A 144,179-nucleotide genomic window follows, 5' to 3' on the forward strand; every position below is an offset into this window, starting at 1 on the left:
TTAGACTTCAGCACTGTCCAGTTGGAAAAGGACTTGACCTATGAGGAGGAGCCGATAGCTATTCTAGACCGGTAGGTTCGTCAGTTGAGATTGAAGAGTTACCCTTCGGTTCGGGTTCAGTGGAGAGGTCAGCCTGTTGAAGTAGCTACCTGGGAGCCCGAGTTTGACATGCGGAGCCGGTATCCCTATCTTTTCACCGATTCAGGTACTTCTCTATATCCATTTGAGGACGAATGGTTGTTTTAGAGGTGGAGAATGTGATGACCCAAAAGGTCATCTCTTGCTTTAGAAGTCAAATCTATGTTCCGAGGCCATAAAAACCTCATTTTCTCCGGCCTCGATTGGCGTGCGCAGTCCATACGTATATTCGGAAAGCCATTATGTGAAAATTTGAGAAAAATGCTATTTTTGCCTTTAAAATTGAATTAAGTTGACTTCGGTCAATATTTTGGATAAACGGACCCGGACCCATGATTTGACGGTCCTGTAGGGTCCGTAGTAAAATATGGGACTTGGGCGTATGCCCGGAATCAAATTTCGAGGTCCCTAGCCCATGAAAAGAATTTTTAAAAAAAATTATTTGCTGGAAAATATAAGGACTTTTGGAAATGAAATGGTGTGTGATCTTGATGGTATCGGGCCCATATTTTGGTTCTGAAGCCTGGTACATGTTTAAAATAATATATAAGTCGAATCTGTAAAATTTGGTAAGAATCGGAGTTGATTTGATATAAATAGGACTCTTGGTTGAGAAAATAGAAATTTTGAACTATCTTATGAATTTCATGAGTTTTGGTGGAAAATTCGTTGTTTAAGATGTTATTTTGGCGATTTGATCACACGAGAAAGTCCGTATGATGTTTTTAGACTTGTGTGCACGTTTGGTTTGGAGCCTCGAGGACTCGGGTGAGTTTTGGATAGGCCACAGAGTGTTTTGGGACTTAGGGAAAATTGGTTGTTGCATCTGGTATTGATGCAGGCTCTGATCTCGCAATTGCAAGGTCAGGCTTAGCAATTGCGAGCCTAACAGGCTTGGCAATTGCGAGCCTAACAGGCTTCGCAATTGCGAGGGCTTTATCGCAATTGAGAAGAAGCCCGGGCATGCCTTGTTCGCATTTGCAAACCTCCCTTTGCAATTGCGAAGGTATCAGGGAGGGGCCAGTCATCGCAATTGCGATAAAATGCTCGCAATTGTGAGAGGAGCAGACATGCAGCAGGTTCGCAATTGCGAAGCCTGTCTCGCATTTGCGAACGCCTGTCGCAATTGCGACATCTGCACCTGATCAAAACATCTTTTAGATGGTATTTTCACTTTATTCTTCAAAATTTCAAAACCTAAACTCCTAAGGGTGATTTTTCTAGAACAAGTTCTTCCCCAAATCATAGGTAAATGAAACTTAACTCTTTTTCTTCAAACTATTTCATCTTTTTACATGATTTCATCTCAAAATCTAGGGGTTTTCATGGGAGATTGGGTGTTCTTCGGTAGAAATTAGGAATTTCAAAATTTGGGGATTTGGACTTCAAATTGAGGTCGGATTTCAAAACCAATTGCTTATTTGGGTTCGTGGGTAAATGGGTAGTCGGGTTTTGGTTCAAACTTCGAGTTTTGACCAAGCGGGCCTAAGGTTGTTTTTTGACTTTTTGGGGAAAGCATTGGGAAATCTATATTGATGCAATAGAATTGGTTTATTTAGCATTTATTGATGTTATTAAGTAAATTATGACTAGATACAAGAGGATTGAAAGTGGAACCGAGAGGTAAAGCGGTAATTGAGGCTTGATTTTGTCTGTGAAATTGAGGTAAGTGTTTGGCCAAACCTTAGCTTGAGGGAATAGGTGTTGATTGTCTTATTTGCTACGTGTTAGTGTTGAGTACGGCGTATAGGTATGGTAACGAGTATCTATACGTTGGTGTCGAGCATGCCCGTGAGTCTTATACTGTGACTCTTGTTATGTACTGTCCATGATTAAATTGATGATTATTCATGTTGAACAAGACTTATGATAATTTCTTAGTAATTGACTATTGTTGAGTATTGGCTCAAGTTAAGATTTATTTTGTGAAGTTAACTATTGGAACGAGATTGGTTGTAGCTGATTCCCTTGCCGAGATGTATTTGTTTCTATTGTTGATTCCCTTGCCGGGGTGTTATTGTTTCTATTGTTTGGGTGAGGGAAAAGTGATAAAGCACGAAGGTGATGCCGTGCACATTCATACTTATTCATATGGTGAGGAAAGAGTGATAAAGCACGAAGGGTGATGTCGTGCACATTTACATTTATATTGATGCATATGGTGAGGAAAAGAGATAAAGCACGAAGGGTGATGCCGTGCACATTTCTATTATTCATATGGCGAGGAAAAGTGGTAAAGCACGAAGGGTGATACCATGCACATTTTCATTTTTGATTGCATGGTCAGGATTGAGAGTAAAAGCACGAAGGGTGATGTCGTGCATTCATTTTCTGTTTGCTGTGATTATTTGCTGTTATCGGTTCAAGTGCCTTAATTGTTTCATTTTTGTTATTTCTGTGGTTTCTTATTCTGGTACCCTTATAGCATGTTGCCCCTTCCCGTTAATTTCTGTTTAGCTTCTATTATTCTTATTCTGTTAGATATCGTTTAACTACACAAGTTTATGTTGGTTGTCGTGTCCTAGCCTCGTCACTACTTCGCCGAGGTTAGGCTCGACACTTACCAGTACATGGGCTCGGTTGTACTGATACTGTACTCTGCACTTTTGTGCAGATCCCGATATTGGACCATACTGACTGTAGTTCGAGGTTGCTACTTTTAGTCCAGTGGAGACCCGAGGTAGTCCTGCAGGCATCCGCCAGCCTTGGCGTCCCCTTCTAATATATTTCTTTTCTATTTATCTACTTTCGAACATATGTATATTTCCTTGTTAAGACCACTGTTTGTAGTATTCGTAGACCGTCCGTGAGATTGGGACACCAGTTCTGGGTGGAGTTTATTATGGTTTCGTATTTGTATTAAGTTAATCTGTTAAATTCCGTTTTCCACATTTTGTTTCCATTGATTTTCTTATATTAACTGGTAAATTTTTGAAAGATAAAGGAAAAAGGTAAATAGTAACATTGGCTTGCTTAGCAAGTACAATGTTAGGCGCCATAGCGGTCCTGACGGTGGGCAATTCAGGTCGTGAAAAAAAATCCTACGAGGGAAAAGGCTCAAGTGCGGCTGCAGATTTCCCTTTGCGGTCCGCACTCTATCACCCGGGCTAGCTGTATCTACTCTTATTGAGTGGTCCACACATTTTTGGGTGCGACCGCATATTGCACTAGCATAACCTTCATTGGGAAATATTCGATCTGGAGTTGCTTGTTGTGGATGTGGTGTAGGTGGTGATGGAACGGGGACATTGTCTTGTGGTCCCCAGACTCTTCGTTGTGGCACTTGAGGTACCTCATCGAGTTGTTCCGCCTCGCCATCTATGTCCCCAAAAGGCATATTTTCGAGCTCGTTATTTTCCATGATTATACCTAATATTTCTTAAACACGTTGGTAACACGGAAGGGAAATGTTACGACCCAAAATCCACTAGTCGTGATAGCCCTAACCCAACCTGCTAGGTAAGCCAACTAATAACTATCCAATTTCAATAATATTAATAAGACAATTAAACAAAGGAATTATCTGAATCTTACACATTTCCCAAGAACTGGTAGTACAAATCATGAGCTTCTAAGAATAGAGTTTACAAAGCTGATATGAAGTAAATACATCTTCTGCTTGAAATGTACATAAAAAAAGTTTTATAATCTAAGTCTACCATGAACGAGAGGCAACTACAACAGGGACGTAGGTACATCTTCAAATCCAGCTCCCGTCGATCACGGCAACAACAACATCCAACATCTGCACGCAATGTGCAGAAGTACCGACCCCATGTACTGGTAAGTAACAAACCTAACCTTAGGTTAAAAGTAGTGACGAGCTGGAACATGATCGGGTCCAACACCAATAGCCAACAATAATTCATAACAAGGTAGAGCATATAAATAAGGAAGTAACTCAGGAATAAAATGCTCATCTTTTTTATAGTTTTCCGACAATAGTTTCGCTTTTCAAGAATAACAGTGAAAACCCAAATCCTTTATCGAAATCATCGAAAAATATGAGATAGTTTGAAAACTATAATTTTTTCAAAAATCCTTTTCACAATAAATAAGATGTTTCATTTTCTTTCTAGATAGCAAGTGTGAAATACCTCTATATGTCCACATATCAATATGTGTAAGAAGTCATGAATGACTTGATACCGTACAACATGAGGAAAATACATCTTTATGCATGTATGTCATGTATACATGTCAATGCCAAGTATCACAGAGATGAATCATGCACTCACACTCTCAGAGTAATCAAACTCACTATCTCACACTTTTCACTCATCATGTTCAACCACTCGGTACTGTATATGGCACATACGGCCAAGGGAAGATCCATCTTGGAACATATACATTACTGACCATCAGTCACTCAATACCGAGGAAGGCCAATCCGGCCCTATGGAGGAGAAGATCCATCTCCAGATATATAAATGCTTCGGATAAGATCCATGTCCACGGAAGATCCATCCCTTAATATAATCAACATCACTCATTGAGGGGGGGTGTACAGACTCCGAAGGGGCTCCTACAGCCCAAGCGCTATCATAAGCCATATACAAGCATAAATCAATATAACATGCTGCGACGTGAAGCCCGATCCCATAATTGTCACTCATAATCAGGCTATCAGCCTCACTTAGTCATCAATCTCTCCAATCCCACTAACGGGATCACAATGTCACGAAACTAACCCGACAACAATGATAGGATGTATCAATAAATAATAATTGAGACTGAGATATGATATGAATGCATGAATATGACTGAGTATGAAATATCAATGAAATCAGTGAGACAACAGTAAGAAACGACCACTATGGGTCCTAACAATATTAGTATAAATCCTAAACAGGATATCTAGCATGATTGACAGCATGGTTAGTTAATCACATGGTGAAAACACAGATATCAACAAAATAGGGCCACTAAACAATGCCATTAAAACAACAGAGTCACAATTCACCGGGTGCACGCCCATACGCCTGTCACCTAGCATGTGCGTCACCTCATCACCAATCACATAGCATATAATTCAGGGTTTCATACCCTCAGTACTAAGTTTAAGAGAGTGATCTCGAACAAGCCAATTCCAATACTAAGCAAGCCAAGCAATGCTCCAAAAATTCTATCTTGTGTGTTCCGACCTCCGAATGGTTCGAAACTAACCAAAAATAACTCAAATACAACAAATAATGCTAAAGAAACTAATCTCAATCGAAAAAGGTCGAATCTTTAATCAAAAGCTTATAATCGACCAAAAAACCCAACCCAGGCCCACATCTCAGAACACGACAAAACTCATAAAATTCGACAACCCATTCAATTATGAGTCTAACCATACTAATTTCATTCAATTCCGACTCTGAATCGATGTTCAAAACTCAATTACTCACTTTAGAAAAGTTTTTGATAAAAACCCCCAATTCTCCAATTAAAAGATGCATTAATTCAAAAATGAATTTCTGTAATCATATTAGAATAAAAAAATTGTAATTAGATACTGACCTCCATGAAAATATCAGAAGAATACCGCACAAATTACCTCAATCGGAGCTCTAGAACTCAAGATATGCTCAAAATACCAAAAGAATGCAGACCGATTTTTATACATAGGGATTTTTGCTTTTGAGATAAAAACTCCGCACCTGCGCATTTCCAGCTGTCATTTCCGTTTTTGCAGACCATTTTTTGCACCCGCGGAGCCGGAGATGCGGACCCAACTTCGCATCTGCGAAACATCAGCACCAGCTCTCTTCTCCGACACTAATGGGTATAACTCTCTCATACGATGTCCAAATATTCTTTTTACTATGGCTCTTAATTACGATACAGATCTAATGCTTCAATCATAACAGAAATTAGAGCCTTTTGAGTAATGTGGTACCATTTATGCTTGAAGAAACGACGTCAAAACATCAAAAATGAGTGCAACACAACCCAAACCTATCAGAAACTCACCCGAGCCCCTCAAGACCCCATTCGAACATACCAACAAGTCCCATATCATAACAAGGACCTACTCGGAGCCTCAAAACACACATAACAACATCGAAACAACGAATCACACCTCAATCCGAAATCAATGAACTTGAAATATCAAGCTTCCACAACCAATGCCGAAACCTATCAAATCACGTACGATTGACCTCAAATTTTGCATACAATTCACATTTGACATTACGGACCTGCTCCAACTTCCGAAATCGGAATCCGACCCCGATATCAAAAAGTCCACCCCTGGTCAAACTTTTCAAAATTTCAACTTTCGCCATTTCAAGCCAAATTCTACTGTGGACCTCCAAATCACAATCCGGATGCACTTATAAGTCCAAAATCACCCAACGGAGCTAACGGAATCATCAGAAATCCAATCCGATGTCAAATACTAAAAAGTTAAAGTTGGTCAAACCTTTCAAATTTTAAAGCTTCAGTGGAGTCTTCCAAAGCAGTTCCGAATAATCTGAAAACCAAATCCGGCGATTCACATAAGTCATAATGCATCATACGGAGCTACTCATACCCTCAAATAATCGAGCGAAGTGTAAATGGTCAAAACAACTGATCGGATCATTACATCCTCCCACACTTAAACACACGCTCGTCCTCGAACATGCCCACAGTTGTTCTCAAAGCCATCAAACCATTGTGTAACCTTACCATGCACATACCCGGGGGTGATCCTATATCACCATATCCCATATAGGTCCGATAACACAACATGACAGAAATTTCTTAATCCAACCTAGCCTATAAGTCTTAGAATCCAATTTCCAATATTCGGAATTTTCTATAAGATCAGAATATCGCATCTACACATTGTATAAGTCTGAACAAGATGTATCAAGCCATATCCATAACCCAAGATGTAATCACATGATATACCTCAAAACTCAAGTACTCATAGTGATAATTTCTAATCACAGTAGCTGCTCAAAAAAATCTAATGCCGGTACTAAACCTCTTATCAAACAAAGCCTCGTTCTTACACCTTTATATACTGCCAATGATGAAAAAAACATGCAGAAACTCATAACCATTCGTCGGATCAACAAGTCATCGAGCTCCCTCTCTTTAGACAAGGACTATAGCAAATTTCTAAGCCGACTTTCGATATTATTCTTCCAACCACGCTGTAATCAACTCCGATAGTATTCATTTTAAGTCCAATGACCCCATCTCATCCAACATGACCACTCTAGTGACATGATACATCAATACAATCTAAAGTCGCAACTCGTGCAATCCGTGAACCAATAAGTAACATTCAAAATGTACTCAATCATGGAAAATGACTTAGACGAGAGAACTGTCTCACAAGCTCAATAGGTACCGCCACAACGCAATGCTAAGAACCTATCACACACCGTATAACCAAAACACACAAATCTAACACAAAGAATTATGTCTCAACATAACTCCGCTACAAATCGTGACCCATCCAAATGTTGTTCCATATTATATACCTCGAGCTACCCTACTCAAAATCAACAACCACGCAAAATTCGACATCAAGCACCCAAAGTGCATTACCATAACCACGGAGAAGCAAATGACACAACGCCACACAAAACCCGAAAGAGCATAACCAATACGCCATTAACCAAGCAATACCCAATACTTTTCTCGCTCAGATTCTGCTATAAGACCCCAATAGAACCATACCATATGTGCATATAACTAACGAATCACAACTTCTCGTAGCATAGAAGAGTAACTTAGAGATCATTTTAGAACACGAATAAGCTCAACAACAATCGAATGGAACATCCCTCAACAATAACAGTATGGAGCCAACCAATCCGGCTCAGTGTAGAAAACATTCTAATTGGGCCTACCAATGGACCCCTGAATCAGCTCTAGACACCCACAAATAGATAAATAACCCACCGAAAGTCAACAATAACTGAATCATAACACATACTATCATCTAGCTAGCTTCGGCCACAACTTCACAGTCCATAACCATGAAATAATCTACTCATGAGAACTCCCAATCTCAAAATCCATAGAGCATATGAATCACCATATCTGATCCCAACTCCACCTCTCAAATATCTAACACATCTCTCATACACGATCATCCGCCGAGAAATACTTCTAAAATTCTTCCGTGCCACATAGCAAAATTTGAATATCAACAGTCGATCAACTAAGAGAGTAACGCAATACCACTGAAATATCCATAAATCAAAACACATTGCCCCTTCTGAAATATATACTCTCATCAAGCCATACAAATAGTAATGTCATTTACTTAGTCATTTGAAACCGTCCATGCTACCTAAGAATTTATGTCCTTCCCTTAAAAACCGAATCGTGACCTTGCACATGCCAATCTCTATTCTACACAGCACACCGCATATACCATGCCATCATATGAAAAATATGAGAACTTCATAATCCACTCTAAGTCACAAGCAACTATATACTCAATTAGCCAAGAACTTTCCATTTGATTTCATCTGGAGAAAATCACTATATATCATATGCTCTTCATGCCAGTAGGAAATATACTCCTCGAACCATGGTAGAAACTATTGAGATCTCTTCAAAACCCATTTGCAGATAATTAAGCCATCAGAACTAAATCTCTCTAAATCAACCAAGCCACGCAGGTAACCAAAAACCCAATAGCATTGCCACGAAACACCTGTAGAAAACCACCACATCATAAGCACCCAAAGAACCGATCATATCCATTACCATGCCGGTCCAACCTACTACCAAGCTGCCCTATTTCTCCGATTTACTTTTGAATTACCTTCAAATTGATACTTCTCCTCACCATAATACCACAATCCTCAACCAAAACTTACAACACAAGACCCTAGCATAAAACCACACCGTCCTAAGGCTCATAAGCCGTCGAATGCTCTCTTAAGCACCCCAAAAGTACCACAATCGAGATACCCACTCTTAAGAGACCTTTTGTGAATTTAAAGCTGTTCATTTTACCTTCCTGATATTGAATGTAGAATCCATAATGATATAGAATTACTGCGAGTCTCGACACCATCCAATGTAACTCTCAGCTTCTAGCCATATACAAATCCGCAACATTCTCAATTGCCATGTATAAATATTGAATTCATTAGAACCATTCTCGAGAGTCATTTACTATACTCAAATCTCAATAGCACAACAACTTGTGCCCCATTTGCACCCCAACACCCTAAGAAGTAATTTACACCTCTAAGTAACCGAGCAAATTTCTACTCCATGAACACTACATCCTTAACGAATAACCGCTTAATCATTCCATGATTTTCATATACCCATAGAGTGTAATACAACCCATATCTAGAAATTCCCTTACTCGAGTCATCCTTGATCTCAACCTCTATAAGCCATAACTGATTCACCAGTATACCTCAAACTGAAGCCAATACAACACATAACCGCACAATCAAACTGTTGATAGCAAACTCCCTCACTTGGATCAAAGCCAAGGAATAAAGCATTTGATAACTTATAATACCCATACTCTATTGCTTCCCAAAATCCCGTACTGAAATTCAACTAAATCCTTCATAAGCTCATGTAACACAAACCATCTAATATCTCAAATCATCTACAAATCTCGCAATCACCTTTATAATAGTCAAGCCAACTCTTATAAACGATCCAAACTCGAATTACAACACATATAATTCACTGGTAAAAGAGAACTCGCTACAAAACAACATAGGGATCACAGAAACCTCAGGACACCCTACAGGAGATAACCTACCTGCTTTGCCTCAAACTAACATCTCTTTATACCCTTGCACATTCATAACTATTACTCAATCACTTAATCTTCTTGAGTCTGAACTCATATCACGACATGAAAATATACTTCACTCCTCAACTAAACAACATGAAAAGATCCTTCAACACACCCATAACTCGAGACTATACGTCAAATCAAGACGGAAATCAAGCACCCAATTTACATCTCAATCAAACTCTTTTCATCAAATCTAATCTATCTGAACACACCCATAGTCACATCATACTTATCATATAGAAATCCGACCACTCATCTAGTCACAAATTCTACTCATAGGGACCCTACCGGACATATAAGTCCAAAAGCATGTGCTCACACAATCAACATCTCTGTGCTCAAGCTATAGTCAAAATCCGACCTCAAGTCCTCATACTGGCCCATTATCAGCATATTGAAACCACATCTCGCACCTCATCCCTGAAATCATAAGCCGTCGATGCACAGCTGATACAAAGCGCTCATATGCGCATACGAATGCATGGAAGGAATTCAAGAGTTACGCTTCAAGATGAATCAATGCCGCATGATAAATAAAGACAGATGGAAGTTTATCTTAAATGACCTTTACCTCTCAAAGATAGGTATGGACATCATCAAACCGATCCGCAAGACTCTACTAGACACTTGCTCATAACTTTTAGAACTTATGAACTTATAGCTCTAATACCAATCTGTCACGACCTAAAATCCACTAGTCGTGATGGCACCTAAATCAACCCGCTAGGTAAGCCAACTAATAACTATCCAATTTTAATAATTTAATAAGAAAATTAAACAAAGGAATTATTTGAATCTTATATGAAGTAAATTATAAGGTTACTAAGAATAGAGTTTACAAAGCTGATATGAAGTAAATACATCTTCTGTTTGAAAAGTACATAAACAGAGTTTTATAATATAAGGTTACCATGAACGAGAGGCAGCTACAATAGAAACGCAGGTACATCTTCAAATCCAGCTCCCGTCGATCACGGCAACAACAACATCAAACATCTGCACGCAATGTGCAGAAGTGTAGTATCAGTATAACCAACCATATGTACTGGTAAGTAACAAACCTAACTTTAGGTTGAAAGTAGTGACGAGCTATAATATGGTCGTGTCCAACACCAATAACCAATAACAATTCATAACAATGTAGAGCATATAAATAAGGAAGTAACTCAGAAATAAAATGCTCAACTTTTTCACAGTTTTTCAAAAATAGTTCCGATTTTCAAGAATAGTAGTAAAAACCCAAATCCTCTACCGAAATCGTCGAAAAATATGAGATAATTTGAAAACTATAATTTTTTTTAAAATCCTTTTTTAAAATAAATAAGATGCTTCATTTTCTTTCTAGATAGCAAGTATGAAACTCCGAATTACGTGCTATCTAGAAAGAAAATGAAGCATTTTATTTTTTTCAAAACAATCAAACAATGCTAATGAACCAATCCCAATCGAAAAAGGTCGAATCTTTAATCAAAAACCCAAAATCAGCCAAACAACTCAACCAAGGCCCACACCTCGGAACCCGATAAACTCATAAAATCCAACAATCCATTCAATTGTCAGTCCAACCATACTAATTTCATCCAATTCCAACTCAGAATCGATGTTCAAAACTCAATTACTCACTTTAGAAAAGTTTTTGATAAAAATCTCCAATTCTCCAATCAAAATATGGATTAATTCAAAAATGAACTTTTGTGATCATATATGAATACAAAAATTGTAGTTATATACTGACCCCAATGAAAATACGAGAAGAAAGCCGTGAAAATCACCTAAATTGGAGCTCTAGAACTCAAGATATGCTCAAAATACCAAATAGAACGCAATCTGATTTTTTTTATACACAAGGATTTTCGCTTTTGTGATAAATACTCCACACCTGCGTATTTTCAGCTGTCATTTACATTTTTGCGGACCATTTTTCGCAACCCGGGGGGGCGTAGATGCGGACCCAACTTCGCATCTGCGAAACACTAGCACTAGTTCTCTTCTCTGACACTAAAATAAGCATAACTCCCTCATACGATGTCCAAATTTAATGGTTCTTTTTGCTATGGCTCCGTAATTACAATAAGGATCTAATTATTCAACAAAAATAGAAATTGGTGCTTATTTGATTAATGTTTTACCATTTATGCTTGAAGAAACAATGACGAAACATTAAAAACGAGTGCAACACAATCCAAACTTATCCGAAACTCACCCGAATCCCTGGAGACCCCGTTTGAACATACCAAAAAGTCCCATATCATAACGAGGACCTACTCGGGTCCTCAACACACATATAACAATATCAAAATGACGAATCACCCCTCAATTCGAAATCAATGAACTTGAAACTTCAAACTTCAACAACCGATGCCGAAACCTATCAAATCACGTTTGATTGACCTCAAATTTTGCACACAAGTCACTTTTGATATTACGGACCTGCTCTAATTTTCGGAATCAGAATCCGACCCCGATATCAAAAAGTCCACTTCCGGTCAAACTTTCCAAAATTTTAACTTTCGCCATTTCAAGCCAAATTCTACTGCGGACCTTCAAATCACAATTTAGACGCGCTCCTGAGTCTAAAATTACCCAACAAAGCTAATGGAACCATAGAAATCCAATCTGAGGTCAAATACTAAAAAGTTAAACTTGGTCAAACCTTTTAAATTTTAAAGCTTCTAGCTGAGAATCATTCTTTCAAATCAGTTCCGAATAACCTGAAAACCAAATCCGGTGATTCACATAAGTCATAATATATCATACGAAGCTACTCATGCGCTCAAACAATCGAGCAAAGTGTAAATACTCAAAATGATCGATCGGGTCGTTACAGGAAAGAAGATATTCCAAAAACACACTCAAAAATATACCTAACACCGTTTTAACTCCCCGGCAATGGCGCCAAAAATTGATCCACTCCCAATCCACACTCAACAATGAGTGGAAGAGGTCGTTGGAAGAATAGTAGACAACTATGAGTCGAGTCGATTTCCTTAGGGAGCTAACAATGGGTGTTAGAGTGTATACTTGATGCGTGAAGACGAAACAACTTAAATACACTTCCAATCAAGTTGATTTTTCAAATTACTTCTATAAAATACATTATCATTGCCCAATTAGAGAAATGAAACTAGAAATTGACTACTTTTTTGGTTGTTTTCAAATAGATAAAAAGCTCAAGGATGTAACCTTCGCCTCGGTGCTCGCCTAATGGATTAATTATGTTAACACTTGTTTTATTGATTATGGTGTATTATAGCTCTCAACTCTAAGTTACCTACTCAATACCTCTCGGTCATAGAGTGATTTTTTCAAATTTAGCTTTCTCAAGCCCAAATGAGTATCACGCTAAATAGTTGATATGAGCTCAAGTCGTGTTTTTCCTATATCTGGTTCAGACTCTTCAATTAGGCTATTCAAATCCTTAACTAGACCAATATCTTGTTAGTCAAATTTTTCTAGACTAGGTCCCTCTTTCTCAAGTGAAGACTAAGTCAAAAAGGCATGATTCACTGTTTACAACCATTAATTCTAAAATTAAAGCATGAAAATGGCTAAATAACAAACACCCAATCATAAACAAGCATTAAATTAAATACTCATAAAGTTTATACACTAGGGTTAGGTCACAACCCTAGTAAGTATCTAGATACTCATAGTAGAAAATGAAGAAAACAAAGAAGAAATACTAATTAAAGCGATAATATAAAATTAAAATGATAAACTATGATGTTTTGTCCCAAAATGATCACAAATTACCCAAAATGGTAAACTACAATGGCTACAGCTAAGAAAACTTTAAAACTTGACCTAAAAAGTGATTCCCGTCTATTTTGTAGTAGCCAAAATTTGCTGACAAAAATGTCGCGGTCCGCACATTGCTTGAGTCTGTAGGGGGGATAGATTCTGCGTTCGCAGAGTTTGATCTGCGGCTGCACTTCAGCTTCTGTGGTTGCACAATTCATGTGCAGTCCGCACTTCAGGTAAGGCTTCAGCCTTGGTCATCTGCACACTCTTTAAAAATTTTTGAATTCTTATCAGTGCGACCATGTTCTGCGGCCGCACAAATTGTGTGTTGTTCGCACTTCTCTTCATTCCATCTCTGAGCTTCAGCAACAGATCTTCGCCGCAAGGAGAATTCTGCGATCAAAACTTTCTTCTGCGGCCGCAGAAATACTTTTGTGAACCGCACTTTTGGTTTGCTACGCCCCTTCTTGCCTTGTGAATCAGAACACTCCTTTTTAGTTGGATTTCTTCATTTTATCCACAACCTTCCTGCAATTTGAACACTTTAAGTGATTGTATATGCTACAGTTTAATTGTTGCGATCTACCATGATCACTGGTAGAGTGTATAAAAAAAAATTGAGTTGATATGTACGTTGTTGGAGTATAGTGGATAGTTCCATTGCTCGAAGGCGAGCAAGAGTTTAAGTGTGAGGTGTTGATATTCGGCTTAAACTATGTATATTTATATGCATATTGGCTTGCATTTTACTCATGTTTCGTAGATATTTGAATGTGGAATGTAATGATTTATTCCAATTCGGAGTATTTTTTATGTGTAGGAGCCACCCAGATGTAACGTTGGACGAAAGTGCACGAATTGAAGCACAAAGAGAACAAAAGAAGGAAAGGGCGAAGTGTAGCGCCAAGGCCAGCACCTTGCACTGCCTAGGATGTAACTTATCATTGCACAAAATTTTCCAGCGCTAGGGCTAGCGCCTCGCACTACCTTGGGCGTTGGGCAACAAGAAGTCTCCTATTTCGCGGGGGAAAAGATTATTTCGGTCATACACACCCCAAACTCGTATAAAAAGAAGTCTAAACCTATTTTAGAGGGGGAAGATGTCACTTTGAGAATAAACACAAGCAAAGAGCTGCCGTGGAGGCCGGATTTCATCTTTTCTTCCATCAAACTTAGTAAGTTTTATGGTTCTTTGTATAATTTGTTGTTTGGCTACCATGCCTATGTGGAGCTAAACTTCACGTGTTGGGGTGGTGATTTTTTCATGAGTATTGCTATTTGAATATTGATTTTGATTTCTTAGTTTATCGTAATTGCTTATTTATTCAATCTTGCGCTTAATTATTTGATTGCTTGATCACCAATTGAATATTATCTACGAATCTAGAATTGAGCATAAAAGTTGGAATTCTAGATTGCATTTAGGATTGAGTATAGCAAGTTCTTGAACTCGGACATCGGAAAATGGATTTGCGGTTCGAATAGACATGTGCTAATTGCCTTGCTTGGTTATTATACGGAAATTATGAATGCATTCTTGTTGATTCTAACTCTATAGACATATAGGTATTGGGTTAACTTGAATATGCGAGCAGGAGATCGACAGATTCTTATGAGCAATATTAACCCTGTCAACCAATAAATCAGATAAATTAATTAATCAATTAACTTGAAGAATACAATAGGATTGTTAGATACCCTTAACCCTATAGATTGTTTTCATTACATTGATATCATAAAAATCTTTTCTTCTTTTGTTCAGAGTTCACTATTTTTTTTTCTTTATTTTAATTAGTTTAGAATCAAATACTTTTAGGTTTAATTCTTGTTTAGATAATTAGGATAGTGTAATATAGTTAATAGTTGATAACAAGTCCTCATGAGTTCGATATCCGACTTTTAGTTATATTATTACTTGCATGTGTGTTTGGCCGCGATAAATAACAAAATGAAAAATAAAATGTGATCGGGGTGCTCGTCTGACGACTCTATTTCTAACTACCGAGTACAACTTATTCTATATTGCTGATTAATGTTATTAAACAGAATTATTTACAATTGCTTTTCCAGTAACTTAGCTAATTATATAAATATATTTTTGCACCAATGCATAAAACTTCAAATCATTTTTTAAATTTGACTTTGATATCCTTCTATCTTTTGTGGGCGGGGTATGGGCGTCACATCTTTTTGTATTGATAACGACGGTTCAAGCAAAGAAGCAATTTTGATTAATGTGAACTACTCCTCAGCTTTCTTGGCACCCAAAACAATTATCCGGAATACATTGAACAGTAGTAAGGTTCTCATTGACCACCAAGAGATATGGTTAGATGGTTAGTAATTTGATATTCATCCAACCGTAATTAGAAGCCTCGAATTTAAGTATTACGAATAAAAAAATTCTTGATAGAGAGCACCTTATCCCTATAGTAGCCCTACCCGATGTGAATTCAGATTAAATAGCCCAATAAACTGCGACACCAGATGGTTAAACAAAAACAAATTTTCGTTGGCTCCTATTACGTACAGAATTAAGTAATAAGAAGAGAGGAAAAAGACAGGGACAACATGCTGAATTTATATCCGTTGTATTCGGAGGATACCTCAGTGTGAATGAGAACGTACAGGTTGAATGCATGGCTACTTCTTAATTTATCATTCCCAATTTCCCAAGAGTGCGTTGACTGTATAATATGAATCCAATGCTGATTTCCTAATATATAGTTTACAAGATATTGCAATTTGTCATACGAATTACTTTTCTTTATTTTTGAATATAAGATGTTCATATCTAGCTGAAAACTACGTACATAAAAGCACAACTTAAATCACAAGCAAATTTATTTTTTACTTATAATATACTATTATTTTTTTTGAAACCATCATATTCAAAGGAAAAGTGTCCTGACTCTTCAAATAAAAATAGTATCATTTTTTTTCTGGAATGGCAGAAACTTTTTGTGTATATTGATCATATTCTCGTTATATTCGTCCTCATTGGTTATGACCAATCAGTTTACTTGGGGTACAATTGAGTTTTCTATTTGCTTCTCAACTGTAGCAGTAACTTTAATTTCGAAAATACTTTCTTTTCGTTTAAATATGGCTGTGTGAGTACATACCAGTGGGGAGTACAGGTGGACCGGGTTGGTTCGGTTTTACCGAACCAAACCAATTATATTGGTTTGGATTGGTTCGATTTTGTCGGATTTTTCGTTACTTAAATATTATTTCAATTTTGCTTTGGTAAATTTTTTATAAATATATGTTTATTAAAAATATAAAAAATGGACAAACATATTATCTATTAAAATATTCTTATGAGAGAAATATTTTTTTAATCGTTTGACAATAATGTTTCGTTGATGTACACTTTCAAGGTTAACCGAATTTAGTAATTAAACATAAAAATCAATATGATACCTAAATATATAATAATAATCACTTCACATTCCAAAAAGATATAACAATTTAGAAGATCTTAACATATGATATGAATACGGAAGAACAGAGAGATTGACGCATTTTAGTAACACTTGATGAGAAAGTGATCATACAACCCATTATTTAAGGTTAATAACTATGGAGCACTTCATATACTATTAAATATTATATCGCGCACGATAATCCCAAATATTTCTAGAAATTTTTTAAAGAAAATTCTATATAAAATCTTAAAAGTATATATAAAAATTATATATTTATATGTCGATTTGGTTCAAGTTTTTTTACTCAATACCAAACCTAAACGGGTTTTTTAATCGGTTTGGTGCAGTTTTCCGGTTCGATTCGTACACCCCTAAGTATCACTAAGGTGAGGGAAAATGAAAGTGGTAAAAAAAAGTAGAAAATTGGGTCAAACTTCAAAGTCTAATTGTATCAAAATCAATGTTTTGTAGAAAATCACATGGTCTGTACGATAAGGTAATTATAAAATGGTAAAGCAAATGCAATGCATCTTTCTAAATTTGTGAAGGGGACTGGGCATCATGTGACTGTAAGAATTGCATTTGAATGCCCACATGACGCCATGAAAGAAACAAAAAGAAGCTAGTACGTATAGGTCAAACTTTTGGCTCCGGTCTACGTATTCTAGAAATCACCGGATGAATACTGTGTTTTTTCTTTTTTTATTTTTTATGAATCAAAGATAAATAAATAATTGCGTTTCTTTTCTACTTATTTTTTGTAACAAAGAAAGAGATTCTGAGCTCGACTTAGCTTCTACACAATATGAAAGAAATATTTTCGATGTATTTTGGTTTTTTAAAAAGTATTCACATGTAATGGAGTGTCTTCGGAATGAAATTAATTAGTAAAAGCGTTTTTCTACTAGTTAAATTTTTAATGTAGCGACTGAAGTTAGGCAAGGGTTTGATTCAGTCGGTTATTTTATAAAATTGTACTATATCAAATTTTAATTACTTTATTTTGTATAATTAAAATAGACTTTTCGAAACCAACTCAATCATCTCAATTTTTCCTCGGTATCGGTATGACTTAGAACATTTGGATTTTTTTATAAAATATTATGTAAGAATAGTTAGTAGAAGTTAAAATGTGATATCGATATTAGGAGAGGCAAACGAGCGGGTCAGGTCGGATATAGTTCGGGTTAAAGCGGGTAATGAAAAAACGAATAAAATATCTGACCCGACCCATATTTAATACGGATAAAAAACGAGTTAACCGGTGGATAATGTGGGTAACCATGATATCCATGACCTTTTGCATATGATTATTTTTGGGAGAATTCTTAGTCTCCCTAACTTGAGGAACCCCTAAATTGAGGCGTTACAAATGTAAAAGTTAGACACATTGGTTATCCATTGGTTACGTATTAGTTATCCATTTTCTAAATGGACAATATGATTCTTATTCATATTTCATTCGATTTTAAGAAATTCATTATCCAACCCATTTTTTAGTGGATAATATGGATGGTTAACTATTTTCTTTTAACCATTTTTCCACCCCTAATCGATACCATGCATACGAGGGAAAACATCCGCAAAATAGTGCAATTTGCGAGAAAGAGAGTATTCAAACAATCTCTGTCCAAGGAATTCATGCCGTTAAAATTTTATTAACGGCAAAGAGTAAACTTTCTAGATAAATACTAAAAATTTGTGATTAGGTTTGCAAACATTCTTGGAGTTTTATACATCAATACCACATAAGATGGGTGATTTGTGTGATACCCAATTTTTGCTTAACTGGACTATAGAATGACCTAGTTCTTCTATGTGTTCCAACTACTACTGTTTGCGAAATAATAAGTAAAGAAAATAAAGAACACAGAGATTTTTACGTGGAAACACCTGGCTCAAAAGGTAAAAAAACCATGACCTACTACTCAGTAGGATTTTCCCAAACTTCCACTAAAATCACTGAGCCAAAAAATACATTTACAAAAACTCTTTTGTAAACCTAGGATTAACTCTAATCCCGTTGTGGCACACAGCCTCAACTGTTGTGACAACTTCAAGTTAACTCTAACTTGAACACGCTAGGTACCTAATACAATTGCTTCTATAAAAGTTGAAAGGTACAATGTAAAACCACCTACTACAATTGAACTAGAATAAAAGATAGACACTTGGAACTGGTTCTTCTATCTTGTTCAAGTAGCTTCAGGATTGCACGCTTGAATCACACATAAATTGCTTGCGAAATTGCCTTGCTCTTTTGCTCTCAATTTACGTTTAACTTCTGCTTATGTGCATTATGTAAAAGAGAACAACACTGATATTTAATAGGTTAGTAATTAGAGATTAACTGGGATTCAAATGCTACTCTTCTATTGTAGAAGAGTTCAAGTTGATCTCAAACTCTAACACTATCCTCTTCCTAAATTGCGTTCTCTTCAAGTAAGGAGTCTTCCTCTCCTTATCCAATATGCAACCTCTTCGATCAGATCAGAAGATATTACTTTTGATAAGTTAGATTTATCTCTTTCACGTGCATCTCACATGTTTGGGTTGATCTTGACTGTGCTTCACAAGATGGACCTGGTCCATGTCTGAGTTCCTTTGTCAGTCTTCAAAACTTCACCTGTACTTGGGCCAACAAATTCCCCCTTTTTGATGATGACAAACTCTGTGCTTTTTACTTACTTGGATCCTGTGCGAACTCAGCTTAACCATCAATACAAAGTTTAGAAAATTCACTTATCATCAAGGACCATGTTAATTAGGTTATAAATATCACTTATTCAGAATATGCAAAGCACAATATCTCTTTTCCCTTTTGGCATCATCGATACAAAGTGTAAGTCCCAGATTTCAATAAATACTCATGGCCACTGGGGCAACTGCAAGTGCAATCATGGATCAATCATCAGTAATCAAGCAAATATAGTTAAACTATCAAGGAAAGATCAACATTGAACAAGAGTAAAAACAGTAGATATTATTGATAGAAGATATATTACTACCACAATCTACAACCAGAAAGCAAAAACATTCAAAATATGAGCAAAAAGAAAGAAAAATCCCTAATCCGGGTCACTGAAGGTACTAGATAGGTTCAGGAGACAAAAGCTAGAAATCCTAAGGCTTGGGGGAGCTAGAGGGTTGGTTTTGGGCTTGGAGAAGATTCAGCATATTGTGAAGAATTCCATCATTCTTCTCCTTTTCCTTGGTAAGCTCAGTTCTGAAAGCATCCCTCTCAGATTCACCTCTGCCACACGAGCCTTTAGCCTAGCTATCTCAACATCCTTGGCTTCACATTCCTGAATAAGAGCCCTGACTTTACTGTTGATAAGAGTCTTCTTGGATGAACCAGGTTCATTTGGGATGGCATTGACTAAATAGTCACAAGCAAGTAGAGTATTAATGCCAAAATAGTCCTTGCTTGAGGCCATTTCCCATTTCTTCAGAGGCACATTGCACCTATCCAGAACCGTAGTCAAAATAAAGCCATAGGGGGTAGCATGAGCCTTGGAGCCATTGATGACTCTGTCCAGTAGCTTCATGATAAATGCAGGCCAATTAATTTGCCTTCCATTTTCCAGGCACTCCATCAGAACTAAGTACATATAATTTGCAATATGCCTTCTCTCCTGCCTGGGCAGTAGGCACTTGTTGAAAAATTCAAAAATGACTTTGTGTTGTGGCCTCATTTCACTCTTCTGAATAGCCCTCACCTCATTCACATCAGCAGCATCACATAACCTCTTGGTAATATCAAGGGCAGTAGGAAGGGAGTCCAGACATGGCCACCTTTGCCTTGTATAGTCATTAAACCCTTCAGAGAGTATGTCAAGGATCTCACCTAGCTTCTTTGTATCAAAGGTCACTTGAACTCCTTTCACCAGGCTGCTAACTGTGCCATCCTTAACTTCTGCATTTGCCATGAACTCAATGATCCCATTCCTGGCTAGCCTTCCATCCATCTGAAGGACCATGTCCTTCCAGCCCAGAGCAGCTAAGGCATCCACTAGTCTCATCATTCCTGGTTCCACCAGGTCTTTCAGCAATCTACCCTTCAAAATTTTTCTTTTGCCAAACATGGCAAGCTTGTCTTATTTACCATCAGACTTATCATCTTCTTCTTCACTCCATTCCTCATCTTCAGAAACTCTAACTTGTTTACTTTTCACTACAGACCTTGTCCTCTTGGCTAATGAGGGTTCAGCAACCTCAAACACAGAGGAAGACTGCTTGGAAGAAGTCTTGGGCTTTTTGGGCTTGGGAGTCTGAATCTCCACTGTTGTAACTTTCTCCTGATGGATCAGTTCCATCTCCTCAATATCAACAGCTTCTGAGGACTCTGCAACCTTACTCTTTCCTTTAGCCATCCTTTTCTTCTTACTCTCAGCCAGAGCCTTTTGTAGATTACTCTCACTCCGTTTCACCTTGCTTCTTGTGGCTCTTCCCTTTGGCAAGGAAGTTTCAGTAGTTTTTGGGGATGAAGCCTTTCTTTTCTTGGAGGGTTTAGGTGCACTGGGGGCTTTTGGTGTGGGAGTTCTTCTTTTCTTTGGATCATAACTTGCCCTAACCTTTTTCAACAGGTCTGCTAGGGTCTCTTCAGTTGATGAACCAGGTTCATCTCCCTGTGCGCTTAGATTAACTAACCCTTTAGCAGATTCACCAGAACGACTTCCCCCTGACTTTTTGCCACTCTCTTCAACATTTTCTTGTTCAACCCCATAAATAGAAGGTACAGACAAATCATCAATGGGTGAATTATCAACCACTCTTTTCCCTTTTCCCTTCTCGTCACCATATTTACCCTCTCTCTATTTTTCTTTTTCAGATTTCTTTTTACCTCCACTGCATTTTAACTCAGGTAATTCCACATCTCTGATAGGCCCAACCAAAACAAACCTATTTTCTAAATTCTCAGTCATAGAAGAACTTACCTTAGAAGGGGATTCTTGAGCCTTCTTAGAGTCAGAAGTCCAGGTCCTTCCCCCTCACTAGCAGATTTTTACAACTCAGAATCAGAGTTAGACTTAGAGTCTTGAGTTTGACTTGCCTTTAATTTCTCATTCAATTTCCTTGAGAGATCCCCAGAATTTACTATTTTTCGAGCAAGCATTTTTACCCTTCTCAGCCTTGGTTTGGGAGTCGTGCTAGGTGGAGGAGAGGTAGATGAGTCAGAGGGAGTGGGCTGTAGAGGAGTTCCAGTGTTGTCTTGTGGGTTTGTCATTATCGCTAATTTCTTGAGAGAATTGGTGAAATCGAGCTTTGGAGAAGAAAGCAATTGAAAGTGAAGAAGGGTTTTTGACGGTTTAGAATTATGAAGATGGCAGGAGGTAATGATGCGTATTTAAAGAGAAATACACATTTAATGTATAACGGTAGCTTTAGCAGCGGTCAATTAGAAGTCTAATCAACCTGAAATTTCAAGTTTGAATAAACGGTTAAGCTTCCTTAGATTTTAGGCAAATTTTGTGGTTTAGAGTTCTAATGCTGACGGAACTGGTTCAAAAACAAACTGATAGAATTTTCTATGGAATTGGACAATTGTAGGACTTCTGCTCATGATTTAAATATTGATATTTCTAATCGTGCAGAGTATAGAAAACATACCTTACTATTCAGATGAACCAATACTGATGAACCATGTTCTTCATTTAGAATTCTCTTGACCATGCCTCAATTTACCATAATAGAGAAAATTTTGTAAGAGATCAATGAGTCATATTAACACATGTCGCAGGAGTATACTAATTACAGTATGAAGCTAAGTAAAAATTAATCTAGATATTTACACAAGTTCAGATTTCCTAGCCAAAATTTTTTTTCATTTTTTTTCTTCATTTTTTTCGTTGTGCATTCTGAGCTGGTCCTATTAGGTGATCTTAATCATCCCTAATTCTAACCTGTTCCTTTCAAAGTTTTCTCTACTCAGTGCTTTAGAAAAGATGTCAGCAATTTGTTTATTAGTAGCATAGAATTCTATAATGATCAATCCTTTCTCATAGTTATCTTTTAAGAAGTGGTGTCTAACATCTATGTGCTTAGTCCTCTTATGATAAACAGGGCTCTTTGTCATACTTATAGCACTGGTGTTAACATAGAAGATAGGAATGCAACCAACTTCAATGCCAAAATCTATCAGTTGCTGTTTGATCCACAGCAATTGAGCACAACAAGAGGCAGCAACAACATATTCAGCCTCAGCAGTGGATAAGGCCACTAAATTATGCTTTTTAGTGGCCCATGATACAAGACATGAACCAAGAAAATGAGCCATACCTGAGGTGATATTCCTATCCATAAGGAAACCTCAGCATCAACATTCCCTAGTAGATTGAATTTACTACCTTTAGGGTACCAAAGACACATATCAGTAGTGCCTTTCAAATATCTCAGTATCCTCTTGACAACAGTCAAGTGAGATTCCTTTGGATTAGCCTGAAAACGAGCACACAACCCTACACTGAAAACTATGTCAGGTGTGCTAACAGCAAGATACAAAAGTGAACCAATCATACCCCTATACAACTTCTGATCAACAGATGAACCAGGTTCATCTATGTCTAATTTAGTAGCAGTTGTAATAAGAGTATCTATTTCCTTGGATTCATCCATTTTAAACTTTTTTTGATCAACTCTTTTGTATATTTCTGTTGATAGATCATGGTTCCATTTGAGTTTTGTTTGATCTGTAAGCCTAAGAAGAACAACAGTTGAACCAGGTTCATCTATGTCTAATTTAGTAGCAGTTGTAATGGGAGTATCTATTTCTTTGGATTCATCCATTTTAAACTTTTTTTGATCAACTCTTTTGCATATTTCTGTTGATAGATCATGGTTCCATTTGGGTTTTGTTTGATCTGTAAGCCTAAGAAGAAATTAAGCTCACCCATCATACTCATTTCAAACTCACTTCCCATTAATTTGGCAAAATCTTTACTTAGTTTGTTAGTGGTTGCCCCAAAAAGTATGCCATCAACATATATTTGTACCATAAGAAGATCCTTACCTTTTTCTCTCAGGAATAGAGTACTGCCAATTTTTCCTCTTTTGTAGCCATGTTCAAGTAGGAATTTGGATAATCGTTCATACCATGCTCTAAGAGACTCCTTGAGTCCATAGAGAGCCTTGTCTAATTTGTACACATGTTCCGGACACTCCTTGCTTTCAAACCCTGGGGTTGTTTAACAAACACTTCTTCTTTTAGGTAGCCATTCAGGAAGGCACTTTTGACATCCATCTGATGAAGAGTGAATTCCATATGTGCTGCAAAGGCTATGAGGAGTCTTATTACCTCTAGTCTTGCAACTGGAGCAAAGGTCTCATCATAATCTATACCTTCCTCTTGGCTATAACCTTGGACCACCAGTCTTGCCTTGTTTCTTGTAATTGTTCCATCTTCATCAAGCTTGTTTTTTAAGACTAATTTAGTGCCAATTACTGATCTGTGCTTGGGTCTTGGAACTAGATGCCAAATTTGACTTCTCTCAAACTGATTGAGTTATTCTTGCATTGCATTTACCCAATTTGCATCCTACAAAGTCTCAACAACATTTTTAGGTTAAATAAGAGATAGGAAAGCATCAAAAGCACACAGATTCTTTTATTGTAATCTAGTTTTAACTCCAGAGGTTGGATCAGTGATTATGTTCTCAATGGGATGAGAACTTTGATACTTGTGAGGTTTCACAACCTACTGATTTCTGCTTGATGTTTCTCCCATGTTCTGTTGCTGAGGAACAGGCTCATGAACATGTTCCTTTAGGGGATTGATTTCAGTTCCTCTTTGTTCAGTTCCCCCCGCCAGGTTGCCCTGGATGGAAGAACATGTTCCATCACTTGTTCCTTCTTTTGGTGCAACTTTAGCTTGAGCTGAGACTCTATTCAAATCCTTTACCAGCCCAATAGCTTCATCTTCATGTTCCTGTCTCTCAGAAAGAATGTTAGTTTTATCAAAAACTACATGTACACTTTCTTCTACATACAAAGTTCTTTTATTGAACACTTTATAAGCTTTGCTATGTGAAGAATATCCCAAGAATACTATTTCATCATTTTTGGGATCAAACTTACCTAGGGAGTTCTTTCCATTATTGTGCACAAAGCACTTGCATCGAAATGCCCTAAGATGGATATATTTGGTTTTCTCCCTTTAAGTAACTCATAGGGAGTCTTCTCTACAAGATGTCTAGTCATGCATTTATTAATTATAAAACATGTAGTATTTACAGCCTCTGCCCAAAAGTTATGGGGCAGTTTACTAGAAAGAAGCATAGTCCTAGCCATATCTTCAAGAGTCATATTCTTTCTTTCAACTACTCCATTTTGTTGAGAAGTCCTAGGGGCCGAAAAATTATGATCTATACCATGCTCATCACAAAATTCAGCAAACTTAGCATTTTCAAATTTAGTTCCATGATTAGACCTGATGGATACAAGTTGATTACCTAGTTGTTTCTGAGTTTTTCTAACAAAGGCAGTAAACATATCAAATGAGTCATCCTTAGATGTTAAGAACAGTACCCAGGTAAACCTAGAGTAATCATCAACAAGTACCATCACATATTTCTTACCACCTCTGCTAAAAGTTCTCATTGGACCATAGAGATCCATATGAACCAGTTCCATCGTCCTGGTTGTGCTTACCATTTTCTTGCTTTTATAGGATGATCTTACCTGCTTTCCCCTTGCACAGGCCTCACAAACTTTGTCTTCCTTGAACATGATGTTAGGTAACCTTATCACCAGGTCCTTGGAGACTAATTTGTTGAGTTGATTCAGACTTGCATGACCAAGTCTTTTGTGTCACAGGAGGGGATCATTGTCCAACACACTTAGGCAAGTGAGTTCATTTTATGAAAGAGTGGACAAATCTACAATGTAAATATTGTTAACTCTTTTTCCCTGTCCAACACACTCAGGCAAGTGAGTTCATTTTCTGAAAGAGTGGACAAATCTACAATGTAAATATTGCTAACTCTTTTTCCCTACAAAACAATCTTGTCAGTGGTAAGATTAATCACAAAGCATTTGGTAGATGTAAATGCTACAAAGTTACCTCTGTCACACAGTTGTGATACACTGATTAGACTATATTTCAAGTCATCTATCAAGTAGACATTCTCAATGGAATGTGAGTCTGTCTTACCTACCTTTCCAACCCCAATAATCTCAACTTTCTTCCCATTTCCAAAGGAGACATTACCTCCTTTTAAGTCATCAAGTGAAAGGAATTGGTTCTTGCTTCCAGTTATATATTTTGAGCAGCCACTATCCATGTACCATATTTGGTTGTTTCCCTTCACTTGGACCTGCAAAATGAAATCAGGGGTTAGTCTTAGAAACCCAAACTAGTTTGGGTCCCTTTCCATAGGCAAAAGAGTAAATTAAATTCCTTTTGGCCCACCCAGGCAGCCTATTTTTCTCTTGAACAAAGATTTTGTTCTTTTGACTGGTCTTTTCTTTTGCATTGCATTCATTTTTGTAATGGCCAGTCTTGCCACAGTGAGTGCAGATTTTGTTTTCAGGAAGAGTGATGTACTTACTTTTGAGGTCCCACTTAGGTTCTTGGGTCCCATATCCAAGTCCTCTCTTGTTGCTATTGTGATGTTCTTGTAGCTAAGATAGTGCATCACAAGCCTTATTCCATTTACAAGTTCTGTCTAGTTCATGCTTTACCTCCCCTAGATCTTCTTTTAAGACTCTTATCTGCTCATCTTTCTTGTACAACTCATCCTTCATTTTTCCTAAATTTTCTTTTAAGGTGAGATGTGTGTGATCAGCTTTCTTCTTACCTGTTCCTAATTTCAGTTTTAAATTTTCAGACCTAAGTTCTAAGACACTGGTGTCAAGTTCAAGAACCTGGTTCTTCAACTCAGCATTTTTGTTACAGTGGTACAACTTTGAATCCTGTTGTACTCGTCTGGAACCAGTCCACACACAAGCCATTTCTTGGCCTTGTCATTCTTTTCCCATTTCTTCAAGTCTTTAGCAGTGCAGTCAGCTCTTATCTTTGGCACGTCCACTCCTTCAGCATTCTTCTTTGTAGTAGCCAGGGGACCATCAGTGATTATGTCCCAAAGTTCATAGTCTTCTCCTATGATGTGATCTCTCATACTGTTCTTCCACCAAAAATAGTATTGACCATTAAAGAGTGAAGGCCTAGCAGTGGATTGCCCTTCCCAGTTTCCAGGTGGTGCACGCATCTTGATCTTTTCCTAAGGTGTTAACCTCTTCAAGGATAACCTGCTCTGATACCAATTGAAGTTTTATACGTCAATACCACACAAGAGGGGAGTGATTTGTGTGGTACCCAATTTTCGCTTAACTGAACTATAGAAGGACCTGGTTCTTCTATGTGTTCCAACTACTACTGTTTGCGGAATAATAAGTAAAGAAATAAAATAACACATAGATTTTTACGTGGAAAACACCTGGCTCAAAAGGTGAAAAAACCACGACCTACTACTCAGTAGGATTTTCCCAAACTTCCACTAAAATCACTGAGCCAAAAAATGCATTTACAAAAACTCTTTTGTAAACCTAGGATTAACTCTAATCCCGTTGTGGCACACAGCCTCAACTGTTGCGACAACTTCAAGTTAACTCTAACTGGAACACTCTAGGTACCTAATACAATTGCTTCTATAAAGTTGAAAGGTACAATGTAAAATTACCTACTACAATTGAACTAGAATAAAAGATAGACACTTGGAACTGGTTCTTCTATCTTGTTCAAGTAGCTTTAGGATTGCATGCTTGAATCACACATAAATTGCTTGCAAAATTGCCTTGCTCTTTTGCTCTCAATTTACGTTTAACTTCTGCTTATGTGCATTACCTGTAAAAGATAACAACACTGATATTTAATAGGTTAGTAATTAGAGATTGACTGGGATTCAAATGCTACTCTTCTATCGTAGAAAAGTTCAAGTTGATCTCAAACTCTAACACTATCCTCTTCCTAAACTGCGTTCTCTTCAAGTAAGGAGTCTTCCTCTCCTTATCCAATATGCAACCTTTTCGATCAGATCAGGAGATATTACTTCTGATAAGTTAGATTTATCTCCTTCACGTGCATCTCACATGTTTGGGTTGATCTTGACTGTGCTTCACAAGATGGACCTGGTCCATGTCTGAGTTCCTTTGTCAGTCTTCAAAACTTCACCTGTACTTGGGCCAACAATTCTGAAATGACTATTAAGTAAATCTTTGAACTGTTATATTTGCTTTACAGCAGAACAGACCGTCTGGTTCACATGAGCTGGTTTTTTACTTCTTTGCATTTAGTTTATCGTGGTCTACCGTGTGATTTTGGTGTGACACCATTGAAGTTATATAGCATTGCACGGAAATTTACAAAAATTATCTATCGGGATCTGAAGTAATTTTAGAAATTAAATTTTAAGTTCTTTTATCTTTCAAATATAACTTCAGAAAATTTGAATTTTAAGTAGTTATATCTCTTCAATGCAACTTTTAATATCTAATCTTAAGTTCTGAAACATAACCTTATTCTTCGAATTTTAGCAATCCAACACATTATTCGACATCCAACTCCATTGCAAAAAAGCTCAAATTTGAAACATAACTTTCAAATATCGGAAAAACAAACCACACTCATCAAATTGTCAAAATAACAACAAATCTAACAAATGTATTTTACAACTAAGAAAAAGAAGAAGAAATCCTAAGTATAACCTACAATAGTGTTTTACAACTAAGAAGAAAAACAAGAAACCAAACAGTCCCTAGATACATGTGACATGAATAGAGAGACGGAAAAAACAACAGCAATGCTACATGAATACATATAACATAAAAGCATAGAAGAAGAAAGGAGCAACGAAGAAGAAGAGAAGCATGGTATCTGACGTTATCCAAAAATTAGATATTAGTTAAACTTTTCTTTAAAAATAAATACATACATTAAATGAGGTTGATCAAATCGGGCGTTCCGTAAATTTTTTTATTTATTTAGGGTTAGACTACATATTATGGGTCTATGTAGTGACCCAAGGACCCAACAAATTTGACCAATTACTTGGGCCACCCACTAAACACGAGCATTTAAACATAGGGAGAAATTAAAAAATAGTTAGATTTACAGCTGGTCGTTCAAAAATAGCCCGGTTTAAAAAGTAATCGAAATTTAGCCACTTTTCATGTAAAGATAAATCTAAGCGAAAATACTGTTCAAAACCCAGAAAATACGCCAGTATATTATGCTGGAGTTCCAGCACAAGTATACTTGAACTCCAACATATTATACTGGAGTTCCAGGATAAGTATGCTGGAACTCCAACATAATATGATGGAGTTCCAACATAAGTACATTAGAATTCCAACATAATATACTGGAGTTTCAGCAAATATACCGGTCCAGCATAATATATTGGAGTTTGAAGCATCAATACTCTAGTCTCCAATATATTATACTGGAGCCAACAAAGTATACTGGTCCAGTAAAACTATATATGCTGTTTCTTTCATCCATGAAGCTGTTTTGCTGAAATAAGAAGATCAAAACACATTGGAAAATGATGCAATTGATGTTGCAAACATAAGAAGTCAATCTCACTCATTTCTAACATATCAAAGTCATGCTTAATAGGATATGCCATTCCAACTTGCCGCGTGTCCAATTAATCTATTATCAAATTCATGTCCTTCATTAGCATAATCGTCTAAGTGGTAGTAGCATCAACGCCGTATGACTTATCAGCAAGAGATTTAGGACTACTGTCAGTACTACCTTCTTATTTGCTATATTAACAAGGCAAAAACATAACCATACAAAATGCGAGAGAGTTTTCGTAAAGATAAAAGTAGGTAGTTAAACGTTCCCTTCGTTCACTCGTGGCCAAATTTAGCTTATTGGAAGTACTTCTCCATGCAAGTTCAAAAGCATTGGATCGGAGGAAGTACTTATAGAGGGTGTTTGGCTAAACTGGTCAAATTGGCTTATAAATACTTTTTGGTTTATCTACGCGTTTGGTAAAATTAAAAATGCTTATAAGTTAAGTGCTTATAAGCCAAAAGTCATAAATTGGTCTCCCCCAACTTATCAAATTTTAGCTTATAAGCACTTTAGATTTAACCAAAATATTTACTATTCTATCCTTAAAATATTTCTTTTTAAAACAAAACTCTTCATACACCCAGTTCTTCAGCTGCTTATTATTAATTTCAGCACTTTTATCCAAACATGTAACTGCTTATTTTTTAAATCAGCTTCAACACTTAAAAATGTTTTTCAGCACCTAATGCTTATCAGCTAATCTAAATCAGCTAAGCCAAACGGGCTTTTCAGTTTTTCCCATATAACTGGGCAGAATAAAATAAATCCCATCTACCTTACCTTTGTGCAGCATAGTTCTACATATTCAAATTGATTGAAAGTAGCCGGTTATGTTGATATCAAATGATGTACTTAACGACTTCTGAGTTAAATTTTAAGATAATGAGTCAGAACCATAGAGTATACAGCTAAACTCAACAATCTCAACTACAAAAATGGTATCAACATGACTTAACGAAGATCATATAATATAATAGTCCACATATGTGCATATTTACATAGTGAGTTTATACATATAACCCTCCATCCACAAAATACCCAAATTTACAAAACATTAATGGCCCCCAAATTTTAGCTCCCTAACCAAAACAAAACCAGTCAATTAGCTGGGGCTTTGGGGTTTGCCAATATTGACTAAGGGGTCAGACTAATACATAAATATTACGTAGCAATCATAAACTAAGCAAAAGCCCCTTCGCTTCGAGGACGCATGGCGAAGAAAAGTTCAAGCTCCGGTGGTTGAAAGTAGCCATTTTCCGGTGGCTTCAATTTATCTCCGCACTCGCACCGCTTCTTCTTCGGCGGCGGCGGCGGCACCATCTTCACCGGAATTTGACAATCGTCGCGTTTCGGCGTCGAGCACCCTTCTTCTTCTACTTCCATCATCCTAACATCCTCGTACCCTTTTATTTCCATTTTTCTAAATACTAATGCCACTAAAAATTGCATTAATAGAACAAGCTAACCTTTATCAGGAAGTAAAATTTGCCCAAATAATAATCCTCGAATGAGTATGTAAAACGTGTGAAACAAGTGTCGTACGAGGAGATATAAGGAAAGAGTTAAGGTATTTGGGGTTTGGCGCCAGCACCTTTTTTTTATATTTATATTTGAAATGCAATTCTTGAAGGTGCTAGGGAAACATAGACGGTGAGAAAAAACATAGTTTGTGGTGAGAATGAGAACAGCTAAGTAAAATTTCATGTACACGTGTGGGCACCAGGGAAGATTCTGGCTCGACGTGAATGAGTTACGTGGCTCGTCCTCAGCCATTAAGGCAAAAGGAGGAGTTTTTGTCACGGGAAGAACAAGTCAACGTTGAATTCAAAATTTCGAATTTGAGCCTCTAGCTGTCTCTAGAGTTCCATATTCTAACATGTTGTGTATAGAGTCCGGAACCAAAATGACAGTCAAAATATTGGCGAAGAATCATACTACTGTGCAAGAAAAAACAAGAAGTCAACTTATGCAACTAATGCGCTATATGACTCAAAATTGACAATGCAACTTAACGTCCGTGAAGGCCAAATTACTAATTGACGACTTTCCATTTTGACGTCTACATTTGATTCATTGGTTATGCTTTGTACATTTGCTATATCAACTGTATTTTTTATAATCAACTCAGTATCACACAGAAGCTAAATTAAAAAGACACGTCTTCATATAGAAAACAATAAAAAAATAATTTATTAGACTCTACCAAATTGTTTATCCAAAAGAGAATTTTACAATTAGGCTTATAAGAATATTTTTTAAAGGAATGCGCTAAAGGTTAAATCAACCTTAATTTACAATAATAGAAAGAGATCAATTTTAATTTACAAAAATGAGCTTTCTATTGTTCAGAATGACATTTAGTATTATTACCTTAGAGAAAAAAACGTCTAAAATTTTAAGGATGGGAAGAAGTTCACGCTTAAGAAGAAAAGTTTTGAGAGCACATATGCCTAAATATAAGGGTTCATTGTTCAAGTGGCCATTCAATTGTCCAAAATTACATAGTAAAGTCATGTTCCTTTTGATGGTAATATGAATATCACTTAGCTATGCTTATACACTCAGAAGGTTACTTAACTATATTCCCAAACTTTTCGGTGGTCGAATATCTATTAGACCCTCTTAAAAACTTGAAATTTAATTTTTTTACTTTTTAAATATTATGATATTTTCTTTTTAATCTATATTATGAAATTACCTATAGGTAAATAAATCATATATTTAAAAAATAAAAAATAACAATTTTTCAAGCCTATATAGTTATTTTTTGTATTACATTAATGGAATATAATATTTTAAAAGCTTTTTTTCTCTTTCTTTTTCAATTGTGTAAATAATTTTTTGGGTCTTTATTGGTACAAGCAAATTATCCTAATTAATATTGTGCTTAATCATTTTATTTTTCCAGCATTATATATGCTTGAATTTTTTTCATTTTTTACTTTATAATAAAATTTATTTGTTTTAGGTAAGTCCATAATATAGATTAAAAAGAAAAAAATTATCATAATTTAAAAAATTTTAAAAAATAAAGGCTAATAATTTGGAAGTTAAATAGTAGGTATTTAGCCATCAGAAAGTTTGAAAAATCTAGTTGAGTGACTTTTTGAGTGTTATATGCATAGTTAAGTGATTTTTGTGTTATAAACAAAAAAAACATGGCTTTTACTATGGGTAATTTTGGATAGTTGAATGAATAGTTTAATAACGACCTCCCTAATCATAACTAAACTCTCTTTCAAAAAGAAAGAAATTTATTAACTAGTATTAACTAGCCTACTGTTAACTGAAGCTTACTGATCCAAGCATAAAAGTTATTTGATTATTTGTATTAACTATTTCATATGCGTAGCTTCATGTGTTATCAAAATTAATTTATTTTTTCGGTCATTAATATCTTAGTATTAGGAGTTTTGAACTTTTAACAAGGAAATGAGTGAACTTAACTTTTTACAATTTGAATAGAAGAACATAATTTCAAAGATAAGTTCTTAATTCTCCAAAATTAGAGTTACCTATTTAAAAACTGCATAAAATAAATATGAATTGTGATAATTCCAAACAAATTGAAAACAGGGAAATAAATATTGGTTTACTAATTATGTATAAAGCATAACCTATGAATCTAATCTAATGTAGAAGAGAAAACGGAAAGTTGTTGGCCTTCACGGACGGTCATATAGCGCATGAGTTGACTGCGTTATAGGTACTTTAGTTCTTCTTATTTCTTGCACAGTAGTATGGTTCTTTGCTGAGACCAGAACCTAAATAATGTGTGTTTGGACTCAAAACACACAAATAAGTGTATTAAAAAAAACGACATTTTTATATATAGCGTGCAACAACAACATGCTATATATTAACGGTAACGTCTACCGTTAAGTATAGCGTGTTGTTATTACACGTTATATGTATAGAGCACAAGCAGAAAATGATATCCTCTGATTTTGGCCCCATCAATAAGTGAACTGACAATCACAATTATTTCAATGTATAGTTTGTGTTTAGAAAATGCTATATATCCAAAATTTTCTACCTCCCGGACTAGCCATTTCCTATATAAAGTGGTCAGAGTATTTGGAAAAATCGTTCACATACAATTCTAATTCTCTTCAATATTTTCTTATTGTTAAACTCTGAAGCATTTTTTCGCAATATCTGAAGAGCGTAGAATAAAAGTTTCATTATATTGGGGGGGGGGGGATGAGGTTGTGACGGAGAATAACTGTGTGAGGTATAGTTTATCTCCACAGGGTCATGTTAAATTATCACTTACACTAGAGTACGATAAATTGATATCGTTGTTATGCAAAAAAAAACGGGAAAGAGGAAACGTTCAGTGATACTTAAAGTAACTGGAAGATATCTGTATTCCGTCACTCCGCAAGGGGCTGCTTTTTACTCGGAGTTAAACATCTATGATGATGAAACTTTGAGGGATTTTCTGAGGACTCAGGATGAATACCGGGAATATCTTGTAATAAATATGTTGGATATGTACGTCAAGGTCGAAGATGTTCCAAACAATGAGGTGGCCGTACATGTTCCGGATAACCCCCAGTCATCAGCTAGCTATTCTGGAGGAGTTTTTGCCGAACATGTTCCTGATGAAAGAGTTTTCCTTGATTTAAACTTATCAACGCCTGCTTTACATAATTCACAAGACGAGTGGTAAGCTTCAATTTTCCTTTGTGGTACGATGTACAATTTTGTTGTATTCAATTTGTATTAGCGCTCATATATTTAACAGGGGGTACAGGCCGGATATGAGTTTTATAAATAATGAACCCGAGCATAGTTTTGGTGTGTTGGATCAAAGTGGTCCATCCGGGAGCTATCACCTACATGAAAATGTCCATCATGGAATTTCATCACATTACGACTTGTAAGTGAAGTGATACGGCTATATGAAAAGTATTTTATAAATTTAGCATCTTATTAATTTGTTGATTGTGCAGTGAAAACGAGCAAGTTGAAGCAAATGTAATCACTCAATTGCCCGAAGACGACATATTAAATCGGGATCTGGCAGATGCACAGAGTGAGGAAGAGAACAGTGATTACGACAACAATGCTGATGAATCTGGAGACGATACACCCGTTCATCATGAGGATGGTGATAAGGAGGATGAGAAGGAAGATCCTGATTTGACGAGAGAGTATGCTCCACCCCCCCCCCCAAACGAAGAGTGCATGAGTCCCAAGTGACGTTTCATTCAAGGGAGGTTCCTTACCTTGATAACTTGCCAAACATGCCGGATGTGGAAGCTCTAACAAGGGATTTTGATGAAATTCGGACAGCAATGTGGGATGAGTCTAGACCAACGGTGCTGGCAAAGGGCATGCTTTTTCCTGATAAGGCGCGCCTAAGCAGGGCTTGTAAAATGCACAACGTAAAAGAGTGTCGTGAGATGACGGTATGGGAGTCAAGTACGGTTGTATACAAGGTTGTTTGTCGCAGGTGGTTTTGGCCATGTCATTGGATGTTGTGTGCGATGAAGAAGGAGACAGGTCTGTGGAAAGTGGGTAAATACATTCCCACCTACACATGCGAAATGGACACATTCAACGGGAATCATTTCAACTTGGATATTGACTTGATTTCTCTTGTTCTTATTCCACACATCGAAACAACCATAAGGAATAAAATCAAAGAGTGCATTACAGCAGTCCACCAGGAATATGACTATACAATTACTAAAAGAAAGGCATATCTCGGGCGGAAAAGAGCGTTTGAAATAGTCTATGGTAACTGGGATAAGTCATTTGCAGATCTCCCTAGGTACATGGCTGCACTGCAGCAGTTTAACCCCGGGACGGTTGTTGAATGGACGCTTGAGCGTATTCCAAGTAAACCAGAATATATGTTCAATTACGTTTTCTGGGCGTTTAAACCAGCAGTTGATGGTTTTTCGCATTGTCGGCCCTTAATATCCATAGACGACACTTTTGTCTATGGAAAGTACGATATCAAACTGTTGATAGCCGTGGCAGTAGATGCTAATAGACAGATATTTCCTCTAGCTTTTGCTATTTGTGCCAATGAAAGCCAAGAGACGTGGACGCTGTTTTTGAAACACTAGAAAGAGCACGTTGTGAAACAGCGTTCCGGTATTTGTCTAATATCCGATCGGCACGGTGGTATCTTAAGTTCTGTGGAGAACTTGCATGCATGGCAAGAACCTTATGCCTATCATCGTTACTGTGTTAGGCACTTTAAAGCTAATTTTCAGAAGGCATATCCCAACAAGGATCTCCATGATTTGATGTGGATGACAGCAACAGACCACAAACAACATAAATTTCGGATGCACATGGAATATATCAGGCAAGAAGACGAGGCAGCCTATCGTTAGTTAATGCGACATGACCCTGAAAAGTGGACGTTGCATACGGATGGTGGCAGACGATGGGGAACTCTGACTACAAATGTGTTAGAGTCTTTCAACGGGTTATTGAAGTCTGCAAGAGGATTGCCTGTCACAGCCATGGTGCGGTTGTCGTTCAAGCAGATGGCGGAGAGGTTTATTGAAAGGTCTGCAGCTGCAACATCGTTGATGGAAAAGGGTGTTGAATTTATGCCAGTGCCTATGAAAAGATTTGAGAAATATAGACGGCGAGCGCATTGGCATTCATTTTTGTAGTATGATAACGAAAGAAATGTTTTTGAATTTCGCACCGCTATCCATCAAAATTGAGGTAATAATGTACATATTGTAAATGAATCTAGAAGGTTATGCTCGTGTGGAAAATAGTCCATCTACCACATGCCTTGCTCACATGCCATCAAGTGCTTTCAACAAGTTGGTTTGGGTGTAACCAACTATGTTGATCAACAATATAGTGTTGCGAAGTACCTAAACACATATAGTGGGCAGTTGCAGCCAGTGGGTGCTGAGCATTATTGGCCGCCTGAACCATTTAAAATGGTGTGTAACAAGTCCTATTTGCGTCGAATACACGTGAAGAAGAGAACACGTATACGGTACCAAATGGATGTTAGTGAAACCGTGAATGCGTGCAGATGTGGTATATGCTTGCAAACAGGACACGACCGTAGAAAATGTCCTTTGGGTGGCAATAGTAATCAAGCTCGGGGTGGGTGTTCTTCTAGTGTACCTAACTATCCATGAGTTGATGTTGTAATAATTAGTTGTTACGCCTATGTTGCAAGATTTATGAAATAAAATTATGCTTGTTAATTATGATTTGTATTTTTCTATTTTACCTATTTAAATAATAATTTAATTTAAAATTGTCTTGTCAACATCATGACATAAAGTTGACAAGACATAAAGTTGTCTGAAATAAAGTTGACGAGACATAAAGTTGTCTGAAATAAAGTTGACGAGACATAAAATTGTCTGAAATAAAGTTGACAAGACATAAAGTTGTCTTGTCAATATCATGATATTTAACACGCAAAATATAGCGATATTATATAGTACGTTATGTATTTAGCGCGGTTGAACACTACGTTATATGTGTGTTGTCTCGCCTATAAATAACGGGCTCATTGTAGTTATTTTGTGTGCTCAAAATTTACTAAAAGCAAAAAATTCATTAAAAGTAAGGTTTTTTTTTTACTAAAAGCAAATATTTTCCAAATGGCTCAACCTCTTCGTCCACCAAAGTGCAATTGTGGAAAAGCATGCTTGATGCAAAACTGTTGGGATGGTGGTGAGGTTGGACGCCGCTACTGGCACTGTATGAATCAATTTTACAAGGTCCCCGGCGAACCTATTTGTGATTTTGAGGAATGGGTTGATGAACCATGTTATCAGGATTGTTACAAAGAACAACTGCAGTTTCTTCATAATATGTGTTTAAGACAATGGGAAGTAAAAAAAGAAAGCGATAGAATTATTGCAGACTTGAGGGCGAAACTGAAGGAGGTGGGAGAAGAAAAATGGAAAATACAATGGAATTGTGATACACAAAAGGAGCATAAAGAAAAATATAAACGGGAACTTGCGGAGGTGAAGGCGAAACTAAAAGAGGTAGAAGAAGAAAAAGAACAACTGGAAGAACAATTTAAGTGGTTGGAGCGGAGAATAAATGGCAACCAAGGCTAAACATTGGCATGTATGTGTTTAGTGTAATTTTCATATTTCATGTATTTTATTATGTTGTCCTGCTATGTTTGCGTTTGTGCTAGTATTTGTGCTATGTGTTTAGTAATGAACTTTTCTTTCAGTCATTGTAATGAAATTTTACTTCTTTACGACTTGTGTTTTTATTGCAGTACGAAACTAGCTACTTAACGGAGAAATCAAAAAGTAATTCACATATTATATAAAAGTTGTTTTAAATGTACATATAATGCCAAATAAAAATGAATAAAATCAGTGCGTCCTGCATCTAGTGTGCCTCAACGCAGCCGTTAGCCTGAGGAGCATCGCATCCCGCCTGGGGACACTATCATGATCGTCATCATCAAATTGCCGCCTTATAGCTGGATGCGCCGCTGCATGATCTTCTGTGGTGCTGACAAGATCAGTAGAAGAGGCCGTCAGTCCAGTAGAAACCTACATAAGAGTCAAAAGCACAGAATAGCAAAGTATATAATTTGTCAGAACAATTTGAATTGTCATACCACTATTTCTTCGGGCTCCTAAATGTAATCATCAGTGGAAACCATGTCAACATCGCGTTCAGCCTTAAAAAGAAAATTAACAAAGTTATGAAAAAAAAGACAAATTATAATTCAATACGCTATGAAAACCATACCTTCGAACGTGATGATGAACCATAACTCAACCGGCGCCCACCACTTAAATCTCGGGTCGACCGGTCCTTAGCAATGGTAAACGGGCCTGGAAAGTATGTATCCCAATCCACTCCAGAAAGCTGTGTGCCCTTGATCAATAATTGACCTGACGGGGTCACCTGCGAAGTCCTTAGAGTGAAATCCGTCCCAAGGCCACCCAGCATATCGGCAAGAACATAATCAGCAGGGGCCTCAACTCCCCCTTGCTGGGGACCACCTCCTCTCTGCCCACCACCACGTCGTCCGGCACCCCCGCCTCGTCGGGCACCACCACCTCGTGCCACACCAGGACCTCGCTCGTACTGATCTGGCTCCACATAATCAGGCATATGAGCCAAACGCTGATCCTCCCGGGCTCGCTGCAGTGTCCGGGCAGCCAACTCTACAAATCGACGGCTATAATCCTGCAAGGCATCTGCAGGATCTCCGATATAATCCTGCATCTGCAGTCCCATCTGGTAGACTGTGTGTAGTCCAATAGCCTGCACAATGTATAAAATATAAACTACGTATATTGCACTAAAATACTATTATATGATGAATAATAATAGAAAATATACCAGGGCCTCGTGTCGCCCGGCGTATGGAACGTACCGACCGCCAGCCTGATGAATAGGGTTCCCGATAAAAAGTTGGGTGACGTGCCGGTACCAGGACATACACCTCTGAATATCCGCCTCCTGGTCCCAAGTATGTGGGGGCAGAATCATCTCCTCTCGATGGTCCCAACTCTAGATCTGCCCGGCTAACCATGCCATAAATGCGTCGTCCGCCCGGCTACGATCATCCCTCTGATAATGCGTAGGCTCCCAGATAGGCCCCCTCGGTATATACTGTGGGCGGCCAAACTGCCGAAGTACCCGCTCCGAGGCATGATGCTCCACAATATCAAGGCATATGAGTAGGGCAGAAGTGCTCCAAATATGTCGACCAGCCGAGCAATAAGGTGGCAGGGAAGCTATCAAATCCTCGCTGTATGGCGTCCAGATGAACTATCAAATAAGAACATGAAACGTGAGTATGCGCAACACTAAGTTAATCCACACAAGGTAAGTTTAGGTACATATTTACCTGTGCGCCCTCCAGCTGATCCAACATATCCCTGCAGAGGGGGAGATTATGATGAGCATCATACTTTCGTAATAGTCTACGGCGGAGAACCCACCTCCTGGCTAGAAGGAGAAACTGAGGTGCTACAGTAGGAGGTAATTGTGGTCGCGGTGGATGAAACTGCAAGAACCGCTCCCAGGCCCAAACCTAACATACAAAGTTGACGTAATGGTTAAAATAAAGTCTAACTAGACAGAGTTGGAAATGATGAACACTTTATTGGAATATGTTGTCACCTGTAGAAGCGGCATAAAACCACAAACATCTCTCTGAGTGGCCATGCTCGCCCGACACATCTGCCTATACATGTAGCCGAGAACAGCAGCAACCCAGCTGTAATAAGGTAACTCATCCAGCAGCTGAAGATGATGCAAAAATCTAAGGCTGATGAGGTTTCCCGAAGTATTAGGGAACAAGACCCCTCCAAATAGAAGAAGCAACAACAACCTCGTATAATGGGTGATATGCTCCTACTCTGTATCGTCAGTGATATCGGGGTGGAGTAGCTCCAGGTGCTGTCTAATAGGGGTCAAAGCCAACCGACTAGCACCAGACGATGCAGCTTCGTCCTGAGGCCTGAAACCAGTGAGCTGATGCAGCATGTCCAAATAATGATCATGCGACATATATCTCATAGCAATAGGCAGTGAAACGGCGATGCCATAAGCGGGCAGGCCATATAAAACCTCAACGTCCTGTAGCGTGACGGTAGCCTCGCCAATGGGCAAATAAAAAGTATGCATCTCTGGTCTCCACCGCTCAATCAACGCCATGATCAACTCCCAGTCAACCTGTATCCGGCCGATCTCAATAATCCTATAGAATCCCGTGGCCTGGAGGCGATGGACTACACGCTCGTGGAGAACTCTGTCATGAAGAAAATCCCACAGGTCGTCCACTCTCCTAGCGCGGAGAGTCTGGGAAAGTAACTTTCCATCCCATATATGGGCGGACCTATGATCGCCCTGAAGCATTAATAGCTCACGAGAGTAAGGGCCGGGATGTATAGGCGCGTCCATGTCGTCAACTGTAAATTAAACAACATTAATTTTATGTTAATTATTAAATTGTACAAAGTATATGTAACAATTTGGGTCCAGGCTCGATATTTTAGGTCCAGTAGCACCAAATTTTCATGAATATTTATGTGTGTCAATTTCAATTTTTTTTATAATTTTGTGTGTGTTTGTTTTATAATTTAAATTCTATATTTTTTAGAGATTTAAATTGTACAAAGTTTATGTAACAATTTGGGTCCAGGCTCGATATTTTAGGTCCAGTAGCACCAAATTTACATGAATATTTATGTGTGTCAAATTCAATTTTTTGATAATTTTGTATGTGTTGTTTTATAATTTAAATTCTAAATTTTTAATTATTAAATTGTACAAAGTATATGTAACAATTTGGGTCCAGACTCGATATTTTAGGCCCAGTAACACCAAATTTTCATGAGTATTTATGTGTGTCAGTTTCAATTTTTTAATAATTTTGTGTGTGTTTATTTTATAATTCAAATTCTAAATTTTTTTAGAGATTTAATTGTACAAATTATATGTAACAATTGGGTTTCAGGCTCGATATTTAAGGCCCAGTAGCACCAAACTATCGTGAATATTTATGTATGTCAAATTTAATTTTTCGATTATTTTGTGTGTGTTTGTTTTATAATTTAAATTCTAAATTTGTACAAAGTATATATTTTCATCTACCATTCTAAAATTACTTAAACTACAAGGATTCTACGCTAAAATACTATACAGTTTACTACGCTAAATATTTCTACATTTTACTACGCTAATAAATAAACTAAATATAAACAACATATATATTTTAATCACATAACATTAAAAAAAATAGCTACAACAATACTAGTTTCGAAAATAAAAAACACATAATGACATAGAAATACTAATATCTAAATACTTATATTAACATAAAAAATTAAATCTAAATTTTACACTAATATCTAAGTCCGGATAAATATAACATACTAGTTTTGCAAATACAACACAAAAGGACATGGAAACACATCCAATAGGCAGTGATATACATTATTATACAAGTTTGGACATAAAATAAATCGAAATACCTCGATGTTGTGTGTGTATTGCGTGAAAATTTGAAGACGAAGGAGATAAACCATGAGTCTAGAATGCTCTACTACGATGGAGGACCTACGTTCCTGACCTTTTGTGTGACGGGAGGGGCCCACAATTTTTTTTTTTAGATTGTCGAGCAGTTGGGGGTGGGAGGACCAGAAGGAGAAGGGAGGGTTTGTAAAAAAATGGGGGAGGGTTCTGTCGAGGAAGAAGACGAGTTCAAATTAAACGCTATATATAGCGTATGATTTGAAAACGCTATATATAGCGTTTAATTTGAACACGCTATATGAGAAGTCAAATCGTGTGACACATATAGCGTGTAACAACAACACGCTATACTTAACGGCAGACGTTACCGTTAATATATAGCGTGTTGTTGTTACACGTTATATATAGAAATGTCATTTTGTTTTAATATACTTATTTGTGTGTTTTGAGTCCAAACAGACATTATTTAGGTTCCGGTCTCTTCTTTGCTTATATTTTGACTTCATTTTAGTTCCGAACTCTTGCGTGTATACTCAAGAAAGCATCCGCGTACTTACCGCTGTTCCATAACGCAAAGTTTGAGAAATAATCAAATATTTTTAAAAGTTATAATCTAAAGCAAATTATATATTTATCTGGTTATAAATTAATTTATTAACGTTAATCTAAGAAGCTTAAAGTTAGATTAAGATATTTAATTTTAAATAGACTAAAAGAAATACTCAATAAAATACATAAAGTGAGACAGCGAAATAGTAAATTTCGATTGTTATAACTTAAAAGAATAACGGAAAGATCATTTCCTCTTTTAGGCAATGTTTCAAATGCCCATAAAATACATGAAAATACCTCTAAGAACTTCAAGCACCCATAATATATTGGCTAAACTCTCTGGATTGATCACATCTGTCCACTCTGATGTAACTAGGGTGTTAATTTTGACAAGTGCAATAAAATGTGAATGGGTTCAGTATATGTAAAACAATGCGTTATTTATAATTATATACTACTCAGCTCACTCAAATTTGGTTCGAAGTATGTTAAGCCCAAATAAATTAGACAATTATTTACCCTTAATACAGGTAACAATTGAATTTATACGCAGCTTTAAGGATATGTGGATTGATTTAACATAAGTAACCAAAAATGTTAGATAAACAACACTACAAGAAATCAACCTTATTGTGGCGATCAAAATCGCTACATAATCCATGTTAGTCGCTGCTAAAAGGTATCAGTGACGACTTTTGCATTGCCACAAGCACAACCGTAACTGAAAGTTATTTGTGACGACATTTGAAGTTGCCGGTAAAAGAACATATTTTGCGGCGACAGAGTTGCCACAAAAAGTTGGAAAAAGCGCTACAAAATATTGTTCCATAAGAACAAATATTAGATGGGCCGCCATTGTATATTCACCTTTAGCAGCGACTAGCATTGCCACAAAAAATTTATGTTCAGTGGCAAGATTATGTCGCCACTATAAATGTCTTTTAGTAACGACAGGTATGGCCACAAAATATTTAACCATGAAAGACAATGTTTTTCTGCAGCGACAATAAACCTACAGTGGCAACTTTAATATCGCAACAATTATTAATTTTTTGTGACAAAACTATGTCGCCACTAAAACTTTTTTTCTCAGCAATTATAACGATCAAAATTATATACATTTTCATTCCAGTAGGAACCTAATTCTCTAAAATTTCATATAGGGATATTCATATCAATTGACTATTAATATTAAAGCAACCAATAATGTTTGACAAATACCAAAAGAATTTTTCGAGGCGAATATTATAAATATTATCATTACTAAAAAGTAAATTACATATATACTACCCAACACTTCATTGTGCATTGTAATTGTACGCATATACATATCCCAAAAAAGACAAAATATTAAGTATCTTGTAATTGTTCCTTGCTCGACATCACCCTTGAACGATACCACTGTTTACGTGCTCTGTCCCTGCTAGACAAAAGAAATATATATAAAGAACATAATGAGATTTGTTATATCTAAAAATATGCATAGACGAATAAAGTACAAGCTAGTATAACACAAAGTAAATTTGTTTTATGTCGTTTCAATTGTGAAATGAAATGGCACAAGTGTGGGAACATAAGTTTTCAGGAAATAAAGAATGAGAATACAACAGTTGCACGAAAGCTGGATAAAGTAGAGATATTGGACAGTGATGTTTTATACTTCAATACCATACAAAAGGGGGTGATTTGTGTGGTACCCAATTTTTGCTTAGCTAGATTATAGAAGGACCTAGTTCTTCTATGTGTTCCAACTACTACTGTTTGCGGAATAATAAGTAAAGAAAATAAAGAACACAGAGATTTTTACGTGAAAAACACCTGGCTCAAAAGGTAAAGAAACCATGATCTACTACTTAGTAGGATTTTCCCAAACTTTCACTAAAATCACTGAGCCAAAACTGCATTTACAAAAACTCTTTTGTAAACCTAGGATTAACTCTAATCTCGTTGTGGCACACAACCTCTACTGTTGCGACAACTTCAAGTTAACTCTAACTTGAACACTCTAGGTACCTAATACAATTGTTTCTATAAAAGTTGAAAGGTACAATGTAAAATCACCTACTACAATTGAACTGGAATAAAAGATAGACACTTGGCACTGGTTTTTCTATCTTTTTCAAGTAGCTTCAGGATTGCACGCTTGAATCACACATAAATTGCTTGCAAAATTGCCTTGCTCTTTTCCTCTCAATTTACGTTTAACTTCTTCTTATGTGCATTACCTGTAAAAGAGAACAATACTGATATTTAATGAGTTAGTAATTAGAGATTGACTGGGATACAGATGCTACTCTTCTATCGTAGAAGAGTTCTATTTGATCTCATACTCTAACACTATCCTCTTCCTAAACTGTGTTCTTTTCATGTAAGGAGTCTTTCTCTCCTTATCAAATATGAAACCTTTTCAATCAGATCAGGAGATATTACTTCGATAAGTTAGATTTATCTCCTTAATGTGCATCTCACATGTTTGGGTTGATCGTGACTGTGCTTCACAAGATGGACCTGGTCCATGTCTGAGTTCTTTTGTCAGTCTTCAAAACTTCACCTTTACTTGGGCCAACAAATTCTTCCTTTTTGATAATGACAAACTCTGTGCTTTTTACTTACTTGGATCATGTAGAACTCAGCTTAACCATCAATACAAAGTTTAGAAAATTCACTTATCTTCAATGACCGGTAAATTAGATTATAAATATCACTTATTTAGAATATGTAAAGCACAATATCTCTAACCCCTTTTGGCATCATCAAAAAGTTGCATACAAAGTGTGAGTCCCAGATTTTAATAAGTACTCATGGACACTGGGACAACTGCAAGTGCAATCATGAATTAATCATCAGTAATCAAGCAAACATATTTAAACTATCAAGGAAATATTAACATTTAACAAGAGCAAAATTAGTAGATATCATTGATAGAAGATATGTTGCAACCACAATCCACAACCAGAAAGCAAAAATATTCAAACATGAGCAAAAAGAAAGAAACATCCCTAATCCAGGTCATTGAAGGTACTAGACAAGTTCAGGAGATAAAGGCTAGAATTTTTAAGGCTTGGGAGAGCTAGATGGTTGGTTTTGGGCTTGGAGAAAATTCAGCATATTGTGAAGAATTCCATCATTCTTCTCCTTTTACTTGGTGAGCTTAGTTCTGAGAGCATCCCTCTCAAATTCCACCTCTGCCACACAAGCCTTTAGCCTAGCTAACTCAGTATCATTGGCCTCACTTTCCTGAACAAGAGCCCTGACTTTACTGTTGATAGGAGTCTTCTTGGATGAACCAGGTTCATTTGGGATGACATTGACTAAGTAGTCACAAGCAAGCAGAGTATTAATACCAAAGTAATCCTTGCTCTTGTAGCCATTTCCCATTTCTTCAGAGGCACATTGCACCTATCCAGAACTGTAGTCAGAATAAAGCCATAGGGGGTAGCATGAGCCTTGGAGCCATTGATAACCTTGTCCAGTAGCTTGATGATGAATGCATTCCAATTAATTTGCCTCCCGCTTTCAAGGTACTCCATCAGAACTAAGTTCATATAATTTGCAATATGCCTTCTCTCCTGCCTGGACAGTAGGCACTTGTTGATAAACTCAAAAATGACTTTATGTTGTGGCTTCATTTCACTCTTGTGCACAAACTTGGCCTCATTCACTTCTGCAACATCACAAAATCTCCTAGTGATTGTAAGGGAAGATGGAAGGGAATCCGGACTTGGACATCTTTGTCTGGTATAATCATCATATCCTTTAGCAGGGATGTCTAGAATCTCTCCCAGTTTCTCTACATAAAAAGTCACTTGAACTCCTTTGACTTTGCTTGTAACTTTGCCAACTTTGACTTCAGCATTTGCCATGAATTCAATGATTTCATTTCTGGCCAATCTCCCATCCATCTGAAGGACCATGTCCTTCCAGCCCTGAACACCTAGTGTGTCAACCAACCGAACCATTCCTGGTTCCACCAAATCTTTCAGCAATCTTCCCTTCAAAAAATTTCTTTTGCCAAACATGGCCAACTTGTCTTGTTCGCCATCAGACTCACTTTCTTCATCACCACTCCATTCCTCATCTTCAGAAACTCTAACTTGTTTGCTTTTTACTACAGACCTGGTCCTCTTGGCCAATGAAGGTTCAGGGTCCTCAGACACAAAGGAAGACTTCTTGGAAGAAGTCTTGTTCTTTTTTAGGCTTGGGGATCTGAACCTCCACTGTTATAACTTTTTCCTGATGAACCTATTCCATCTCATCAACATCTATAGCTTCTGAGGACTCTGCAACCTTACCTTTCCCTTTATCCATCATTTTCATCTTACTTTTAGCCAAAGCCTTTTGTAGATCACTCTCACTCTATTTCACCCTGCTTCTTGTGGCTCTTCCCTTTGACAAGAAAGTTTCAGTAGTTGTTGGGGAGGAAGCCTTTCGTTTCTTGGAAGGTTTAGGAGCACTGGAACTTTTGGGGTGGGAGTTCTCCTTTTCTTTGGATTGTAACTTGCACCTACCTTCTTCAAAAGGTCTGTTAGGGTCTCTTCAACTAATGAACCAGGTTCATCTCCCTGTGAACTTAGATTAACTAACCCTTCAGCAACTTCACCAGAACCACTTCCCCCTGACTTCTTGCCACTTTCTTCAATAGTTTCATGTGCAACCCCACAAATAGCAGGTACATGCAATGCAACAGTGGGTGAGTAATTAGCCACTCTTTTCCCTTTTCCCCTCACATCACCACATTCACCCTCTCTCTCCTTTTCTTTTTCAAATTTCTTTTTACCTCCACTCCTTCTTAACTCAGGTAATTCCACATCCCTGATAGGCCCAACCAAAACAAACCTATTTTTTAAATTTTTAGTCCAAAAAGAACTTACCTTAGAAGGGGATTTTTGAGCCTTCTCAGAGTCAGAAGACCCAGGTCCTTCCCCCCCACTAGCAGATTTGTACGACTCAGAATTAGAGTCAGAATCAGAATCTTGAGCCTGAATTGCCCTTAATTTCTCATTCAATTTCTTTGAGAGAGCATCCGATGCCACCGTTTTACGAGCAAGCATTTTTACTCTCCTTAGCCTGGGTTGGGGAGTCGTGCTAGGTGGATGAGGGGTAGATGACTCAGAGGGAGTGGGATGTGGAGGAGTTCCAGGGTTGTCTTGTGGGTTTGTCATTATAGCTGATTTCTTGAGAGAATTGGTGAGTTAAACCATTGGAGAAGAAAGCAATTGAGAGTGAAGAAGATTTTTGACGGTTTTGAATGATGAGGGTAGCAGGAAGTAATAATGAGTATTTAAAGGGAAAGACTCATTTAATGGATAAAGGTAGCTTTAGCGGTCAATTAGAGGTCTAATCAACCTGAAATTGCAGGTTGAACGAACGGTTAGGCTTCCCTAGATTTTAGGCAATTTTTGTGATTAGAATTCTAATGAGGACGGAACTGGTTCAAAAACAAACGGGTAGGATTTTCTAAGGAGTTGAACAATTGTAGTATTCTGCTTATGATTTAAATATTTATATTTCTAATTGTGCAGAGTATAGAAAACATACCTTGGCATTCAGATGAAACAATACTGAGGAACCAGGTTCTTCATTTAGAATTCTCTTGACCATGCCTCAATTTACCACAATAGAGAAAACTTTGTAAGAGATCAATGAGTCATATTAACATATGTCACAGGAGTATACTATTTACAGTATGAAGTTGAGTAAAAATTAATCTAGATATTTACACAAGTTCGGATTTCCTAGCCAATTTTTTTTCATTTTTATTTTTTTCATTGTGCATTCTGAGCTGGTCCCATTAGGTGATCTTAATCATCCCTAATTCCAACTTGTTCCTTTCAAAGTTTTCTCTACTCAGTGCTTTAGTAAAGATGTCAGCAATTTATTTATCAGTAGCACAGAATTCTATGGTAATCAATCCTTTCTCATAGTTATCTCTTAAGAAGTGATGTCTAACATCTATGTGCTTAGTCCTCTTATGATGAACATGGTTATTTGTCATACTTATAGCACTAGTGTTATCACTGAAGATAGGAATGCAACCAACTCCAATGCCAAAATCTATCAGCTGCTGTTTGATCCACAATAATTGAGCACAACAAAAGGCAGCAGCAACATATTCAGCCTCAGCAGTGGATAAGGCCACTGAATTCTGCTTTTTAGTGGCCCATGATACAAGATATGAACCAAGAAAATGAGCCATACCTGAAGTGCTCTTCATATCCGCAAGGAAACCTGCATAGTCAACATCAGCATATCCTACTAGATTGAAAAAACTACCTTTAGGGTACCAAAGACACAGATCAGTAGTGCTTTTCAAATATCTCAGTATCCTCTTGACAACAGTCAAGTGAGATTCCTTAGGATTTACCTGAAAACGAGCACAAAGCCCTACACTAAAAACTATGTCATGTTTGCTAACAATAAGATACAAAAGTGAACCAATCATACCCCTATACAACTTCTGATCAACAGATGAACCAGGTTCATCTATGTCTAATTTAGTAGTTGTTCCAATGGGTGTGTCTATTTCCTTTGATTCATCCATTTTAAACTTTTTAATCAACTCTTTTGAATATTTCTACTGATGGATCATGGTTCCATTTGGGTTTTGTTTGACCTGTAAGCCTAAGAAAAAGTTAAGCTCACCCATCATACTCATTTCAAACTCACTCACCATTAATTTGGCAAAATCCTTACTTAGTTTGTCAGTGGCTGCCCCAAAAATTATGTCATCAAAATATATTTGTACCACAAGAAGATCCTTACCTTTTTCCCTCAGGAATAAAGTACTGTCAATTTTACCTCTTTTGTAGCCATGTTCAAGCAGAAATTTGGACAGTCATTCATACCATATTCTAGGAGCCTGCTTGAGTCAGGGAGCCTTATCTAATTTGTACACATGTTCCGGATACTCCTTGCTCTCAAACCTTGGAGGTTATTTGACAAATACTTCTTCTTTTATGTAGCCATTCAGGAAGGCACTTTTGACATCCATCTGATGAAGAGTGAATTCCATGTGTGTTGCGAAGACTATGAGGAGTCTTATTGCCTTCAGTCTTGCAACTGGAGCAAAGGTCTCATCATAATCTATACCCTCCTCTTGGTTATAACCTTGGACCACCAGTCTTGCCTTGTTCCTTGTAAATGTTCCATCTTCATCAAGCTTGTTTCTGAAGACCCATTTAGTGCCAATTACTGATCTGTCCTTGGGTCTTGGAACTAGATGCCAAACTTGACTTCTCTCAAACTGATTGAGTTCATCTTGCATTGCATTTACCTAATCTGCATCCTGCAAAGCCTCAACAACATTTTTAGGTTAAATAAGAGATAGGAAAGCATCAAAAGCACACAAATTCTTTAATTGTGATCTAGTTTTAACTGTAGAGGTTGGATAAGTGATTATGTTCTCAATGGGATGAGAACTTTGATACTTGTGAGGTTTCACAACCAACTGATTTCTGCTTGATGTTTCTCCCATGTTCTGTTGCTGAGGAACAAGGTCATGAACAGGTTCCTTTAGGGGATTGGTTTCAGTTCCTCTTTATTCAGTTCCCCCTATCAGGTTGCTCTAGATGGAAGAACCTGTTCCACCACCCGTTCCTTCTTTTGGTGCAACTTTAGCTTGAGCTGAGACTTCACTCAATTCTTTTACCAGCCCAATAGCTTCATCTTCATGTTCCTGTCTCTCAGAATGAATGTTAGTGTCATCAAAAACTACATGTACTCTTTCTTCTACACACAAAGTTCTTTTATTGAACACTTTATACGCTTTGCTATGTGAAGGATATCCCAAGAATACTCTCTTATCACTTCTGGGATCAAACTTACCTAGGGAGTCCTTTCCATTGTTGTGCACAAAGCACTTTCATCCATATTCCCTAAGATGAGATATATTTGGTTCTCTCCCTTTAAGTAACTCATAGGGAGTCTTCTCTACAAGAGGTCTAGTCAGGCATCTATTAATGATGTAACATGCAGTATTTACAGCCTCTGCCCAGAAGCTATGGGGCAGTTTACTAAAAAGAAGAATAGTTCTAGCCATATCTTCAAATGTCCTATTCCTTCTTTCAACTACTCCATTTTGTTGAGGAGTTCTAGAGGCAGAAAAATTATGATCTATTCCATGCTCATCACAAAATTCAGCAAACTTAGCATTTTCAAATTCAGTTCCATGATATGACCTGATTGATACAAGTTGATTACCTAGTTGTTTCTGAGTTTTTCTAACAAAGGCAGTAAACATGTCAAATGCTTCATCCTTAGATGTTAAGAACAGTATCCAGGTAAACCTAGAGTAATCATCAACAAGTACCATCACATATTTCTTACCACCTCTGCTCAATGTTCTCATTGGACCACAGAGATCCATATGAACCAGTTCCATCGTACTAGTTGTGCTTACCATTTTCTTGCTTTTAAAGGATGATCTTACCTGCTTCCCCCTTGCACAAGCCTCATAAACTTTGTCTTCCTTGAACTTGATGTTAGGTAACCCTATCACCAGGTCCTTGGAGACTAATTTGTTGAGTTGTTTTAGACTTGTATGACCAAGTCTTTTGTGCCACAGGAGGGGGTCATTGTCCAACACACTCAAGCAAGTGAGTTCATTTTCTGAAAGAGTAGACAAATCTACAATGTAAATATTGTTAACTCTTTTTTCTTGCAAAACAATCTTGTTAGTGGTAAGATTAATCACAAAGCATTTTGTAGAGGTAAATGCTACAAGGTTACCTCTGTCACACAGTTTTGATACACTGATTAGGCTATATTTCAAGCCATCTATCAAGTAGACATTCTCAATAGAATGTGAGTATATCTTACCTACCTTTCCAACCCCAATAATCTCACCTTTCTTCCCATTTCCAAAGGAGACATTATCTCCTTTTAAGTCCTCAAGTGAAAGGAACTGGTTCTTGCTTCCAGTCATATGTTTTGAGCAGCCACTATCCATGTACCATATTTGGCTACTTCCTTTCACTTGGACCTGAAAAAAGAAATCAGGGGTTAGTCTTAAGAACCCAAACTAGTTTGGGTCCCTTTCTATAGGCAAAAGGGTAAATTAAATTCCTTTTGGCCCACCCAGGCAGTCTATTTTTCTCTTGAACAAAGGTTTTGTTCTTTTGACTGTCCTTTTCTTTTGCATTATATTCATTTTTGTAATGACCAGTCTTGCCACAGTGTGTGCAGATTTTATTTTCAGGAAGAGTGATATACTTGCTTTTGGGGTCCCACTTAGGTGCTTGGGTCCCATAGCCAAGTCCTCTCTTGTTGCTACTGTGGTGTTCTTGTAGCCAGGATAGTACATCAGAAGCCTTATTCCATTTGCAAGTTCTGTCTAGTTCATGCTTTACCTTCCCTAGGTCTTCTTTTAAGACTCTTATCTGCTCATTTTTCTTGTACAACTCATCCTTCATCTTTCCTAGATTTTCTTCTAAGGTGAGATGTCTGTGATCAGCTTTCTTCTTACCTGTTCCTAATCTCAGTTTTAAATTTTCAAACCTATGTTCTAAGACACTGGTGTCAAGTTCAAGAACCTAGACTCTCATTAGCCCTAGATTCTAGATTTTTGCATTTAGCTTTTAAGATCACACACTCCCTAGATAGTTGTTCCTTCTCATTGTTAATTACCTCAGACTCATCGATGAAGTCTAGCGATAGTTCAGATAGCCTTTCTTTAGACAGAAATTTAATCTTGTCTTTGAGATGAATCACACTTACCTCTTGTTCATTATCTGATTCTCCGATGACCATAAGTGTTTATTCATCTCCAGCTTCATCTTCTGAACCCTCATATGATGTTTCTCCTCAAGCAGCAACCATAGCCTTTGTTGATCCTTTCTTCCTTTTGGGTTGAACCTGTTCCTTCTTTTTGTTCCTTCATTCAGCCCTTTCCTTCTTCCATTCAATTTCTCACTAAGGACAGTTCTTGATCATGTGATTAGTCTTGACACATATGTAGCAACCCTCGTTGGTTTGTTTCTCAAGAGCCCTTGGTTTGTTGAAGGTTGTACCTCTTGAAGAACCCTTTCCTTTTATTAGGTACTTTTTGAAATCTCTTACGATCATGGTCATTTCATCATCCTCTCGATCAGCACCTTCAGCTATTCTGAGAGCCAGACTCCTTTCCTTCTTGGGTGCATCCATTTTCATGGTTTGCCTTCTCAGTTCATAGGCAGTGAGATTTCCAATCATTTCATCCAAATTGAGAGTAGCAATGTTCTTTAATTCCTGAATAGTAGTGATTTTGATTTCCCAAGTTACTGGTAAGACCCTTATCAAGATTTTCTCAACCTTGTCTTCTTCAAGGATAATTCTCCCAAGAGATTTAAGTTCATTTGTTAGTGTTGTGAACCTTGTGTACATCTCCTGGATAGTTTCTCCTTCCTTCATAGTGAAATTCTCATATTGAGAATATAACAGTGTTCATCTTGATCTCTTTACTTGAGGAGTTCCTTCATGAGCCACTTGTAAAGTGTCCCGTATCTCCTTAGCAGTGGTACAACTTTGAATGCTGCTGTACTCGTCTGGACCTAATCCACACACAAGCCATTTTTTGGCCTTGTCATTCTTTTTCCATTTCTTCAAATCTTCAGCAGTGCACTCAGCTCTTGTCTTTGGCACGTCCACTCCTTCAGCATTCTTCTTTGTAGTAACCAGGGGACCATCTGTGACTATGTCCTAGAGTTCATAGTATTCTCCTATGATGTGGTCTCTCATCTTGTTCTTCCACCAAGAATAGTACTGACCATTAAGGAGTGTAGGCCTAGCAGTGGATTGCCCTTCCCAGTTTCCAGGTGGTGCACTCATCTTGATCTATTCCTAAGGTGTTAGCCTCTTCAAGGATAACCCGCTGTGATACGAATTGATGTTTTATACTTCAATACCACACAAGAGGGGGGTGATTTGTGTGGTACCCAATTTTCGCTTAACTAGATTATAGAAGGATCTGGTTCTTCTATGTGTTCCAACTACTACTGTTTGCGGAATAATAAGTAAAGAAAATAAAGAACATAGAGATTTTTACGTGGAAAGCACCTGGCTCAAAAGGTGAAAACCCCACGATCTACTACTTAGTAGGATTTTCCCAAACTTCCACTAAAATCACTAAGCCAAAAATTGTATTTACAAAAATTCTTTTGTAAACCTAGGATTAACTCTAATCCCGTTGTGGCACACAACCTCAACTATTGCGATAACTTCAAGTTAACTCTAACTTGAACACTCTAGGTACCTAATACAATTGCTTCTATAAAAGCTGAAAAGTACAATGTAAAATCACCTACTACAATTGAACTAGAATAAAAGATAGACACGTGGCACTGGTTCTTCTATCTTATTCAAGTAGCTTCAGGATTGCACGCTTGAATCACACATAAATTGCTTGCAAAATTGCCTTACTCTTTTGCTCTCAATTTACGTTTAACTTCTGCTTATGTGCATTACCTGTAAAAGAGAACAATACTGATATTTAATGGGTTAGTAATTAGAGATTGACTGGGATACAGATGCTACTCTTCTATCGTAGAAGAGTTCTAGTTGATCTCATACTCTAACACTATCCTCTTCCTAAACTGTGTTCTCTTCGTGTAAGGAGTCTTTCTCTCCTTATCCAATATGCAACCTTTTCGATCAGATCTGGAGATATTACTTCTGATAAGTTAGATTTATCTCCTTTACGTGCATCTCACATGTTTGGGTTGATCATGACTGTGCTTCACAAGATGGACCTGGTCCATGTCTGAGTTCTTTTGTTAGTCTTCAAAACTTCACCTTTACTTGGGCCAACAGACAGTGCGAGCAATAAAAGCCTCGTCTAACTTAAGCTCTACCCCTGTCCTAGCCTTAATTATCCAATTTCTTATGCTTATACTTTTCCATTCACTGAACCTACTTAAATAACTAATCTGCATTAACAACCAAGACAGTCCAAAACAGTCTGAACACAAATCTCAAATTTTTGTTACTGCATTCTTGCACATGCACTATCAGGTAAACAAAATATGGAAGCCTACTGAAACGCTATCAATAAGATAGATGGAAGGTGAGATTTATCTCATAGAAGTAAAACTACCTATTCCATATTTTCATTAGTACATGGGTTCCAAAAGCAGAAAATGTGTTTCTATATAGGGAAGATTTACTGGTGCAGATGCTAAAAATAGATGCTCGCACTTCAATTACTCAAAATAGAGGTCACTATGCAATTAAGTTGGAGAAGAGTTTTGAATCACAACAAACAGGGAAGTTGGACTATTTAGGTTCAGCAAATAGGGATAATAAGTTATATAGTTGGATTGCAAAGGTTGATGATTTCAAGTTAGCAGGTATAATTGGTGACTATGCGGAAAAATAGAGACGTGAAATCTTTATCTCTGAGATTCAGGCAGAAGAGAAGCGCAAAAATGATACGCTTGTCTCTAATCTGGCTGAAACAATCGAGGCCAAAAGTAGGCGACTCAAGGATATAGAGAGCAGATGCAGTGAAACTTCAATATAATGTGCCTAAACAAAGTGATGATGCAAAGAGATGAAATGATCCAAGAATATAACGAAAAATGTACATATTTTCTCCTAACAGATATTAGCTAGTTTAACCTTGCTTTTGACTTACGATAAGTATTTTTGTTCACTCTCAACTTATATAATAATTAGCCTATGACAGCTAAGAGAATTTTACTTTACAGAAGGAGAAAGAAACTCTCCGTGAGAAGATGCTGGAGTTGCAAACAAAACTCGACTCAAAGCAGGCGCTAGAGTTGGAGATAGAACATCTTAGAGGGGCTACGCAAGTAATGAGACACATGGGAGACGAACAAGATGTGAAGAAAAAATTAGACGAGACCCAAGAGAGCCTAAAAGATAAATAAGAAGATTTATGTCGTCCTAACAGTCCATAAAAGAACCTTGTCAACTATTTAAATTACTAGCTTCTCCTGAGGTTCCATCTTTCAAAGTCAGTTTACTTAAATAGTGAAAATTTGACAAATGGAACATGTTTTCATGGATTTTAGGTAATGAAGAAATACTCCTCTCCAGGCTTTAATCGGTGTCAAGAGAATAGGAGAACTTGATATTAAAAGATTTCAGGAGATAACCAAGAAAATGTTTGTTGAAAATGCAGATTTCAAAGCTGCCGAGTTGTGCTCAATCTGGGAGGCTCATCTTAGGGATCCCAATTGGCATGCCTTTAAAGTTGTAACAACTGAAAATGGTCCCAAGGTAATAATACATTGTAGTTTCTTACTTAGCAATAAAAGAAATACATTATTGTTGCCAAACATAACCAGATGCTCTAATGTGTTCTTCCAAAAGATAACACTCAATAACTTGCAGTTAAAGCTATAGTACTATTTTAGAAGATTTTGGGCTCAAAAAATTGAGATTTCACATAAACAGAAAGAGGATGAAAGTTAAATAAGGAGAAGTTGAAAAGAATATAGGGAGCAAGTGGCAGAAAAATCATCTAGAAATAAGAATTGTCCAGAAAAAAGGAAGAAGAAATGCCGAGAAGGAAGAAGAATTGTTAAGAAGGAGCGGAGCAAGTACCTGTTGCATTCTGGTCATGAAACTAGAAAATTGTTCATGCATTTTCTCGTTCACTTCTAGAGAGATCCTCTTGTCTACTTCTGCATTTGAGTGTTCATACTCCTCTGCCAACTTCCTTTCCAACACAATTTCCAACTTCCTTTTCCAATTCAATTTCCGTATTTCTTCGTAACTCAGCAGCCATTTGTTCATGTTCTTCTTGCAACTTCCTATCCATCTCGGCTTGCATCTCTTGACGCACAATATCAATAGCAGAAGATATGCTGGCCTCTATATTTGCCTGCTGAATTTTACTCTTTTTAGTAGGCTTTTTTCCGTATCCTTTTCCACAAACATAGCATGTTCTCTCACCAAGAATGGAGGATAAAATCCCATCTCTAGTCATGGGATGCTCGATCTCTTCAGATTGTTGTTGAGCGACAACTTCGTGAAGTTGACCCTGCATTTATGCATAATCATTTACATCAAAACATAATAAAACATATTAAATGTAACTTACAAAAATAGAATAATAAGTCTTTTTAGATAATCTCATGAATTTGTTGGGATTGTGAATCCAACCACGCCAGTTCTCCTCCATCATCCTCGCGTGTATGTTGGATCTCCCAAACTTTGTCTGGTGTGTCTATTTCTCCAGTATTAGGATTTCTCTGCAATATAGTTTCGGAAAATAAATATATAAGAAATTTATAAATATATAAATAACAAAGAAGCATATGTTATAGTAGAGGACTAAATATATTTTTGCCGTAGATTCCTCGACTTCTGCAAAAAACTTTATACCACAAGTATGCTTAGTTATTTGCTTTTCTCTATTTCCTTTGTTCCTCTCACTTACAAACTGTAAGTAAACAGATTAATAAATCACTATTCAAAGATGTTAATGGTGCCCTTTGGCTGGCAGAATCTTCAGCTATTAAGTTAATACCTTAAATTTCGGACTTCCAAAATATTGTATTAGATATTTCGAGTCCTCAAGCTCAACATCTTCAGGTCGATGAGACAATCTTTCTTTCTCATCACTTAGAGTACAGAATGCTGAGTCGAGCTTTCCATGCTCTAAAAAGCCTTTGCATAATGCTTGCTAATTACAAAGGCCTGAAACTTATGCTCTCACAACCCGCTGCAAACTTCAAATTTATCCTGACAATAAATGTAACATTATATTCAATATCCTAACCACATAAATAAACCTTGCAACTTAAAGTCAATACAATATTGAAACTAGTTTATTACCTTGACCTTTAACCACATTACTTCTCCGTGTTTCGGAACTATTTTCTGCCAATTTCCATCTTGGAACGAAATAATGCTCCTCATGATCAAACCACAATAATTAACAATATCTCTAGCCCCAGAACCTACTGCTCTATCAATGTCATCTGGAATCATAATTTTCATTTAACCACCACACTTAATTTTTACATCTAAACTTTTAGATTTGTATTTTCCTCTTCCTCTTATGAAATTAAAGTCTTATTTCTTCAGGATCTGCCACATAAAAAAAATCAGCACATTAGTGCGATAAATCTTATGTAATGTCTGTTTGATCTAGCAGCGAAATGGCAATAAATCAAGAACCAAAAAGGTAAAGTAACTTCCAGAAATACAAGCAAGAGTTTCCCTGATGTCTCACGATCACTTAACTCTGTGTTGTACAGAAGAGAATATAGGTTTATCGTTTACCAACAGAGTCTAATTCAAGGTGCGCAAGATCCAGGAACAATTTTGGAGGAACTTTTAGACAGCTAGAAAAGATCAGTGGTTCATTATAGTAATGCACACAACTTTTTAAGCTAGGTAATACCTGCTGATTCCAAATTTAAAATATCTCAAGTTGGAAAGAGAAATCAATTGTCTAACTAATTAATCATTCAAAACGCATCCAGATCATTATAATTACTAATTGTGAAAAAAATTAATATAATAATTGTAGTTGTTAAAAAAAGAAAGAAGAAAACCAACATGCACCCAAAAATAGAATCACATAGAAGAAACTGTAATTAGCACTGTCAACATCTGAAAATGCACATAACCACATTGGAGGTGAATGCAAGCCCAAAGTAGGAGAAAATGTCTAAAGAAAGGACAAGATCATATTTCTTGTCAGTACACTTCTTGATTTAAAGAATAGTAAGGAAGCTGTATATGGTGCACTTGATGCTTGGGTTGCGTGGGAGCGGAATTTCCCCATTGGACCCCTAAAGCAGGTACTGCTCAAATTAGAGAAAGAGTAACAGTGGCATAGAATTGTTCAAGTCATTAAGAGGATGTTAAGCAAGGGTCAAGGCAACACAATGAGAACGTATGAACAATTAATTAAAGCACTGGATATGGATTACAGGGCAAAAGAGGCACATGAATTTTGGAATAAGAAAATTGGTTATGACCTGCATTCTGTGCCCTGGCGATTCTGTAGTCTTATGATTTCTGTATATTACCGTAATCATATGATTGAGGATCTTGTTAAGCTATTCAATCGTAGAAGCATTTGATCGGAAACCCCCTGATAAGTCAGTCGTGCAAAAAGTAGCTGATACATATGAGCTGCTAGGCTTTTTTGATGACAAGGATCGCTTACTAAGAAGTACAAAGACTTGTTTATAGAGCGAAGGGTTGGAAGTCAGGCCCTCGATCCCAAAGATAAGGAAAACAAGCGCAGGAAAGTTAAGGGTTATGTCAAATGTCTTTGTTTACTGTGCAGGTGTTGAACATCAGTTTTATACAAGTAACTAATCTACTCAATATGTTGCACCCTCTATTGCCAAGCATTTCAAGATTTTGGTTTTGTATAAAATTATTTATTGCAAGGTCAAGAGTCTTTGTGCAAGCATGCATTCAATGGATGTCAAAACGAAAGAGAAAGTAATCCTGAGGTGCAGAGGCATTTGGCTTTGTTTATGGCATGAGACATGACTGGTATATGAAATTCCTTGTGTTTGTTTAAAAACTACACTTGCATAAACTAAATAATAATCAATACTTTAACTTCTGTTGATCTTTTATGACTTATACCATATGTCTGATCAATATTTGACAGTTTGTACCGATTTTTCTGTACAAACATATCAAATCATGCTCCATTGTATCACCTACACTTTGGATTTGAGGGAATGCCGTTTGTGCTTACTTGCATATATTTTTAGCAAATCAATAGATCTTCATTATACCTTAGCTTCTTGTGATGACCCAAAGGCTCATATCTTCTATTTTAGAACTCGAATTCATGTTTCGAGGCCTTAAAAAGTTATTTTATCTCTCATCGATTTGCGTACGCAGTCCGGACGTGTATCCGGAAAGCCCTTATGTGAAAAATTTATGAAATGATAATTTTTGGCCTAAAAAGTTTATTTTTGTTTACTTCGGTCAACGTTTTGGGTAAACGGACCCGGACCTGTATTTTGGCGGTCCTGATAGGTCCATAATAAAATATGGGACCTAGGTGTATGCCCAAAATCGAATTCTGAGGTCCCAAGCCCGAGAAATGAATTTTTGATGAAAATTGTAAGATTGAAAATCTAAGGAATAAAAGAAATTGATTAATGTTTGATCTCATTGGTATCAGACCCGTATCTTGGTTCCGGAGTCCGGTACAGGTTTAATATAATATTTAAGTCATGTCTGTGAAATTTGATGAAAATGGAGTTTATTTGACGTGATTCGGACCTTGGGTTGAGAAAATAGAAGTTTTGAAACTATCTTGAAAATTTCATGCAATTTGGTGCTAAATTGGTAGTTCTAGGTGTTATTTTGGCGATTTGATCACGTGAGCAAGTTAGTATGATGTTTTAAGACTTGTCTGCACGTTTGACTTGTAGCCACGAGGGCTCGGGTGAGTTTCAGATAGGCTACGAGATGTTTAGACTTAGGAAAAGACCTGGTGTTGGATAGTTGCAGAGATTGCAGGTCTCAGCTCTTAAGAGTGCGGCCGCGGAGTGAAATACACGGACCGCAGTAGAAGAACGCGGCCGCGGTGGGGACTTCGCGAACGCGGTAGGATAAGGCTTAGGTTTCACGACCGCACCCATAAATTTGCGGATCGCGGTGGAGGTTCGCGGCTGCGCCCGAAATTTAGCGGACCGCCTATTGAGGATCAGAGGATGCTATATAAACGGGACATTTCATTCATTTTTTATTTTTTCAAAACCCTAAAACATAAAAGGCGATTTTTAAAATACTTTTTCTTTCCCAAATCATAAGTAAGTGATTCTTAACTCATTTTTTTCACTCTTTTACTTCTTTTACAAGATTTTATCCTAGAATCTAGGGTTTTCATGGTGGAATTGGGAATTTTTGGGTAGAACATAGAAATTTCAAATTTGGGGATTTAGACCTCAAATTGAGGTCGGATTCCAAAATCAATTACATACTTGGGCTCGTGGGTGAATGGATGAATGAGTTTTGGCCCGAACCTCGAGTTTTGACCAAGCGGGCCCAGGGTCGATTTTTGACTTTTTGGGAAAAATGTTGGAAAACCTATAATTATGCATTAGAATTGATTTCTTTAGCAATAATTGATGTTATTAAGTTAATTATGACTAGATACTAGTGGATTGGAGGTGGAATCGAGAGGTAAAGTGGTAATTGAGCTTTGAATTGGTCGTTGGATTGAGGTAAGTCTTTAGTCTAACTTTGACTCGAGGGATTAGGGATCCCCCACTTAATTGCTATGTGAAATTCCATGTGCGTGGCGTATAAGTATAGTGACGAGTACCTATGCGCCACCAAACTATTTGTTTAGCCTGTTCCCTTCCCCGTTTCTATTATATTGTCTTCCTGTCTTAACTGTTATATGATTATTGATGCTTCCATGTCTAATTGCTTCTTGTTAGTTGTTGTTTTCTTTATTGAAGATATTAATTGTTCCGTAGTTTTATTGTATTACATTATTGGTCTAAGTTGGTTTATTGGTGATTCATGATACATTTTGGTTGGTCTCGTTGTGTAGTAATAACGGAGTGAGGTTTCATAATTGTATAGTCTCTATTTGACTTGGTTTGAGGTATAAATATTGTTAAGGGTTTTTGAGCTAAACTGTGAAGTTTCTATACTTATTTTGTGATTGGTACCGATATGGTGGGATCGAGTTGCACACCACAACAAGAGGAATAAGGGTAAAAGGTGATTGTCCGGTGGGATCGGGTTGCGCGCCGCAATAAGGAGTAATAAGGGTGGACAAGTAGGAACGGATTGTACGCCGCAACAAAAGGAATAAGGGTGATATATTGAGGAGTAATAAGGGTAGACTGGTGGGATCGGGTGGCACGCCGCAACAAGGAGTAATAAGGGTGAATGTTCATATTGTTACTGATGAAATGGTGGGATCGGGATGAGCGCCACATCATTTTGTTATTTATGTATTCTTCCTCTACTGTGATTTTATTCTGTAACATTGAAATCCTATTAAGGATTGGTTATAGCTGAGTACTGGAAGGATAATTGAGTTCCGTATTTATTCACTGCAAGTTACTGTTTCATTTCGTTCCGTACTTCCTTTTGCTTTATTATCAACTGTATATAAGTTATATTGTAAATGCCCCGCCTTAGCTTCGTCAATACCTCGTCGAGGTTAGGCTCGACACTTACCACTATATGGGGTCGGTTGTACTGATACTGCACTCTGCACTTTCTGTGCAGATTTTGGAGCTAGTTGTGGCTGATTGAGAGGTCAGTTGCAAGCAATCAAGGACCCAAGGTAGTCTTGCAGGCGTCCGCATGCCCTAGTGTCCCCTCCTATGTTCTATATTTCTGCTTTACTTTCTTTTGAGATAGATGTACTTTTCTTTCAGACCAATACTTGTAGATATTCATAGAATGTTCGTGGGTTGTGACACTAGTTTCTGGGTGGTAACAGTTTCGATTTTGTTAATAGTATAAAGATAATTAGTTAGTTATGTACTTCCGCATTTATTTCAGTTTGATATAGTTTGTTAATTATAATTATAAAATGTAAAGGAAAAAGGTGAATAGAACTCTAATGTTGGCTTGCCTAGCGAGTGCGACGTTAGGTGCCATCACGGTCCCGACGGTTGGAAATTTGGGTCGTGACAAGTTGGTATCAGAGCACTAGGTTGCCTAGGTCTCACAATTCACAAACAAGCTTAGTAGAGTCAGAGAAATTGGTACGGAGACGTCTGTGCTTATCCCCTAGAGGCTACAGAGTTAGGAATAATTTCACTTCTATTCTTCTTTGTCGTGCGATTTGATCTCTCAATGCTAATTAAACTCTCTACTTTTTTCCTTCGCAAATGGCGAGAACATGTACCGCTTCATCAGCTGATCAGTAGCCCGAGCCCCCCGTGGTAGCTCCTACGAGGGGACAAGGCCGAGGCCATGCTAGAGGCCGAGGCAAGGGCAGGGCTCAGCCCAGAGCTCGAGCTGCAGCACCAGCGGCAGAGCCTCAGGTAGAGTTTGATGAGGAGGCTCCAGCCCAGACCGTTCCAATGGGGCCAGCTTAGGTTCCAGAGGGGTTCATCGCTACCCTAGTACTTCTGGATGCTTTGGTCCATTTAGTGGGCCTTATAGAGGGTGTTACTCAAGCCAGTACATTCCCTGTAGCACCAGCCATCTCTCGGTCTGGGGAGGAGCACAGACTCCCGCTACTCACACTCCGGAGCATATGGCTCCCTAGTTTCAAACTCCAGTAGCTTAGCCAGTTGGGGTAGTTCTGCCGGGTGTTGTAGCACATACCAACGATGGATCAGTTATGTCTTCTATGGCCTTATGGAGGTTGGATAGGTTTACCAAGATTTTCACCACTACCTATGGCGGTACATCTTCAAAGGATCCCCAGGACTATCTGGACAGTTGTCACGGAAGGTGCGACGGAATATAGGGATAGTGGAGACCAATGGTGTCAACTTTGCTGCCTTTCATTTGCCAGGTTCCGCCAAGAAATGGTGGAGGGATTTTTGTTTGGCTAGACCAGCTGGGTCGCCTGCTTTGACTTGGGACCAGTTCTCTCAGCTATTTTTGGAGAAGTATCTTCCAATCACTCAGAGAGAGGACTACCAGAGGTAGTTCGAGCGCCTTTAGCGGGTTCTATGATCGTCATTCAATACAAGACTAGATTTGTTGATATGGCCTGTCATGCTCTTCTTATACTTCCCACCGAGAGAGAGGGAGAGGGTGATGAGGTTTACTGAGGGACTTGCTCAGCCTATTAGATTGCAGATGACTAAGGAGTTAGGAAGTGAGATTTCTTTCTAGGATACAGCCAATGTGGCCAGACGAGTTGAGATGGTTCTATCACAAGGGAGGGGTCAGGGGTCTGACAAGAGGACGCGCCATTCTGGTGGATTCAGTGGGACCTCATCTGGAGGTCGAGGTACTTTTGGTAGGGGCCATCCTCCCAGGCCGTTTCATTCAGTACTTCAGACATCCCATGGAGCTTCAGGGGGTCGTGGTCCTTATGTACCTCCTTCAAGGTAGCTAGCCTATAGTGCACCGCCAACACCTATTAAAGCACATGCTCTTCAGAGTTATTATCGCGGTTAGCCAGCTCGTCAGGGTCAGTCTTAGCTTTCTCAACCGCAGTATTAGGATGGATATTTTGAGTATGGTGAGTATAGGCATATCCGGATGACTTGTCCGAGATTGGTAGGTGTTCAGCCACAGCAGCAGGGTTCTCGTGCCATAATCCTGGCACCGCCCGCTCAGCCAGCTAGAGGTAGGGATCAGGGAGTCAGAGGTAGGGGTTAGTCCGCTATAGGTGGAGGTTAGGCCGTTAGAGGTGGAGGCTAGCCAGCAGGAGGTCGTCCCAAGGATATGGTTCAAAGTGGTAGGGGCCAGCCCTGATGTTATGCTTTCCCAGCCATGCCTGAGGCTAAGTCCTCCAATGTTGTTATTACAAGTATTGTTTTGGTTTGCAGTAGAGATACTTTAGTTCTATTTGATCTAGGGTCTACATACTCCTATGTGTCTTCTTATTTTGCTTCATATTTGGTTGTGCCTCGTAATTTTTTGAGGGCTCATGTACATGTGTCCACACTGGTAGGGGATTCTATTATTGTAGATCGTGTCTATTGCTCGTGTGTGGTTATTATTGGGGGTTTGAGACTAATGTAGATCTCCTACTTCTCGATATAGTTGATTTCGATGTCATTTTGGGGATGGATTGGCTGTCACCTTATCATGCAATATTGGGTTGCCACGCCAAGATAGTGACCTTAGCATTGCCGGGGTTGCCTCGATTGGAGTGGAGAGGGACTCCTGGTCATTTTACTAGTAGGGTTATCTCTTATATGAAGGCTCGGCGTATGGACGAGAAGGGGTGTTTGGCTTATTTGGCTTATGCTCATGATTCTAGTACTGAGGTTCCTTCTATGGATTCTGTACCAGTTGTTTGAGAGTTCCTATAGGTATTTCCTGCATACCTACTGGGGATGCCACTCGACAGGGATATTGACTTTTGTATTGATTTGGCTCCAGGCACTCAGCCCATTTTTATTCCTCTGTACCGTATGGCCCAGCCATAGTTGAAAGAATTGAATGAGCAGTTGCAAGATTTGCTTAATAAGGGCTTTATTAGACCTAGTGACTCGCCCTGGGGTGCGTCAGTATTGTTTGTCAAGAAAAAGGATGGGTCGATGAGGATGTGCATAGACTATCGGCAGTTGAACAAAGTCACCATCAAGAACAAGTATCCATTATTGAGGATTGATGACTTATTTGATCGGTTTCAACGTGCCAAGTTGTTTTCAAAGATTGATTTGAGGTCTGGCTACCATCAGTTGACGATTAGGTCATCTGATGTCCCTAAGACAGCTTTTCAGACTCGATATGGGCATTATGAGTTCCTAGTGATGTCATTTGGCTTGACAAATGCCCCAGCAACATTTATGGATTTGATAAATAGGGTGTTCAAGCATTATCTGGGTTCCTTCATAATTGTTTTCATTGATGATATCTTGATCTACTCCCGCAGTCAAGAGGAGCATGAGCAGCATCTTCGGATCGTTCTTCAAACTCTGAGGGACAACCAGTTATATGCTAAGTTTTCGAAATATGAGTTTTGGTTGAGTTCAGTTGCTTTATTGGGTCACGTTGTATCAGCAGAGGGTATTTAGGTGGATCCTAAAAAGATTGAGGAAGTCAAGGACTGGCCTAGACCCATATCAGCTACAGAGATCCGAGGTTTCTTGGGTTTGGCGGGTTATTACCATCGGTTTATGGAGGGGTTTTCATCCATAGCAGCCCCGATAACCAGGTTGACCCATAAGGGTGCCCCGTTTAGGTGGTCGGACGAGTGTGAGGTGAGCTTTCAGAAGCTCAAGACAGTTTTGACTACAGTACCGGCATTGGTGTTGCCCACAGGTTCAGGTCCCTATACAGTATATTGTTACGCATCTCGTATTGGACTTGGTGCGGTATTGATGCAGGGTGGCAAGGTTATTGCATATGCTTCACGGCAGTTGAAGATTTACGAGAAGAATTATCCAGTTCATGACTTAGAGCTAGCAGCCATTGTTCACGCGCTGAAGATTTGGAGGGACTATCTATATGGCGTGTTATGTGAGGTGTTTATGGATGATAAAGGGGTTGCAGTATTTGTTCAAGCAGAAGGAGCTCAATTTGAGGCAGAGAAGGTGGTTGGAGCTATTGAAATACTCTGATATCACCATCTTGTATCATCATGGGAAGGCCAATGTGGTGGACGATGCTTTGAGTAAGAAGTCAACTAGTATAGGTAGCCTTGCATATATTTCAGTCGATAAGAGACCGCTTGCATTAGATGTTCAGGCTTTGGCCAATTAATTCGTAAGGCTGGAAGTTTCTGAGCCCAGTCGTGTTTTAGCTTGCACAGTCGCTCGTTCTTCCTTGTTTGAGAGTATTAGGGATCATCAGTATAATGACCCTAATTTGCTTATCCTTAGGGGCACAGTGCAGCACGGTAATGCCAAGCAGGTTACTGTTGGAGATTATTGAGTCTTAAGGATGTAGGGTCGTGTTTGTGTGCCTAATATGGATGGGCTTCGTGAGTTGATTCTAGAAGAGGCCCACAGTTCTCGGTATTCTATTCATCCGGGCGCCGCTAAGATGTATCAGGACTTGCGGTAGCATTATTGGTGGAGGGGGATGAAGAAGGATATTGTTACATATGTAGCTCGGTGTTTGAATTGTCAGCAGGTAAAGTACGAGCATCAAAGACCTGGTGGTTTGCTTTAGAAGATTGAGATTCCTGAGTGGAAGTGGGAGTGTATCACTATGGACTTCGTTGTTAGACTCCCACAAACTCAGAGAAAGTTCGATGCAGTATGGGTTATTGTGGGTAAGTTGACTAAGTCCGCGCATTTCATTCTTGTGCCAGTTTCCTATTCTTCGGAGCGGTTGGCAGAGTTTTATATCCATGAGATTATTCGTCTTTATGGTGTGCCCGTGTCTATCATTTCTGATCGAGGTACGCAGTTTACCTTGCATATATAGAGGGCAATACAGCGTAAGTTGGGCATGCGGGTCAAGTTAAGCACAACATTTCATCCCCAGATGGACGGACAGTCTGAGCGTACTATTCAGATTTTGGAGGATATGCTCCACGCCTGTGTTTTGACTTTGAAGGTTCTTGGGATCAGTTCTTACCGATAGTGGAGTTTGCCTACAACAACATCTATTAGTCAAGCATCCAGATGGCTCCCTATGAGGCGTTGTATGGTAGACAGTGTCGATCGCCGGTTGGATGGTTTGAGCGGGGGGAGGCTCGGTTATTGGGTACAGATTTAGTGTAGGATGCCTTGTATAAGGTTATGATCATTCAGGAGAGACTTCGTACAACAGTCTTGGAAAAAGAGTTATGCCGACCGTAAGGTTCGTGACATGGCATTCATGGTCGGAGAAAGAGTGTTGCTTTGGGTTTCACCCATGAAGGGTGTGATACAGTTTGGGAAAAAGGGCAAGTTAAGCCCTAGGTTCATTGGGCCTTTTGAGATTCTTCGGAGAGTGGGTGAGGTGGCTTACGAACTCGCATTGCCACCCAGCTTATCGGTAGTCCATCCGGTATTCCATGTGTCCATGCTTCGAAAGTAGCACGGCGATCCATCCCACGTGTTAGACTTCAACACTATCTAGTTGGACAAGGATTTGACCTACGAGGAGCAGTCGGTAGCTGTTTTAGATTGGTAGGTTCATCAGTTGAGATCGAAGAGTTATCCTTCGGTTCATGTGTAGTGGAGAGGTCAGCCTATGGAGGCAGCTACCTGGGAGTCCGCGTCCGATATGCGGAGCAGATATCCCCATCTTTTCATCGACTCAGGTACTTTTCTATGACCGTTCGAGGATGAACGGTTGTTTTAGAGGTGGAGCATGTGATGACCCAAAGGGTCATCTTCTGTTTCAAAACTCAAATCCGTATTTCGAGGCCTTAAAAACCTTATATTATCTCTCCTCGATTTGCGTGCGCAGTCTAAGATTGTATCTGGAAAGCCCTTATGGGAAAAATTTATAAAATAATAATTTTTGGCCTAAAAAGTTAATTTTTGTTGATTTCGGTCAACGTTTTGGGTAAACGGACCCGAATCCAGACCCATATTTTGACGGTCCTGATAGGTCCGTAGTAAAATATGGGACCTGGGCATATGCCCGAAATCGAATTCTGAGATCCGAAGCCCGAGAAATAAATTTTTGATAAAAATTGTAAGATTGAAAATCTAAGGAATTAAAGAAATTGATTAATGTTTGATCTCGTTGGTATCGGGCCCGTATTTTAGTTGTGGAGCCCGGTACAGGTTTAACATAATATTTGAGTCATGTCTGTGAAATTTGATGAAAATGGAGTTTATGTGACGTGATTCGGACCTTGGGTTGAAAAAATAGAAGTTTTGAAACTATCTTGAAAATTTTATGCAATTTGGTGCGTAATTCGTAGTTCTAGGTGTTATTTTGGCAATTTGATCGCGCGAGCAAGTTTGTATGATATTTTAAGACTTGTCTGCACGTTTGGTTTGGAGCCCCGAGGGCTCGAATGAGTTTCGGATAGGCTACGAGATGTTTAGACTTAGGAAAAGACCAGGTGTTGGATAGTTGCAGAGATTGCAGGTCTCAGCTGTTAGGAGTGCGGCCGCGGAGTGAAATTCACGGACCACGGTAAAAGAACGCGACCGCGGTGGAAACTTCGCGGACCACAATTGAAGAACGCGGCGGCAGTGGGGACTTCGCGGACGCGGTAGGGTAAGGCTCAGGTTTTACGGCTGCACCCAAAAAATTGCAGACCGCGGTGGAGGTTCGCGGCCGCACCCGGAGTTTAGCGGACCGCGTAGTGAGGATCAGATGGTGCTATATAAACGGGACATTTCATTCATTTTTCACTTTTTCAAAACCCTAGAACATAAGAGGCGATTTTTCAAATACTTTTTCTTCCCCAAATCATAAGTAAGTGATTTTTAACTCATTTCTTTCTCTCTTTTACTTCTTTTACAAGATTTCACCCTAGAATCTAGGGTTTTCATGGTGGAATTGGGAATTTTTGGGTAGAACATAGGAATTTCAAATTTGGGGATTTAGACCTCAAATTTAGGTCAGATTCCAAATCAATTACTTGGGCTCGTTGGTGAATGGGTGAATGGGTTTTGGTCCGAACCTCGAGTTTTGACCAAGCGGGCCCGGGTCGATTTTTGACTTTTTGGAAAAAATGTGAAACCTATAATTATGCATTAGAATTGATTTCTTTAGTAATAATTGATGTTATTAAGTTAATTATGACTAGATACGAGTGGATTGGAGGTGGAATTGAGAGGTAAAGCGGCAATTGAGCTTTGAATTGGCCATTGGATTGAGGTAAGTGTTTGGTCTAACTTTGACTCGAGGGATTAGGGATCCCCGACTTAATTTCTATGTGAAATTCCATGTGCGTGGTGTATAGGTGTGGTGACGAGTACCTATGCGCCGTCAGATTATTTGTTTAGCATGTTCCCTTCCCCGTTTCTAACATATTGTCTTCATGTCTTAACTGTTACATGCTTATTAATGTTTCCATGTCTAATTGCTTTTTATTAAATGTTGTTTTCTTTATTGAAAATATTAATTGTTCCGTAGTTTCATTGTATTATATTATTGGTTTAAGTTGGTTTATTGGTGTTTCATGATACATTTTGGTTGGTCTCGCTGTGTAGTAATAACGGAGTGAGGTTTCATAATTGTATAGTCTCTATTTGGCTTGGTTTGAGGTATAAATATTGTGAAGGGTTTTTGAGCTAAATTGTAAAGTTATTATACTTATTTTTTGATTGGTACTAATATGGTAGGATCGGGTTGCACGCCGCAACAAGAGGAATAAGGGTTAAAGGTGATTGTCTGGTGGGATCGGGTTGCGCGCCACAATAAGGAGCAATAAGGGTGGACAGGTGGGATCTGGTTGCACGTCGCAACCGGAGGAATAAGGGTGATATATTAAGGAGTAATAAGGGTGGACTGGTAGGATCGGGTTGCACGCCGCAACAAGGAGTAATAAGGGTGAATGTTCATATTGTTACTGATGATATGGTGGGATCGGGATGCGCGCCGCATCATTTTGTTGTTTATGTAGTCTTCCTTTGCTGTGATTTTATTCCGTAATATTGAAATTCTCTTAAGGATTGGCTATAGCTGAGTACTGTCAAGATAACTGAGTTCCGTATTTATTTACTGCAAATTAATGTTTCATTTCGTTCAGTACTTCCTTTTGCTTTATTATCAATTGTATGCGGGTTATATTATAAATGTCCCGCCTTAGCCTCATCACTATATTGTCGAGGTTAGGCTCGGCACTTACCAGTACAAGGGGTTGGTTGTACTGATACTGCACTCTATACTTTCTGTGCATATTTTGGAGCTGGTTGTGGCTGATCGAGAGGTTGGTTGCACGCATTCATCAAGGAGACCCAAGGTAGTCCTGCAGGCGTCCGCAAGCCCTGGCGTCCCCTTCTATGTTCTACATTTCTGTTTTACTTTCTTTCGAGATAGATGTACTTTTCTTTCAGACCAATACTTGTAGATATTCATAGAATGTTCGTGTGTTGTGACACCAGTTTCTGGGTGATAACGATTTCAATTTTGTTAATAGTATAAGGATAATCAGTTAGTTATGTACTTTCGCATTTATTTCAGTTTGATATATTTTTGTTAATTATAATTATAAAATGTAAAGGGAAAAGGTGAATAAACCTCTAACGTTGGCTTGCCTAGCGAGTGCGACGTTAGGCGCCATCACGATCTCGACGATGGGAAATTTGGGTCGTGACACTTCTGCATTTTTCGGCTCTAGAAAGTTGCTAAATTTATGGGAAAAAACATAACCACATAAGAATAGAGAAATAATGAAAGACCAAACATACAATCCCAATAACAACACCAAAGGGACTTTCAAGAAGAGACTTTCACTTACCTAGGAAAATATATAGCTGAGAGTTCGGTCAAGACTTAGAATCAGCAAATAACAACACTTAGATGGCACAATCTGTACGAATTCCTGTAAATATTCAAATGGGTCAAAGAAATTTGAGATGAAATATGAGAATACAAATGTAAAAACATTAAGATAAAAATTATTGCTAGCTACATGTTAAAATTTCTGCCTTCTAGAATCTTTACCCCAAATGTAAAAAATTTCCTTCATTCTTGTTGTATTTGGAAAATCCTAAGAAAACCCAACAAACTTTCGTATAACCCAAAAGAAAAATGAAAGTGTTAGAGATTTGAACATATACATGATTTGAGCTTTTGGTCAGTAACTAGATTCAGAGAAACAGAGCAGCCAACATAGTTCTTCCTTTAATTAGGAGTTGAGAAATAGAGCTATCTATATGAGATTCAAATCTTCTTATTTTAGGAATTTTGAGCAGAGGGGGATTTTGAGTAAAGAGAGATCTTGAGCAGCTGATGATAGGGGCTCTAATTTCTTTGTTTAGGCATTCAGATCTTTTAGTGTTATGCGCCTCTAACTTCTTTGTTTCTTTTAAAAATAAAATAACTAAGTATAGCAGCGACCCTATCGCTCCAAAATACAATTAACGCCGAAGTTTTTAAAGTCGCCACAAATCCGTGGAGCCAAAATTGTTTTCTCGTGGGAATAAAATATTTCAGCCTTTAGTTGCATATATCAGAGGCGACCAAATAAAGTCGCTACTAAATATTGTCATTTTGTAGAAACATTTAGAGCCACCGCTAAAACTCTAACTTTTGTTGCAACCAAATGGGTCGCCACAATAAGTTCACTTTCTTGTAGTGCAAATTAAAGATAAGATAAATGACCAAACCAGTTGTGATGTTGAGTCTGGGCTCAGATTCAAGCTTAACAATGGTTTCCCCTTTACCGGACCCTCGATTCGAAGCCAAATATGTATGAAAAACTATGCTTAAAATGAGAACCTTTCAGTAGCTAGAAAGCAGAGAAATAAATTTGTATTGCCTTGATATGCGTGTTACAATGTATATATTGAATAAGAAATATCCCCTTTATATAGTAGGGGAGTTTTAACCCTAGTGAAATCCTAAAAAAGGGTCAAAATCCTCCTTGTACATCAATCACTGATACGCTACCGGCATCAGGCAAGATCCACGCTGTGATATCCGGTTGGGTGCGGATATCACGGTCTTCTGCTAATCCTGTGCAACCGTTTGTAATGATTTCCGAGGTCTTCGAACTCGTTCCAGTTTCAGGGGGTGTGGTCCTGTTGTGCCCGGTGGGGAGCACCCCATTCCAGCCTCGAACTAAAGAGTTCTCAAATTCGGTCTCTATCTCATACATTCATATTTCGTTTGATTCACCGTGAACCCGGGGTGTGTGTTGACCCCAAGTTCACCCGTATACAAATAGTCCCCTCATTTCTCAGAGAGTAGGTTTGCCGAAACAATAGAAAATGATAGATATACCCCGGTTCCTTCCTTCGTACGTTACGACCGATGAAGAAGCCGAAATGTCCCATCAGTCGCGTCGTTCTGACTTCGGACACGTGTCACCATCAGGTGGTCGCTTCCAAATATGAAACATCACGTAATGATTACATTTTCTCCTATAAAAGCTTTGACCTTTTGTACTTCTTCCACTTTTCGATCTTAGCTTTTATCTTCGAATTCTTTAGTAGCCACCAACTTTGGTTACTTTCCAAAGTTCGGTAACAAAGACCCAGATTGACTATCTCCTCCTCAGGAGATGTGATAGAAGGTTGTACGAGGATTGCAAGGTTATCCCAGGTGATACCCTCACAATGCAGCATAGGCTTTTGGTGATGGACATTGGTATTATGATAAGGAGGAAAAAGAGGTCAGTACGAGGTCGTCCGAGGATCAGGTGGGACACCTTGACTAAGGGTAAAGCTCAGGAGTTGGAAGAAAGGTTATCGGCTATGGGAGCTTGGAGGAGTAGTGGGGATTCAAACACTATATGGTCAATGATGTAGACTGTATAAGGAAGATGGAAAGGGAGGTGTTAGGGATATCTTCGGCCGCACCGGTGGCCACAAAGGAGACTGGTGGTAGAATACAGTTGTCCAAGGCAAAGTAGAAGAGAAGAAGTCGGCTTACTTGTGGTTAGTAGGGAGCATTGGCGAGGAGGAAAGGAGAGCGAACAGTGAGAGATATAAGGTAGCAAAGAAGGAGGCGAAGCTGGCAGTCTCAGAGGCTAAGACTGCGGCTTTTTCTCGTCTGTATGAGGAACTAGGGGACAAAGGAGGGGAGAAAAAGTTATTCCGGCTGTCTAAGGCGAGAGAGAGGAGGACTCAGGATCTGGACCAAGTGAGGTGCATCAAAGATGAGGACGGTAAAGTTTTGACATGAGATGACCAAATTAAGAGGAGGTGGTAGACCTACTTTCAGAAACTTCTAAATGAAGAAGAGGATTAGGATATTTCTCTAGGTGAATTGATAAATGTTGGAAGTCTCCATGACTTTAGTTATTATAGGCCCATTGAGGTCGAGGAGGTCATGGAGGCAATGCGTAAGATGAGTAGGGGAAGAGCTACCGGGCCTTTCGAAATTCCGGTTGAACATTGGAGGTGTGTGGGTAGAGCAGGCTTGGAATAGCTGACTGGGTTATTTAATGTTATATTCGAGACGAATAGGATGTCGGAGGAGTGGAAGTGAAGTACAATGGTTCCGTTGTACAAGAACAAAGGTGATATCCAGAGTTGTAACAATTATAGGGGTATCAAATTACTGAGTCATACCATAAAATTTTGGGAGAGAGTGTAGAAATGAGAGTGCGAAGGTCGGTGTCTATTTCAGACAACTAGTTCGGGTTCATGCCGGGGCGTTCTACAACAAAAGCTATCCACCTTATTAGGAGGATGGTGGAACAGTACAGGTATAGGAAGAAGGATCTCCACATGGTGTTTATTGATCTGGAGAAAGCGTACGACAGGGTTCCTAGGGAGGTTCTATAGATCTACTTGGAGGCTAAAGGGGTTCCGGCTGCCTACATTAGGGTGACTAAAGACATGTATTATGGAGCTAAGACTCGGGTTAGGACAGTAGGAGGCGACTCAGAACATTTTTCGGTGGTTATGGGGTTGCACCAAGGGTCTGCACTCAGCCCATTCCTATTTGCCCTGGTGATGGATGCATTGACTCATCATATTCAAGGGGAGGTGCCAGAGATGAGGGTGTTGAGGTGGATGTGCGGGCATACTAAGATGGATAAGATTAGAAATGAAGATATTCGGGAGAAGGTGGGCGTGGACCCCATAGAGGACAAGAGGCGGGAAGCAAGACTCAGGTGGTTCAGGCACATTCAGAGGAGAAGCACTGATGCACTGGTGAGGAGGTGTGAGCGACTGGCTGTGGTGGGAACGATGAGAGGTAGAGGGCGGCCTAAGAAGTATTGGGGAGAGGTGATCACACCCAACTCTATTCCTAAAAAGGATAAGCGGTCGCTGCAAATATAATCCGATCTAAAAGTCCGGAGTCGAATCCCACAGAGAACTAAGGCTTAGCTATATCTGTTTAATATCACTAAAAAGACAAGTTTGAACAATTTTCTAAATTATAAAGATTAAGATTTATATTTCTAGCTAATTAACTAGAAAATACTAGAAAGCGATAAAATTATCAACTAACGAGACAAAGGGTTGGAGACTAAATTAAGGAGGTCTAGAGTTATGATTTTCCCAATTGTCGGAATCCTTCTAGCTATGTTCCCTACAATTTTGCCAATGTATTCTCTACTGATCGTGAGCACTTTAGGTGCCGTAATTTTCTCTCGAGCAACTACAATAATTTACTAGACATATTCTCTCGAACTACCCTAGTTAGCTTTATCTAACCGCTCACTATGACCACGTCAAGGCTTTGTTATTTCTAAACCTGCCTTTAAACTCGATGTATTGATTTCTCACATACGTTAGGAGTGACGTTGTTCAACAACCACCTAAATATGTATCCTTTCTCAAGTAACACATAATAAATATGTACAGTCAATCGATGGCCATTCAATCAACTAAAATAAATACGTAGTTGAACAAATAGATAAATTCAAAGGCTAAATTATATTAAAACCCAACAAGAATTCATCCTACAAAAGGTTCTATCAAAACTCTAGATAACAAATTAGCTATTCATAATAATATGTAAAATTACAATACTAAAAGTCATAACCAACAATGAAAAAATAGGAAGAGGAAGGAAAAACTCTTAGAAGAATTCCCCGCCTTGATCCTATTGTGTCTCTGCCTCCTTAGGTTGAGAAGTGTGTCCAAACTCAATCTCTCTCCGTCTCTCTCAAGAACTCCGTATGTCTCTCCAATTCCCTTAAAAGTGACGTTTTTAGGTCTATTTATATGTTTGTGACAAGCCCTAAACGTGTAGGTTAATTTCTAATCAAACTGGAAAACACTTAAAACTTTAAAAACTTGGACTAGGCCTGGCCTTAGGCCTGGCGTCGCCTGGATAAAGCCTAGTTAGGTCTGGCTTTAAGCTGGCCTCATCTTGATAAAGCCCGGTCGAGCTGGCTTTTGCCGGCTTCTCCTTTTCACCGTTCTTGAGCGCAATTTCGACGTTTAAGCATTGCTTTAGCTCTACTTTCATTTCCAATGCAACTACACATAAAATGGACTTCAGTACGCTAAAAAATGTAATTTAACATTAAAGCATGTAAAACGCAAAGCATATAATGTGCAAAAATTATGACTTATAGCCACACATCAGCAGGACATGGCGCGACTTAGGATTACTGAGGACATGACCCTTGACAAGGTATTGTGGAGATCGAGCATTAAGGTTGTAGGTTAGGAGGAAGTTGCGAATATTTCTACGGCGCACCCGAGTAGGACTAGACAGTTAGGATTTAGTTTTAGGATGCTAGTGGTTATCTACTGATGCATGGCGTTATCTACTGGTTATTATTGTACTTTTCATCTATTTTGTATTTCCTATATTGCTGTTATTTTATTATGACTCTATTGATGGTACTAATATATCGTCTCTTGTCGTCTTCTTGAGTCGAGGGTCTCCTGGAAACAACCTCTCTGCCCCTCGGGGTAGGGGTAAGGTTTGCGTACATATTGCTCTCCCTAGACCCCGCTAGTGGGATTACACTAGGTCGTTGTTGTTGTTGTACTGTTCTCACATATCAAAGCAATATAACACTTTCTCTTTAGCTCATTTTCTTGTTCATCAACTTATTATATTTGTAATTATTCTTGCACCAAACAGTTTGAGGGTATTCAAGTTCAAGGGCTAAATTCCATTCAAACACTGGTTTGCTTTATCTTATTGTCAATTTATATTATTAATCTTCATATTCATCAATTTATATTAGGTGAAATCACGTGTCCTTAAAATCATATTATAAATTTAATTGTTATCCAATTTTAGAGTAAACAATATATTTCGATTATTATTTTAAAAGTAGCTATACAATATCATTTTCCTTTAGCTCTTATAGCAACATTAGTAATATAATAGTACTATATTTTTATAGTGAGATAATTGTTTCATGAAATCAAACTAATGAGTTCTATATATGGATTTCCTTTTTAGTTTGCATAAGATTTGGATCAAGTATTATTCTGTAACAGAATCTGGTTCTTTTCTTTTAAAAATTTCTCAAAGTTTATTTAAGTAACTTAAATTATACTACTAGCCAAATCTGCTGATACGAACGTGGCCAGTACTCACAGTAACAGTCATGGTTCCATTATTCCTGGAATATCAAATTTGAACATGTGGCAACATCTGTAGAACGTCACAGTTACCTAAATTTGGACGGTGGTTTTTGTGGATAATATTTTATTTACAAAAAGGAGCTTTCCCTGACAAAAGAAGCCGATCGAGTGGGAGAATAAGTTGTATTTTTTTCATAAATAATAAGTAACAAATAATACGTAAAGTGCAAAACTGAAATGTCTTCTGAAAACGATAAATCTAACTAGTTAACCTTTTAACGGATAATGTTATAGGTTTTTGTTGGGTTGATTTGACCAAATTATCCTGAAAATTTTCATAACTTCACAAACTGAAAGGTTGTTGATGTGTTTTTTTTTTTCCTATTAAGAAAAAGTTGAAATCACGATATCAGGTTAACTTCTACCAATATCTAACAAATTAAAGGTTGATGGCATGATTCATCTTCATACTGTTTAAGGACTCGCTTTCCCGGTCAAAAGCAAGAAGGGAATCTGCTTAATTTAAATATTTTTTTTGGTACAGATAAAATTCTTATATGCGCATTTTAAATTAATAACACAAACATGGTATATTTTAAAATGAAATTTACCCTTCATAAAATATAAAATGTGTTGTTGCAAGTAGATAAGCCGTGTGAACCATCAAGATTTGTGGCAAGATAAGATCCTTTAACTCTTAACCAGAAATATCGAATTTGAACTTTGTGAATAAGAAAAATTATAGTAAATAATACCCTTTAATCAGTCTTACGCGATACAAATCATTTGCCGTGCTGTGAAAAAGCGGACTAGTAGGTATTAAAAGGAAGGTCTCAGAATGTGCCCTAAGACCAAATGCATTAAAGACTTTGACAAATTGTGGTGGCGTGAAATTTGTTGTACTACTACTAACGCGAATACTCTTTTAAGTCTTAACATAATTCTAACTGTTCGGTGTCCTACTAATTAAGAACCCCATAAAGAAACATAGTAATAAAGAGAATTGGAGTAAATATTCTTTTTATCTATCCATGCGATGCTTTTATGAAGGAAAAAAAAAAGAACAAATGGTGCTTTTTAATGTAAGATTATTAATCCACACTCATAGAAGAGATTAAAACACAAGCATAAACATAATCTTGGGTTAGAGTCCAAGGAAGCGTACCGTTAAACTCTATGTATACAGCAGCGACAGCAAACGACGATTAAGTCTGAGACCAACTTCCACAATCCACTAGCTACGCGTTCTCACGGCCCGGAGAACTTGACTGATGGGATGTCTACCGTTACCACATATTCAAGAGGCAGAATACGCTAGGGTTTTCTAATAGCTAGGGAAAGGGGGTTGGCCTCTATTTATAAAGAGTGCCTACCCATCACAGGCCAATAGTTATTGAGCCTCACTTATCCACACGGACAATATTTAATATTAGACCTTTTATTTATCCACCACTTGGGCCACGTCACTATCCTTTCAAGCTATAACCAATTAACGTAAGTCCAAATTCTAACATTCTCCCACTTGGACGCCAATGTTAATTGAGGACAAGAAAACAATTTTAAATATTTGAGTTTTTAAGAAAATCATTTTGAAAAAGGATTTTAGACTCTACGATGGCCACACTACTCACATAGCCAAGGATAGAATGACCCATATAACAATCCATTTAGTCTCAATAGAAAAGACTAACAATGAATCGTAGCAGGCATCACACCATTTTAAGGTATGAATTCTATCTACGACCACATATGCTAGAATTTCCATCAACATGGATCAAACATGTGTGCTAAGCATTTTATCTTCTAATCAAGGTTAATAGATTCACACCTCTTAGAAAGAAATAATCCTCCAAGTGATATTATAACCATAGCACCTAAGGAGCCTCCAAGTGACACAAAATCAAATCACCTCAGGAGGATTCCCTTGTGCCTTACCCGGGATAATCAAGGCAACAAGCCGCAAGACTCAAAGATATCATGAGTTTATGCAATGTCCAATTGGAAATAAAAATAAATAAATTTTCATGTTAGTCATAAGCATAACAAATATCAAATAACACAAGCTTGCATAAAACTAGAATTTATTAAAAGGAATATCTCAGTCAGCAATTACAAAGTAACTCCTACTGACTAAAGCACATCAAAAGACTCTAAAATACCCATATTTTTAGCATGTTGATTAAACACCACAGGCCTAAGACCTTTAGTCAAAGGATCAACCAACATAGATTCTGTGCTAATATGCTCAATACATATATCACCTTCTTTTACGATGTCTCTAACCTTAAGAAACTTAAGGCTAACATGCTTAGAGCCTCTTGTTCTCTTGTTATTCTTGGAGAAGAATACAGTTGCACTGTTGTCACAGAAAATAGTCACCAGCTTAGATATAAAATCCACAATTTGCAATTTAGTAAGAAAATTCTTCATCCAGACAGCATGTGAAGTAGTCTCAAAACAAGCAATAAACTCAGCTTCCATTGTAGATGTAGCAGTGATACTTTGCTTCTCACTTTTCCAAGAAATAGCACCTCCACCCAACATAAAAATATACCCAGAAGTTGATTTCATAGTGTCTTGACAACCTGCAAAATCAGAATCTGAATATACTAGAAGATCCAGATCATCAAACCTTTTGTATACAAGCATGATGTCTTTGGTGCATTGTAGATATCTCATCACTTTCTTTGCAGCCACCCAATGTGCCCACCCAGGATTAGAAGAAAATCTTCCCAACATGTTAACAGCAAATGCAATATCAGGCCTTGTACAAACTTGTATGTACATCAAACAACCAACAACACTTGCATATGGCACATCTTTCATAGTTCTCATTTCAACTTCATTTTTCGAACATTGGTCCTTGCTAAGTTTGTCTCCTTTTACGACAGGTGCAACACCAGGTCTACAGTCTTGCATATTGAAAGTTTTAAGAACACTCTCAATGTAGGAACGCTGTGATAAACCCAATAAACCATATGACTTATCTCTTTTAATTTCTATCCCAAGAACAAAAGAGGCTTCACCAAGATCTTTCATATCAAAAGGCCTAGACAAAAATTGTTTGGTCTTATTCATCAAGCCCAAATCATTTGTGGCCAGCAAAATATCATCAACATAGAGAACCATAATAATAAAATTGCCATTAGCTATTTTGAGATAAACATATTCATCAAGCTTATTTTCCACAAATCCAAATTTTGTAATAATTTCATCAAATTTCAAGTACCACTGCCTGGAGGCTTGTTTAAGCCCATAAATGGATTTGTTAAGCTTGCATACTAGATGTTCTTTACGAGCTTCTTTAAATCCTTCAGGTTGAACCATGTAAACTTCTTCAAGTAGACTCCCGTTCAGGAAAGCAGTTTTAACATCCATCTAGTGCAATTCTAAATCAAAATGAGCCACAAGAGCTATCACAATCCTAAATGCATCTTTGGATGAAACAAGAGAAAATGTTTCTTTATAATCAATACCTTCTTTCTGAGTGTAACCCTTAGCAACCAACCTTGCTTTATAACGGTCTATGTTTCCCTTAGAGTCTCTTTTAGTTTTAAACACTCATTTGCAACCAATAGGTCTAAAACCTTCAAGCAATTCAACTAACTCCCACACTCCATTGTGTTCCATGGAGCGCATTTCATCTTTCATTGCCTCACGCCATTTATCAACAAATGGAGAGGAAATAGCTTGAGCATATGATAAAGGATCAGTCAGCTCTCCAGTATCACTAAGATTTTCAGTCACATACACGATAAAATCATCAGAGATGGTAGACCTTCTTTCGCTTTGTGACCTGCGGAGTGGTTCATTATGTACATTTTGTTCAGGAATTATGGGATCTACGTCATTGTTCCCTTGATTCTCCCCCTCATGAATAGGTTGGTTTACCACCTTTTTATGTATAACGGGTACAGGGACAATGACTTCCTTCTCTTTCAATACAATTTCCTTACCACATGAACAATCACAATCACAAACATCATGCTCAAGAAATTTCGCATTAATAGACTCAACGATTCTAGTGCCATGCCCAGGACAGAAAAACCTAAAACCTTTAGAGTGATCAGGATAGTCTATAAAGAAATAACTAGTAGTTTTAGGATCAGTTTTCTTTTCTGTGGGTGAATAAATACGAACTTCAGCTGGACATCCCCAAATGTGAAAATGGTTCAAGCTAGGTTTTCGGGTTGTCCATAGTTCAAAGGGGGTTTTCAAGACAGATTTTGTAGGAACTCTATTCAGGATATAGCTAGCTGTTTTTAAGGCTTCACCCCAAAGAGATTCAGGTAGGCTAGTCCTTGACATCATACTTCTCACTATTTCCATGAGAGTACAATTTCGTCTTTCAGCCATACCATTCTGCTCAGGAGTACCTGGCATGGTATATTGTGCTACTATCCCACATTCTTGCAAAAATAAAGCAAAAGGCCCCATACATTGACCAGACTCATCATATTTTCCATAGTACTCACCACCACGGTCAGACCTCACTATCTTAATGGATTTGCCAAGCTGTTTTTCAACTTCAGTCTTGTAAATTTTAAACTTATCAAGTACTTCAGATTTTTCTTTTAAAAGATATATATAACAGTACCTTGAAAAGTCATCAATAAAAGTAATAAAATACTTATTATTGGTTAAAGTAGGTACATAAGGTCCACTAATATCAGTATGAATTATTTCTAAGAGTTCAGAGCTCCTAGTAGAACCCTTTCTCTTAACATTGGTCATTTTACCCTTAACACGATCCACACAAGTTTCAAAATCTTTTGGATCAAGAACAGGTAAAATATTTTCCTTTATCAATCGTTGAATTCTTTCTCTAGAAATATGACCAAGACGTCTATGCCATAATAGGTAAGACGTTTTACTCATAGCAGATCTTTTGTGGGCAATATTTTCCACATGCATTGTAGAAAAAGTTTCATTCAATATATTCAAGCAATATTGACCATCACTTAAAAAGCATCAACAACAACATCTGAATCATAGGAAATTTTAATAATACCATTATTTTGTTAAAATGAATAACCAGCTTTGTCCAAGAGGGAAACTGAAACTAATTTCCGTCTTATAGACGGTACAAAAACAGTATTTTCTAAACGAATACTAGAATTATTCTTAAAAGGTAAAATAGATATCCCTATAAACTCTACTTTTGCTTTGAGTCCATTGCCCACAACAACACTAGCTTCATCTTCTTTTGGCTTCCGTCTGCTTACTAGATCCTGCAAGTCATTGGTTACATGAATAGTTGCACCACTATCCAACCACCAGGAATTTAAAGGAACATGAACAAGACTAGTTTCAAAGCAGACAAAAGCCAAAAGATTACCTGATTTCTTTTTCAGAGGACAACCAACTTTCTTATGACCTACTTGTTTGCAATTCCAGCACATGATTTCTTTCTTAATTACAGCTTGAGGACCAAGAGAATTATGAGACTGACCTTGGTTAACACCATGATTATTAGTATGACCACTATTACCACCTGGATGATGAGAATGACCATGTTTCCTTTTGTGAAATTTGGGTCCACCTTTTCTTTTATATGAGGGATAGTCAGCTGATCTAGACGAACTAACAAGTTCACTACACCCTCAACTTTCTCCTTTTGGATCCTCCCTTCCTCTACCACACAAACAATAATAAGCTCATCAACACTCCATTTATCCTTTTGTGCATTATAGGTTGTCTTAAGCTGGTTAAACTGCTCAGGAAGGGATCTTAGAGATTGGTGAACAAGAAAATCATCGGCAATGGTTACACCTAAATTGTTCAGTTTGGTAGCAAATGTTAACCAATTTCATAATATGATCACAGACACTACCTACAAGGTCATACTTAATGGTGGACAAGGAATCAATCAGGCTACCTATCTCAGCTTTATCAGATTCTAGGAATTTCTGTCCAATGGCACTCAAAAAATCTTTTGCATTCCCATTATCCTTAATTGCACCTTTTATGTGATCAGAAATGGATCTCTTCATGATCATGAGACTCAATTTGTTAGCCTTCATCCATTTCTCATTCTTAGCCTTTTCATCAGCAGTGCTAGTAGTTGTGGGTTCAACGGGTTTTTGTTCAATCAATGCAAAGTCCATGTCCATCAGGCCTAACACTATTTCAACATCCTGTTTTCACTTCTTGTAGTTGCTACTAGTTAGAGTTTCAATGGAATTCAACTGAGTAGCCATGTTTTTAAGAGTTGTATAAGCAAACAATACAAACTTAGATAAAATTATGGGCAGGAAAATATAAATCAAAAGAGTCAAAGACATCCATCACACCCCTCCTTTGGATAGAAGATGCAACTGTCTCCCCTTTTAAAAATCAAGGAGTCCAAGGAATTCATTGCATCCTCACCTTTAGGCAAGAGATGCAAAACCTCCTCCCTGTTATCCAAGAGCGCAAGGCATAAATTGTGTCCTTCCTTTAGGTAAGAGACACAAAACCTCCTCTTACATCAAATTATCCTTATTTATTGTATATATATACATGAGAATCCAAGATATTAAGTTTCATCCTTTGGGTTGAAATATAATATCTTATCTCATAAATTAATTTAGCATCACTAGTATTAAAAGGTAAACCTCCAACACTAGCATACAGTCAACAAAGAACAATTTAGACATGGTATATTGAGAATATTTCAATGACTCAAATAAACAGACCACTTTGGTGGAAACTATTCATCAATCATAAATCTCAATCCATGTATAATATTTTCACATGTATAAGGTTTTAAGAATTTTCAATGATTCCAAATAAATAGACCACTTTGATGGAAACTATTCATTAATCATCAATTCTTATTTAAATAATATCATATACATGTGGGATAAATTTAGCCCATATATTTAAATCTTTTATTTATTTATTCCATTCTCTAACTAATATTTAAAAAAAAAGTCCCAGCAACAATTTATTGTGTCAATTCATATACAATATACCAACAAACAAGTCATAGACATACAAGAATCACTATACACAATCAAGTATAACGTTAAATAAGGAATATGATAACAGACAAAAGTCGTAATATCACGGTAAGTTCAAACAGTCTGTTTCAACTAAGTATTAAATATTCTTTCACTACACAAAATAAATATAATTTAGTATGTTGGCAAAATGATATTCTATTTGGAGTTGTGGCCCACGTAACTTAACAGAATCAAAAAGAAATATCAACTACATATACTAAAAGACAGAATCAAGTCCATCTCAAAACGTAGGTCAAAATATTGCTTTTATTAAAATGATGAAACTCATCACCATGCGCCGCTATTATGTGGTAAACTAGGTAATTTGTCCGCGCTTCGCGGGGTAAGTATACAAATTATCCTTTACTAAGATTCAAAATAAAAAATAACAAAAAGATAGATTCTTCTTAAAACTAAACATATTAAGAGCATTCAACAAAAATGGAAAAATTAGCACTATCACATATTTGAAGAACTTCTAACGAATGATAACAAAAGTCTTCCCTTTTATCATTTTATCTTCTACTTATGTTTCAATAGTAACATTTGTTCCTTGATATAACTGGCTTCTCAATATTGAATGATCTTTCACAAAATAATCAAGCATCCCTTTCTCTATTTTTATGTTCACAAAAAACATATAATGTTTAGTTTCACGGCGTGCACTATACTTGTTGGCAAGAGCTTCATGATATGAAGGTTTCCTAAAATAATCATCGTTTAAGATCACAGGTGAGTTCAAATAAGTTGGACCTGTTAATAAATAACATAAAAGAAAAATTGACTAAATATTAAATCAATGATAATCTTGACTGAAAATTGATGAACACAATGTTCTTTCAATAATCTTCACGGAATCTTAGCATTAATTCTCTGGGTAATGAAGATACACAAGTAAAAAAGAGAAACGAATAAGAAAAATACAAAGGCATATTACAAAGAAAAAGAAGATAAGTAGTTTGTATACACTAAACAATCATAACATATTCTCCGAAAATCTTTTTCAAAACTTCATCAACAGATTCAACAAAGAAACTATACTTGAACAATTAAAATACTAAAGAAAGCTAAATATAGAATGAAAAAAAAACAAAAGAAAGGATGGAAAATAAATAATGTAGCTAAAATTGGTAATCTCACGTGAATGTAAGGAACAATCTTAATATCAAGCCCACCAAAAAATTGCCATTGTATCTTAAAAAATTTGTACTCTATATCGAGTTTTCCCAGTATGCGACGAAGACAAGATAATAATTTTTTTTACAATTTACAATCAAAATCACCTCATACAATAGTATCCATCAATCTAGAGAAATCAAGCGCTTGATCTTTTTTATCATTCCGGATACAAGGAAATCTTCTTCCTCTATTGCCATATAATTGTCCACAATTTGTATTGTGGCAATAGGGTACCAGTTTGTAGAAGAGCGTGCCCTCATTAAGTCTTTGTTGTATACTGAAGTAGTAGAACTGTCTCATTGTTAAATTTTGTATCATGAAAGTTTTGTTGATTACATCTCTGCCAAAAGAACTCCAAGTCTATATCCGTCTTCACCACACTGGTAAATTAATGGGTAATTCAAAGACATGAAACTTGGGAGTAAATATGTGATTCTTTGAAGTCCTTTTTTTTTGTCGGATTCGCCTCTGGTTCGAAACACACTTTGAAATTTATAGTTAAATGTTTATTTCAAATGCTAAGAAGGGAGGAGAAGAATACCTAAGATGCTCTTCTTTCGATTGCAACTTGTAGCATAGAATTACTGTTGCTTTTTAGAATGTGAACTAATTGAGGTTCTATCAGTATGCCCGATGAAGAATTCCTGAGACAAGATTGTGAGAAATGTGAGCACATGTACATTCATACAAAACGACTAAAGAACTGGAAAAGCAAGAAAAGTTGATAAGGGAATATATATAAAGTATTCGTTGTCCACAATTGTATTAACTGTGGCATGGAACTCGACATAGTGCATGTCTGTTAACGTGCAAATGGCATCAATCCTTGCACTGTAAATCTCATAGCACAGCAGAAACCTTGGATAAAAGGCCAACTCGATCATTCCCATGTAGTTCTAGAGCTGTCAAACCATTATAGCCTTTTGAACGTTAATGATGAATTACCCCAAGTGACTATTTAACAATAGCAAGAAATTTAGATTTATTTTAAACTCATTCAAGCACATTCGTAATGTATGTTAAATTGATATGATCATGCGTATCAAAAAATTGATGTCAAGTCAAACAAAGAACCCAAAGTAACATACTTTATATGCAATTATTGGAATCACAACTACATAAAAACTTGTTCAATGTAACTGATGATACTTCCGCCAGTAAACTTCTTTCCATCCAAGTCAATAATGTGATAAAGTACATATAAAAGAGAATTCGAATGGCATCAATCAATTAAAAGTGTTACTTAAAATTCTCCTACACTAAAACGTTTAATGAATTGTGCACACAGTAGATACAAGCTTTCTTAATTGCAATGATTAAAGTATATTACTGAAGACATATTACAAAAAATAAAGAAATACATTGCGACACTAATCGCTATTACTTACTTATTCCGTCATAGCACTGCAATCCAAGTCTATCATTAATATAATAGGTCAAAATTAGAAGTAAGAACAGTGAAGGATACTGGCTACTTCTCTTTCTTTGAGGTTGTAATGCATGAAACTTCTTTAATATTTTTATCCCAAAAGGATAAAATTCAAGAACTTAAACCCTAAAATCATGATTTTTGTAGCATAATTGAGAAAAAATCTTAGATTTTTGACCCTATTTTGCATATATCAAAAGAAAACGAACCCAACAGAAAGAAGAAGAAATTTAACTCCATAGAAAGAAGGCAGGAAATCAACATACATATGAACTTGCTGGTTAAAAGGATCATGGTAGGGTTTGTAAACCTGATTTTCGTACACTTTTGCTTCGTCGACCGGGTCTCCGCTACCACACTGTATCTCTGGCACAAAAGTGATTGTGCAACACTTCGGAGAGGAGATTAGAGTACTCTCACCAGAGAGTAGGAATACAATAAAAGACATAACATGGAGTACTGTACTGTGGTTTTGTTTGAAGGAGTAAGAGATCCTCAATAAAGAAGTGATGGTCGTGGAATCGTGGGTTTGGTTTTAGCGTCGATAAAAACTTTGCGCTTCTTGAAAGACATAGTGGAATAAAGAGAAAAAAAATAGAGTAGAAGAGACGTTTTTTAATCAGTGTCTTTTGTATGCGAAGTTTTAGTTTCTTTATGGTGTAAATCAGTGTAAAATACCAAAAAATTGTGGGAAAAGACAAGTGTTATTCCTAGTCAAATAAAAGTGCCACGTATCAGGCTAATTCCCCTGAATTTTATATATATATATATATATATATATATATATATATATATATATATATATATATATATATATATATATATATATAGATTAGTTTTTACTGTTCAAATTAAGGACATCTTAATTAAGTGAAACGTTTAATAGACGTTTAATCAAGTATCAAGAGAAAGAAATGTGTAAACAATAATTAGAATTGGGTGTCGAATTCTTTAAGCCGCTAAGAATTACTATACAATATGCACAAGAAACATGAGAGAATACCAAAAACACCATAGATAAATTGAAGAATTAATAAATTTACTGCTCTTTTTTCAGGAGCTAAGAGAAATTAAGGTATGCTTGTTTGATTGAAGCAAAATCCTTCATTCGAGCAAAATGACTCTAAATAGTTGAATTATATTAGACACAACCAAATACTGATGTGAAGGCTAAAAGAATATCTAGCATGAATGTAACACAATCAATCCTAAGACTTTATTGAATCAACAACGAAACTCCTAAGAAGATAAATTGCTAATTAACATACATCAGCATAAGGGAGGCCCTCCATTATCTTCGGTTCTTCGTTTTTCTTCTTTCTTTCAGTTTTTGCCCCCTTTTTCTTTTTCCTTTTTCTTCCTACTATTTTTTCTTTACTCCTTTTTTTTTCCTCCCTACACGCCACTTCTCCAACAAAAATCCACAATCAAATTTATTTTCTTCCAAAAATCACGCTAAACATCCTAAAAATGCCCCCAATCATCTCAGAAACTTTAATATCCTTACCAAATGATTATTTTTCATATAAAATCCTCACTGAAGAATTGCTCCCTTGCTCCCTGAATTAAAAAACAAAGATCACCAGTTAAGAGTTATCACCAAAAATATAATATTTGTGATATATACCTCAATCATGGTAAAAAGTAAAAACTTATCTGTAGTACCAGGTGTTTAACCAAGCCATGTGAGACATATTTCTTGCATATCTATTTTTTAACAATTCATCATAGTTAAGTGATATTTTTTTTTAATATGTTGGTTCTTAAGGTTACTTATTTGGATATATATAAACAGTCGGTGTGAATAAATATTTACCCCTGGGTAAGTAGTTACCCCTCATCATTGAACAAAGAAGGGCAATAATATTAAGAAATGTGGAACAACGAATTAGTGGAAGGAAAAAATATATACTTATATAGTTAGAGTAATAACCAATCATAGACTAAAAGTACTTCAACAAATTTTGCTAACAACAAACAAATTCAGAATCTATACGAAAGCCATTATATGATGTCAAATTGCGTTAGATGGTATGTCATATGAAACTAATTAGTTGTGGATATATGCTCAAATGAACGAAAATGAGATATCAATATAGCGCATCAATAGGCGAATTCTATTAGATTAGCACGACAATTTATTAAGGACCAATACCTGAACAACCAAATTAGGAATAACAAAATTTCTATAAACTTAATGCGTAATTTACTATAGTGTTAATATACGAAAAGCCAAAACATCAGAGCACTGACATGGATCTAAAAAATTGAAACTTGAAACTGAAATATCAACTACATATACTAAAAGACAGAATCAAGTTCATCTCAAAACGTAGGTCAAAATATTGCTTTTATTAAAATGATGAAACTCATCACCATGCGCTGCTATTATGTGGTAAATTAATTGGCGACTAAATTTCCTTCCTTACCCCTTTTGTAAAACCAGTAGTGTTCGAAACCACTATATTGCTGCCTCCATTAATTATTAAAGGCAATACAATGACCGAGTAGTTCCATTGCCAACAGTGTCATCAATTGTAGATGTCGAACCCTAAATCGAGTTTCTCACCGCCATATCGAATATTAAGCGGTAGTTTCATATAACGATTCTTTTGTTTATTTACTCAAGATTACTACCAGTCTTAATCTCTAACTATGGTGGCTCTGATACCAACTGTAAGATTATTAATCCACACTCATAGAAGAGATTAAAACACAAGCATAAACATAATCTTGGGTTAGAGTCCAAGGAAGTGTACCGTTAAACTCCATGTATTCAGCAGCGACAACAAACGACGATTAAGCCTGAGACTAACTTCCACAATCCACTAGCTACGCGCTCTCACAGTCGGGAGAACTTGGCTGATGGGACGTCTACCGTTACCACGTATTCAAGAGGCAGAATACGCTAGGGTTTTCTAATAGCTAGGGAAAGGGGGGTTGACCTCTATTTATAAAGAGTGTCTACCCATCACAGGCCAATAGTTATTGGCCTCACTTATCCACACACACAATATTTAATATTAGGCCTTTTATTTATCCACCACTTGGGCCACGTCACTATCCTTTCAAGCTGTAACCAATTAACGTAAGTCCAAATTCTAACATTTAAAAGTTATTGTAAATGATACTATATATGTTCCATTTTATAAGACTCAATTTTTTAAGGAGTCGAAGAAAATTTTCTTCTAACATAAACTTTTCATACATTTAATTAGGAATTACACGGTCTAATTTTTTCAGATAATTAATGAGAAAGTACAAATATGTATATGAAGAAGTAGAGAATGTCTAGTGGTAAAACTGTCAACTTTCAAGCACTTCCTTTGTTTCAAAAGAGAACTTGGTAAATTTTAATTATAATATTCTCATTTTTTTTTATGAAACTTCCTTATAGAAATGATATATTTAGTAGTATGTGTAAGTTGAAAGATTATACTTTGTTATATACAACTTCATTTTAGATCCCATTTTTATAATTAAATTAAATGCACATAAAACGAAACGAAGGGAGTAATACGTTACTGTACATAGTAGAGTGCAGTGCAATTCCTGTCAAATTGGGGCATGTGGTTCGAGAAAAAGATCCATTTGGAAAACAATTGGTCAGAATTGGAGACGTAGGACCCAAGACTTGTCACATCCCTTTCGGCCCATCTTCCTAGCTACTTTATGAACAAGTAAAAGAACCGCTCAGTGTCTTTAACAATCCGCTGTTCCCTTCATTTCAAGTTTCTACTATAAATAGCCTCCAATAGTTGCATTTTTTCGTTGTCCCTTCTTTCTTTTCTTATATATTGAAAAAAAAAAAAAAAACTTCTCCCAATAGTTTCCACATTCTCCCAGAGATCTGGTAATTTCAGAATTTGTTGCAGTTTTAAGTGTTTGTACTTTCCAGATTATGATTTTTCTCTTGTTTGTACTTGCAAGTTTCGTTAACGATGTTGTATGCTCTTTGTTCTCTTTCAAGTTTCTCCTAATGAGTTTTACCTTATTCAGATTTTGTTGCAGTTTTAGGCGTTCTCTTTTTTGTACTGCAAATATCTTTTTTCCATTTCATTTTTTCCCCTTGTTTGTAGTCGTGAGTTTCACTGATGATCCAATAATGTTTTTGGGTAAAAACTTGCCCGCACTTACACCAAATCATACTAATTTATTATGGTTACATTGCATGATAAGTTGAGATGAGAATGTCTATTGATTAACTTTGGTTTAGTGATAATCGTGTATGTAAAGATAGCCATTTCTACTCTCACCAAATGGGTATTCATATGTTTCAGATTTCGTTGCAGTTTTAGGAGTATGCTCGTCAAGTTTGTCTTTTTTCTTTCTTTTCTGTTTTGATCTTCCCCAATTTAAGGTTGTTTCGATTGAATGTCTTGTCCCTTTGAATCATTGTGTGGAAAAGGTTCAATCTGATCGTCTTCTTAATCGATCTATTTCTGCATGCTTTCTTAGCAAGAGTCAGTTAATGATGAATATACTCTTTTAGGACTATACCGATATTGTGGACATAGTCGGTTAAAGACTAGTATACTGTTTACAACCATGGTGCTTTGTTTCATCGTATATGGTTTCTCTTATTTCTCAAAGATCAAGAATGAATTTTGATCAACAGATGAAGTCCAGGTTCATTCAGGTTTCTGGTGAACTACTCAGAGAATACATTCTTGTTTTACTTATCAATTTTTCTTTCCCTGCAAATCTCTGTATCTTTCCAAGTTTATTGGAAGGGATATTGATTAGATTTTATTTCTTAGCTGCTAAGCAGTTTTATGTTTTTCTATTAGTAATTTGCTTCGAAACTCGAAAAGCCATGTTTGCATATTTTAGGTCTTCTCCCCCTGTATTATCCTATGTTGCTCGGACTCTCTAAAAATGACGCCGGGTGTGCAAAGACAGAGCCAAAATTTGAAGTTTATGTGTTCTGAATTTGCCCTGAACCCATAGCTCGTTTTAGTTACTGGGTTCACAGTGAATATTTAATGAATTTCCTTATACGATACATGATCTAAGCGAAAGTTAATGGGTTTTACCGAACCTGTAAAAAGTACACTAGCTCCGCCCCGGTGGTGCGTGTCAGATCCTCCAAAAGTACTACATTTTGAAGGATTCGACACGGGTGCGGTAACATTTTGGAGAGTCCACGTAACATAGGTATTATATGGACATTTTGGTCTCCCTTGTGTTGATCTGCATATGATAACAGTGAATCAATTACCTTAGAAGCATTTCCAAATATGTTTTCTGCTATATTCCTCCCCTTCATTCTTTGGAAGAGGATTCCTATTATAGAAGCACTAGAACATCTACTCTATTTCCTTCTTTCTATTGTTGGGGACATAACACTGATTATCAGTATTATATGCCACGAGTTTCAAATTTTAATTAAGCTTTATCCGCTCTCTTACTAGCCTTATTATCTGTGTTTTAGGAGAATCTCTATCACACTTAACCATTATATATTTAATTTCTGAGCCAAATACTAATTTTGATATTGTTTAAGATCCTTGGAACAAAATGGAGCATGAAGACAGCTACCAGCTAGTTTCAGAGCCAAAATATGAATGCCTTCTCTTTGGTAAGGCTTTATTTGTAACCTGTTCTCTTTACAAAAGAGATTGCCATGTGTAGCCATTCCTAAAGTTGCTTCTACCTCAATGTGCAGATGTTGATGATACACTTTATCCACTGAGATCCGGAATTTCAGCACAATGCACAAAGAATATCATTGGTAATTTAGTACTTTTCTTTAGTTTGATACTTCCCTGCATAATTGCTTCTTTGATAATTGTTTGTTGGATTAAATAATCAATAATCTTCTATTGGTTGCATCGTTTAGATTATATGGTTGAAAAGCTTGGCATAGATGAGGCTAAAGTTCCAGAAATGTGTGTAAGCTTATATAAGGAGTATGGAACAACCATGGCTGGTCTCAGGGTAAGATTATCACTTGTTTGAATTAACTATTCACAGTTAGTTTTAGCTGTCCATATTCTAAGCTTTGCATTCATTCTTTGCAGGCCATTGGTTATGACTTTGACTATGATGACTACCATAGGTACCCCTTCTTCTCTATGTTTCCTTGCACATCTCCTTATATTGTTTTCAAATGACAATTACCTAATCCGATCTTCTTTGACAGTTTTGTACATGGGAGATTACCTTATGAACTTTTGAAGACTGACCATGTTTTGAGGAATCTTTTGCATAGCTTGCCTGTTCGGAAAGTTGTAAGTTACACATTGTTACATAGAACTACAAACAAATACCTTAGTGACTGTTGACGATGTTGATGTAATGTTCATAGTTGTTGTGATTGAAACAGATATTTTCAAATGCGAATGAAGCCCATGTAGCAAAAGTTCTAAGCAGGCTGGGATTAGAGGACTGCTTTGATGATATCATATGCTTTGAGACTGTGAATCCTACTCGCGACAGCAGTGTTGCACAAGACAATATCAATGCCGGTGAGTTTTTAGGCAAAAATCTAATGCCATTCCTCTTGAAACAGTTGTAATATTATGACTAATATAGATACTGCTTCTCCTTCCAGAATCTGCTAGGACTCTGGTTGTTTGCAAACCCTTCGAAGAAGCCTATGAACAAGCCTTTAAAATAGCCAATATTAACCCTCAGAAGACGGTATGTTATTAGCCTCTCTTTCACTCTGGTGGTTGAGTCTGAATTACAATCTTTTACTGGTTTACATGAATTCTAACCTAATACTTTTATCTTTCTGCTTTCCTCAGCTGTTCTTTGATGACTCGGTCCGTAACCTTCAGACTGCTAAGCTCATGGGCCTTCATACAGTTTGGGTAAGTAAAATTACTTATTTTGGGAGCCAAAAAAAAAAGAAGGAAAAAAAAATTAATCTTCTTCCTTGTTAGTTGTTACTTTATGCTTATGAATTTCACTTATTTGGTATAGGTGGGAGCCTCACATAAAACAAAAGCTATAGATTATGCGCTAGAGAGCATTCATAACATGAAGGAAGCATTACCTGAGTTATGGGAAGATGTTAAACCAGATGTTCGCATCTCAGAAAAGACTGCAATTGAAGTGAGAGTTTAGCTGTGTGTAATCTCACAATAAAGACAACCAAATACTAGTGCTAGTATTTATTTAATTTCTTTTGCTATTTTACTTCTCTAGTTTCCTCATTTGCTTGTTAACGTGAATAACAGTAGTTTCATTGATTTCATCCCCTAACTGTATTATTATTGCTTAGTGGATGTGAAATCCTTAATGTGACTGTAAAAGCTTCTCCCTAAAAGTATGTTTTGGCATGTAAAGTTGATGATGGCTGTTGAAACGCGTTGAATAGAATGTATTTGGTTATCAATCCAATCACCTTTCATCTTCATTGTCGAGCTCCACTCTTCTTTTCTTGTGAATTGTTTTCTTGTGTAGAGGCACCATAAATATGATGTATGGGAAAAGTTAACTGCATAAAAGTTTCTCATGAATCTCCATACCATCAGTATGCAGATTGAGCCCACAGGTATATTTTATCTGTACCTATAGCATGGCAACCGTGATAGCATCATTACTAGTTAAACAAGAGTAGCTAGCTCCTTAAAGTAGAAAAAGGAAGGGAAAGAAAAGGCATTTAAACGTTACTGCCATAGAAGAATAAAGAATAGATGTAGTAGAGATGATCTTATACCAAGTCAACCAAGAGCCGGAAATTGCATTCCAAGAAAGACTTTGATTTCGATGACTAGTCACTGTTAATAATCGATCGCTAGTGTCACATCAATTGCAATTCTAGCTATAAAATGCTTCTCAGAAAACAGGTTTCCAATAAGAGAGAGCATATATAACTCGGCCTTTCCATCCCTGCAGCATTCAGTTGCCACCTTCATCCACCACAAAGTCCTTGCGGTATGGCCTTTTTACCTTGGCCCTCACGTGTTTTATTATGTCCTGGTTTAATGCCTAAAGCCAGCTCTCTGGTTTCTTAAACTGCCACTGTTTATATGGTTCTGGCCTCTCAACTGTTGCAGTACCTACAATGTTCATAATTTACTTCCCAAAAGTACCTTCTCATACAGCAATCTCTCTTGATTTTGCACGTTGCCTCCCTCATGTCAAACTGGAATAGCGCAAGGCGTCAACAATTCCATGAAGGAAAACATGAGGCTTCATTTGCTTAACCAATCATCCCTTGTACGCTAATTCATCAGAAACATTTATAAGCCTGTATAACTACAAGCTTCTCATCCCTATTTATCTTGAGATCCTCCAGCTTGATAGAATCCCGTCTCTTAGCCATATCATCATTATATATACTCAAAAGGCACATTAAATGCCTTGCAATAATTTGCTAGTCGATGCCCTGTCTCCTCAACTCTCTCATCTGGTCTGAAGCCAGATCTATTCCTGTAATGTCAGGGTAAGGATGCGTACAATAGACCCTTGTGGTCTGGCCTTTTCTCAGACCCTGCGCATAGCGACAACTTAGTGTACAGGGCTGCCGTTTTAATGTCAAGTTTCGGAGGTCCTGATGGCCTAAGGAAAATCCCCTGAATAAAACATGGCCATTGAAAACCATAAAGGATACCAAAATCAATAATGTGTTTCCTTTGTTAGCATCGCAATTAATTGGCTTGTTAGACATCTTCTTGAATGGGCATGCTGTAATGTACACCTGAAACATAGACAAGTTTAAGATCCAAAGTCAGTGACTTGAGAATAACCTGATCTTACTTATTATCTTAAATATTTTTAAAATTTCTTTTTAAGCAGAACTGGTTAACGTATCTTACCACTCAGCTTCTTCCACTAGCTGCTTCTTCCCTCTCTTAAACATCGTTTATCAAATAAGTACTAGTATAGCATTTTTCAAACCAAACGCCTACTTAGATAAATGTTGCAGGCTTTTGTTTGTTTAGCACAATTATCATTTGCTACCACTATGTACAAAGTTAAAATGCCAAACTCAAATTGTAATCTTTTGCACATCGATGAACAAAGACTACTGTGTTTTAATAAATTAGTTTCTCAGCACGTGCGTTGCACGTGTATGCCGAGTCAAGTAATATACAATTTCGTAATAATTTAAAAAAAATAAGAATTTAGGACGATTCCCAAAATTTTGTGTGGTATAGTCCACGTTATCTGCATGAACTTAGGCGACCGACCCCAAATCTTCTAAAAAAATTGTGCACCTAGAATAAGGGGCATGCAAGTTTTGGTGAATTATCAATGTGTATTCTGGTATGATGACTTATTTCTTTATCGAGCTCAAGAAAATCATCTTAACTTACGAAGATGCATGAAAATTTAATTAGGTACATATTATTTTTTTTTTACTTAATTTGATTTTATTTTAATTTTTAAATTTCAAAATGCCGAACGTTATAGCTTTAGCTAGCAAAAGAATTAAGCATTCGAAGTTTCATCGATTATTTGTAAGATTTTATCCACGACTTTCTCTTATAAGTTTCCTTCTTGAAGTTTAGATATCTTATTCCACAACTTATATAGGTTGCATTAAAAAAAGTACGACTAAGAAAACATGAATTGTTATCACTTGGGATTAATTTCTAAAAGATCGTGATTTATTTGTTTTTATCCTTAAATGTGTAAATTTCTTTCCTTGAAAATTCATTCATTGTCATGCTTAAACTTTGAAAGATGTAAAATTAAACCAAAGATATTATTAAATGCTCGGATATTTTTGTGAAATTATATATCCTATTCTGACTCTGTCAATTACACGGGTTTAATTTGATACATTCCTTCGCGAAATAAAATATATACTGGAAGCTCACAATGAAACTTCTTAACATAAAAGATGCATTTAGGAACTTTTTACAACTTATTATTAACTATGTGACGATGATTAATTGTAAGTAATGTATTAAAATCACCTAGAAAAATATTGTTCAATTAATAGTAAGGCTTAATGTGGCAGCCTGGTGCACTAAGCTCTTGCTATGCGCGGGATCCGGGGAAGGGCCGGACCACAAGGGTCTATTGTACGCAACCTTACTTTACCTTTCTGCAAGAGGCTATTTTCGCGGCTCGAACTCGTGACCTTCTGATCACAAGCAACAACTTTATCAGTTACGCTAAGGCTCCCCTTCAATAATACGACCTAATACTGCTAAAAATGTAATAAAACAAAAAAATTCAATCCATAAGTTATGGCAATAAATATATCTCCATTTTTGTATTAAAGTCTTAAGTAACCAATTTAAATTCCGCTTCTTCTATCTTATTATTTCAAATGATACATCTTTTATTATTTGAGTCATGCAATTTCACCCTTTATAATACCATTCCACATTCTATTTTTTTCAATATAAAAGAAAATATAAATATTTTTTGAAAAATAAAGTAACATATGCACAAACATATCTATACAATGGACTTTATTGTTATATCTTTATTTTGAGAGTACAATAAATAAGGCATGTATTTGAAGATGTCTTTATAGTAATTAGCTGCATATGTTTATCTCAACAAGAAAAATATGAATACTCAACATCTCCGGCATGCACATTGTGCTTATCAATATATAATACAAAATTTTCAAAATTACATTAATACTACGTACTAAAATATTTGGCTAAGTTATAAAAAATTAAAGAAAGTAGAAGTAGAATTTAGAGCAATCAAAACCTGATTAGAATGCAACATACCCCAAAACGTAGCCTAGACGAAAGTATTAGGTGTGATGCGATCAAATCATATTTTGTACCTAAACTTTACATAGTTGTCATTAGAAGGGAAATTAGTCGTTACAAATAGGAAGAAACTTAAAGCATTTTTATACACAACAAAGATACAAATAAAGAGTTATGACGCCCGATAAAGTTCTTTGTTAACTTTAGAAAAATTAGAGATACAAGAATAAAATTTACAATTATAATGCGACCAAAGAAGTACAAATATGAAATTCTTTTCGAGTGAAGGATATTCTCCTCATATTCATTGCCGTAATTGGGTTCTACCACACTAAACACAACTGTGTAGTAAGCATGTAAATATGTTTTTTCTATAGCGGTAAGTACAATGGGGTTTGGGGTTAATTATAGATACAACACATAAGTTGTTTATGTTAATTATTTATTCACTTCTTTCCAATCGACTCCAGCATAATATTTCTTATTGAATCACTGCTCACCTTGACCATATATTAATACTTTCTATTGCATCATAATTAAAAGGCGAATAACTTATTTTGCCGCTTAATTTATATTTTGTAATTAATTCTTTTGAACTGTCTGATTTATAAATTTTTTAAAAAACAAAAAGTAGAAAGATGTGAATAGAAATCTATGGAAAGATAAAAATCAATATTGTTAGAGACATACAATTGCCATGTCGTTTGACTTGTTACCTTTATATTGGAAACAAGATGAAGAAGAAGTGCTAGACATGAAATTTTAGTTCTAAAAAAATTATCGCTATGCTTGCTCAATATGTTCACTTGTGTACATCAATAGACACAAACGAAGAAAGCATCCCTCTAGAAATATGATTACAGAAGCTTGATGATATTATGGATATAAACTTTTTAACTTGCATTTAAAAGGGGTTATGCATCTAATAATTGTGGCTTGTGATCCTTCACGAGGGGTACTAAGGTTATTTGCCGTTAATTATTTTTAAATTTTAATTAATAGGGTATTTAAGTTAATTAAAGGGGTATTTTAATAATTTAACTTTTGACTAAGCTTCATGCTTTTAATATAATATAGATTAATTAAAAAACTGCAGTAAATGTTGCAGCATGAAAAAGTAACACGCTATAACTAACGAAATTTATATTTAGACGGTTTCATCCAACTTAAATTCTTTTGAATGACAAATGTGCTAAGGAACGGTTCATCAATCAAGAAATCCCAATTTGAACGATAATATCTTCAAAACACAACGCCACTTGTTACACCTGTCACTTTGATATTGGTGAAGCATATTTACTTTGAAAAAGAAAATTAACTATTCAAAGTGACCAAATACTAAAAAAACTAAATTTATTAGTGATTCCTTTTTCATTTTTCTCATCTTAAATAATAATTAGATGACTGTTTGCTGTTTCTATTGAAATTTTTTGTTACCCTTACTCAAGGAAATTTCCCTCAGATACAGATGACAAAGACGCAATTAAACTTAGATCTTGATGGATCAGCTGGGCTATACAATTATGGACATCTATTTTTGGGATGTAATCACTTAAAATTGCTTTATCAATTGGACCGTCTAATATAGTAAAAGCGTCCAGAAAATGACAAACGCAAAACAAAAAGGCGGCATACGATGTAAGAAGACATTATACTGTAATAAGTCAAATATTAAACCAAAAGGCAAATATGTATTCCAAACCAAACGTCAAATCACAGATCTCAATGAAGTTTAGTCCAAACTAAATTGACAAATTAAACTGTACAAGTAAGTAATAATCATTTTATGGACCAGGCTCGTTAACAGCTAAATCTTCTGATTTCTATTTGAGGCTTTATAATTCCAAATAGTGTTATTAGTGATTTTGAATTAAGATATTGAAACCATTTAATAGTTTATCATTTTAGTTGTGAATATAAAAAAAGTGTTTTCGCTTTAGTAGTTAAACTTTTAAATGTAATGGTTTACACAATTCCATGAGCAAGGTATGAGAGTAGATAAATATTCTGGATTCAAATCTAACCAGTAACTACCATAAATATTTGCACTTGCTTGGCACAAGAAAACGAATCAAGCTTGTACCTCCTATCCTTATTTATGCTCTTAATAAAAAGAATTAAATAAAAGGTTAAAATACAGTTTAAATGAAATCAAGATTCCTATTTTCTTAAAGATAGCGCAGGACAAATATCGGATAAAACTTGTCTCATAATTAATGATATCTTTTCTACTGACATTATCTTTCTTTTTTTAATTTTTTATCTTTTAAGCATGTGGTAACATGTCTTTGAGATGTCTTCTTTAGTTTTTCTAGTAGGTTCGGATTTATTTAACGGAAAAGGGCCTAAAATGCCCCTTTACTATATGAAATTGGACAGGCTAGGTCTTCGTTAAAAGTTGGTCTCTATTTTGTCCTTGCCGTCAACAAATGGGCTCGTATATATCCTCCATCACTAAAGGAAGACTCATAAAGCCACGTGGAATATATGTGAGGGCAAGTTAGACCTAGTTCGAATTGTACAGGGGCATATATGAGTCAGTTATAATAGTCATTTCTCAAACACTTCACAACTCCATATCAGTTTACTTAGACACCTATTTGACGACACCAAACTAATTATCACAGCAAATAAACTAAGTCATAGACACAAACATTCAAATGAACGGCAATGGCTTCATTAAATCCTATTAACTCAAAGGGGTCGAGTCATAACAAAAGACAATGTCGGAATGTTATAGTAGCTCAAATGGGTCGAATAGGAGGTGTCATTACGGACTTACTGCCAATTATTTCATGGCATGAGCATCTTTAAATGCTAGGAGAAGGTTTTTCAAGTGCCCGAAGCATGAGGTAAGTAAATTTTTTGATGGGTTCTTTTAATTATTCCGATTTGCTTGTAAATTGTTTTATTTATTTTTGGTTTTTAGGATGAAAAATATTCCTATTGGGAATGGCAAGATGAAGAGCTTCCTCCTAGAGTTTCAAATCTCATATGCAGTTTAAAGAAGGAAAGGAAGCTCTAATTCGTGAAAGAAATGCTCTCCAAAGGAAAATTTGATCTTGAGAATGTTATGATGCTCGTCGATCATGGAGGAATAGAAGCCTTGGAATTGGAAAGAAATGTTCTAATGAAGAAAGTGACTGATTTAGAGTACTCAGCTGTGCTTGATGCTAAATTTCGGAAGAAGATGTGGATTTTCATGTGTGTGATATTGGGATGTCTTGTTATGTTCTTTGGATCAGTGCGAAATGATTTGTAATGTTAGTGTTATTGTGGCTTAACTGTTGTCTTTTATTATGTAATGAAGCTTTATGTTTTTATACAAGGATTTAATAAAGTCATTGCCGTTCATTTGTTGTATCTATGACTGAGTTTATTTGCTATGATAATTAGTTTGATGTTGTCAAATAAGTGTCTAAGTAAACTGATATGGAGTTGTGAAGTGTTTGAGAAATGGCTATTATAGCTGACTCATATATGCCCCTGTACAATTCGAACTAGGTCTAACTTGCTCTCACATATATTCCACGTGGCTTTATGAGTCTTCCGTTAGTGATGGAGGGCATATATGAGCCCATTTGTTGACGGCAAGGGCAGAATAGAGGCCAACTTTTAACGGAGGGCTAGCCTGTCCTCAGGGGCGGATTTAGGGGGCGCAAGGGGGTTCACCCGAACCCTCTTCGCCGAAAAAATACACTGTATATACAAGGCAAAATCTGTTTTTTACCTCTATATATTAAGTATTGAACCATTTTAACACAATCCAAAAGTGTAGTTTAGTGGCAAGGGGGTTCAAAATCTACATAAGGTCATGAGTTCAATTCCCACTAGATCCAAAAATTATTTTTTGAACCCCCTTCGTAGAGATCTTGCCTCCGCCACTGTCTGTCCTATTTCATATAGTAAAAAGGCATTTTAGGCCCTTTTCCGTTTATTTAATTTAGTGATTTTTCCTTAGTTAAATAGAACAATGGTAGAACAGATTATTTTCTTTCAGTTCACCAAAAAGTTCTATTATCATAAGAATATTTACCTGATATTATCAGGCTGATAATAAGGAAAACCAGAGAGAACCAATGCCAAATATATGAGAAAGAACAACAAAAAGGAGGGAGAATTGCTTCAAATATTACGCTTTATCTATCAACTTAATGAAAAGTGGCTTAACAACATGAAATTCATAAAATTGAAGGTAAAAGACAAATTTAAAAGTTAATTTGGTCAACATTTTTTCCCTTTCAAAAGCAAGGGCAAAAAAGAAAAGATATGAGAAATTATGCAACTACCATAGTCACCACAAGATTATCTTTGTCAAGACAAAAGATGCAACTTATCCTAGAAACTTGTTACACATTTTTGTTAAACCAAAAAACTGAACTGGAAAGGGAAAGAAAGTTGCAACATAATGGGTTTCAAAATTCTCCTTGATACATAAAATTGAACTGATAGACAACAACTCAACTCATTAGGCTAATTTAGAGAACGTAGATAGATAACAACTACCACTAGTTAGCCAATTGTACACAGAACGATCACAAGGAGACCAGACAAGCCAAATCATATGTGTTTCACCATACTAAGCTTAATCAAGATTAGCAAAGACCAATCCTTTCTAGGAACAACATTATGTACAGAATAGCTAGATAACACGTCGGTTTTGGCTACATAACAGCATCCTATGAACTAAAACGAAAATTGTGCCACCACCCAAGCAGCTGCATACAGAAGTGCAATCTCATGCATGAATGCAGTCCTCCTGTGATATTTTCTGGAGACCTCAGGATTCCCAGTTTGACAACAAACAAGTTCCAGATACTTCTATGCTGGCACCCAACACGAGCTAGCACATACTACCCGGCCTTTCCAACCCTGTAACATCCAATTACCATCCTCATCAAACACAAAATCTCGGTGGTATCCCCCCTTTACCTTGCACCTTAACTTCTGCATGAGTTGTTGGTTTAAGGGAAGTAGCTTGAATCCAGCCCTCATATAGCGGACCTGCCATTGCTTATATGTCTCAGGCCTCTCAACCCTCTCGGACCCTTCACAAGCAATTACATTCATTGCCTCGCGCCTATAAAATTCTTGTTCAAAATGCAACCTCTGCTGATCATCACGGGGTAAAGTAGCATCAAACATGTCAAAGAGAGTTGAGTAGTGGAAGAGGGCCTCCCTGAAGCGAGTGACAAAGAAGGGTGCACTGTAAGATCCATTGACTACAGCTTGCACAAAGATATCTGGATTCATCTTTCTAATTAAGCTCAGAACTGCATCCCTTGGACTGTCCACAACCACTGTCTCATCCAATAGGTTCTTAAGACGAAAAAGGCAGTTCACAGCAACAGTCTCGCCACTTGCAAGTTTCAAGTCTTCAATTTTAATATTCTCCCAATTCTGTGTTGCTATCGCATTATACTCAAATGGAACATGAAAGCGCTCACAATATTTTGCCAAGCGGCTCCCCGTCTGTTCTAAGCTTTCTGCTGGCCTGAAGCCAGGTTGGGGAAGGTCTATTCCAGTAATGCGAAGCTTTGGAGGCCCACCAGGTATCTGTGAGAGAAGCTGGATGAGTATTGGCCACTGGAAACCGTATGTTATACCAAAATCTATGAGATGCAATGTCCTGGCATTCGATGCTGTGTGGAAGATCATTTTATTCGCAAAGAATATTGATATTTTCTTGAACGGGCATGATGAAAGGTAAACCTGGTATGCTTTCAATTTCTCAGCAGCTGTGATCCTTTTCGGGGCAAGGGCAGCATATTGTTGAGTGCCAGTGCCAGCCAGCCGAGCTTCAAGGCCATCTGCAAATACACTGGCCAGCCTCTGGTATGCATCACCTGTGGGTGAAGAATGCTGCCTGATATGCTTTAGCTGTTCATTTGCCGTCCTGCGATCGTCAGCAGCAACAGATTGTGCACAGCTAATTAAGAGAGTCCTTATATCCACAGCTTCATTTTTAGTCGCTTGTTTTTTAGCACGAGTTTTTCCACCATTTGATCCATGTGCTTGTCCATTCTGATCTGAACTCATGTTTACTTCAGATGGCATCTCACGCTTGACATCACCACATCCTGTCCCCTTATCTGTACAAAGCAGAACCCTATCAAACATCTCTGATAACTCAACCTCCTCCTCCACATATATTGCTGATTGTTTGTTGCTCCTTTCGTCCTCGTGATCACTGTCCTCGGGATACTGATGCTTTCTTCCTTTCGTGCCATTAGGTGAGTGATTCTTCTCATCCTTCTCTACCTTGACGACAGCCTCTTTGGATACTTCCTCCATCTTTGGAGGCAATGTATATTTATCCAAATCGATGACAAATTGACTAAGGTTTGGAAGGAATTTACTAGCTTCCTCCATCCCTCTCCTGAACTGTAAGATGGACTCACTATCAGTAAATACATTAGGATTTACTAAAGTGTCCACATGGGCATTTGAATTATTGAAGTTGTTTAAAGAACCACGGGACCTCTCTGAGTTACTCTGCACCAAAGGTTGGACGTTGTATTCCGATGGATGACCCTCTACGGGCAACCTAAATTCTCCAGGATCAACAACCCATTGAGGATCGGTGGAATTAGTACCAGTATTGCTACTACTTGTACTATGCTCGCTGGAATTCCAGAAAATGCTGTCTGGGCTTTTTAACTGATGGTAAACATAATCAGAGGTACGATAGGGTGAAGGAGGGTACGACTTGCCAAGGGCTTCATAGAAGGACTTCTCAGCAGCTTTTAGAGCAAGCGGATCATGGAACATGCTGGGCTTATCTTCAATATTCTCCTCCATTAGTATCTGGTTAAGGTACTTGAACAGCGAATCAGAGTCGTGATCATCTGGAGAGTCCACTTCCGAGCTCACATTTGAGGATGGAGCAAAGTTACCAACGTCTGGACTTGATGTATTGTATGGGGCACCAAAAGCTACATAGTTATCCGTATAACTGAGAGGATGATTCAGTGATTCCTCAAAGCTAGACAAATTGATCTGATCTTCGAACTCGAAAGTGTTTACAGGATGAGGCAACGGATTGAACCGAGGATCCATAAAAGTTGTGCACAAAACAATCTACAAATAAAGGAGAAAGGAGGAAAGGATTACAAGGAGAAAAGAGGGATGAAACAAAATTAAGCAATGAGAATATACTAAGCTGTGCATATATTGAAAAGGTGATAACTATTTCTTTAATCAGAAGCAAACTTATACTGGCTAATATGGATAGAAGACTCCAAAGAAATAGAAGAACCAGATAATGGGTGGAAACAAAACCTAAGACTTTCAGAAACTTAATTGGTCACATTAAACTAATTATTACAATTATGAAAAAAAATCAACTTTTCACTAACATCTGAAAGAGGCCCAACAAGAAAGGGCCAATTAAAAAAAGTAATTCCAGACTATTAAAATGAAGCTCTGATTCAACAAGCGCAGAGTGGAAACATGAATACTGATCTAACACTCATTAATTAATTGCAAAAAATCAAAACAAACATACACGTATCACCCAATGAATCAAAGCAATGAATAACAATATGACTCAAAATCGAAACACGAAAATAAATAATTAAAAAAAGAACTGAAAGAAGGAAGATCAAATCTAAGTTACAAACTTCACGAAATGAAAGAGAAGACAGGCGCAAAACACCAAACTGGAAAAAAATGTGAACACCATTAATTTTCAGTTCTCTTTCATAAGATTAGATTCTTTTTTTTTTTTTTTTTAAAAAAAAGTTTCTAAAGGAAGATAAGAAACTCCATAAGCCTCGACAGAATAATAACATCGAGAGGAAATTGAGAACTGAAGAAGTTGGGGGAACAAAAATCTCGACTTGAAAAGCAAAAGTTTAACAACCATTTGAGTCTACTGGTGTGCGTACCTTAGACTAAAGTGACGAGATGGCAGCAAAGAAGTTGAGCGGTGAAGTGAAAATGGGAGGCTCTCTCTCACTTTTTATTTTTGAGGAGAAAGAAAAGGCCAAAAAGTGCGAAGAGGATATTATATGCATATAAAAGCCCAAGGAGTCAATACTGCGCCTTTATTAAGCCAAGACAAGAGAAAAAGGGCTACGGAACCTTCTGTGAAGGAGAAGAAAAGAAGGCAAGAAATATTAAAAAGTAACGATCAGATAAAGCTTGACGGGTCCTGGTTCTTACCCGCTAGCGCCAGTCAAACATGATCAAACCGGGTATCTTCTGTGCCCGTTCGGCTTAGCTGATTTAGAATAGCTAATAAGCATTAGGTGCTGAAAAATACTTTTAAGTTCTGAAACTAATTTAAAAAATAAGTAGTTATGTGTTTGGATAAAAGTGCTGAAATTAATAATATGCACATGAAGAACTGAGTATACGAAGAGTTTTGTTTTAAAAAGAAGTATTTTAGGGATATAATAGTAAATATTTTGGTCAAACTTAAAGTGCTTATAAGCTGAAATTTGATAAGTTGGAGGAGACCAACTTATGACTTTTGACTTATAAAAACTTAACTTAGAAGCACTTTTAATTTTACCAAACGGGTAGATAAACCAAAAAGTGCTTATAAGCCAGTTTGACCAGCTTATAAGCTTAACCAAACACCCTCTGTGTCTGTGCAGCTCATTGGTGCCTTTTGCTCAGAGCCACAGTCCCACCTAGCCTTTGAGGGCCAAATAAAGCTTGCTATTTAAAATATATTCATAATTAATATATTTAAAAATCAGTTAATTCATCCAAACTTCAGGACTACATTTTTTAGTGTTCTGAATTTTTAGCTGTTTATTTGAAATTCAGGACTAATTGTTCTGAATCTCTAAACTACTAATTTAAAATTCAAGACATTAGATTCAAACTTCTGCAAATAATTTTCGAACTTTAGGATACGATGTATTGAAATTTGCACTTTAAAGTTTAAACTCTAGATTTGTTTGAACGAAATTTGCTAATCTTTAAATATATTATAAACCGTGAATATATATTTTAAATAACATACTTAAAAGTAGTTACTTAAATTGCAAAGAGTGACTATTTTTAATGACTTTCTAATATAATAGGTAAAATTAAATAATTTTTTTGTTGTAAAATAATTTATTAATTTTGATGCAGTAGATTAAAACTGATGTAGTACCCATCCGCAACAATAGTGTCTCTGCTCAAAACTTTTCTTGCTTTCCAAGTCCCCAAAGATTACAGCCTTTTTCTTCTCCTCCTATTTTGTATGTGGAGGAGTAATACTTGGAGAGGAAGCAAATTGGTCAAATTTGGAACCTAAATTTATTTTAATATTTCCCCCTTTTAGTCAAGAAAGATATTATACAAAAGTAAGAAAATAATGATATAGAATTAGTCGAATATTCTAATGCGCATTTCAACCAAAAACTGTTCAACTTTTATTATTACTCTTATCTCATTTTCTAACACGGTTAACAGAGCAATAAGTAAAATCCAACAGTGCACGTTTAAAACTATAGTTCGAATAATGACATTTTAATTAGTATTAAATTGTGGCCTTGCACATAAAATAATCATTTCAGATACATTTGAAGGGGAGAATTTATAGGGAGATTATGGGTACGTAAACCCATGGTATCTCATATTTTATGTACATATTTTCTAAAATTGATATAATATTAACTGTTGGTACCCATGCTCCAAGAAGATTGAATAGTGCACTTGATTGAAGGTTGAGTTATTTACCAAGAGAAATATGGATCAATTCCCACTTAAGGTCCAAAAGGTAATTGGAATTAGTATAATTACTAGGGTAGTAATTGCACATTCTAGTAATTACAGTATTATAATTACGACGAGCTGTTTATTTGTCATAATATAATTACAATGTAATTACAAGTGTACTAACTGCACAAGTATAAATACACAATTAAATTAAATTTTAAATATAAAGTTAATTATAAAAAATTAAAATTTAAGATTTAACAAATATATCCTTTATAAATGATATTAAACTTTACATTTAAGATACATACTATTTCATTAAAATATATTAATACTAATCATATATTTGTAAATAATTGACATATATTTTTAAATTAATAATACTTTAATTATTTATAAAAACTAAAAATACATATTTTGTAAGAACATCACGTGCTTGATAAAAATATTGATATTTATAAATATAATATCATAACATTACTCAAATATTTTACGAAAAATAATCTATTAATTCTAACTGAAAAATGGATGGCATGCAATTTGAATTAATAAGTCAATACTACTAAAACAAATAAAATGAAACAAAAATTATAACATAAAATTCAAAAAATAAATAATAATACTCTTATGTAAATTACAACATAACATAAAATAAGTTTCAACATAGTTTAAATAAATATAATTCATAAGAAAAGGAAAACATAAGTCTATAACCTCATTTAACAATGAGATGCTACTTTAATGACACCACTCATTATATGCCAAATTATTAATAACTCATTATTTCTAATATTAGGAGGCGGTATAGTTTCAAAATTAGAATAATAGCACAATTATGTTAAATGAAGAAAATAAAGAAAAATAAAAAATATGAGCAACTACATGGAATCACAAGAGAATGAGGTTGAAAAAATGAGAATGCTATTTAAATATTAAAAAGTAATCTATCATTTTAACATAGTTAAGTGTGCATATAACCTCATCCAATAACAAAGTTCAACTTTAATGACACCACTCGTTATAAGTCAAGTTTGTGGATGACTTATTCTTTCTAAAATTACAAGGTATAATTTTCTAGAAAAATGAGAATAATAACATAACTAGGTGTAATAAGAAAATAAAAAAAATTAATTAAGAAAGAAACAAAATATGAGAAATTTTGTAGAAACACGTGAAGTAAAGATTGAGAAACGAGAAATAAGAAAATAAAAGATAAATAATATATAAAAGGAATATATTTAACAAAAAATAATAATTTCAAAAGTTAAAATAAAAATAAATTTAAAAGAAAAAAACTAGAATAAAAGTAAATTAAAAAGAAAGGAACAAATATTCAAAAAATAACCTTGTAATTACATCATGTAATTACCAGCAATTCTCAGCTCCCTCTTGAGAATTGGAGAGTATAATTACAGCCCCTCAATTACACCCAATTACATCCTGACCTGACCAAGTAATTACTTGGTCAGACAAACATGCCAAAACTGTATAATTACATTCAATACACCCAAATCTAATTACATGGTGACTTTCCAAACAAGCCCTTAATACATTTTTTCCTCTTTTTTAGTAGTGCACTCATGTACTAGAAATCCTAGTACATTTATATTTACTTCATTTTATTTTTTGATAGGCACCGGTCGAGTTTAAGAAAGAAAATACTTTTGGCATATATATCAAAAGTAATAATTTTAAAAGTTATGGTGATATTTCTATAAAAGAATGTCATTAAGCGTAAAATAAATATTTAAAGTTAAGCATTTCCAAATATAAAAAAGAATAAAAGGAAAGAGTATTATATAGAATAAAGTAGAAGGAGTAACACATTAGAGTAACATACACAAAACGTCACATGCAACTCATTCATACTCTTTTCAGTTAAAAAAGTTCATGAACATATTTAAACACTAGAGAAGAGTAGTAATATTGAGTCAAATAGAAATAAAATACTTAATCAGATTTTTTTTAAAATTGATAATTTTTTAGGTTTCAAGACAAGAGGACCGAAGAAAAGTCACCAATTTGATAGAACATTGCTTGACTATGAACAACAACTTGAAAAAACATCAAACTGATTCTGAATCTCGTGCACGGCCTCAACTTTTGCACTTTTTCAGATTCAATGGCTCATACAATGTTATAGTACTATTAATGTACTACAAGAAAATAAGTACAGTATAGTCTATATGGCGCCATTATTTAAACATTAAAGGGACCATATGGGGAATCAAATCATGAACATCTTCTACTACTTCCTAGTCAAATAACACATGAATATTGGGACGGACAAATAATAGAAAAGAGACTCTCAAAAAGAATTTGACCAAATTAATTAAAACATACTTTATTCATATTGAAAACCTCATCCACTTAGCAGAAAATTAGTAAAAATATGAGCTCGAAGTTTCATAGGAGGTTTCCTTAATTGATCTTTTGACTCGAGGTAATAACTTTGCATGGTGGTGAGTCCATAGGACCGCTAATAATCGCATCTGGTTACATGTCTTGTTATATAAATTAATTTCACAAATAAGTACTACTTGATTCATTGTATTGTAGTTAAAATATTAGCATAATCCAAAGTGAATAAAGTGCAGAAGAAAGAAAGAAAGATAGCATCAATCACCCTTTGCTAGCTAGTAATAAGTGTTTAGAAAAATGATAGAGAATATAGAAAAATATTGAAGCTAAGACAGAAGAAAGACTTAGAGAAATGCTAACAATTCTTCAAAATAGTAAGAAATTTAATCATGTATCGGTAAAAATAAATATTACATGTGGATTTATGTGAATGGCAGCTAAGACAAGACATGTGGATCATTGAGAAAGCGACAACTGGAGAAATGCATTAAAAGAGGCACATATAGTAACAGATACGAGCTAATCACCCACGAGAGGAGAAGATATGGTCGTTCAAGTTTAAACAATTACATGAAGAGGCACTGGCGGAATGAATCTGGACAACAATAAGGAAAGATTCGTGAATCAGCCATTTATGAGCGTGAATGATCTCAAATGTTACAGAATCTTTATGAATAATTACGATTACCAATTATAACGTCTCATTAATGTCACTAATGCTCGTAATGATTCGGTCATAAAAGGGGAAAGACGTCGTACACATAAGATTCCTATAAAAAGGAAAGAAATATCATTTGTACAAACACGTTCTTATTATTGGAATACACTTATTTACTTTTGCTTTCTATTGATTACTTTGCTATTCTAATTTCCTTTCTTACTGCAAGAATATTGATTTTATTGATTATCAGTAACCTGAGTACTTCTAAAAATAGGCTTTGACCAAAATTCCTATTTTTTGGTTAAACAAATTGGTTCCATTACCGGAAATCTGATAATCTTTCATTTTCCAAATTCTTTTTTCTGTAAAAAAATCATGTCAAACACTAACGACAACAACCAACAAAACCAGGAAGACCAGCTGAACCAACAGAATCAACAAGAGAGTGTCACCCAAATCCCTTCACTTTAAAGTTCTCCTCGACACTCCCGAGACAACTCATCTGACAAATCAACATCACATGTGAATAATCAACAAGGGGACGATCAAATTGTTGACGATGCATTGAAGCAACTAATTGCAGAATATGTGAGCAATGTTCTTCAAGCTTTTGTTAGCGGATTACCAACTGCACCACCAACTCAGCCTCCAAAAAACACCGCATCTATAGAGAATCCACGTTCAGGACTCGCTAATTCGGGCAGCGGAGAAACTCCCAGCGAATCTCCTGATGGAGGGTCAGGTATCCCAATTAATTCTGATTTACAAAGTTTAGTACTAACTTTGGAGAAACAACTCAAGGAGTAGAACGATCGCATAGAGCAGATATCTGGTGTTCCACCTATAATCAAAGGAGTGGATATGGCTAAATATTCTCAACAACCCTGGAAGCCAAGTGCCGCTCCTTTTCCTATTCCAACAAAGTTTAAGATGCCCGATATCCCGAAGTATGATGGGGAAACCGACCCACGAGATCATGTAACTGCATTTACAACTGGCGTGAAGGGCAACGACTCGACCAAGCAAGAGATTGAATCAGTGTTGGTCAAAAAATTCGGTGAAACACTCACAAAGGGAGCACTAACATGGTATTCTCTTTTACCTGAAAATTTCATTGATTCTTTTGCTGAGCTTGTAGATTCATTCATAAAAGCACGCTCGGGAGCTCAAAAAGTTGAAAAGAGGATAGAGATATCTTCAAAATAAAACAAGGAGATACGGAGCTACTCAGGAAATCCGTAGATAGATTCCAGCGTGAGAGAATGGTGTTACCACGTGTACCTGACAATTGGGCGGCTATGGAATTTGCAAGTAATCTAAATGAAACAAACTCAAAAGACATGAGGAGACTCAAAGAAAGCTTACGAGAATTCCCTGAAACAACTTGGAATCATGTTTACAACAGGTATAGCATGAAGCTGCAGATAAAAGAAGATATTATCACTTAGTCCCGAGGAGATGAAAGAGTAAGTTCGAGGCGACCAGAAACTGAAAAAAGGTCCGGTAAGAACAGGTACGAACCTTGTATGGGACCAGCAGGAAGGGATTCACGTTTAAAACAAGAGACTCGAGGTACGATTCCAGAACAAGGGACAAAGATTCAGGTTCGTCGTCTAGGTTTGGAAAGGAGCGAGACACGCGAGATACGTGGGACAACGACAGAAGTTCAAAAGCGAAGATTGGTGGCCATAGTTTCAATGTTAGCACATCTGAGTTGGTAGCTGTTTTAAGAAGCATGGGAGATAAGGTGTGTTGGCCAAAGGAAATGAGATCGAACCCAAATAGAAAAAACCCTAAATTCTGGTGCGAGTTCCATAATAATCACGGTCACAAAAAAGCATGATAGGTTTTCAATGTCTTGGCTTATGCTTTGTATGTTTTTATGATCTAACAAACTTGTTGTGAAGAACGAGATAGAGAACCTTGGCCCACAGGGTATACATTTCATGTTACCTGGTCGAAGCCTGAAAATCAACAAATGAACCAACGACCATAGGGAGGAAACTCAACAGGGACCTGGTGATTTGGTTACTCAGGGTTCTCCGACACAAGCACAAGATAGTGACTGTACATAAACATTATAAAGAGAAACACAATAGGGACCTGGTCTCTTAGGGTTCTCTAACAGAAGTACAAGTCAAATGAACAACTGGAACGTAGCAGAAGAAAGTGATCATCTAACAACTATCACAAAAGAGGAACACAACTAGGACCTGGTCCGTTGGTGTGTCCTGACAGAAGTACAAATTCGACTATCCAGCTAGAACGCAACTGCCCAAAAGTGGCTGTACAGACAGTACATCAGTCACTTCTCATTGGGAAGAAGCGTGCACCAAGAGTTGACATCACTATCTATTGCGATATCTTTTATGATAAAACAACCTAGTGCAAGACACCCCATTCTTTGTGCATTCAGTGATATTCTCTCTAGCAACAACAATATTCATCCTGCATTGAAGTCACTGGTGTGTCAAGAACAAAAAGACAACTCCACTAAGGATCAGTTTCTTAATAAGTTCATGTACATCCGTAGTTGAGTTGTAATCTTGTTATTTGCTCTTCATTGTATTTCCTAGTTTGCTTTCTTAGAAGCTTTGTCTTAGGAACAAACCAAAATTCGTAAACTTTCGAGTTTATGTTGTGACTAGGAATAGTCATAAGTTTAAAGCCTTTGTAACTAGGATAGTTATAGAGTGGCTTATGGTGGGTGCATCAAAAGTTAGTTGAAGTTTTTGCAATAGGATTTTTGCAAAGTGGCTTGTAATAGGGAGTTGCAAGTTAGTGAAGTTAAAATTCTACAAGATTAGGTCGTGGTTTTTTGATCCCCTTGTGTGGGATTTTTCCACGTAAAAATCCCTTGTCTTCTTTACTTTCAGTTTTTATAGCATTCTCAGCATCATCTCATATGGAACCAGGTACTCTATAGTTTGGTGGACTCATACAAACTAACAATTGGTATCAGAGAAGGTTTCTCCTATCAGGCTAACACCTAGGAAGTATCCTCAATGGCTGCTCCACCAAATTTTGAAGAAGGACAATCAACCTATAGACCTCCCAGATTCAATGGTCAATACTATGGCTGGTGGAAAACCCGCATGCATGATTTTATGATGGCAGAAGATTCAGAACTGTGGGACATCATTTGTGATGGTCCACATGTTCCCATGAAGAAGCTTGAAGAAACAGGACCAATGGTTCTGAAATGTAGAAAAGAGTACAACGACATTGATAGAAAAGCTACAGAAAAGAACTATCGTGCCAAGAAAATCTTGATGTGTGGCATAAGACCTGATGAGTTCAACAGAGTCTCAGCTTGTGATACTGCCAAAGAAATATGGGAAGCTTTACAAACTGCACATGAAGGAACTACTCAGGTCAAACAATCCAAGATCGACATGATCACCACTGAATATGAGCTATTTAGGATGAAGGATGATGAGTCCATACAAGATATGCACACTAGATTCACCTTCATCATAAATGAGCTTCACTCACTTGGATATGTCATTCCCAGAAACAAGCTTGTAAGGAAAATCCTCAGTGTTCTACCTGGGTCTTGGGAAAGTAAGTTAAATGCCATCAGTGAAGCTAAAGATCTACAAACTCTTACCATGGATGAGTTGATTGGTAATCTGAACACATACGAGATGAAAAGAAAGAAAGACAGTGAAAGAAGAGAGCCCAAAAAGGAAAAGAACCTGGTACTTAAGGCTGAAAGCAGCGCCTCAAGTGATGAAGATAGTGACATGGCCTATCTTACTAAGAGATTTCAAAAGATGGTTCGAAGAAATGGTGGTATACCAAAGTGGGGCAGTTCAAGTAAAATAAGGAACAATGATCTCCATCACAGATGTGGAAAGTCAGGGCATTTCATCAAAGACTGCCCACTCGCGAAACAGGAGCAATACAAGCAAAATCCTGACAAAGCAGGAAAAAGGAACCTGGTTCCATATAAACAATTCAATCGAAAAAGTGTTGTTGACAATATTGTTAAGCAGGCTCTTGCTGCTTGGGGAGACTCCTCGAGTGAATCCGAAAGTGAACCAGATGAAGAAAACAGTTCCATGATGGTAGTGGATACTGAAGCAATGAAATACGATTTACTGTTCGCGTTGATGGCTCAGTCTAATGATGATGATGAAGAAGATGAAGACGATGAGGTAAATTTCAGGGATGTTCAGAGAAATCTGAAATCCTACTCTTCTAAAAAGCTAAGGTCTTTATCTAATGTCCTAATTGATGACTATTATAGCCTTATAAATGATAAGGAGATCCTGACTATAGAGCTAGGAGAGGCCGAACTATCTAGAGATGATCTAGTGGTCTGTGTGGTGGACTTAAATGAGACCATAGCTAATCTTGAAAAAGAAAAGGAAGCCTTGAATGAAAGAATAACTAGTGTGGAAAATGAGAGAGACGAAATGATGGTAGTAGTTGGTGATCTAAAAGAAACAATAGAAGACCTTAACAATGAGAAACACACCTTAGAAGAAAAAATTGCATCTACTGAAGAAGAAAGGGATGACCTGTAGTAATATGCACTGATCTAGAGGAAACCATTGAGGGACTCAATAGAGAACATAGGAATGTAAGTCTTGGGAAAGGGAAGGAAGTAGCTAGTGAGACTCATATCATGCTTGAAAAGGAGTTAACTATTTTGAAAACCAATCTTTGTATTGAACTCGAGAAGAATCAACAACTTCAAGATGAATTGGAGAAAGTACAAATTAATCTTGAGAAATCTCTGAAGTGGACCTAGTCCTCAGATGCTGTCACTGCCATGTATCTTAACAATAGTGGGAACAGGCAAGGCATCGGGTTTCAAAGGGAGAAAACTCCTTACAACCCTCACAACAAGCATGTCACTGTACCTGATAACTGGCTATGTACCCACTGTGGGAACAATGGGCATTTTAAAGAAAATTGTCGGGCCAGGGTTCAGTCTACTCAGAAAAACAAAGTGTTTACTAATAAAGTGACTGCTAACAAAGGACCAGGTACCACTCGCAAGAAGCGGATGTTGCCTGTATAGACTAGGAAACCCCTTATTCATCCTTTTTATCATAACAAGGGACCTAAACTAGTTTGGGTTCATAAATCTAACCTTTGATTTGCATGAGCAGGGAACAGTGAGAGGAAGCAGACTGTGATGGACTATGGACTACGGATGCTCAAAGCATATGACTGAAAGCATCATGAGTTTCTTCTCACTGAAAGCCCTGTAGGAAGGGAATGTATCCTTAAAAAGGAAGGAGATGGTACATTCTCGGTGAATGTAAAGTTGGCAAGGTTCTTCTGCACTCAGTTGGAAATGTGTACTATGTAAATGGCCTGAAGTACAGTCTCCTGAGTAATTTCTCAAATCTATGTAGGGGAGCAAAGTAGAATTCTTATCAAGAAGTGTGCACATTTACTAATCTGATAACCGGGCAAGTGGTCTTAGTGGACAAAGGAAACAAGAACATCTACTTTGTCGACTATGAATCTCCAGAAGCTGGTGGTATGAGATGGGTGAAGTCAAATTTTTGGCATGAGAGACTGGTGTATGCAACCTTCTCACCTTTGAATAAATTAACTCAGAAGGACCTTGTGCGTGGGCTGCCAAACTCAAGAGTCACTTGGACATGGGTTCACAAAGCAAAGGAGGAGACTCTCGAGGTGTTAATGGTTCTTGCCAAAAGGATTCAAGAAAAAAAAGGGGAGAAAAAGGGATCATGCAAAACTTCTGAACACCAAGGACTCCACAGCAAAATGGTATTGCTGAAAGAAAGAACGGAACTGGAAAATACGGCATGGACAATGCTCATCGACTATGGAATCGCCAAAAAATTCTGGGCAAAAGCAGTAAAAACTGCTTTTTACTTGGTGAACAGGTGTCTGATCAGGTTCCTCCTGAATCAAATCCCACCATGAGATGCCCAATAGAAGAAAATGCCATCTTGATTGAAAATGCCATGTTCTTGACAACAGGAAGGATCAGCTTGGGATGTTCAATGCAAAAGAAGAGCGAAGGAATCCTTTTGAGGTACTCTCCACAATGCAAGGCCTCAAAGTCTCAAACAAAGGGCACACTAAATAGAAGGAAGTGCTCATGGGGTATTTAGAAAGACACCTCCTCTAGCCAAGGAAGAAACTGTGATGATCAATATGATGAACCAACTCTGGTCCCTGGGAAGTATTTGAGGCTTCAAATAAGGAGGCTGATAAAATGAGTAAGATAAAGGAGACTAGCGAAAGACAATGCAACTTCATCCTCCACGTCTCATAAGGAACCTAGTACTTCACCTACTACCACTGAAGCTAAAGGAAGAGTAGAGATACAACTCATGGCACTCCACAAGCAACAGATCACAGAGTGTGGGGAAGTCAAATTAACCTTCAAATCTCCCCTACCAATCAAACTTCAGTCTCAAAATTGGAAACACAAAAGCTCTCATCTGTGTGATAAGTCAATCACTTTCTTTTATTCTAGAGTTAGATAAGTATTTTTAAAAAAAAATAAAAAATTTGTATCTCCACTCCTGAATAGAATCCAAAGTGAAAGTTCGTAGGAATCCTACTTGAAGGTAGCCCATAGAAGTTTGAGATACCTTAAGGGAACTTAGGACCTGGTCCTGTGTTATCCCTAAGGTGATAGTGTTTTTAATCCTGTTGGGTATGATGATGTTAACTATGCAAGTTTTTATGTGGAAAGGAAAAGCACTTCTGGAACGGTTCACTTGCCATGATCCATGCCTCATCCTTTGGGGAACAAGGAAGCAAAACTCAATAGCCTCGTCAACAATGGAAGAAGAATCTCAAAAACAAGAGGACCAAGCACATTGAGAGGTGATATTATCGTCTAAGGGTCAATATGAAGAAAGGGTTGATCTGTGGAAAGTCTTGCAGAACAGAAGACCAAATTCCAAATATCTGTATCAAAGCCTTGAGTAGAGAATATTCTGGATCAAACAAAGTGAAGATGGGTCATAAGAGTCTAATGAAGAACTTGATCCTCCATCAGCTGGCTATGTACGACACCATCAGGTAAAGTTAGCTAAAGTGTTTTCTGACCAAGCCTAACTCACATCAATACCATTCCAGATAAACACGCATGACGATCATACAAGCCAAAGGTACAGTTATAAACTACAAGAGAGGAGCTACTAAAACCTTTCTCAAAAATTGTTCTCACATCAGGTTCCTGTACCTCAGGTTAGTAGTAATGTGCGTATTCTGCATGCCTTCTCAAAACAAAAACAAAAATGTGTTTACCAAAATTAACTCAACTGCCACATCATCCAACTTTTCAAAGTTTGCATGTCATGTCTTGTCTTTCAAATCCCTTCATCCCCTCTGCACGGTAATGCTTTCCCACAAACCTAGTGCCATTTTCAGAACTATTCAGAACCTATTTCTCTCTTCTCATCATTAGCCCTTCTTCCATTAAAATTTTCTTTCTCTCTCACAGCAAGTTATGAACCTTCATCTCCTTTGTATAGCTGGGATCTTCTCTTCATCTCTCTTTCTCACTTTACTCATCTACCAAGTGCTCATCTAATGGCGATCAAACAATCATCTCCTTCTCCCACCATTAACACCGCTCTCACTTCCTTATTATCCTTGAAATCATCCCCAGAGCGTCACTTTTCCACGCCTTCTACTATCTTACCCACTCCTAGATTTTCCTCGGTTCCTACAGCTTTCCCTTTTCTGATAAATCCTGTTTACCATCATTTTGAAAATCCTCTGTCTAGTCACTCTTATGATCTCATCAAAGAACACTCAGGAGGTTTTACTCCTCAAGCGTCAGAAGCCCCCGAGGATGATCCTGATCAGTATCTGAACTCCTCCATGTTGGACTTAGTGACTCTCAAAGAGTCACCCGAAAAAGAAGCAGCGTATAACATCATGGCTATAGCTGCTGAGAGTAATGAAGGGTCATATCTCTCGTCTGAGTACCAGGGGGAAGAAATTCCATTCCTAGGAGATGTAAGAACCGCAACACTCCTTGAGTCCTTGGCTCATGAGATATTCTCAGAAAAACCTTCTGATGAACCTGATTCTCTTCCATGCAAACTCACTTCTACACCTCCTGATCACTCCAAGCTCGTAGAGTCTTCCTCCAAGTCTCCAACTATCAGGTCACAACAACAAGAGAGCTTTGAATCCACATTGCAGAAAAGTAAGAGGAGTGTCAAGACAAGGAAAAAGAGGAAAATGAATCCAAGGGATTTTTTCACTAATAAGAGTGTGTTGGTAAACCGGATTGACAAAGATGCTCCAAGGGAACCTGGTTCCTTGGTAAAACAATCTATGAAAGCTCAAAAATCTATGGAAAAGGCCTCCGATGAAACTATTGAGGAACAGAAAGGGTCATCCATGAAGGACATCATCAAATCTAAATGGAGTCAAACTAAGCTAGCCCTATTTGAGGACAATACTGTGGGATAGCAAACTGGAAAGGAAAGTTTACTGAAGGGTCTAGCAAATGAAAATAGGAAACTGTTAAAGAACCTATTTCACTGAGGTCCATGCCCTGTGATAGTGGTCTTTGGCAGCAAAGATTAAGAACTCAAAAAGTGTTGTGGGGTCGTACATTTGATCCAGCAATTTTGGAAATGGCAGGCATGAGACAAATTCTGGAGATTGTGGAATTTCAACAATGGGAACACTTGTTTGAAGGGAGCATGTCTTTGGTGTACGAAAATGCCGTACAAACTTTTTACGCATCTCTTTTCACTGTTGAGGGGGATCACATTTGCGCGCTCGTAAATGGAGTAGAAATTGCACTCGACGCTTCAACATTGGGAAAGTTTCTCATAATTCCGTGTGAAGGTATGTCCTTAGTTAAGGGTGTCTGTGATGTGAACTTTAGGAGAGCTATCATGAAAGAGCAAGCTATTCAGCAGGGGGAACATATGCATAAGAAGGTATTGCTTCTTGAATATCAGCTTCTCTTTGAACTGGTCAATAAAGTGCTCTTACCTCATTCTGAGAGGCGATCTATTGCTACAAAATTAGATATGGTCTTAATAGAAGTGCTTGATGAGTTTGTTCCAATAAATTTGACAGTGATCATGATAGATCATATGCAAAAGGTGGCAAACTTCAAAGGTGGGAATTATGGGCTACCATATGGCTTTCTCCTCACTTAAGTGTTCAGATTCTACAAGGTCCCCTTGGGAAATCCCAGAGTAGGCACACGCAAGTAGACCTTCTCTAAGACCACTTTAGAAGAATATCAATATGTATAAAGAGATGGTGGAAGCATCTCGACCATTTCTCAGCTAATCAACGCTCAAATGTAGCTTCTGAATTAGAAGGTTGAGAGCTCGAAATGCCATACTGGAAACTCAGCTCAGTCAAGTAGTTAAAGGACATGATTCTATTCATGAAGAAGTTGCATGACTGACAAAGGAAAATGATAGACTTCGGGCACAATTACATGAAGAACAACTATCTGCAAATGCTCGACTGGACCTGGTTCTCAAAGCCATTATTGTCTCTTCTTCCAAGCCTTCTTCCTCTAGTGTCCCTTAGGATCCTTTTAGTGACTAGATATTTTTGCTTCAATCTTCTGCAGCTGCTATTTTATTTTTGTTTGCTTTTGTTTTTTGTGTGATGGCATGTTGATATTATCCATTACTACTCTTGACTTGCTCAGTCCAATGTAAACATTAATAAAACAGCTCCCCTTTTTGCATGCACAATGCTGTGTTCCTCTGGCTTCTCTTCTCTGTCATGTTGTGTGCATATATGTGGCATGAGCTAGCTGTGTTAGACTTCTTTATGCTGATTACCTGATTGTGCTCTTTTTTAATTATGCCAAAAGGGGGAAATAGAATATTGTTAGGTGTGAGGTGATGATGTTAGGTGAGGTGAGTGGGGGAGCTCTGAGAATCCAAAGAGATCTGAGATTAAGGGGGAACTATGTGTAGTTCTGGTATCTTATCTGGTTATTTCTGCTATAAACAAATACTATTCATGCCTAAGTTTGTCATTATCAAAAAAGGGGAAATTAATGGGGTTTCAATGTCTTGGCCTTATGCTTCGTATGTTTTGATGATCTAACAAACTTGTTGTGAAGAACCAGATAGAGAACCTTGGCCCACAAGGTATACATTTCATGTGACATGGTCGAAGCCTGAAAATCAGCAAATGAATGAACGACCATAGGGAGGAAACTCAACAGGGACCTGGTGATTTGGTTCCTTAGGGTTCTCCGACACAAGCACAAGACAGTGACTGTATGCAGACATTATAAAGAGAAACACAACAGGGACCTGGTCTCTTAGGGTTCTCTAACATAAGTACATGTCAAATGAATGACTGGAACGTAGCAGAAGAAAGTGACCATCTAGCAACTGTCACAGAAGAGGAACACAACTTGGACCTGGTCTGTTGGTGTGTCCTGACAGAAGTACAAAGTCGACTATCCATCTGGAACGCAACTGCCCAAAAGTGGTTGTGCAGACAGTACATTAGTCACTTCTTATTGGGAAGAAGCGTGCCCTAAGAGTTAACATCACTATCTATTGTGATATCTTTTGTGATAAAACAACCTGGTGCAAGACACGCCATTCTTTGTGCATTCAGTGATATTCTCTCAAGCAACAACAATATTCATCCTGCATTGAAGTCACTGGTGTGTCAAGAACAAGAAGACAACTCTACTAAGGATCAGTTTCTTAATGAGTTCATGTACATCCGTAGTTGAGTTGTAATCTTGTTATTGGCTCTTCATTGTATTTCCTAGTTTGCTTTCTTAGAATCTTTGTCTTAGGAATAAACCAAAATTTGTAAACTTTCAAGTTTATGTTGTGACTAGGAATAGTCATAAGTTTAAAGCCTTTGTAACTAGGATAGTTATAGAGTGGCTTGTGGTGAGTGCATCACAAGTTAGTTGAAGTCTTTGCAATAGGGTTTTTGCAAAATGGCTTGTAATAGGGAGATTGCAAGTTAGTGAAGTTAAAAGCCTACAAGAGTAGGTCGTGGTTTTTTGATCCCCCTGTGTGGGATTTTTCCACGTAAAAATCCCTTTTCTTCTTTACTTTCAGTTTTTATAGCATTCTCAGCATCATCTCATATAGGACCAGGTACTCTATAGTTTGGTAGACTCATACAAACTAACAAAGAAGATTACAGATTGCTATAAGGTGAAGTAGACCACTTATTAAAACAAGGCTATTTAACTAATTTATTCAGTGAGAAAGGTAAGCAAGCATATATGAAGAATAGATAGGAGCCACCAAAACCTCCATCACCAACAAGAACAGTTAATGTCATAAGCGGAGGAGAGGAGGTCAATGGTGTGACATATACAGCTGCAAAAACGGTGTAAAAAATCACAGTCACTCACGGGAAGCAAGTTCACCAAGTTTTGGAAGAAGACAGTATAATATTTGATGGTGTAGACGCAGATGGCGTGTTAATCCCACGTAATGATGCACTGGTAATATCTTTACTTGTACATGCTACTAATATGAAATGAGTTTTGATTGATCCAGGTAGCTCTGTAAATATCATTCTTTTAAGAGTGGTAAAAGAGATGCAAGCTGATAACAAATTAGTACCCAAAACACGTACCTTATCTGGATTTGACAATTCAAGTGTTGTCACAAATGGGAAGATAATACTCACCACATTCGCAGAAGGAGTGGTCAAAGATTCGAAATTTCAAGTAATAGATATGGACATGGCATACAATATGATCCTTAGCAGACCTTGGATTCATGAGATGGATGTTGTTCCATCTACTTTACATCAGGTTATTAAGTTCCCTTCTCAATGGGGAATTAGTCAAATCCGTGATGATCAACAGTCTTCTAGAAGTATCAATTCAGTGGCAGATTTAAGCATACAAAATGACGTTGCAAATAAAAAATAGCAACTATAGAATTCGGTTGATGGTTTAACAACTCAAACCTCAACTGAAAGTGGACAAACAGATGTAGACTCAAGGCCAAATACTATTCAAGAGCCAGAAGAAAATAAAAACATCAAAACGATAATCGAGGAACTCGAAGCTATGGTATTGTTTATACACTGGCCGGACATAAAAGTTTACATCGGAACCAACCTGGGCCCGGAGTTGAAAGGTAAGTTAATTGAATTTTTAAAAGCTAGCACAGATTGCTTTCCTTGGTCGCATTCAGATATGACAGGTATACCCCGGAGGTGATGACCCATAAACTGAATGAAGATCAAACACACTCACCTGTCAAACAAAAGAAAAGGAAGCAAGGATCCTTCAAAAACCAGGTGATTCAGGATGAGGTACAAAAACTTTTGAAAATTGGGTCTATGCGAGAGGTAAAATATCCTAATTGGATAATACTCTAGTGGTACCCATAAAGAATGGTAAGTGGCGAGTTTGTGTAGACTATACTGATTTGAATAAAGTTTTCCCTAAAGATTCTTTTCCTTTACCACAAGTAGATCAATTAATTGATGCTACTGCAGGACATGAATTGTTGAGTTTTTTAGATGCCTATTCAGGATATAATCAGATAAAAATAGATCCTTCAGACGAGGAAAAAACTTCCTTTATTACAGAAAGGGGGACTTACTGCTATAAAGTCATGTCTTTCGGTCTAAAGAATGCCGGAGCCATATACCAGAGGTTAGTAACGAAGATGTTCCAGGATTACCTGGGAAAAACCATGGAAGTCTACATTGATGACATGTTAGTCAAGTCAACACAGGCGGGGGATCATATCCAACATTTGTCAGATACATTTCAGATTCTCCGCAAATTCAATATGAAGCTAAATCCCAAAAAGTGTGCATTTGGCGTGTCATCAGGTACGTTCTTAGGTTTCCTTGTTTCTAACTGAGGAATTGGAGTAAATCCAGCGCAAATTAAAGCCGTTGAAGAAATACCGGATATACTCACGAGCAAAAAAATAGTGCAGAGGTTGACAGGTAGGATAACAACATTGGGAAGATTTATTTCTAAATCTTCCGAGAAAAGCTTTAAGTTCTTCTCAGTATTGAAAAAGCAAAACCAATTTGAGTGGACTGAAGAATGCCAACAAATGCTCAAAAATCTAAAAACATACTTGTCAAACCCATTGCTGGCTAAACCAAAAGACGGTGAAAGCTACTCATCTATCTCGCTATGTTAGAAATGGCGGTAAGTGAAGTGTTAGTTCGAGAAGATAAAGGTTAGCAATCTCCAATTTATTATGTTATTAAGTCCTTATTAGATGCTGAAACTCGATATCCTCATTTAGAAAAACTTGCTTTAACACTAATAATGGCTTCTAGAAAACTAATGCCTTATTTTCAATATCACCTTATCTCTGCAGTGACCGCCTACCACTTACGAAATATTTTGCATAAGGAAGAGTTATCAGGTAGATTAGCCAAGTGGGCCATAGAACTAAGTGAATATGACATCGCATATCAACCTAGAACTGCGATAAAATCACAGGTTTTAGCAGATTTCGTGGCAGACTTTAGCCCAGGGATGACAATAGAAGCAGAAAAAGAATTGCATTTTTTAATGGGTCTAATCCAGGTACTTGGACCCTGTTTACCAATGGCTCCTTGAATGTTAAAGGAGTGGATTTAGGCATTGTTCTAATTCCATCTTCAGGAGAAACTATAAGGCAAGCAATAAAATGCTATCCTATTACTAATAATGAAGCAGAATATGAAGTTGTGATAGTAGGTTTAGAATTGGCATGAGAGCTAAGAATAAATCAGGTTACAATCAAAAGCGACTCACAGCTCGTAGTTAATCAAATGTAGGGGACTTATATAGCTAGAGAGGAAAGGATGCAACAATATTTGGAAAAGGCACGAGATTTGATCAGGCAATTCCAAACTTGGAAAATCAAGCAGATACCTAGGGAAGAAAATGTCGAAGCGGACGCGTTGGCTAATCTTGCATCCGTTGCGAAAGTAACAAATGAAGAAAATGCTTCCGTAATACATTTGTTTAATTCGGCACTTGATCAAGATAAAAATGAGGTAAATTTTAACAATCTAACCTGGGATTGGAGAAACGAGATTGTTAATTTTTGCAGTACGAAATTCTACCTGAAGATAAGAAAAAGGCTCAGGCACTTCGACAAAAAGTTGCTCATTATTTTTTGGATCGAGGCAATTTATATCGGAAAATGTTTGGTGGTCCTTTAGCAAGGTGTCTCGGACCTTCTCAAACAAAATATGTGATGAGAGAAGTACATGAAGAACATTGTGGAAATCACGCAGGAGGAAGATTCTTGGTAAAAACTCTAATTAGAGCAGGGTATTATTGGCCAAAAATGGAAGAGGAGGAAGAGATCGTTGTGGCCAAATGTGACAAGTGCCAAAGATATGTTAACAACATGCATCGACTAGCAGAGTTTTTACATCCGATTGTTGCACCGTGGCCTTTTATGAAGTGAGGGATGGATATTGTGGGTCCACTGCTAAAGAAAAGGTACGATTTTTATTAGTACTCACTGATTATTTTACTAAGTAGGTAGAATAAGGAGCCTTCAAATAGGTACAAGAAAAAGAAGTTAGGGACTTCATTTGGCGAAATATCATATGTCGGTTTGGGGTTCCAAAAGAAATCGTGTGTGATAACGGCCCACAGTTCATAGGTGCGAAAATCATAGAATTCTTTCAGAGTTGGAAAATTAAAAGGATTACTTCAACATCTTATCATCCTGTGGCCAATGGACAAGCAGAATTAACAAACAAAGTTATAATTAATAACTTGAAGAAAAGGCTAGAGGAGTCAAAAGGTAAATGACCAGAAGTGTTACCTGGAGTCTTATGGGCTTACCGAACAACAAAAAAAATGAGTACGGGAGAGACACCATTTTCACTTGTGTACGGTGCTGAAGTCTTAATTCTAGTTGAAATAGGTGAACCAAGTACGAGATATACCCAAGCAACCAAAGAGTCAAATATGGAGGAGATGCGAATAAATCTCGATTTGCTTGAAGAAAGAAGAGAAACAACCTTGATAAGGATGGCTGGCAGAAGCAAATTATTGAGTGATATTACAATTGAAAAGATCATCTTAGGTACTTCAAGATTGGGGACTTCGTACTCAAGATAACTTTTCAATCAACGAAAGCAGCCAATGCAGGAAAGTTGAGTCCAAATTGGGAAGGACCTTGCAAGATTCGAGGTATCACTGGAAAAGGTGCCTACGAATTAGAAACCATGGATAACAAGGTTCTATCCTTGACTTGGAATGTTGTTAATTTGAAGAAGTACTTGTTTACCTCGAAAATGGTGATTACAATTAGATTTGATTTTGTGGTTCTAAAAATATGTGATTTATTTTTATGCTAGTTATTAGGCAGTAGATGCTAAGTGTGAGACTAGAAAATAACATAAGAACTTGACAATAGTGTGCTATGCAAACCGAGCGACCCAGAGTCGGGGTCTTGAGCTAGCCTATACTGGGCCTCGAGATCGAGCTAAGCGTTGGGCTGTGGGTAGCCGATGAAGGACTAACAATCCTAAAAGCTTTAATGAGGGCTCTTTATGATCAATGATGAGTTATAAATGAAGAATAATGAATGAACACAATAAATGTAAGCAATAGATCAAAGGAAAGACCATAGAGAGTGTTTAAGTTATAGAGCAAAGAATGTTCTTGTTCTTGTATTGAATATCATGTGTGCAAAAAATAACAAGGATCCCCTTTATATAGGAGGGGGAATCCCAACATAGTACATATGCATTTATTACAAAAATATGCGGCTAGTACAACCTTTTAATGCGACGGTACAGACTTGTACTATTCTTGTGGACTTGGTCAGCTCTAACCACTTGCCTTGGGAATCTCCCACTTGTTCATCATAGCCACCGATTTGTAGTACCCCGAGGTTGACCTGTGCCTCGAACCTTCTGGCAACGAGCTATGTAATGCCATGATGATCCTAAAATCGGACTCTCCGATTTTAGCCGTATACAGATAGTCCCCGCGTTTCTTAGAGTAAAATGATAAGAAATGGTCTTGAATTCTTGCTTCTTCGATACTACTATTATGATGTCAGCTCATCAGAGCATTAAATGCCATGACTCAAAAGCTGCGCAGAGGTCGCTATCCACATGATTATTGAGAAACCCACAAGCCGTCATTGGTTCGCCCTTGCTTCTCCTCAAACATCGCCCAAATGGCTTCTATAAATACTTTTGTTTTGACATTCACACTTTTACAACATCAAGTCTTTAGTGCTATGTTCGCAACTTTCTGCATCAATCTTCCTTTTGTGCTCGTTTCTTCATCTTCTCTCTTGGAAACTTTTTTATAGTTATGGCTAGAACCTCTAGAACGGTGCCTCAGAAAGAGGGCGCCGCTTACTTATCACGCCCATCCAGGGGCAGACCTAAAATACCTCCTACTGTCGAGCAATGCACCCCTGACCAATTTGATATTGTCTCTGATTTTTCCATCAAAAATCCCCTTTCTACACCGGGCCAATGTGAGCACGTATCTCGGTACATCAGCATGGTGACCGATACGAATAGAGTGAAGAAAGACTATCTATGGGGGAAGGCAGTGCTAGTGGAGATTCCCAAGCCTAAGGAAAGCATAGTAGACCACAAAGCTGGCTTCCTCAACGTATACACATACCCATTTACTCTAGGTCCCGTAGTGTTAGTTTGTATGAGTCCACCAAATAGTAGAGTACCTGATCCTCTATGAGTTTCTGCTAAGAATACTTATGAAGCAGTAAGTAAAAGAGACACGAGATTTTACGTGGAAAAATCCCACTTAAGGGGACAAAAACCATGATCTACACTTGTAGGCTTTCAACTTCACTAACTTGTAATCTCACTATTACAAGCCACTTTGTAATGACTCTATTACAAAGATTTTAACTTAACTAACTTGTGATACTCTTACCACAAGACACTTTGTCACTCTCTAGTTACAAAGACTTTAACTTATGACTAAACCTAGTAACAGCATAAACTTAGAGAGTTTACGAATTTTTTGGGTTTCCTAAAACACAGCTTCTAAGAAAGAAATATAGGAGTTACAATGAAGAACAAATAACAAGATTATAACTCAACTACGGATACACACAGACTCATTGTGAAACTGATCCTTTAGTGGAGTTGTCTTCTTGTTCTTGACACACTTGTGACTTCAATGCTGGATGAACGCTTTTTTTGCTTGAGAGAATATCACTAAATGCAAAAGTGAATATTTGTGCCTTGCACCAGGTTGTTATACTACAAAAGACATCACAATGGTGATGTCAATTCTTGATACACGCTTCTTCTCAATGAGAAGTGACTACCGCACTATCTGATGCACTGTCGCGTGTACAGTATGCAGACAATCACTTTCTGCATATGTGTTCCAGCTATTATTGACTTGTACTTCTGTCAGAGAACACCAAGGGATCAGGTCCTTGTTGTGTTCCTCTTTGTAGTAGTTCATTTTCTGGAGATCAGACTGGACTTTGTTCATTTGAGATGTGTACCAAGTGAGTTAGGTTCTCTATCTGGTTCTTAACAATAAGTTTGTTAGATCATCAAAACATAAGAAGCATAAGGCAAAGACATTGAAACCCATCAATTTTCCCCTTTTTGATGATGACAAACTTAGACATTGATAGTATTTATTTAGAGAAGAAATAACCAGATGAGGTACCAAAAACTTCACAAGTTCGCCTGACCCCCTGACTTTTTGCTTTTGATTCCTCCTTAATCACATCCCCTGTTTTTTGCATCAATTTTTCACAAGTTCCCCCTGACCTTTTGCTTTTGATCCCCCGTTGACAATACTATATCTACTCACTAATATCACAATGCATGCACACTATCTATCTTCCCCCTTTTGGCATTATTAAATATACACAAGCAGGCAAACATCATAAAGAAGTCTAACACAGCTAACTCATGCCACATATGTGCACACAACATGACAGAAAAGAGAAGCCAAAGGAAAACAGCATTGGACAGGCAAAAAGAGGAGCTGTTTCATTGATATTAACAATGGACTAAGCAAAACATGAGCAGTAATGGTGAAATCCAACATACCTCAGCAAAAAAAGCAAACAAAAATAGAAATAGCAGCCACAAAATATCATAACAAAAGACACTGGTCACTAGGAGGTATCTAAGAGGCACTAGAAGAGGAAGACTAGGAAAGAGAAACAACAAGGGTTTTGAGAACCAGGTCCAGTCGGGCATTTGCAGACAACTGTTCTTCAAGAAGTTTTGCGTGAAGCTTATCATTTTCCTTTGTCAGGCGGGCAACATCTTCATTAACGAAACCGGGTCCTTTAACTGCTTGACTGTGATGAGTTTCCAGTATGGCATTTTGAGCCCTCAACCTTTTAATCTCTTCAGAAGCTGCATTTTGAGCATTGATCAGCTGAGAAACGGTCGAGATGCTTCCACCAACCCTTTCTACGCACTCACATTCTTCCAGAGTGGTTTTAGAGAAGGTTTGCTTGCGTGTTCCACTCTGGAATTACCCAGGGAGACCTTGTAAAATTTAAACACTTGAGTGAGGAGAAATCCATATGGTTGCCCATGATTCCCACCTTTAAAGTTTGCCACATTTTTCATATGATCTATTATGATTGTTGGCAGATTGATTGGGACAAACTCATCAAGATCCTCAATTAAGACAAGATCAGATTTTGTAGCAATAGATCGCCTATCAGAACGAGGTAAGAGCACCTTATTGACCAATTCAAAGAGAAGCTAATACTCATGAAGTAATACCTTCTTATGCACTTGTTCCCCCTGTTGAATAGCTTGTTCTTTCATGATAGCTCTCCTAAAGTTGACACCAGAGACACCTTTGACTGAGGACATTCCTTCACATGGAATTTGGAGAACCTTCCCCAATGCTGAAGCGTCAAGTACAATGTTTACTCCATTTACTAGCACACAAATATGATCCCCCTCAACAATGAAGAGAGATGCCTAGAAATTTTGTACTACATCTTCGTACACCAAAGGCATTCTCCCCTGAAACAAGTGCTCCTATTGCTGAAATTCCACTATCTCCAGAATTTGCCTCATACCAGCCATCTCTGAAATTGCTGGATCAAACGTACAACCCCAAAAGACTTTCTGAGTTCTCAATATCTTTTTCCAAAGACCGCTGTCACTGGGCATGGTCTTCAAAGAACCAGGTTCCCCTACAGTTTCCATTTTTGTTTTCTAGATCCTTCAACAGGCTTCCCTTTCTAACTTACTAGCCCCACAATATCATCTTCAGACATAACTTGCTCAACTAGACTCTTATTAGAGTTATTGCTGCCCTTCACGGATGCTCCATTTTATTTCTCAATAGCTTCATCGGAAGCTTCATCCACAGACTTTTGGGATTTTATAGATTGTTTTACTAAGGAACCAGGTTCCTTTAGAGCATCTTTGTCAACCTCACCTACTAGAATGCTCTTGTCAGTAACAACTTTCCCTTGATTCATCAACCTCTTCTTCCTTGTCTTGACACTCCTCCTACTTTTCTGTAATGTAGACTCGAACCCCTCTTTCTGCTACAACCTGATAGAAGATGACTTGGGAGAGAATTCTAAAGATTTAGGATAATCAAGAGGTGCAGGAGTGGATTTATCTTGAAGAGAATCAGTTCCCCCAACAGGTTTTTCTAGGACATTTTCGCGAATTAGAGACTCGAAGAGTACCATGGTTGTTTCATTGCCTAGGAATGGAGTTTCTTCCCCCTGATACTCAGACAAGAGATAGGTTCTTTCATTCAACAGGCTTCCAACAGTGATAACTATGATATTGTGCGCTGCTTACTTTTCTGGTGACTCTGAGGGAGCCACTGAGTGGGATTCTTACAAATGCGATGTATAGCCTAAACTTCGGGATTTTGAGTTCCATGCCTATTGAGGTCTTACAGTTTGTCATGCCTGTTGAAGTCTTACAGTTTTATCATACATGTTGAGGTCTTACAGTTTTATCATGCCTGTTGAGGTTTTACAGTTTTCCCATGCCTGTTGAGGTCTTACAGTTTTATCATGCCTTTCGAGGTCTTACAGTTTTATCATGCCTGTTGAGGTCTTACAGTTTGTGTTGCTTTGTAGAATAGATCTGGTTACACTGAGTCTGCCCACTCGGGGTCTTACAGTTTTGGGTTTTCCAGTGCATGGCGATTGATGACAGTCTCTGAGTCATCGAGTTTGCTTAGGCTCGAACGCCGTTACTCGTGAGCTCGAAGTTACCTTATGGGAGTTTTATGAGCCCGGAGTTCTGACCCTGTGGTCGTACGGGTGTCGATTTGTTGATGCCAAGTCTTCGAGTATTTCGGGACGCATTTGGTGGAGAGGCCTTCGCTGCGAGCATGTTGAAATCCCCTTTTCTGGAGTACGAGGTGCCGAAAAATATTCTTTATTTTGTGGGGTTTCATAACCGGATGCCCTAGCAATAATTCCACTTAAGCATCAATACATTCCAGTTACTCAAAAACTGCTCGCCTTCCATGGTGCCAAGCTTATATGATCCTTTGCCAACTATCCCAATAATACGGTACGACCCTTCCCAATTCTGGCCCAGCTTCCCTTCATTAGGGTTTCTGGTGTTGAGAGTAACCTTCCTTAGGACCAAGTCTCTGATTCTGAAGTATCGGAGATTCGTTCTTCTGTTGTAGTACCTTTTAATTTTCTGCTTCTGGGCAGCCATCCGAACTAGCGAGGCTTCCCGTCTTTCATCGGGCAGCTCGAGGGCCGTTGCCATGGCTTCGTTGTTCGATCCCTCGTTAGTGTGACAAAATCTGGCACTTGGTTCCCCGACCTCCACTGGTATCAGTGCTTCGGCGCCATATACTAGATAGAAGGGTGTCTCCTCGGTGCTCGATTTTGGAGTTGTCCGATATGCCCACAATACCTCGGGCAGCGTTTCTCTCCATTTTCCCTTGGCGCTTTCCAACTTCTTTTTCAAGTTTTGAATGATGGTTTTATTCATAGATTCGGCTTGGCCGTTCGCACACGGGTGGTATGGCATCGACAAGATTCTCTTGATTTTGTTATCTTCAAGGAACTGCGTTACCTTGCTCCCGATGAATTGCCTCCCGTTGTCGCATGTTATTTCGGACGGGATCCCGAACCGGCATAAGATGTGTTCCCATATAAAATTGATGACTTCCTTCTCTCTTATTTTCTCGAAGGCCTACGCTTCCACCCATTTTGAGAAGTAATCAGTCATAAATAGAATGAATCTAGCCTTACCTGGCGCCGTTGGCAAAGGGCTGATGATGTCCATCCCCCACTTCATGAATGACCATGGTGATAAAACGGAATGCAGTTGTTCGCCAGGCCAGTGGATCATAAGAGCGAACCTCTGACACTTGTCGCATTTTTGGACGAATTCCCTGGCGTCTTTTTCCATGTTGTCCCAATAATAGTCTGCTCTGATCATCTTTCGGACTAAGGAATCAGCCCCGGAGTGATTTTTGCAGGTGCCCTCCTGGATCTCTCGGAGCACATAATCCGTGTCGCCCGGTCCCAAGCATATCACCAGGGGGCCATCGAAAGTTCTCCTGTAGAGAGCCCCATTTTCATCGAGTGAGAACCGGGCCACTTTGGTTCGCAGGGCCCTCGATTCTTTTGGATGTGTGGGTAGCTTTCCGTCCTTCAGATAAATGATGTATTTGTTTCTCCAATCCCATGTCAGGCTAGTGGAGTTAATTTCCGCATGACCTTCCTCGACCATAGATTTGAACAATTGGACGACAGTTCCGGGGAGTAGGTCTTCTTCTTCAGCGGAAGATCCCAGGTTTGCGAGGGCATCGGCCTCGCTGTTCTGCTCTCGGGGTACATGGACCAAGGTCCATTCTTTGAAGAAACGTAATGTGATTTGGATTTTGTCCAAATACCTTTGCATCCTGTCTTCTAGGGCTTCGTAGCTTCCGTTTACTTGGCTTACCACGAGGAGAGAATCGCATTTTGCCTCGACAGTCTCGGCTCCCAAAATTTTGGCTAACTCAAAACCTGCAATCATAGCCTCGTACTCAGCTTCATTTTGGTTAGCTTTGCGGTTTTTATAGATTGCCTGATTATGCTGCCGACGGGCGCCTTTAAAACTATACGGAGGCCGGATCCTCTTACGTTTGTGGCACCATCTGTGAACAGGGTCCATACCCCGGAGGACGTTCCTGATTTTAACAGAAGCTCCTTCTCTACGAGGGATGGCGAGAAATCGGCCACAAAATCTGCCAGGATTTGAGACTTGATGGCCGTTCGAGGTTGATACTCGATATCATACCCCCCAAGTTCAATGGCCCATTTGGCCAATCGACCCAATAACTCAGGTTTATGCAGTACACTCTGGAGGGGATAAGTCGATAGGATGCAGATACGGTGGCACTGAAAGTAAGGCTTCAGCTTGCGCGAGGCGCTTATCAGTGCGAGAGCCAATTTTTCCAGATGGGGATACCGGGTTTCGGCGTCCCCCAAGGTTCGACTTACATAATAAACAGGAAATTACGTACCTTGCTCTTCTCGTACCAGTATGCCTCTTACTACTATTTTGGACACGGCCAGGTATAGGTATAGCGTTTCATACTCCTTGGGTGTGTGCAACAAAGGCGGGCTAGACATGCACCGTTTCAGTTCTTCTAGGGCATATTGGCATTTTGGAGTCCATTAGAACTTGTTCTTTCTTTTGAGTAGGGCAAAGAAATGGTGGCTTTTGTCTGATGATCTCGATATGAATCTTCCTAGGGCCACGATCCGCCCTGTCAGCCGTTGAACGACCTTTACGTTTTTCACCACCGTGATCTCTTCGATGGCCCTTATTTTGTCGGGGTTGATTTCGATCCCGCTGGTTGAAACCATGAAGCGCAGGAATTTGCTCGAGCCTACTCTGAAGGCACACTTCTCAGGATTGAGCTTCATGTTGTAGCTTCTGAGGATGTCGAAAGTTTCCTGCAAATGGGTCAGATGGTCCTCTACGCGCAGGGATTTGACTAGCATATCATCAATATATACCTCCACTGATTTACCTATTTGGTGCTCGAACATTATTAACTAGGCGTTGGTATGTTGCTCCCGCATTTTTTAGCGCGAAGGGCATTACGTTATAGAAATATGTACCGTATTTCTTGATGAATGAGGTCTTTTCCCTGTCCTCGGGGTTCATCTGGATTTGATTGTATCCCGAGTAGGCATCGAGGAAAGTGAGGGTCTCGTGGCCGACCGTAGCATCAATCAGGCGATCGATGTTAGGCAACGGGAAGGAATCTTTGGGGCACACTTTGTTCAATTCTTTATAGTCTACGCACATCCTTAGCTTGTTCCCCTTTTTTGGCACTACCACTACGTTAGCTAGCCATTCGGGATACTTTACCTCCCTAATGGATCCAATTTTAAGAAGTTTCGCTACTTCTTCTTTGATAAAGGCACATTTTACCTCGGACTGCGGCCTTCTCTTTTGCTTCATGGGTTTAAATTTGGGGCCAACGCTTAGTTTGTGGGAGGTTATTTTCGGTAGGATACCTGTCATATCTAAGTGGGACCAGGCGAAACAGTCGATATTGTTACTAAGGAATTGAATAAACCATGTCCTGAGTTCGGGGGTCAACCCCGTTCCCAGGTATACCTTGCGATCCAGGAGGTGTTTGATCAAAACGGTCTGCTCCAGCTCTTCGACTATTGACTTGGTCGCATCCGATTCCTCGGGGGCGACGAAGGTTCGGGGGGCGAAGAAGTCTTCTTTATCGTCTTCAAGGGTCTGCACGCTTCCCTCCTCGTCCGAGGCCGGGCATGTGGGGGTTGGAGTCTCGTGATGGACCACGAACATTTCCCTCGCTGCCCGCTGTTTTCCATTTATGGCCATGATGCCATCCCTTGCGGGAAACCTTATCACCTGGTGCAAGGTCGAGGGCACTGCCCTTATGTTGTGTATCCAATGCCTGCCAAGTAAGGCATTGTATCTCGTGTCGTCGTTGATGACCTGAAACTCGGTGTTCTGGGTTGTGCCAGATGTGTTGATCGGGCGGGTGAAATCTCCTTTTGTTTCTTCTCCGCTCATGTTGAAGCCATGGAGGACTCGAAGGGTGGAACAACTTGATTGAGCAGCCCCAATTGTTCTACTACTTCTGCCCTGATTATGTTGACCGAGCTTCCTGGATCCACGAGCACGCGCTTTATCCTGGTGTTGTTTGAGAGAAACGAGATTACTAGCGTGTCGTTGTGCGGTTCCATCATATCCTCGAGATCCTCTTCGCTGAATATGAGGGTTTCTTCGGGTAAGCATTTTCGGGTCGGTTCCCTTTTCTGTAGCGGACGTTTTCGTTCGTTTGGACACGGATCCTTGGGGAACGTTGGTTCCCCCAATGATCATGTGGACATCGGTCTCTAGGCCGGTCATGCCCTTTTCGCTGTCGCCTTTGAGGTTCCGGCTTTCCATTTCATCAGTCGAGCCAGGCGCTCTGTCCTAAAGCGCAGATCTTGGGCAAGAAAAAGTGTGAAAGATAACTTGCGTTTTTGCAATGAAACCAGCAAGAAAATAATCACTATTATTTTTAGCTCCACGATGGGCGTCAAACTGTTTACCGTGAAAATGGTAACAACAATTAAATTTGTAAATAGGATTCTAAAAATACGTGATCTATTTTTATGCTAGTTGTTAGAGCAGATGATGCTAAGATGTTGAGTTTAACGATGAAATGCAAGCTAAAACGAGGCAGTAATCAAACTGAGGGGCCTGCTACCTAGATATAGGACTGGTCGATGAGGACCTCGGGGTCGATGTCCGGGTCGAGCTCAAGCTATCGGAGATAGCCGGGAATGGGATAACAACTAAATTATGATCAAACAAAGCTCAATATGGCCAATACCAAGCGATAGAATGAAGAACAAGTAAGAAAGCGATAAATATTAAAGTGGCCTTGGGCCAGCGAGAACGAGCAAGTTAGAAAGAAAAGAGAGAGAGGGAGAGAGATATTATTGCACTTGTGGAGAAATGGAGCAACATCAGCCGAGCCTACAAAGTGATGGGGATCCTCTTTATATAGGAGGGGAATCCGTTATAATACAAAATGTATTATCTGTAAAGGTATGGAGATAGGATGTCTAGACGTGACATCTTGAAAATAGGCCTCGGATAGACCAACCTTGTCAGGTTAAAACGAGTGCCTTGGGAACTCCCCCCTCGCCTGCTGTTGCCCGCTGTATTTGTCGGAATGTGATATCCTTCAGACCAATATATGTCAAACATCGAGGATGAGTCTCGACCTTGGCTTCAAGCTTCGAGGGACATGACCGAGAGACGGTCCTTATGATGGGGAAATCGGGCCCCCGGATTCGCCGTATACATACACGTATGGCTAAAGCTAAGCCGGGAACACTTCGTAGAAACGACAGAGGTCTACCACTAGGGAGGGGAGAGGAAGCGTATACCCGACAACAAAAGGTACACATAGAATGCGCAGTACCCTGGGCGGTGCAAATGTACAATATCCATCCCTATCGCCGACACCATCTCAATATGGTTTGGAATTCCCCACTTGGTCTTGAACGCCGCAATCGCCGCTTCATCCATGGTAGAGGGTGCATGATATGGTTCTTCTTCGGCAAGGCTATTGAAGTCAGTCCATAATTTCCCCGGATGGGGCAGTATCTTAGCCGCTGTTGGAACTCCCTCATCTTCCGCCACCTCCGCTCCCTCTCTAAGAACAGGTGCATCATTTTTCAGCACTGGAGCTTCGACGAACCTGTCAGTCTGGGAAGGAGTACCAGCCATTTGTCTGAATTGATCGAAATAAACGAGTATGATGAAGGAAAAGAGAGGATGGTAGCGTCAAGTTCTGACGAGCAGGAGTATGAAATCGGAAGTATGAAATCAGAAGTATGAAATATTGAAGAAGGTGGAGGTTTGCAAAATTCCTCAGATAAATCGAAAAGCGTAACAATCGAATGGTAGTTTCCCATATTTATAGGAACATAAATGTCGTGAGCGGGAAACCGAAGAGCCACCAATCAAAACTTATAGAGCACGGGAAATGATAGGGTGCCCGGGAAACGTGCGCCATAATGATACATAGTGGGTAGTCAAGATACATCGAATCGACACAACAATTCAGCTCTGAACTGACATAACGGTCCGATGGTACCATTGAAGCGTCACGTCGCCACCTCGACCAAAGGATCTCATCCAACGTGTAACATTCAGATTTCTCCTAACTTTTGAATCGACAAAGTCCGTCCGTTGAGCCCGCTAAGAGGCGACCTCGACGGACGGAGGGACTAACAAATTGTTTGACCAAAAAAGTATAAAACCCTTTTGTCGAACTAATTCTCAGTAATATAGAAGGTAAATCTTAGCCAAACATAATTAATCCCAGATCTAAACATACAGAGTGTGAAAATAGAAGAAGAATAAGAACGTGTGATATTTCTTAATGTAATAATTGTACATCAAACATGAGGGATAAGCTTCCATCTTGGACATATTTGCGTCATGATCATGGGAGCAAGGAAGGAGAAGAGAGGGAACTGTTTATGACGAAGAGATTCCTCTTGTTGATTCTCTCATGATAGCTATATGGAATCCCCCCCTTTCTTTGGGCTTTGCCCTCATATATAAATTAACTTTCCCTTTTATCCAATGATCTTTGACCGACGTACTTTCCTACGGCTGTACCCTTCATCGCTTGCTCGAACATAACGTTTGTTCTATGATATAAGCTTTCCGACGATTTGACCCCGGCAATGGCCGATGTGCTCTTTGCTATCTCGCCTCGTGGGCATGATTACGGCTTGGTCGACCCCTTATCATTCCTCTTAAGGACAACCATTTGTCAGATTTGACCCATACAGTTAGTCCTTCCGTCAGTCGAGGTCGCCTTTTAGCGGGCTCAACGGATGGGCTTTGTCGATTCAAAAGATAGGAGAAATATGAATGTTACGTGTTGAATGAGATCCTTAGGTCGGGTGGCGACGTGACACTTGAATGGTACCGTCAGACCGTTACGTCCGTTCGGAGCTGAATCGTTGCGTCGATTCGATGCATCTTGACTGCCCACTATGTATCATTATGGCGCACGTTTCCCAGATACCGTATCGTTTCCCGTGCCCTATCATTTTTGATTGGCGGCTCTTGGGTTTCCCCCTCAGGACATTTATGTTCCTATAAATAGGGGAAACCACTATTCGATTGTTACACTTTTCGATTTATCTGAGGAATTTTGCAAACCTCCACCTTCTTCAATATTTCATACTTCCGATTTCATACTCCTGCTCATCAGAACTTGACGCTACAATCCTCTCTTTTCCTTCATCATACTCGTTTATTCCGATCAATTCAGGCAAGTGGCTGGTACTCCTTCCCAGACTGACAAGTTCGTCGAAGCTCTGGTGCCGGAAAATGACGCACCTGTTCTTGGAGAGGGAGTGGAGGTAGCGGAAGATGAGGGAGTTCCAACAACGGTCTAGATACTGCCCCGTCCGGGGAAATTATGGACTGACTTCAACAGCCCTGCCGGAGAAGAACCGGATCTTGCACCCTCTACCATGGATGAAGCGGCGATTGAGGCGCTCAAGACCAAGTGGGGAATTCCAAACCATATTGAGATGGTGTCGGCGACGGGGACAGACATTGTACATTTGCACCGCCCAGGGTACTGCGCATTCTACGCGTACCCTTTTGTTGTCGGGTATACGCTTCCTCTCCCCTCCCTAGTGGTAGACTTCTGTCGCTTCTATGAAGTGTGCCCGACTCAGCTTTCGTCGTACGTGTACAAACTCTTCCTCATGCTGCTCAAGTATGCGGAGCTCGTCGGTCGAGAGGTCACTTTGGGGCACATGCTTAATATTTTTGCCCCTCAACTTATTGGAGGCACGATGATCCACATGCGCCATCGAGGAAAAAAGAGTTTGGTGGTGAAGATAGACTATAAAACTAATCGCCGTTTCTGCTATTTTTACGTGCGGACCGAGCACCTAAATTCTACATCTTTTGCCCGAAAACTAATACTACATCTTTAACAATGTTCCTATGTATCAAAATTCTAGCTATTTGTAACTGGTGAAAATTTGATGGTTCATTTTTGAACCTTTTGCCATCTACTTAAATTCTTGTCATGGATGATAACGTTAGAAATCCGTAAGTATTAGCGGTGGTAACCATAAGTGCAATCTACTAGAATGAAGAGAAAAGTAGTACTAGGACACAAGATGAACCTATCTATAATCTTAAAATTGAAATTGATGTAAAAAATGTGAAGAATCATTATATGATGCTGAATTAAGTTTTACAATCAAATAGGGAATAAAACATTTCCCTTTTGCCTTTTCTATTGAACGAGTTAAGTACATAAGTACAATACCCTTACCCCAGAAAGAATTTCTTACCAAGGAAAGAAGCATTTAATGCCAAAATCTTGGCAGAAAAAAATTTCTGTTAGCAAAGCACTCATTCTATCAAAACATTTACAAAGAGCCAGCTTCCAACCCCTCCATGCAAGGAACTATATGTAGCACTAACTAATTAACTTCTGGTAATACTTTTTAAACATAAGATATTTTACAGTGACAAAAAATAAGGAAACCTCTTCGTCAGTCCCACATCGTGCAGCCATTTCCACGACGTGTTCCTAGAGCAGAAGGTAAGTCTCCGATGGCTGTTTCATCTGTTGCTTGGCTTGCTGTTGGGACCAGTAAGCATGGGCAGTGAGGACTCTGTCCAAGAGCTCCTGTGGCACGGGCTCGCCCCTCCTTTGCTGAGGAGATATTCTTGCTGTGTGCACCAGAGTTTTCCATTTATCCTGATAACAGCCGTTAATTAAACTCAATGTCATGTGATTACTATGTGTATCAAGATTCAAGAGGATGGCTCATGACTATTTTTTTTCTCCTTTCCAGGTCATTCACAGAAGATTTTGTTAAGTACTGGAGATGTAAAGGAAATTACATACAAGATGCAACAAGTACGCCACTTTAAAAACCAAATGATTTCTTAGCTGCTTGAAGAAGCAACAAATGGATAAGACTCCTCGGACTGTAAGATTAGTCATGCTAAGAATGAACTAGCTAATTAAGAAAGCAAAGCATAAAAATTGAAATGGGAAGAGAGATCCCGGCAGGCAAGACAACAATTGGCTGTGGATGGTGTGATGTTAAATAGCAAGAGACTGTGACAAATGTTATACCTTCAAATCGACATAAGTTCTATGTTTGGCATTATCAAAAGCTCGCAGTTTCACATCACGCCATCTGCCAAACAACAAAACAATAACTGAAAAACTGAAAAAACAAATCAGAAGTCTGCAGCCCGACCCACGTTGTACTTCATTATCACTTAACAAAAGCCCTGGTTGGGGGAGTGGGTGGGGGTGGGGAACGGGGAGTTTGGGTGAAGATGTTAATGAAATTTGATAGATTTATGATTTTTTTTTTTGAGATCCCAAGAGCTGTAATTCGTTGTACAGATACATAGCACTCACTTGGTGCTCTTTTGTGAAGAAATACCCTTTTTATAATCAAAGCCAATAATAATCTAGAATCCCATACACAGCATAGCTCATTTAAGCACTAATTATGGTTATACTAAAGATACCTTCCTGTTCCAAGCTTCTCAACAGCTTGAACAAGTGCTTCCACTTCCGCAACAGAAAAAGGTCTACGGATTCGACGCTGTGTGGCCTCAGATCGCTTGGGCTTCCGTAATGGAACTACGGCCAGGGCTTCTGCATTTACCGCAGTAACTGGAATCAATGCTCTTGAATTTGCAGAAATTTTCTCCAATGCCGTGTAATGAGGAGATGGAGCAGAATCACGATCACTTTCAACAAAATTATTCAAACATGTTCCTGTATGATCATCAGATCTCCCCTGCTGAATGCCAGTAATAGCAGGAGATAGGCACCTGGTGATATATATAGTGCAAAATCATTAAGACTACTTTTGATTCTAGCATGTCTCTTAAGAAGACGTAGTTTCCAAAATGAAGTTCAAAAAATTGAACACACAATAAGCTCCTGCACGTTTCCACAAAAGAAGTAGGAGTACTAGCAAAGACAGAAAACACTAGAAAATATAGAAACAACCCACCAAGAGTAGGAAGAAGTTATGGACTTCTAATTTCAAAATAACCGCAGGTATATATTTAGCCATGTAACTTGCTGTTAAACTGAAGCAACAGAAGAAGCTCTATAACAACAATGGCTATGGTCCTAATACCCATCAGAGGTCGATAAATAGAATACCTTGTTAGTGGTTGAGGTGTATCACAAGGAAGGACACAAGAACGACAATCTGGACCAAGAGGTGGAGAAGCTTGAATGGGATTGGGCTCCAGTGAAAAGCCCAGAGCATCAAGCTTGTAATCATGAGAAATTCCAGTCTGCAATAAGGTTTTGTTATCATCTCTAACCTTCTTACCCTGAAAAACCACACCGATACGTAGTCCACCGCCAAGTATAGCAGTCACTGCTTCCATTACGGTCCTCTGCAAAATATTACGAGCATGAATAGTGCTTTTCCAAACTGACATTCAAAAAAAGAAAATGTAGCATAAGGCAGAATAATGATGATAGAAACTTATTGAGGAAAGTGAATTAGTATTTGAAGGTAACACTTTCACATGCCTTTAAAGAACCAACAGTTGCATTTTCTGGAATCTCGACAAAAAGATCAGGAACCCTGAAGGATTTGATTCTAAATTTAACTGCGTGAAAGGAAAAACATTCCCATATTAGAACCTCTTCAAATGACGGAGCAGCCATACAAGAGAATTCACGTGATAACTCCAAAAGTAGGCTCTCTCACCACAGGAATCACTAGGCTTGAAGGATGCACGACCTCCATTGAAGACTGACGTCCCAGCTGCTGCACCGCCTGTCAGAGTTGATATGCAGAGGTAAATAAGTATCAATAAGGATCGAAACATACCCACATTTATGCACGCAAGTAAAAACTGAGTCATGTCCATGTTGCTGCATGAAAGGCATAAACTGTGAAGCGAACAAACCTCCCGAAGATGCTTTACTATAACCGGAAGCATTTCCATGTAAGTCACTGGTTGGAGAACTACAAATTCCATCGGTACTCATCTCTCCATCAGAATTAGAGAAGGAGCCACATTTGAAGAGCTTTCTTTTCTTGAAAGGAAAATCCCTCTGAGACCTTTGGTGGGCACTGTTTCTGTTGTGGTAAGCATGCATTGTTTTCCCACCTGGAAAAATCCTCCTCGTGTCAAACCCCAGAGCAAGTGAATATGAAGGGTTGCAAAAACAACAAACACTTACCAGTATTGGCATGCCCCTCATTGTCAGATTTTAGATTTTCTTCCCAATATTTGGAAGCTAGTAACTTCTTAATTGGGCGATCTCGTACACGTGGTGCTGACCCAGATGCCTTATTTGGGGTGCTTGGTTGAGTGCACCCAAAGTTTTCATCATCATCTCTATTATCTAACTTTACATCATTCCGGATCACCGGAAAGGCCCTACAAGGAGCAGGATACGGAGACAAAGATAATTTTACACTATCATCTGAAGTAACAAGTAGTGTTGAAGGTTTCTTATCCCAAACATCAGGGAACTCTGAACTGGAAATTGCAGCCCCCTTAGTTGTAGAAACTTTAGCATTATTTGACAGCTCAATTTTAATCTGTTTATCACTTTCTGTGTCTAATATACAACTTGAAAAGACTCCATGTTCCTCCTCCCTTGTTTCACCATTGACAAATTGTTTAGCAAAGGGGAGCTTCTCTGAGCAATCAGAACTCATAGTGACAGATGCAGGTCCAGAGATGGTATCATTTTGAGCATGTGGCAGTTCACTTAAAGAACGATTTACAACTGGAGCTTGTGAGACAAGCTCAGAAATGAAGAACCCCCGCTCATAACAACCTTCAGCATAAGATTTTTCTTTTATCTTCTCATCTTTCACAATTGCATTTTGCTCCTTCCCTCTAGGAGAACACGTAGAATCAGGCGAGCTCTCTCCCTCCCCCAATAACTTGCCAGCTACAGTAGCTAACAAGTCAAAGGGACATGTTCCATCGCCATCAGCTTTCCTCCTAATAATGCCCCTTCTCTACAAAAATTGACAGGGAAATAAGACCAGGATAAGTGCCTCAACAGCAGACGAATATACTTATAAGGCAAAATAATTGATCTGAAAAGTGAGATTACCCTTGCCGATCTGGTAGCTCGAGGTATAGGAGGCACCTGATAGCCATTGAATCCATAGTCCAACCTCTTCTGCAACACCATATCTCAGAAACCATCCCAAGAAATATTCAGCGAACACAAAAAAACAGCAGTATTTTTACAGTATAAAAACTTCATGCTACACAACTCCTGTGGTCAACTGCACCACATAGTCTAACAAAGAAGAGCCCTGCAAAATCACAAGCATTATAATTCGAGACATTTAAGCAAAATTAAGTTAAATCATAAAATAAGTGATACCTAAAATGAAATTTAAAGTGAACAAAAGGATCCTAGAGTTGAAATTCTCTTAATTCAGGGAAAATGGTAAAAGAACAGAATCATCGCTGTTTGATAAAGCACCAGATGCCAGTATAGAAACAAATCATACAAAACTAGCTCCTTGTACTTATGCCAAACTCACCCTATCAGCATCATAATCTTTGTTTATTGATACATAAATGCTGATTATCAACCAAGAAATTAGGGATGATCGATTAAGATCTTATATATTTAAATCATATCTAAAGCTGTTACCACCCCCTAAATTGTGCTAGATTTCGGAGTAAATAAAAGCTTCCCATCTTAAATACGCAGTTCAAACTACACCTTTCAACCATGATTTGCTGCTTGATCGGGAGAAAATTGAATGATGTTAGAATCCTAATCCGAAATGCAACGAGCAGGTAAATAAGTAGGGACATTAAATAGGATTCTTATCGCAATTGAATGACAAAAGTAAAAGCTATTTCCAATACTACATTTGCTTCAACAGAAATTACTCAGAATTGCTAGATCTCAATACTTTTCAAGGTTTTCCTCTCCAACAAAATAGAGAAAAAGGAAAAGCAAGTTTAAGAAATGCAGTGTGATATAACCATTACCAGATCAGCAAAACAAGAATGCAAGAAACATATAAACCTAAGTGCTAACATAAAATGTGAAGTTCCAACATGGCGTTGGAACAAGTTTTGTGATCAGCCGGAATAAAGGCTATACATGAATCAAACCAGTGGAATTAGTCAGGAAATCTGGTCTTATGCATCTGACTAGAAAATATTCAATAAACGAAAATGTGCAATACATAGAACCCTCTTAGATATTATAAACTCCATAGAGTCAATCCTTTGTTTAAAGGACAAGAGATAAAGTAAATTGTTGCAAATTTGAAAAGGGAATACTATAAACTAAAAAAACCCGCCCAAAACCCTGACAGAATAACACCAGAAATGAGATCATGTCCCCAAACAAGTACCATAACATCAGATCAACCAAACTAAACAAAGGGAAATATTGATATATCCAATCCAACGGACCCTGAATTTCAAAGAAGGGACCCAAGTGGTAAAAGAGAGAAGCTTTTGGACGTTAAATTCTGAAAATAGCAGCCCCCACTTAGATCTAAGAGATGAGGATAGAGCCTAAAATTAAAGTCCACCAAAAAGTTTTCTGAATTCAGAGGAAAGGTAAAAGGTTGAAATTTAAGAATTCCAAGAATGCTCTGTTTGTCACTGAGAAACCTCATAAAAAAACACCAAACCATCAAAATTTACCATGTGCATTCTGAAAACAGACAGTTTCTTCAAGATTTTCTCTCCAACCGAACCAAGTTCTGAACCAAAGATCATAACTTTGTGAATTTGGGAACAAACCAAAAACAAAAAAGAACAACCCCACCTTAAAACTATCAAATTTACGTCTAAAAGTCACCATATATAATTTCCATTCAAAACCAAGAATCGCCCATGAAAAGACAAATTCCCGTAGAATTTAAAAGCAACAATATAATTCAGGATCAGAAAATTCAAGGGAGAAATAAAAAAATAGATCACGAAAATAATATACCCTGTAATGATGAACCATCCAATGTTTTGTTTGTTGTTCATGGCCAAAGAAAAACCCTGAGAAATAAACCACCGCATGTATGTCTTAAACCCCCACTTCTTTATACAAGTTACTGGCGCTAACGGTAAAAGCCCCGTAGATGCACTGCCAGTACCAGGTTTCTGTCTCAGAAACTACCTTAAGACCCGGTTACTCGACAACTGGTGGGCCCATATCCTCCCTGCCAGGTTGGCCGTACATCTGCCACGTGGAACAACTTTCGCATCAACTGCTCATCGATAAAAACGTTGAGTCACGAACCCAGGGTATTTACTTTTACGGGGCTATTTTTTTTGTGAATTTTAGACTTCCGTACTTGGAAGTTGTTTAATTTTCCTTTTTAGTCTTTTAAATTACTCAGATGAAATATGACTAAAGCATGTGCAATTTAATAATATTCTCCGACTAATTGGATTAAGCGTTCCAAACTTTCAAGAAAAGATTAGATGAAATTACTAGTATTCTAATAGCCTGTTTGGCCAAGCTGGAGAAATCAACTTATTTTGAGAAGTGCTTTTTTTTAAAAGTGCTTTTGAAAAAGTACTTTTGGAGAGAAGCAGTTTGTGTTTGGCTAATCAGTCTGAAAAGTACTTTTGACAAATAATTTATGTTTGGCCAAGCTTTTTAGAAAGTGCTTTTAAGTGTCAAATTACGAATAAGGACATGAATAGATTTACTTAGTAATTAATATTATAAGTAAATAAATAATATCAAAATTTTGTTATTACATGCAATAATTAAAAAAATTCATTTTATTTAAGTAAAATATGAAAATAAAATTTAAAAGTACTTAATTCTTTTAATATAAGTTAAATATATTAAAATTCCTTCAACAAATATAAAAGCATTCACCCCTAAAGTCACTATATATTAGAAAGTTTTCCTAAAAATAAGAAGAAATATTTATAAATTAATATCCTAAGTATTAGGTTTAAGGGTTATTTTGGTATATACTATATTTTGTTAAGGGTATTTTAGGTAAGAAGAAAAACTAAAACTGCTTCTGCTTCTGCTTTTGGAAAGAAGCTACTTTTTTCTGCTTCTCTGAAACTGCTTCTGCTTCTTCCCAAAAGTACTTTTTTTTTTCCAAATAAGCTTGGCCAAACACCTCAAATTAGGAAAAAAAAAGTACTTTTGGAAAAAAAAAAGTACTTTTTTGCCCCTGAGAAGCTTGGCCAAACAGGCTATAATTCTGTAAGTATCAAAATCAGAAAGATTCATTCATTAGCCGCATATTCATTGATTTCGTCATTTAGCAACAGATTTGAGATTATTTTTTCCTAGTTATGTCAAAACCTAGGGAAAAAAAGGTAGAAATTTTACCCGAATTAGGTAATCAGACCATGTTATCTATTACTCCTATAGTAGATAAGACCTAGTAAATATAAGAATATATATTAATCAACTATATTAATTTTAATAAAATTTATGCAAAAAATGCTTGTCATTTATTTTAATATATGCCTTGGCAGCGAATACTCGATTTTTTAAATCCTTTTAAAGA

The 144,179-nt window shown here is 37.7% G+C and overlaps 5 protein-coding genes and 1 pseudogene across 5 annotated transcripts; 3 read left to right on the forward strand and 3 right to left on the reverse strand.

The window, feature by feature from the left end:
* Positions 1-21,176: 21,176 nt before the first annotated feature.
* LOC138871051 (uncharacterized) lies at positions 21,177-22,306 on the reverse strand. The gene is made up of 2 exons (XM_070148903.1): positions 22,133-22,306; positions 21,177-21,893 (listed from the first exon to the last, which is right to left on the reverse strand). The coding sequence occupies exons 1-2, from the start codon at positions 22,304-22,306 to the stop codon at positions 21,177-21,179; spliced, it is 891 nt and encodes a 296-aa protein (XP_070005004.1).
* A 34,982-nt stretch (positions 22,307-57,288) lies between these two features.
* Positions 57,289-58,635, forward strand: LOC138871052 (pentatricopeptide repeat-containing protein At4g21190-like; annotated as a pseudogene).
* A 30,513-nt stretch (positions 58,636-89,148) lies between these two features.
* LOC104216486 (uncharacterized protein C24B11.05) lies at positions 89,149-92,752 on the forward strand. The gene is made up of 10 exons (XM_009766534.2): positions 89,149-89,239; positions 90,893-90,967; positions 91,055-91,120; positions 91,229-91,326; positions 91,410-91,447; positions 91,532-91,619; positions 91,715-91,856; positions 91,943-92,031; positions 92,139-92,204; positions 92,317-92,752. Exons 2-10 carry the CDS (start codon positions 90,907-90,909, stop codon positions 92,458-92,460), a joined length of 792 nt encoding a protein of 263 aa, XP_009764836.1. The 5' UTR covers positions 89,149-89,239; positions 90,893-90,906; the 3' UTR covers positions 92,461-92,752.
* A 7,682-nt stretch (positions 92,753-100,434) lies between these two features.
* On the reverse strand, positions 100,435-104,070 carry LOC104216487 (scarecrow-like protein 14). The gene is made up of 2 exons (XM_009766535.2): positions 103,913-104,070; positions 100,435-103,103 (listed from the first exon to the last, which is right to left on the reverse strand). The coding sequence occupies exon 2, from the start codon at positions 103,080-103,082 to the stop codon at positions 100,845-100,847; it is 2,238 nt and encodes a 745-aa protein (XP_009764837.1). The 5' UTR covers positions 103,083-103,103; positions 103,913-104,070; the 3' UTR covers positions 100,435-100,844.
* A 7,640-nt stretch (positions 104,071-111,710) lies between these two features.
* Positions 111,711-113,237, forward strand: LOC138871053 (structural maintenance of chromosomes protein 3-like). Its single transcript, XM_070148904.1, has one exon. It carries the CDS (start codon positions 111,711-111,713, stop codon positions 113,235-113,237), a length of 1,527 nt encoding a protein of 508 aa, XP_070005005.1.
* Positions 113,238-136,841: 23,604 nt separating this feature from the next.
* On the reverse strand, positions 136,842-142,920 carry LOC104216488 (telomere repeat-binding protein 5). The gene is made up of 10 exons (XM_009766536.2): positions 142,637-142,920; positions 140,774-140,981; positions 139,883-140,675; positions 139,606-139,809; positions 139,404-139,472; positions 139,223-139,302; positions 138,842-139,083; positions 138,193-138,501; positions 137,786-137,849; positions 136,842-137,401 (listed from the first exon to the last, which is right to left on the reverse strand). Exons 2-10 carry the CDS (start codon positions 140,852-140,854, stop codon positions 137,231-137,233), a joined length of 2,013 nt encoding a protein of 670 aa, XP_009764838.1. The 5' UTR covers positions 140,855-140,981; positions 142,637-142,920; the 3' UTR covers positions 136,842-137,230.
* Between the last annotated feature and the right edge of the window lie 1,259 nt (positions 142,921-144,179).

Source organism: Nicotiana sylvestris, chromosome 6 (genome assembly GCF_000393655.2).
Source record: "Nicotiana sylvestris chromosome 6, ASM39365v2, whole genome shotgun sequence".
In the NCBI taxonomy this organism is placed as follows: Eukaryota; Viridiplantae; Streptophyta; class Magnoliopsida; order Solanales; family Solanaceae; genus Nicotiana; species Nicotiana sylvestris.

Coding starts and splice junctions, on each gene's coding strand:
- LOC138871051 (XM_070148903.1), bottom strand. CDS start 22,306: ATGACAAACCCACAAGACAACACTGGAACTCCTCTACAGCCCACTCCC. Junction 21,894..22,132: donor AATTGAATGAGAAATTAAAG/GCAAGTCAAACT, acceptor AAAGAAAAATAG/AGAGAGGGTAAATATGGTGA.
- LOC104216486 (XM_009766534.2), top strand. CDS start 90,907: ATGGAGCATGAAGACAGCTACCAGCTAGTTTCAGAGCCAAAATATGAA. Junction 91,327..91,409: donor CAACCATGGCTGGTCTCAGG/GTAAGATTATCA, acceptor CATTCTTTGCAG/GCCATTGGTTATGACTTTGA. Junction 91,620..91,714: donor GCTTGCCTGTTCGGAAAGTT/GTAAGTTACACA, acceptor TGATTGAAACAG/ATATTTTCAAATGCGAATGA.
- LOC104216487 (XM_009766535.2), bottom strand. CDS start 103,082: ATGGATCCTCGGTTCAATCCGTTGCCTCATCCTGTAAACACTTTCGAG.
- LOC138871053 (XM_070148904.1), top strand. CDS start 111,711: ATGGCTGCTCCACCAAATTTTGAAGAAGGACAATCAACCTATAGACCT.
- LOC104216488 (XM_009766536.2), bottom strand. CDS start 140,854: ATGGTGTTGCAGAAGAGGTTGGACTATGGATTCAATGGCTATCAGGTG. Junction 139,084..139,222: donor CAACTGTTGGTTCTTTAAAG/GCATGTGAAAGT, acceptor AATATTTTGCAG/AGGACCGTAATGGAAGCAGT. Junction 137,402..137,785: donor GAACTTATGTCGATTTGAAG/GTATAACATTTG, acceptor GGCTGTTATCAG/GATAAATGGAAAACTCTGGT.